We start from the raw sequence: 144,179 nt of genomic DNA on the forward strand, positions 1-144,179 counted from the left end.
AATGATATTATTATTATTAAATTTAATTATTATTAAAAATACTTTGAACAAATTATCAATATTACTACTAATACCAATTATTATTGTTACTATTATTTAGTCATTTTGAATGCAAGAAAAAACTTTTTTATTATTATTCTTTTCTTTAATTAGCTGAACACATTTGTAATAATTTAAGACAAACACCAACCAGAGCATTAAAATACCTTGGTGAATTGCAATCACTAAATACGTGATATAATGAAAAACTTTCCGAAGCATGAAAAAGTGATTATATTTTGATCAAATTTCAAAACTGGAACTGTCCCATCTGCTTCTGATAAACAATTAAAAGTGTTTACATTTTGCTTTAACCAAGAAGGTATAAAAAGTCTATTGCCACTGGTCTGCGTGGCTCCACGTCACCCGGCCAAACCTACAAAGTGTGTGTGTGTGTGTGTCAGTAACAAGATTGCATGTTAATGCCACATTAGAGAGGGCAGTGTTTGTGAATGCAGTGATTGTAGTGATGGAGCGCATGCAGTCGGCCGCGGGTGGGTGTCTGAGCTCCTGCTACAGGCTATAATTATCTGCTCTTGTATGTCCTGCCACTCTTTTGTGTGGCCCTGCTTCGTGAGCTTCAATGAAAACACCATGTGATAGTCACTCCTTCACCGGTTCCTGCAAAGCATTTACACAGGCAACTGGCTTCATGGAGCCTCGCTTTGCACAAAGAACTTGTATGTGATTTAAATGTGCTATGCATTTCAGCACTATATAAAACAAATCAGGCCTAGGAATATTTTGGAAACACAGTCAGCTTTTGACTTCCAATGAGCCGTCACTCCAGCGGGTTAGGAATATAAAACAGGTCATTCCTGTTACGCAGTACGTCTTTATAGCCTTATTGTGTTTTTCCATATTTGATACAATATGAAAATACAGTTTTTTTTGGTAACACTTTACAATAAGGTTCATTAGTTAAACATTAGTTAATGTATTAACTAACATGAACTAACCATGAGCAATACATTCGTTACTGTATTTACTAATCTTTATTAACGTTAGTTAACGGAAATACAGTTGTTCATTGTTTGTTCATGTTAGTTCACACTGCATTAACTAATGTTAACAAGACTTTAATAATGCATTAGTAAATGTTGAAATAAACATTAACAAAGATTAATAAATGCTGTATAAGTGCAGTTCACTATTAGTTCATGTTAACTAATGTGGTTAACTAATGTTAACTAAAGAACCTTATTGTAAAGTGTTACCGTTTTTTTTATTATTATTGTTATTATTATTAAAAGCTAAAAGATTATTATATTATAAATATTAATATTGTAATATTACTATTATATTGTAAATATGAGTGTTTAATAATAATAATAATAATAATAATAATAATAATTATTATTATTATTATTATTAGTAGTAGTAGTAGTAGTAGTCGTAGTAGTAGTAATAGATTCATTACAGATTAAAAAAATAATAATAATAATATTAAACTTTCATGTTACAATATTATAGTAATGTTCCCATAATAATAATTTTTATTTTTTAGATAATAAAAATAATAATAATAATTATTATTATTAAATGCTCATATTTACAATTTAATAGTAATATTACACTAATAATATTGCAATAGTAATTTACTATTGTAATAGTAAATTTATTAATTTGTTTAAAAATGATAATTTAAATATTATTACTAAACATTATTATTATTGGAACATTACTATAATATTGTAAATGTGAGTGTTAAATATTATAATTTTTTAGAAATTATAAAAAAAACTATGATAAAGAAACATTACTATAGAAATACTATTATAGTACTGTAAAATAAATAATTATGTTTAAATAAAAATCATTATTTAAATATTATTATTGTAATATTACTATTATATTGTGTATATATGAACGTTTAATAAATAATAATAATAATTATTATTATTATTATTATTTAAACACTAAAATTATTATTATTGGAACATTATTATATGTTAAATATTATTATTCTTTTTTTTAGAAATTGTAAAAAAACTTTGATAATAAAACATTACTATAGAAATACTATTATACTGTAAAATAAATAATTGTTTAAATAAAAAAAACATTTTCATAAATTATAATTTTTAAACAAATCAATAAAATTATATATATATATAATAAAATTAAATATTACTATTGCAATATAATTAGTGTAATAGTACTATTAAATTGTAAATATGGGCATTTAATAATAATAATTATTATTATTATTATTTAAAAATATATTATAACTATTGCAATATTATTATTATAATATTACTATTATATTGTAAATATGAGTGTCTTATAATAAAAAATACAAATTATTATTACTATTATTATTATAAAACAATAAACAGATCAGTTATGCTTAAATTCAATGTGAATTACTGCTTGCAATTAGTTTAACAATATATTTTTATGTCTATATATATTTATATTTATATGTCATGTTTCCATGTTTAATTATTTTTTTTTCTTACGTCAAAAAGCTTTGGAGGCAGAGCAAAATATAGAGGCTCTTTCTTTCTTTGAGCACAATACGAGCACAAATACACAAACACAAAAAATCGTACATTTGATTGCAAATATTTTGTGTGAATTTTATATGCAATTTTAGTTAAGTTTAGGTAGGTGCTGCACAACACAAATGACCCAAACATGCAACAAGACCAACAAACTGCTATTCCGATACTGAAAGAAGCATATTTGGTTTAAAAGCAGGATTACATTGCAAAACACATTCTATAGACTTTCTCTCTTTAATCTGTATAGTGAACTGGTTATCTGCATGTCTTTGCAGAGTATCAGTATCAATATTTCATGAATTTTTTAGATGGTTGCATGCTTAGTGAATATTCAGAGGCCTGCCATTTATCTCCTGATAACAGAGTGTGATTTATAAGGCTGTGATTGAATGATATGACTTTACAGAAAGGAGTTGTTGAGGGTTATGTAACCTGCTTTAATAAACAGACAGTCTTATCACTCAGTCATTAAAATGATTAGCAAGGAACTCAAACAAAAGGAAGCAGTATCTAGATTGCATTAATTGTTACCCTTCCAAAAAAAAAAAAAAAAAAAAAAAAAAATATATATATATATATATATATATATATATATATGTATATGTATATATGTTTCATTTTGACATTACAATTCATTTAAAGAATTTCCAGTTTATAACAAGACGAGAATTGCATTGAAAATTAAACAAGTTATATAGAATTTTAGAAGAAAATGTGTATAGTGTGTAATGATGTTTTAGCTATATTCCACAATAATTCACATGTATGATTCTGAAAAAATAAATAAACAAAAAAATATTAAAATATTTTATATAATTTAATAGTTTTTATTTATTTATTTATTTCGCATTAAAATGCTTTTTTAATTTTCTTTAAAATCCCAGCTGATTACTAAACTTGAATTCCGCCAAAAATAATCAATATATATATATATATATATATATATATATATATATATATATATATATGTATAAAGGATTTATGTATTTTTAAAATTTGTTTACTTTATTTAATAGGTGTATTAAATATTAGTTTCATTTTGATGTTAAAATTTATGTAATAACGATATAACAAAACTAGAAATGCATTGAAAATTAAACAAATGATATAGAATTATAAAAGAAAATTCTGTACTGTATGCAATGATGTTTTGGCTAATTCCTACAATAATTCACATTATGATTCTGCAAAAATTAATAAATAAATCTGCAATTAAAGATTACATGGAGGCAGAACAAGATACGAACAGAATTAATTAATTAACTTCATTTTATTTTTCATTATTTATTTATTTATTTTTATTTTGTTTGATTGGACTATAATTTGAGTAAGAATGTGCATTAAACATAGTTCAGTTTTGTCATGAATTTTTTTTTTCCACAAAATTCCAACTTATTGCCAAAATAGAATTCCATAAAAAATTATATAGAATTATAGAGGGAAATGTGTACTGTATGCAATGTTGTTTTAGCTGTAGAAATAAATCTGCAATTGAAGATTACATCGAGGGGCAAAGCAAGGTATGAGGGAATTAATTAATATATTTTTTACTTTATTTTATTTTTATTCTTTTTATTTAGTTTGATTCATTGGACCATAATAAGAGTAAGAGGGGGCATTAAATATTATTCAATTCTGGCATTAAACTACTTTTTTAATTGTCCCCAAAATTCCAGCTTATAACTAGAATTCTGTTAAATATTAAATAAATTATATAGAATTATAGAGGAAAATTTGTACTGTAGGTAATATTGTTTTAGCTATATCCCACAATAATTTACGTTTATGATTCTAAATTTAAAAAAAAAAATGCTATTAAAGATTACATGGAGGCAAAGCAAGATATGAGGGAAGTAATTAATATTTTTTCTTTATTTCATTTTATTTTATTTTATTTTATTTATATATTTTTTTATTTTGTTAGATTAATTGGACCATAATGAGAGTAAGAGGGTGCATTAAATAGAGTTCAATTCTGACATTAAACTGCTTTTTTAATTTTCCCAAAAATTCCAGCTTATAACTCGAATTCTGTTAACAAATTATATAGAATTATAGAGGAAAATGTGTACTTTATGTAATGTTGTTTTAGGTATATCCCACAATAATTTATATTTATGATTCTGAAAAAAAAAAAAGATTCTATGGAGGCAAAGCCAGATATGGAGGGAATTAATTAATTTTGTATTTATTTTATTGTTGTTTTTTATATTTCTTTTTATTTAGTTTGGAGGGGGCATTAAATATAGTTAAATTTTGGCATTAAAATGCTTTTTTTAATTTCCCCCAAAATTCCAGCTTACAACTAGAATTCTGTTAAAAATTAAACTAATTATATAGAATTATAGAGGGAAATATGTTATGTTATAGTAAAAAAACTGCAATAATTTTTTTTTTTTTTTTTTTTTTTAAATAACGAAAAAATAGTTATAAAATAAAATAAATTAAATTTTGGTATTAAAATGCTTTTTTAATTTTCCCCAAAATTCTAATTCAAAATCTAGAATTCTGTTAAAAATCAAACTAATTATTTAGAATTATAGAGAAAAATGTATACTATATTCTTGTTTTTCTGTATACTGTATTTCTGTTTCAAGTTGTTTCAGCTAACAGACTTTCCCTGCTTTTGCTGACTCTGCAAACCTGAAAAAACAAGCAATTTAAGACTACATGGAGAAGTGAAACATGTAAAGCATGCATGCTGGGACGGTTCTTTAACGAATGTGTCAGTGATTTACAGTGGGACAGAACAGCAGCATTCCACAAACCTGTTTTTGCCTCGGGATGTTCTCCAACTGTGTGAGGTAGACTCCTCACTGTACTGTATACTTTTTTTTATCATCTCTTCTAGTGGCATTTTCAAGGTCAAACAATTAAAAAGGTGGTTAAAGTGTGTGTGTCTTGTCTCTAAAGTGCAATTATGCTGGTACGTGACGGTCTAAGAATAAGTGTTACTGGCCGTCCTTGACATCACAGATGCATGTATGCTGAGCTGTAAGCAGAGATGATGTGTTCGCGCCCCACCGGGATCTCGTTAATCTGATAATTACTGCAGACCACACTAGCGATGCTAACGACAGCTCGTATTTCTGCTGCGACCTCTGACACTGCGGTCATCTGACGAACCCTTCACTCGCTGCTGTAAGAGCGCTAATGTCCTCCCACAGGAGACTTCAGGAGCTCTCAGTTAACTTTCATTTAAGGATCAATTTTGTCTTTAAAATTCCTGTAATAAATAAAAATAGATGCAAATGAGTCAACTGTTGACTTAAAGAGTATAAAGTTATTAAATTAATGTGCATAAGATCAGCTCATAATTTCGGTCAAAATTTTACAGTTTTGGAGTTTTTTATGTTTTTTTTTTTCTTTTTAAAGAAGTCTCTTCTGCTCACTAAGCCTGCATTTATTTGATTCAGCAAAAACAGTAAAATTTTGAAATATTTTTACTATTTAAAATAACTGTTTTCTATTTAAATATATTTTAAAATATAATTTATTTATTAGATACTTTCAGTATCATTACTTCAGTCTTCAGTGTCACATGATCCTACAGAAATTCTTCTTCTTATTAACAATATTTAAAACAGTTGAGTAGATTTTTTCAGGATTTTTTGATGAATAGAAGGTGTAATGATGGAGTAATGATTTATCTTTGAAATCACAGCAATAAATTTTATATATATATATATATATATATATAGAGAGAGAGAGAGAGATAGTTTTCTTATTTAATAGTAAAAATATTCTAAAATTTGTATGTTTTTGCTGAAAAAACAAAAATTCTTTTGATTAAAATTTTTTCGACTGGTGGTGTATTTGATCAAAAATACAGTAAAATCATATTTTGAAATATTATAACAATTTAAAAAATACTTTTCTGTTTGAATATATTTTAAAAGTTAATTTATTTCTGTGACACAAAGCTGAATTTTCAGCATCATTACTCCAATTTTTAGTGTCACATGATCCCTCAGAAATCTTTCTAATATGCTGATTTGCTGCTTAGGTTTTGTAACATTATAAATGCCACTTTTTGAGCAATTTAATAACTGCATATCATATAAGTATGGTTTTTACAAAATAAAACAGAATATTTATGCATAGGTAAATTATGCATACTGTGGAAAATATACATACTGTATACTGCAGAAATAGTAAGACAAGCATGTTAGCATGTTATTCAGAATGCCAAGGTTTTACAGTTAAATAAAAATAACTATAAAACAATTTTTGTTAGTTGAAATAAAAAAGAAAACATAAACTTATTTTAGCGTTTTATTTGCCAAGGCAACTTTTCTTATTTTTGTCTAAAACTAAAAAAAAAAAAACTAAAAAAAAAAAAAAAAAAAAAAAAAAAAAAAAATATATATATATATATATATACTTTTTTTCTGTTTTTTTTTTTTTAGTTCTATATATACTATAAAACTCTAAATGATGTCTAAATCCTGGGTTCTTTCCAAGACGCAGGAAACCTAATTGCAATAACCTAATAACCAGTAATCCAATAACCTAATTGCTGTCTAGGAGAAACAGTTGCGATCTGAAAGAGATTTTTTTTTTCCTGTGGGTTTGGACTGTCACTGACTGATGGCTTGTGTTTCCTTTCCGTAAATCCAGGTTGAATCTGAAGTTAAATTTCAATGGAGAAATCTCAAACGTGCCTATTTGATGTTAATATGTAACCTGACATACATAGAGGTTTATGTGTTGACCGATTGTTTGATTTAGTAGTGGCCTTGTGTTTCACACCCAAAGCAAACATAGATGCAGGAAACAGACAGTTAATATATTCTTACGGAGACTGTCTGCATCATTAGTTGATGCCGATACACGCGTGACGTTATGATGTTAAATCGTGTTGGGGAAAACCAGCAGTGGATGTGTTTGTTTGTTGCTGATCTACTCCTGGCATCTTCTCTCAGCATTAATCATTACAAGAAAGCTAGCAAAGGAACACTGAATTAAAGCCTCAGGAGATCTCTATTGATTCTACATCAGTTAACTTTTATGGCCAAACACTCAAAGAGAGTTCACATCCATTATGATTTCAAAACTTTGAAAGATTTGAGTTACATCAGCCTTTTTTAAAGTTAATGTGAAATGACATTAACCCTGTTTATATTTATGCATTTGGTAGATGCTTTTATCTAAAGCAACTTGTTGCATTAAAGGTATTGTGCATTGATTCAGTTCATGCATTCCCTGGGAATTGAACCTGTGATTACCAGGGAAGTTATCGTTAACTAAAACTAAAACTGATGCTCACTAATTCTCTAGAAGGAAACACGATGCATTAAGAGCCAGAGGGTGAAAACTTTTGTGCATTGTGTTTACTTCTGGAGCATCAGTGAGCATTTGAGCCTTCTGTAATAGTTGCATATGAATCCCTCAGTTGTCCTCAGTGTGAAAAGATGGATCTCAAAATCATACAGTCATTGTTGGAAAGGGTTAGAATACACAAAAATGCTGAAAAACCAAAGAATTTGTGAGACCTGAAGGATTTTTCTGAAGAACAGCGAACAGTTTAACTGTTCAGGACAAACAAGGGACTATATCTAAACAAAAACAAAAAACATTTTTATAAATACAACTATTATTTTCTCCTGTGGACTATATGTAAATGACTATAATTTCATTATGTGAAATATCTTATTCAGGTCAGAACTAAATAAAAAACAACTTTCCTTTAGAAATGTCTCTTTTATTTTAGTAAAATAACATTTTGCAGATTCTGCAAGGTGTATGTAAACTTTTGACCTCAACTGTATATATACAGAAATGTTTACAGTTCTCTGATCTCAGTTAATGATCACATGAAATGCAGGTAATCACATAATATATTTGATCTTTTATTAAGTGTTTTATTTTAACATTGTGTATTTGTTTTGATTCTACCTTCCTAATATTTATTTGATTATTAGCTTTTCATCAACTCAAAAACCCCTTGTAGTCGCTTACAATCCCCAGTCTGGCGAAATCCTAAACTAATGCAATGATTTAATTTCATTTAGTTTAACTTGATGTACTAAAATAACTAAAATTAAACAGAAATAAAAAAAATATTTAAAATGTACAAAATGTAGAATCAGTAAGATTTGTAATGTTTTTTTTTAATGGAGTCTCAAATTATCATCAAGGCTGTTTTCATTTGATCAAAAATACAGAAAAAAACGCCCTACCGCGGTCGCTGCCCCATCTGAGGCTGACTCCGAACTTTCAGCTATGCTTCTCCGAGCCGCCAGGGGGATCGGCCTTGAGGTCCCTAAAGAGCCTCCGGCCGATCCCTCGAGGCTGGACGACTGGTTCCTGGGGATGGCACCGGCGGCACCGCCATGCTCCCCCCCGGTGCCATTCTTCCCGGAGGTGCATGAGGAGCTGACAAAGACCTGGCGCGCCCCTTATTCAGCTCGAGCGCGCCCCAGCTCCTCTCCCCTCGCCACTCTCGACGGCAGGGCAGCCCGGGGCTATGTGGCGGTTCCACAGGTTGAGCGCACCGTTGCGTTGCACTTATGCCCGTGGGGTGCCGCCACCTGGCGGGACCGTCCACATCTCCCCTCCAGGGCGTGCAAACTTTCATCCGCCCTGGCAGGCCGTGCCTACCATGCTGCCGGCCAGGCTGCCACCGCCCTGCACGCTATGGCCACACTCCAAGTTTACCAGGCCCAAGCGCTTAAACATCTGCACGAGAGTGGTCCTGACCAAGGGGTTATGGAAGAACTCCGCGCCACCACCAACTTCACCCTCCGGGTGACGAAGCCCACGGCGCGTTCCCTTGGTCAGGTGATGTCCACCATGGTGGTCCAGGAGCGACACCTATGGCTGGCCCTGGCCCAGATGGCAGACGCCGACAAAGCATGCTTTCTCGACGCTCCCATCTCCCAGGGCGGCCTATTCGGCGACACCGTTGAGGACTTCGCCCAGCAGTTCTCGACGGTCCGGAAGCAGATGGAGGCCATAAAACACATCTTGCCCTGCCGCGAAGCCACCATCCCGCCGCCTGGGCCCCCGCCTCCACCTGCCCGTCGCCGAGGGCGTCCCCCCGCGGCTCCTAAAACACCAGCTCCGTCCCCTGCCGAGGCACACGATGCTAGATTGGCAGCCCGACGTCGAGCTTCCCGTGGGAGAGGGACGCCGCCCGTGACCCAGGGACCGGCTAAAAACACCCGCAGACGAGCTGTGAAGCGTCCCTGACGCGGGCAACCCAGAGGTGGAGAAGATCACTCTTCTGGCCGCTGTTCTGCGTGCGGAGGTTGCAGTCCTACTGGCGAAGGATGCAATCGAGCCTGTCCCTCCAGCTGAGATGAGGTCAGGGTTCTACAGTCCCTACTTCATCGTGCCCAAAAAGAGCGGTGGGCTAAGACCCATCCTGGACCTCAGAGTCTTGAATCGATCCCTTCTCAGGCTGCCGTTCAAGATGCTCACGATGAAGCGCATGCTAACATGCATCCGTCCCCAGGATTGGTTTGCAGCCATCGACCTGAAGGACGCGTACTTTCACGTCTCGATCCTTCCTCGACACAGACCCTTTCTTCGGTTTGCCTTCGAGGGTCGAGCGTATCAGTACAAAGTGCTCCCATTTGGCCTGTCCCTCTCTCCCCGTGTCTTCACCAAGGTCACGGAGGCAGCCCTGTTCCCTCTTTGGCAGACAGGCTTTCGCATCCTCAACTATCTCGACAACTGGCTTCTGTTAGCTCACTCGCGAAATGCGTTGTGCGAACAGAGGGACCTTGTGCTTCAGCACCTCAGCCCTCTGGGCCTTCAGGTCAACCGAAAAAAGAGCAAACTCTCCCCAGTGCAGAGGATCTCTTTTCTTGGTGTGGAGCTGGACTCGGTCAATATGACACCAACGAGCGTGTGCAGTCAGTGCTGAAGTGTCTGGAATTATTCAGACACAAGGCAGCAGTTCCTCTCAAAACATTTCAGAGGCTCCTGTGGCATATGGCAGCTGCAGCCGCGGTCACGCCGCTGGGCTTGCTTCATATGAGACCGCTTCAGAGCTGGTTACACGACGTGTCCCGAGACGGGCATGACACCGTGGCACACTCTGTGTGACAGTGTCGCCGCCTATTCAGCCCGTGGATCAGACCCTGCCTTCCTACGGGCCGGTGTGCCCCTAGGACAGGTGTCCAGGCATGTCGTGGTTTAAACGGATGCCTCCAACACGGGTTGGGTTGCTGCATGCAATGGGCAAGCAGCATCGGGCTCCTGGACAGGACCTCGACTGCAGTGGCATATCAATTGCCTCGAGTTGTTGGCTGTGCTTCTGGCCCTTCGTCGCTTCCGACCGATGTGGCGTCAGAAGCACGTGCTTGTCCGCACCGACAGCACTGCGACTGTGAATTACATCAATCGCCAGGGCAGTCTCCGCTCCCGTCGCATGTCACAACTCGCCCCCCGTCTGCTCCTCTGGAGTCAAACGTGGCTGAAATCGCTACGTGCCATTCACATACTAGGGGAACTCAACCGTGCAGCCGATCAGCTCTCACGGCAAACCACCCTCCCTGGAGAATGGCGACCTCACCCCGAGATGGTCCTGCTGATTTGGAGCCATTTCGGCAAGGCCCAGATAGATCTGTTTGCCTCCCCCGAATCCTCCCATTGCCAGTTGTTTTACTCCCTCAGCGAGGCTCCCCTCGGCAGGAACGCACTGGCACACAGCTGGCCTCCGGGGCCCAAGTACGCCTTTCCCCCAGTGAGCCTCCTTGCACAGACCCTGCGCAAGATCAGGGAGGACGAGGAGCAGGTTCTGTTGGTTGCGCCACATTGGCCCACCCGGACCTGGTTTCCAGAACTCATTTCCCTCGCGGCAGCCCCTCCCTGCAAGATCCCCTTGAGGAAAGACCTTCTTTCTCAAGGGATGGGCACAATTTGGCACCCGCGCCCCGACCTTTGGAACCTGCACGTCTGGCTCCTGGACGGGATGCCTCAGACCTCACCGGCCTTCCACAGGCCGTGATAGAAACCATCACTCAGTCCAGAGCTCCCTCTACAAGGCAGGCTTATGCACTGAGGTGGGGTCTGTTCGTCGACTGGTGCTCTTCTCAAGGAGAGGACCCACAGAGATGCACGATTGCAGTAGTGCTTTCCTTCCTGCAAGAGAAGTTGGGAGCGCAGGCTGTCCCCTTCGGCTCTCAAAGTATACTTTGCTGCCATCGCAGCGTATCACGATGCAGTAGATGGAACATCTCTAGGTAAGCACCAACTCATTGTGAGGTTCCTGAGAGGTGCAAGAAGGATTAATCCTCCCAGACTGCACCTCGTACCCTCTTGGGATCTCTCTCTGTCGCCCCATTTGAGCCACTTGCATCGTTGAGCTAAAATTCCTGTCACTTAAGACAGTGCTCCTGATTGCTCTGGCCTCCATCAAGAGGGTAGGGGACCTACAAGCTTTCTCTGTCGACGAAACGTGCCTAGAGTTCGAGCCCGGCGATTCTCACGTCATCCTGAGACCCTGGCCCGGTTATGTGCCTGCAAGCTCTGCCCTTGGAGGAGGCAGACCCAGCTTCTGCGCTGCTGTGTCCAGTTCGCGTTCTACGCATATATGTGGACCGCACTCGGCACTTCAGACGCACCAAGCAGCTCTTTGTCTGCTTTGGAGGTCAGCAGAAAGGGAATGCTGTCTCCAAACAGAGGTTGGCTCATTGGGTGGTTGATGCCATCTCCCTGTCATACCTATATCAGGGAGAGCCATGCCCCTTAGGTGTTCATGCCCACTCCACTAGGAGTGTTGCCTCATCCTATGTGTTGGCTCATGGCGCCTCACTAGCAGATATTTGTAGAGCTGCGGGCTGGGCAACACCTAATACCTTCGCCAGGTTCTACAACCTTCGCGTAGAGGCCGTATCCTCCCGTGTCTTAACTTAGACTTCAGGTGAGCGGGAGAACGGCTGGTGTCGGCTTGCTGCACCATTCCCCTTGGATCCGTGCGCTATTTCCCAGTATGTTCCCTCCGGCGAACCCTGGGTCCTCCACGCCCCGCAGTCAGGCCTAAACGCGGAGTAGCCCCTGACTGTGCTCCCGCCGGGTCTCCTTCGCCCCGCAGGTTGTGGCATCGTGTCTCATTATCCTTCCAGTGGTCAGCCAGAAGGCCTCTGTTTCCCTCGCATATCCCTAAGTACTATGGATATATTGAATTTACTTTCATTCCACATGTAAAGATCTCATGTGCTCCGCCCCCCCCAATGCATCAATGTATCGTCACGAGCCGCAGGGTGTAATTTGGATTTGTCTGTGCATGTTTTTGTTTACTTTTAAAGGTTTGGTGCCCGTCCACTCACATTATTTGGCTGACAGACTGCACCGGTTTTCGTTAAAAATCTTTGTTTGTGTTCTGCTGAGGAAACAAAGACAACTACATCTTGGATGCCCTGGGGGTAAGCAGATAAACATCAAATTTTCATTTTTGGGTGAACTATCCCTTTGAGACCATTTTTTGAAGGTCTTGGTCTTGTGACGGTCTTGACAGTATTTGTACTCAATCTTGTCTTAATGATTAATTGATTAATTATAAGACATTTTTCAGGCAGTAAATGTGGTCTTGATCTTGACTTGGTCTTAATTTAGGTGGTCTTGACTACAACATGCACAGAAGTAGGTTTTGTTCAGCTAGAACAAAAATGACACTGAACAGTGGCTGTGAGCGGCGAGAGAGATATGTTTACTCATAACCGCTGAGATATGGAAAGGTAAGATGATCCGTGCGAATGCACTTATATGGTTATCTATCAGCACACGCTTCATTCAGCACGTCACTGTCGCTCTCTCGTCTTTCCTCCTCATCATCAGCTTTTTAAACCCACTTTTGTATTGTCCTGTGGCTGTTGCTGTCATGTAGGGCCGTATGCGAGAGAGCCCGGGCTGAACTGAAATAGCCGTGCCTCTCATGTCCCCCTAATGTAATTGGAAAGCGTTTGCATTGACTGATAACACAAGAATGTGTTTCAGCCCAGCAACTATTTTGGGAGTGCCATGCTGTCCGGTCCTCTGGTGCCCTTGTCTTAGACCCAGCACAAGTTTTGTTGATGAGGCTCATGTAAACAGCCTTGTTTTGTTTGCAAAGATGTGTGTTTACATAAAACACATGAGAAATACAGGTCAATAGTGATGTGTATTTTGCTCATTTTTATTGTGAGTATTATATACTGTATATGGAGTACTATATACATATATATGCATATTGAATTCTTTTTATACATCCTATTATATATGCACACACTGATTAATGTGCCTTTTAAATAGGAATGTCTCACCATGGTCAAAAAGTCATCCAAAAACAGATTACATGATTAAAATGTTATTTAATTAAAATTGTTCCCAATCTTTGATACAGTACAATGATTATTTGAGAAGACCATTTTTCATTTTCAGTTTTTGATAATTGGTTGAATAATTAAGACCCCTTAGTGTGTTTATTTTATTTTATTTTTTTAATTGATTTAATTTATTTGTATAATTTTTTTTTTGTATTTATTTTTTACACTTTTTTTTTTTTTGGATAGACATGTTATAGAGAGATGACAGGAAATGGTTTTCAATAATTGTTTGAATAATTAAGACCCCTTAGTGTCTTTACTATTTTAACTTTATTTTTGTTTGCATGTTTTATTTTTTTATTTTTATTTATTTTTTTATTTATTTTTTTTTATTTTATTTATTTGTATTATTTTTGCCTTTTTTCCACTTTTGTTTTTTGGATAGACACATTATAGAGAGATGGCAGGAAAGCGTTTTCAATAATTGGTTGAAAAATTAAGACCCCTTAGTGTCTTCACTATTTTAACTTAATTTTTAGTTGCATGTTTTAATTTGTTTTCATATTTTTAATTTTATTTTATTTTTATTTATTTTATTAATTGATTTATTTGTATTACTTTTTTGCCTTTTTTCTCTTTTTTTTGTCTTTGGCTAGACACATGATAGAGAGATGACCCTTGATGAACAGAAAATGACCCTTTAGTGTCTTTACTATTTTAATTAATTTTCTTTTTCTTTTCTTTTCTTTTCTTTTTGTTTGGATAGACACATCATTCATTTTTGGCTACATGTTATCATTTGTTTTCATATTTTTTATTTTATTTTATTTTTTATTTTTTGCCTTTTTTGTCTCTTTTTTGGATAGACAGGAAATGGATTCTATAATTGGTTGAATAATTCGGACCCCTTAGTGTCTTTACGATTTTAAATTCATTTTTGGTTGCATGTTATAATTAGTTTTTGTATTTATTTTATTTTATTTTATTTTATTTTTATCTATTTATTTATTTATTTTGTCTAATTTTTTGGAGAAATAATTGGTTGAGACCCCTTAGTGTCTTTACTATTTTAACTTAATTTTTGGTTGCATGTTATAATTTGTTTTCGTATTTATTATTTTATTTTATTATTTAATTTATTTTTATTACTTTTTTCCTTTTTTTGCCTAACTTCTTTTTTGGTTGCATGTTATAATTTATTTTATTTTAATTCTATTTATTTATTTATTTTGTCTCTTTTTTTGGATAGACACATGATAAAGAGATGACAGGAAATGGTTTTCAATAATTGTTTGGATAATTAAGACCCCTTTGTGTCTTTACTATTTCAGCTTCAATTTTGGTTTCATGTTATATTTTATCATATTTATTTTATTTTATAATTTTTTTGTCTCTTTTTGTTTGGCTAGACACATGATAGAGAGATACAGGAAATGGTTTTCAATAATTAGTTGAATAATTAAGACCCCTTAGTGTCTTTACTATTTTAAATTCATTTTTGGTTGCATATTTTATTATTTATTTATCTAATTATTTATTTTTTTGCCTTTTTTGTCTATTTTTTTGGATAGACACATAGAGAGATGGCAGGAAATGTTTTTCAGTAATTGGTTGAATAATTAAGACCCTTTAGTGTCTTTACTATTTTAACTTCATTTTTGGTTGCATGTTGTTGTTTTTTCTTCATATCTATTATTTTATTTTATTTTATTTTATTATTTATTTAGCCTTTTTTGTCTCTTTTTCTGGAAAGACAAGTAGAGAGATGCCAGGAAATGTTTTATTTTATTTTATTTTATTTTATTTTATTTTATTTTATTTTATTTTATTTATTTTATTTATTTTATTTATTTTATTTATTTTATTTATTTTATTTTATTTTATTTTATTTTATTTTATTTATTTTTGCCTTTTTTGTCTCTTTTTTTTGGATAGACACATAGAGAGATGACAAGGAAATAATTTTCAATTATTGGTTGAATAATTAAGACCCCTTTACTATTTTAACTTTGTCTTTGGCTGCATGTTTTCGTAATTATTTATTTATTGCCTTTTTTGTCTCTTTTTTGAGAGATGACAGGAAATGATCCAGTGCCAGATTCAAATCTGTATCAACCATTTCCTGTCCTGCCCTTATTCCTACCCAGGCAAAAAATAAATAAATCAAAGTTTAAATAGTGAGGCATGCATCACGGCTCATTGCATCAACCAATGCATTAAACTCTGCATTAAACCAACTACTCTTTTGCAATGCATACCTGACAGTAACAAATGTTTCATGTTGGCAAGTTGAAATACATAATAATATTGCATCTTCCTTTTCCCTGCATTCCAGTTTGTTTTATTAGACGTATATTAGAACGTCTTGTTCTTCTGTCTGTATTTGTGATGCAACGTTTATGCAACAGACAAATGAGTACAAGAGCACAGTATGAGACCCAATAATGATGCCAGTATCGTTATCTGCGGATACATAATTTGTGAAGTATATGTACATTCAGGGATGTCATAATGATGGATAATCACCTCAGAGCAGTTTGGCACTTGTGTGGGTGGACGAAAAGTCAGTACAGCAAATGTGGAAAAAGCACTAAAGTTTCAAACTATATCGTAATAGTCCTCCAGAATGCTTTCCCCGAGAGAAGAGCTATAAACATGACTGGTACGAATAATTTAGAGCATTAAACTTTGTGTTTATTTCATTCTGTGGAAGGGACTTTGACCAAAGAGCAGTACATTAATACTTGATCTGAAAGGTAAATTGGTAATGAAGACAGATGTTGACACATGATAACACAGAACATCATTATCGCATCTGATAGCAGTGTTCAGATCTCTTATCTTTCTTATCTACCTTCATTCTCAGAGCTGGATATGTGCTTTTTGTAATCTAAAGTGATGAAACAACAGGAAGTCATTCATTTCAGTAAGAGTTCCCAGCACTGTTAGCTATTTGTTAACATCCAAAGTTGTGAAATTTGCAAATAAAGCACCATCCAGCGAGACAAAGTTTTTTTTTTTGTATATAATAAATCAATTGTGTCACAGAGCGTGCAGACAAAACACAATAAATGCAGTCATGTTATCTTGCTTGCTTTTTTAAATTACAGTTAAGTTTTTGAGTTTGAATTGAGGCAGGAAACGGAATGCAGAATAGAGATTCAAATTTGAATTTAATGACATAGAATGAAATCCAAAATTCTATAGGAAATTGAAACAAGTAGTGTCATTTTTGAAATGTAAACTCAAAATATTGAGAATAGAAGTCAGAATTGCAAGAAAAAGTCTAAATTCTGAGTTTATAGCTATATTTTTTCCTACAGAATTGCTAGAATTTTTTTTTTTTAATTTGAGTTGAAGTTGCAGTTTTTTTAAATTGAGGTGGGAAACAAAATGCAGAATAGCAATTCAGATTTGAATTTAACGACGTGGAATGAAATCAAAATTTTATAAGACATTCAAATAAGTAGTGTAATTTTTGTAATGTAACTCAGTCAGAATTGCAAGAAAAGTCAGAATGCTGAGTTTATATCTTACAATTTTCTCCTTTTTGCCTCAGAATTGCAAGAAAAACGTCAATTTTGAGATAAAGTTGCAATTATGTTTTTTTTAATTGAAGCAGGAAACAGGGTAACACTAAGAAGCGTAATTTTTTTTCAGAAATGAAGTAAGAATTAGAAGAAAAAAATTAAATTTATATCATAAATTTTTATTTTTTCCTCAGAATTGCAAGGAAAAAGTCTGAATTTTGAGATAAAGTTGCAATGATTATTATTATCTTTTAAAGTGAGGCAGGAAACAGAATGCAGAAAAGCAATTTGTATTTGAATTTAATGACAGAATGAAATCAAAATTCTACAAGAATTTTAAATAAGTAGTGTCATTTTTAAATTGATGTAAACTCAAGAGTTTTGAGAAAGAAGTCAGAATTGTGAGAAAAAGTCTGAATTCTGAGTTTATATCTATATTTTTTTCCTCAGAATTGCAAGAAAAAATTCAGAATTTTGAGATAAAGTTGCAATTAAAAAAAATTGAGGCAGGAAACAAAATGCAAATAGCAATTCAGATTTGAATTTAATGACGTGGAATGAAATCAAAATTCTATAAGAAATTCAAATAAGTAGTGTAATTTTTCTGATGAATTTTGAAAAAAGAAGTCAGAATGGCAAGAAAAGTCAGAATTCTGAGTTTATATCTCACAGTTTTCCCATTTTTTGCCTCAGAATTGCAAGAAAGAAGTCTGAATTTTAAGATTAAGTTGCAATCTTTTTATTTTTAATTAAGACAGGAAAGAGAATGCAGAATAGCAATTCAGATTTGAATTGAATGACAGAATGAAATCAAAATTCTATAAGAAATTCTAATAGTGTCATTTCTGTTTTGTAAACTCAAGAGTTTTGAGAAAGAAGTCAGAATTGCGAGAAAAAGTCTGAATTTTGAGATAAAGATGCAATTTTTTTTTAAATTGAGGCAGGAAACAAAATGCAAATAGCAATTCAGATTTGAATTTAATGACGTGGAATGAAATCAAAATTTTATAAGAAATTCAAATGAGTAGTGTAATTTTTGTAATGTAAAGTTTATAACTCACAATTTCCCCCTTTTTGCCTCAGAATTGCAATAAAAAAGTCTGAATTTTGAGATAGTTGCAATTATCTTTTTTTGTGTGTGTAAATTTTGCAATGTAGAAGAAAAGAAGTCAGAATTGCAAGATGTAAACTCTGATGTAAAGTCTGAATTCTGAGTTTATATTTCACATTTTTTCCTTTTTTCCCCTCAGAATTGCAAGAAAAAAGTCTGAATTTTGAGATAAAGTTGCAATCACCTTTTTTTGTAATTGAGGTCTGAATTCTGAGTTTATATCTCATAATTCAAACTTTTTTTTCTGCAATTCTAAGGAAATTCTCACAATTCTATTTTTTTCTCAATTTTCTGTTTTCTGACTTTTTTCTCAGAATTTTGAGATTATATCTCACAATTGATTTATTTATTTTTTCAGTTAAAACATGAAAAAATCAGGTAATAAATAAATGAGCTGAAATATATCAGAGATATAATCTCAGAATTCTGAGAAAAATAGTAAAATGTAAACTCTGAATTTTAAGGAAAAAAATTGAATTGCGAGATGTAAACTGTGAGTTGTGAAAAAAAGGTGAGAATTTTGAGTTTATATTTCAAGATATTTCCTTTTTTTCTCTCAGAATTGCAAAAAAAAATTGAATTGTGTGATATAATCTCAGAACTCTGAGAAAAAAAGTTGGAAATGTAAAATGTAAACCTAGAATCTTGAGCAAAAAAGTCAGAAGTGTGAAAAATGTAAAAAAAATAAAAATAAAATAGAATTGTGAGAAATACACTGAGAAAAGGTCAGAATTCTGAGTTTATATCTCACAATTCAAACTTTTTTCCTACAATTCTGAAGAATTTAATTTTTTTCTCAAAATTCTGTTTACATTTGACCTTTTTCTCAGAATTTTGAGATTATATGTCATTTTATTTTCAGTTAAAACATGAAAAAATCAGGTTATAAATTAATGAGTTGAAATGTAAACTCAGAATTTGGAGAAAAAAAGTCTGAACTGCAAGATGTAAACTAAGAATTTTAAGGAAAAAAATAGAACTGTGAGAAATACACTGAGAATTGTGAGAAAAGGTCTGTGAGTTTATATCTTACAATTCAAACTTTTTTCCTGCAGTTCTGAGGACATTCTCGCAATTCTAATTTTAATTCATAATTACATAATTTCCCTTATAAAAACAAAAGCACTTTATTATGGGGAAAAAAGATAATTGCATAATTGCAACTTAAGTGCAAAATAAATAAAGTGCAAAATTTATTCTTGTAATTTTGAGGAAAAATGGAAAAGATATAAACTCAGAATTCTGACTTTTTCTCAAAATTCTCAGTTTGCATCTTGCAATTCGAATTATTTTTTTCAAAATTCTGAGTTTACATTTCGCTTTTTTTCTGAGAATTTTGAGATTATATCTCAAAATGTATTATACTTTTAACAGTTAAAACATGAAAAAATTTAAATGTAAACTCAGAATTTTGAAAAATAATTAGAATTGCGAGATGCAAACTGAGAATTGTGAGAAAAAGTCAGAATTCTGAGTTTATATCTCACAATTTTTCCTTTTTTTCTCAGAATTGCAAGAAAAAAGTCTTCAATTTGCACTAAAGTTGCAATTATGCAATTACCTTTTTTCCCCCATAATAAAGTGCTCTTGTTATCAGTTGAGGTCTCTTCAAAAGTCCCAAACACACACTGCATCTGATCTGAGGAGGTCAACCTCCACGCTTGGCTTCAGAGCAGCTGTGGGTGCAGGGCAGAAGAGGAAAGTCCATAACAAAGGAACAGTAGGTTTTACTGTCTGGCCGACCTCCAGCTCTCATTACCTAGCTACGTTGCACACCAATAACCAAGAAACCTTTTGTCTGTCTAAGCAGGTCTGCGAAGAAAACAGAAGCCAGAGTTTTCGAGGCTGGATTCGTGCGTGTATATGTGTGTGTGAGCCGAGCTCATTCAGGAGTCATAGAGTTAAAAATAACTTTATTGCGGATCATGTTTTGGAAGGAGGGATCTACTTCCCAGGCTGGGACAGCCTGCCATGCAGGGGCAGCACAGGCGGAGTGTGTGTGCATGTGTGTTTTTGTGGCAGCGGCAGGAGCGTGTTGACTTCACACACAAATGTGCTTTTTTTTTCGGGCCTGTCCTGATGGTGTCTGTCCTGTCATGTGCTCCAGATGAGCTGCTGGATGTAACCTGGCTCCATGAGTGCTATGAATGACTCCCTGGATGAGACGCGCAGCCTCGGGGAGAAAGCGGCCATATTTCGGGGAGCGAGAGACAGCGGGAACGTCGTCGGGTCAGCCTTCATCCCGTTGCGCTCGCCCTTGCAGCCACCCAATGCTGCGGTCTCGGCGCTCTTCAAGGGAAATGGGTAGGACAAGCTTTCAGTTCCAACTCATTTTTGTGCATGCAAACGTCCACTGTGTGTACACACTGTATAATAAACAACTATCCGGTTCCCTACATCAATACCGTACCTCGTTTCTCACCGGTTAATCGTTAACGCATCCGATCGGACAAGCCATAGAGCAGCCTTTGTGTCTACGTAACAAACACAGTAGACTTTGTACCTGTAAACAGACAGGTTGAGAGCAGAAACTGGAATCAAATCAAGCACCTGTTACTTTCCAGCTCTGGGGAGGAATCGCGAGTCCCTCTGCGCTGGAACTTTATGTCACGTCTTCCACGTGTTTATGATACGGTAGCTGTGAGATCATGATGGCACGGCTCGAATGCGGCCCTCGAAGGAGAACTCTGAAGTGTTTATTTGTGCCGTAACTAACAAACAACTGACCTCACTCAGATATAGACACACAAACAAGTGAATTAAACGCATCCCATTGCGTTCCAGTGCTTGAAAACACACTGTACTATAAACTATATAAACATAAAACTAATACTTTATTTACTTTCACTTTATTTAGACTCAAAGGTCCATATTAAAAGATATAAAAACATATACACTACCAGTCAAAAGTTTTTGAACTGTAAGATTTGTAATGGTTTTTTTTATGTTTACATATTTAAAATAACAAATATTTACTATTTAAAATAACAGTTTTCTGTATGAATATATTTTAAAATTTAATTGATTCTTGCGATCAAATCAAAATTTTTAGCATCATTACTCCAGTCTTAAGTGTCACATGATCCTTCAGAAATCATTCAAATATGCTGATTTGCTGTTTAGGAAACATGTATTATTATTATCAATGTTTAAAACGGTTGACTCAACCGTTTGAGTATATTGAGTATGTTTTTCAGGATTCTTTGATGAATAGAAATATCCAAAAGATCGGCATTTATCTGAAATAAAAAGCTTTTGTAACATTATACACTATAGCATTTAAAAGCTTAGAGTCAGTATAATTTTTTGGGGGGAAGAAATTATAGAAATTCGTACTTTTATTTAGCAAGGGTGCTTTAAATTGATTAAAAGTGATTAAAAGATCTCTGTTTCAGATAAATGCTGTTCTTCAGCATATATGAAACGTGAAAAAATTCTACTCAGCTATTTCCAACAGAATAATAATAAATATTAGAATGATTTCTGAAGGATCATATGACTGAAGTAATAATGATAAAAATGTAGCTTTGAAATCACAGGAATAAATTAAATTTGAAAATATATTCAAATATTTTTTTTTTTTTTTTTTTTTTTTGCTGTACTATGGATCAAATATAGTTCTGCCATGAAACTCTAGATGACGCAGGCTGATGTGTTGTTAACGTAACTGACGATATTACAGAGTTATACGACTTGGCACAAGCTGATTAGTTCATTTTGCATACGCAACCAATGAGCTTGCAGCTATTTAAATGGCTGGTAGCATTCACTTGGGCATTTCGCAGTTCCTTTGAAACCCTCCACCTTCCCCAGCTCCACCTGTATAGATCTGCTACGGGTTATTTTATGCTACTTGTGCAGCAGCAGTATGTCTTAAATACTCACAGCATCATATCGCCATATGCTTTGGCAGTAGCAAGTTCTGCACTTGCTTGCAGCAGCAATAATCTACAACTACAGCAATAACCAACAGCAGCAGCAATTCAGCAGCAGCGACCTAGCAGATCTATTCCACCAAGACCAAATACATTGACATTGTCATATCCATTACCATGCTAATCTTTTCTGAGAGTTGTCATGACTTAAATGCAGAATTGGTGATTAGAAGAAACTTCTTTACAAAAACATTAAAAAAAATTTTACCGTGCAAAAACTTTTGACTGGTAGTGTACATAACAAAAAAAAAAAAAAAAAAAAAAAATATATATATATATATATATATATATATATATATATATAACACAAAACAAAACAAACATTTGTTCCAGTGTTTCTTATAGATTTCATCATGTTTCTTCCGTTGATAATAAGAATCAATATCTAATTAAATATGCACTAATTTGCATACATTTCCAGAACAGAAATACAAATACTGGTTAAAGGCAGGTTAAAAAATTGTTTCATTATGTCGACATATTAGAGTTAAAGAGATTTTGAACAAACGTCTCTTTAAAAACCTTTAGAATATAGATGGGTCAAAGATGTTAAGATGTCTATGTCAAAAGAAATTTACAAAAGTGATATTATGTCTATAGAAAGTACATTAAATGTAAGTAAAGTGTCTACTTTTAAATTTTCAAATAAGTTTTTGGAGAATAAAATGTCAAACTTTGGTTGAACTCTAATTCAGTGTAACAATATTTATGTAAAAATTCAAACAACATGCTTATTCTGACTTGTACATATTAAAATGTATAAAAGAATAAGGAAGCCTATTAAATTTGATTGTGTTTTAAATTAGTAAAAATTCTTACTGAGAATACTGACAAATGGGCAAAATCTAGGATAGTGGCAAATTTTAAAAATGTAGACTTACAACTAATTAGTATTTGGGGTGAAAGTAATTCGTCTTTTAATATCATAAATTGATTTTTGTTGTAAATAAGGTAACAAGGTTACACTGAATGGCATTTTAGTGGGTGTCTTCTGTAAATTAGGGAGAAATGTATGATATTTATTTTTTGCTTGGAAAAACAAAAACAAAAATACAATTAAAAAAACAGAAAACTTTATTATTATTATTTTTTTTTTTTTGGAAAAACAATTTAAAGCAGTATTACACTAATTGTCTTTATGCTTAAACCCTTTTTCGGCTTTGACCCAGATATAGATAGGAATAGAATAAGTTTGGTGCATTGATGATTTCGGGCTCAACAAAAATAGATCAAATAAACACTTGGCAAGTGCATTTTTTTATATTTTCTTCCCAGCAGGCTAAAACTGTGAAAAGCCAAATAGTACAAAATGTAAAAACTGTCCATTGCTTAAAAAAACAAAACAAAACATTTTTTTGCCTGTAGTGTCTTGCCTTAAATAACAAAAAGATGTTAACACTGGAATAGTTTAATCAAAAATGACTCTTCTATCATTCCAAACCTGATGACTTTTTTTTGCTCTTTTATGGAACACAAAAGAAGATATTGAAAAAAATATTTATGGATGTACTTGTTTAGATCTCTCTCACTGTAAAAAAAAAAAAAATAGTTGAGAAAAACAACAAAACAATAATTCTATAACAGTAACTGCATAATGTATTCATTCTGCAAACTCACAAAGCCTTAACATTTCCACAATATGAAATTCTTTGTTTAAACAACTGTGTTTGACTAGTTGAAATGACATTTGGGACAATTTTGTTGGTCTGACCAAAATTTTTTATGTTGTTCCAAGAAAATAGCTTTTTTATAGTATTTGAGGTTCAAAATGTTTCGTAAACTGGAAAAAATATGCAGTTGCATTTTTACAGTGCTGTTCTTTAAAAAATGTTTTCTTGTGTTCCGAAAGAAAGTTAGACATGTTTGGAATGACATGATGGTGAGTAATTGATGACTATTTTCATTTTTGAGTGTTTCAGTGTTCTACCTAGTTAAGTAAGTTGAAATGGGACATTTTTAAGGACACTGTCGGGTCAATTCATGATTTACCTAGGGCACACCTCATGAAACTGGGACTGTTTTAAGTAAACCTGAGCATCTGGTCACCCTGCCACACATAAATACTGTACACAGCTCATATACGCATAGTTTAAATACTCAAACTTTCTAAAGAAGATGGATTTTTCACATAGTTTTTACTTTCTTTCTCTCTTTATATTTCTGTGCGTCTCTGTTTTATTATATATAGGATATGTGTGGAAAAAGTCTCATAAAAATACAGTAAAAACAGTAATCTTTTGAAATATTATTACAATTTAAAAAAAAACTATTTGAATATATTTTAAAATGTAATTTATTTCTGTGATGCAAAGCAGAATTTTTCAGTATCATTACTGCAGTCTTCAGAGTCACATGATCCATCAGAAATCATTCTAATATGATTATTTATTACATTTTTAATTATTATCAATGTTGAAAACAGTGGTCCTGCCTTATGTTTTGGCGGAAAGCATAAAACATTTTCCTTCAGGATTCTCTAATGGATAAAAAGTTCAAAAGAACAGCATTTATTTGAAATAGAAACATTTTGTAATCATATAAATGTCTTTACTGTCACTTCTGATCAGTTTAATGCATCCTTGCTGAATAGTTTCTTTATAAAAAAATCTTACTAAAATATATAAATGTTTGATTCAAGGGAAAAAAAAGCAGCCTCTCTCTCTCTCTCTCTCTCTCTCTCTCTCTCTCTCTCTCTCTCTCTCTCTCTCTCTCTCTCTCTCTCTCTCTCTGTCTCTCTCTCTGTCTCTGTCTCTGTCTCTCTCTCTCTCTCTCTCTCGTCAGTCTTCTCAAGTATCCATTCCTCCTCTTAGTTGGGTGTGCCAGCTGAGATAGAGCAAAGCACACACAGACAGGCCAAATGAGTTTGCAGCCAAAATCAGAGATTTTGCATAATCGAAAGTCTATTTTAAAACGATAAAACTCTAATTGAAAGTAACTGCAGCACAATTATGTTTGTATTTAATTCAGCATATATGAAAGCCAGTGCCACAATTACGTACTGAATTACTGAAGACGAGATGCTTGGGCTTTAAGATGAAAATAATCCAGCGTTTCTTAATGCTCCTATAAGCAAACTAAAAGCAAATAATGACGTGAAACATGACCAGTGCATGTTCTGGGCGTTTTTCGTCAGATTTACCCATCAACAGAAGTCTCTAAACGGATTATAAATAAGCACATGATCGCAGAGCATCAGACTGCCGCTCCTCGCTTTACACCGGCCCTCCGGGGATCGTTCAGGTACTGCAAATGAAGTCATCTCTGGCTGAAGACCGGCTGTTGCCTGGGAGACGGAACTTCAGTCATCCGGTCTGTCATCATATGACATCAACCGCTGCCTCGCACAGCTGCTGTCTGCTGCGCTGAGAATGCAGAACGTCTGGTTTATGAATGTCATTCGCGTCTCACATGCATGATAAGCGCTATTTTGATGGAGTTGGTCGTCCCTGAGGAGGCAAATTCGAGTTTCAGAGATGTACAGTACTTTATCATTTCAACCAGGGTTATTATCATTAACTAAAAGCATAAAAAACATTTAATTACTTGAAATAAATATGAACTGAAATAAGGTCAAAAGTTTACATCCCCAGAACCAAAATAAGAGGGATCATACAAATGCATGTTACTGTTTGTTTAGTACTGACCTGAATAAGATATTTCACAGAAAAGATGTTTACATACAGTCCACAAGAGAAAATAATAGTTGAATTTATAAAAATGACCCTGTTCAAAAGTTTACACACACTTGATTCTTAATACTGTGCTCTTACCTGAATGAGTGTTGTTCATGAGTCCCTTGTTTGTCCTGAACAGTTAAACTGTCTGCTGTTCTTCAGAAAAATACTTCAGGTCCCACAAATTCTTCGGGTTTCTAGCATTTTTGTGTATTTGAACCAAGTGTGCCCTACGAGTCCTGAAAAGTGAAGCCAAAACATTTCGATCGCCCCCCCGGTGGCCGGCTGCAGTATAGGTCATAAACCCCGCCCTCTCCATGTAATCTAATGGGACGTGAGCCAAACTAAATAATCGAATTACACTTCAAAAAAATTTTTTCCAAAGATGGATTCCATCGTGTGAGGTAGTTCTTATAATGCTGATTCATGTTCAGGTGTTCGTTTTTCTAATAAGTTCGCCTTTATGTGGTGATTTAATGCTATAAAAACGGAGTGTGGTGTCATGATTGTGATCGTGCGATTGGGTCTGCGGGAGTTTGGGCGGGATTTTGATACTGCGGCTCCGCCTCACGACACTACTGCGCAGAATCTGGCTCCAAATAACGTAATTTCCCCCAAGATGGCAGCGGCCATATTAAGATGTATTGGCTTCACTTTTCTATAGTGGAATGAAGCGGAGACGCGTCGTCCATCTTTTTTTACAGTCTATGATTTGAACTATTTTTCCAACAATGACTCTATGATTTTGAGATCCATCTTTTTATACTGAGGACAACTGAGGATCTTAAATGCAACAAGGTTTTTACGCCTCCTCTGTAGCCTCTGAAGGCCAGTACTATATGAAAAAAAAATTATTTAGGTAAAATAAGAAAAGTGTCTCCATTCTGTTCAAAAGTTTTACCCTCAGATATTAGTGCATCGCTTTTCCTTGTAGAGCATCAGTGAGCGTTTGAACCTTCTGTAATAGTTGCATATGAGTCCCCCAGTTGTCCTTAGTGTGAAACGATGCATATCAGAATCATACAATCATTGTTGGAAAGGGTTCAAATACACAAAAATGCTGAAAAACCAAAGAATTTGTGGGACCTGAAGGATCTTTCTGAAGAACAGCAGGCCGTTTAACTGTTCAGGACAAACTGGACTCATGAACAACTATCACTAAACAAAAAAACACAGCTGTGGATCATTCAGGTAACAACACAGTATTAAGAATTAAGGGAATGTAAACTTTTCAACAGGTTCATTTTTATAAATTCATAATTAATTTCTTTATATGTAAACATCTTTTCTGTGAAATATCTTATTCAGGTCAGTACTAAATCAACAATGACATGCATTTTGTATGATCCCTCTTATTTTGGTAAAATAATTAACATTTTTCAGATTCTGAAAGGGGGATGTAAACTTTTTACCTCAACTGTACAATATAATAACACAATTATTTTATTTCAGATAGTAGCTAGAACACCAGTTCTCAGTGTTTCCCCTAGGTTTCCAGTGTTGGGGGGGGGGGGGGGGGTTGGGTGCCGGTAGCCAACGTTACTTTTTTTTTCCCGGTACTTTACCCTACTTTGTGAAATAACGAAAACATTATTATAGACTTATTCAGTGGAAAAATAAGTTCAAAACTCTCTATTTTAACATTTTGAACAATAGGGCTCTACCAACTTTTGCTTTTTTTTTTTTTTTTATTCTTGTGTGTATTATTTTTTCTCATAATCAAATTAAAAGTATAAACATTTATTTATTTTTAATCAAATGAAAAATAAACCCTTTTAATTTTTGGCAAACAAACAGAGGTTTACTGTTAAAATCAATAAATAATAATAATTTAACATTTAAATAATAATTGTAGTATTTTTTCTACAATTAAGTGGTTAATCTTGTTATATTTATTTTTATCATATATATTGTTTCATGTCAATTATTTAAATAGGAATATATAAACAACTACATTATACTGTACAAAAGTAATACAAGACTAATGTTCTGTTACATGTTACTTTTATTTTGACAGGTTGCCTTGAAGTTTCTGTGTGTGTACAGCATGTTATGATGCTAGTTTTCTCAAATGAAACGGTAAAAGTGACACTCACAGCAGCTTTGGATATTGAGTTTATCTGTTCATGCGAGATGCAAATGCCCAAAATTAGCGGGAGCGTCACGTGTGCTTCAGTATATGCGTGTAGTAAAAGCGCGTCTCCACCATTCATACATACAGAGGCAAACGGAGCATGCAGGATTCATATTGAAACGGTCTTTTTGCATTTCAGTTTTCACAGACACTAGTCCATATCGCGATTTGAATTAAGTAACAGACCAACTTTTGATTTATTAATCCAAAAATCGACGAATTTACGTGGCATTTCGCGCTATAGTAGATTCGGTTTTTATGAATGGAGTCCGCGATCCCGTCTGTGTTTTCGTAGATGAGACATTGTAAACACGCGATCATGTAAAGACAGAAATGACATGCCTTCGTGTAAATAAGATAAATAACACAAGGCAATTTAGTTTGTTTAATAAAAGAACAATGTATAGCCCTGTTCTATAGGAAAGATAACCTTAATGACTTCTATTGTGATCTGACGCTATATTAAAAATAAAATGAACTTGACATTCAAGGGGGGCGGGGGGTGCCGTTGGGGGGGCGGGGCGCCCCCCTAAGATAATGGTAGGGGAAACACTGAGTTCTCATTTTCTAATTTCCCAGTTGAAGCAGGGTTATGATACTTAACTAAAACAAAAATTAAAACCATAAAAATTGTTAACTGAAATAAATGTTAACTGACATAAAATTAAAAATTATAAATTTTCATATCTGCTAGTTGTGAAGTCAGTATTCTAATGTAGTTTAACTTGATGTACTAAAATAACTAATACTAAAACTGAAATAAAAATTAAAACAAACTGTATGCGTAAAATCACAGAAATACTAAAACTAACTAAAATTTTAAATAAAGATGGGGAAAAAATACATAAAAACGTTATTTAAATTAGGGCTGGACCAGAATATTCGATTATTCAAATATTCGTTCCGTGGGTTGGCATTGATTTTAAATTTTGAGATTCGAATATTCTTTTTTTTCATACACCTGGCATCCCCCGCGAAACGGTTCTCATTCACGCTTGAATATGAATGAAGAAAATCAGACTGCTGCGCCACTAACACAGAGACAGCAAAAAGAAAAAAGAGATAATATTTGAGAGACACTACTAAAGTACAGTCGGGTCCACTTGCATGGTGGAAGCAAAACTGTGACTGTTGCAATGACAACCACGCCACAGCAAGTGCCTTCAACTCAGCTGGAAGTTCCGCGTTCAAATGCACGCAATAGGCTAAAGCTGACCGCAAAGCTCCAGCAAAAATAATTACCATGAATGAGCTGGGGGGGAAAAGTAAGAAGATATTCAAATTATTTATTAATAAACTAGTAGTTGTCGCAAAGATGAAGTTGACGATCCTGACTCGCCATCTGCTCATTGGACACGCCTTTAATACCTAAATGCATCTTTATGGATTAGACCTATAGCTAATGAAAGAGTTTTGTTTTCGATTTGAATTATTTAAATTATTTCTTTACAGTTACGGATGATATATTACTCTTACCTTTATGAGCAAAAATGAAGTTTCACATAGCAAAGGCGCCTCCATGTCCTGCAAAGCGCTTCACTCTCCGCGCAAACGATTAGATATGCGCCTAATAGCACACATGTATCTAGGTTAAACGATTAAACTAATATTGTGATATGCTTTAAGTTTTTTATATCTATGGATTTTAATTGAAATCGTGATGACTTGAGAGGGCTAAACCGTCTGCCGCTGGCCGCTTGGTCGTTACTTTAAAAAACAAAAAACTTGAATTTAACAAATAAAAAGTATTCCAAATAGATTTCTAATTTTACTTTATAAACTAAATAAACGAAAATAAATGTAATCACTTTGATATTAAAAACCGCAGCTGTGTAATGGGGAAGAGAAAGAGAAAAAAAGCTCCAGTTGGACTCGGGCCAGTAATTCTGATGAGCTGTCGGGCAAGGTCCGGACGAGGTTTTAGGAATTTTTGTAATGAATATTTGTTTAATAGCCTATTTAACATTTTAGGCTACTTTCTTATTTAAATGTATTGTTTATTTGACTGTGCTGCTAATTTCTGATTTGGGAGTGATTTATTTGTTAAAAAATGTTAGGCTACCTTATTAAAAGTATTGCTCTTGGATGAACTGTTCTCGACATAATAAAAATGCAAACAGAAAGACATACAGAGATTCCTGCCTTTATTAGAGAGAAGAATATGTTCAACCCCCTGCCTCTGAAGCTTCGAATATTCGGTGTTGATTACTACCGAAGCTTCGAAGCTCAAAAAATGGTATTCGGACCAGCCCTAATTTAAATAAAAAATATTGATTTATTTTTTCTTACCAGTAAAAGACTCTTAAAAAGTACATTCACTGGTGACACATTTCCGGCTCAAGACGATTGACTCGAACTTTTCTGAACCATCCTCCAGTCCTTTAAACTGTCTGAACAGTGCATATTCCATCATTTTTATTTATGTTTCTTATCATTGATTTCTCTCTCCTTAGGAAGAGTAGAGAGGTGGATGACACACAGATGGGACCCGTCCAGAATCCCTTCCCAGAGTTGCTGCCATCTGCTGTCTCTCTAGTATCTGAGTGTCTGTTACCCTGGACCAAAAACAGTGCGACTCAGGTAAGACACACTTGATTTTCACAAGCCTCTGCAGTTCAGAAGAGCTGCTTCACTGTCTGTGGCCTACATAGGGAACATTACTGTATGTGAGTGGCTTCTCTTTGGACATCTAATGGAATGCTGCTTTAAAATGTGGCCAAAGGATGTTTTCTTAAGAGGTTGCAACAGGTTTGTGTCTATATAGGCATCTCGCTTGGTTTTGGAACAAAGCCATAGTGTATTAAATGAAAGCAAAGTATGCATTTGCATTGACTGATTGGTTGGTTGACTGATGGATTGTCCCTGGTCTTGGTGAAAAAGTCCAGAAGCCAAAAGAAGCTTTCATCACTTTCTCATTTTGTTGTTCCATCGTCTTAGTTTTGTTCTCAGTGAGTAACTACAGTAGAAGTGCTTAGATGCAGGCAATATTTCAGTGTAAATCCACTTCTAGTAAGAGTACATCTAAAATACAGCATATAAACAGATGCAGACTGATAAACAGGCAGAATGTGTAAACCTCGCCAGAGTGCTAATGACGTATGCTGGAACACAGAGATGTTGAACCAGTTTAGCTGGAATGGAAATGAACTGGGATGGGGAATAAAATCACTGTGTCAGCTTTCTGAATCTATCCATTTTTGGATGTTGGTTCTAATCCAGTATAACAACAAGGGAAAAGCATGGCAAAGGGCAACATAGACATTTTTAACAACACTTATAATTAGAGAAGGAATGTACTTGAAGTACATTGACAGACTTTGATTAGTCGGCTTGACAAAAATGTGCTTGTAAATTTAAAATAGTAAGAAGTGCCTGTAAAATAATAATTGTGCCTGTAAGTTTAAAATAGGACAGATGGATTGATGGATAGACGAATGACAAATGGACAGATGGATGGATGAATAGATTGATGGATGAATGAATGAATGAATGAATGGATGGATGGATGGATGGATGGATGGATAATGCACGGATGAATGGATGGATGGATTGTTGGATAGACGAATGACAAATGGACAGATGGATGGATGAATAGATTGATGGATGAATGAATAAATGAATGAATGAATGAATGAATGGATGGATGGATGGATGGATGGATGGATGGATGAATGGACAATGCACGGATGAATGGATGGATGGATTGTTGGATAGACAAATGGATGGATGGGTGGACGGATGGATGGACATATGAATAAATGGGTGGATGGATGAATGAACGAATGGACAATGCACGAATGGATGGATGGATGGATGGATGGATGGATGGATGAATGGACAATACACGGATGAATGGATGGATGGATTGTTGGATAGACGAATGGATGGATGGGTGGACGGATGGATGGACAGATGAATAAATGGGTGGATGGATGAATGAACGAATGGACAATGCACGAATGGATGGATGGATGGATGAATGGATGGACAATTGATAGATGGATGGATGGATGAATGGACAGATGGATAGATAGACTGAACAAACGGATGGATGTTGGATGAATGAATGGACAAATGGATGGATTGATGTATGGATGGATGAACAAATGGACAGTAGACAAATGGATGGATCGATAAATTGACAGATGGATGAGTGGATAAATGGATAGACGAATGGACAATGGATGGATGACTGGAAAGATGGATAGATAGATAGACTGAACAAACAGATGGGTGTTGGATGAATGAATGGACAAATTGATGGATTGATGGATGGATGAACAAATGGACAGTAGACAATTGGATGGATCGATAAATTGACAGATGGATGGGTGGATAAATGGATAGACGAATGGACAATGGATGGATGGATGGATGAATGAACAAATGGACAAATGGATGAATGAATGGATGGATGAATAGATGGATGGATGAATGGATTTTGGAGATATTTGGACAGATGGACAGACAAATAAATGGATGAATGGACGGACGGGCGGATGAATAAATGAATTAATTAATTGACAGATGAATAGATAAATAGACGGATGGATAGATGGATGGATGGAAGGATGGATTGGACAAATGGATGGATGAATGGACAGATGGATTGAACAAATGGATGAATGGACAGATGGATGGATGGATGAATGGACAAATGACGAATAGATGAATGGATGGTTGGATGGATAAATGGATGGATGTATAAATGGATTGATGGATGAATAGACAGATGGATGGATGGACGAATGGATGGATGGATGGATAGATGGACAGATAGACGATGGATGGATGCATAGATGGATAGATGGATGAATAGATGGATGGAAGAATAGAAGGATTGATGGATGGATGAACAGACGGATGGATGGATGAATGAACGAATGGACAGTGGGCAAATGGATGGATCAGTTGGCTAAAATGCTATGTTGAGTTTGGTTGATGTAGCTTTAAAACTTTACAATCATAATATTTCAATAAAAGTTTTTGGATTTCTGATCAATTAGAAAATATACAGAGCCAGATTTGTGCCAATTTGGTTGATGTAGCTTAAAAGTTCTTAAAAATGAGTTACGTATTGACTTTTAATTAAGGTATTTTTGGTTTTACTGGTGACATGATGAGTATTTTCATCTTCTTGCTATTTTTTTGTCTTCTGTTCTATGAATACTATGAATTTGGAAAAACTACTCTCTTCACATTCTGTTTTCCACCTACTATGTAGCAGGGAAGTATTTGGATGCAGCCTTTGAGTTAGTGAGTTTCCATGAATTAAACCGTCCATTTCAGTAAATCAGTTCTAAGAACTCAGTTATTTAAAATAATCATTGAAAATCTTTATGGAAATTTCACGTTTTATTTTCAAAGTGCATCAGATTGTAAAAGTACTATTTAAATAACGTTCTTTGTGTTTATTTAGTAATTAACAGTGTGTTTTACAAAAAAAAAAAAAAAAAAAAACACTAGAATATTTTTTTTTTTATCTTGCATTAAACATTTTTAATCTTAACCTGTTTGGTTGCAATCATAGTTACTAATATCAGAAAAAATATGTAAATATTAAATCATCTCTAATACTTCATAAGTTGTTATAATATCTTCTTTCTTTCTACTTTTGTACTAACAGTAAAGAGCTCATAGTTTTTTGTATGAGATTATTTTGGTGCATTATGTGTAATGACAGCTGAGAGCCATATATGAGATGCATCCTCACAGCGAGTTTGCTCCAGAACTTATACGGCCAATGCAATCTGCTTACATGGCTGATTTAGGAAAAGCAAGACCCCTGTGGATCTTATTATATGACAAATATATGTTATGAACGGCCATCCGGAACAGCTTTGACCTGCAGCAAAATCTGCAAATTACAGCATATTGAAATGTGCCGTCATAATGTGGCTTTGCAGTTTGCCATTATGGGGGCCTTCATTATATTTGAGGCTGGCAGTAATGATCCCTCTCGTATTATATCTGAGGCTAGCAATTACGGCCACAGTATATGAGCGAAACGGAGGCAAACCAGAGGGGGGATGGGGTGGGAGTGTTACGAAAACTTTTTGCTGTGCTAGTTTCTGTAGTTTGCAGAGGATAGACGATGACCCAAGCTGTGTCTGCCATAAAAGATGGTCCAGGGCTGGGCGGTGACACTAATTGCCATTAGATTTTACGTGTGTGCATGTCAGAAAAGCTTACTCACGTCGCAGGCTGAAATTACAGGCCATCGATCGCAGAGCGGGCCAATATGTGGCGACTTTAGTTTGCCTGTGCTCAAATTTGCAAGTATAGAAACAAACGGTTCAGTTTATTCAATATGATATAGTTTAAGTCAAACATTTACATACATCTTGCAGAATCTGCAAAATGTTAATAATTTTACCAAATAAAAAACATCATAGTAAAAGCATGTTATTATTTATTTAGTACAGACATGAATAAGATATTTCACATAAAAGATGTTTACATAGTCCACAAGAGAAAATAATAGTTTAATTTATAAAAATGACCCGTTCAAAACTTTACAAACGCTTAATTCGCTTAGTTGTTCATGAGTCCCTTGTTTGTCCTGAAAAGTTAAACTGCCTGCTGTTCTTCAGAAAAATCCTCCTGGTCCCACAAATTATTTCATTTTTCAGCATTTTTGTGTTTTTGAACCCTTTCCAGCAATTACTGTATGATTTTGAGATCCATCTTTACTCACTGAGGACAACTGAGCGACTCATATGCAACTATTACAGAAGGGTTAAACGAACTGAAATTAGTTCCCAGCTGGGTAACTTCCAATGTGACCGGTGTGATATTACTGCGCCTGCTTCAGCCATGTTACGGCAGCAAACTTCCTTGTCTGTTACGTCGGAATGGGAGTGTAGTTCCTAATCTTATCGTCCTAGAAAATCACAGCTTTGCATTTTCCGCTGGTCTTAGTACACAATATAACTACAGAAGAGTCAAGTTTTAAATAGGACAAATACCGAAACGCGTTGGTCATTTCTGAACGCGATGCTACTGGTCTAATAGGATTCAATGATCTATGCTAAGCTATGCTAAAAGTGATATCGCCAGAACAGGAGAACGGCTGAATGGATTTCAAAACTCGGGGGGAGTTGGAGAATTAGCCTATTTCCAAAAAAAGTGGAGTGTTCCTTTAAGAGCTGGGGGGTGAAAACTTTTTGAATTCAAAGATCAGGGTAAATGTAACTTATTTTGTCTTCTGAGAAACATGTCAATATCTTCTGTAACTTCTGAAGGGCAGTACTAAATGAACAACAACAACAAAAATAAAAAAGAAGATATTTAGGTAAAAAATTCTTTAAAAAAAATTCTTTAAAAAATGTACACATTTTCATTCTTTTCGAAGGTTTTCACCCCCCCCCCCCCCCCCCATTCATAGTGTTTGCTTCTGAAGCAGTGAGCATTTATTCTGTAATAGAGTACCTCAGTTGTCCTCAGTGTAAAAAGATGTATCTCAAAATCATACCGTCATTGTTGGAAAGGGTTCAAATAGACAAAAATGCTGAAAAACCAAAGAATTTGTGGCACCTAAAGGATTTTTCTGAAGAACAGCAGGCAGTTTATCAGTTCAGGACAAATAAGGGACTCATAAACAACTATCACTGAACAAAAAAAAAAAACAGCTGTGGATCATTCAGGTAAAAACAAAGTATTAAGAATTAGGTGTATGTAAACTTTTCAACATGCATTTCATATAATCCCTCTTACTTTGGTAAAATATTTACCATTTTGCAAATTCTGCAAGGTGTATGTAAAATTTATTGCATATATAGCAGATTATCAGAATGTGTTTTGCTCCCTAAAACACCAGCTAAAGAGCCTGGTTGTGCTGAACTTCTCTTTTTGGGGGTGAAGTGTCCTCTCAAGACACAATCTAGGTCTTGTTACCTGATTCTTTCTTAAACATGCCCCAGGCTGCACTTCACCGCATTAGCTGCCGATTGCAATTCTCCAATGCCTGGCCTGTCATTGTTTGGGTACGCTGATGGGATTATGGGGGATTTGGTTTTGTTTTGAGTGATTTAGGGGAGCAGGGAATACTTAAGCTTCAGCTGTGACAGCAAAACGCCTCTTCGGTGACCTCCCGAGCTCTTGTTGGTGTAATTGACCCTTCGCTAAGGCCGCCTTCAAAATGTTAGTGCCCTATCGTCCCTTTTATCACTTATGTTGATTAATCTAAGTTTTATAATTAATATGTTATATTTAACTCTTTAATAAATGTATCATCATGTTTGATACACCTATTTCTCAGCCCTGTAAATTATCCAAACAGGAAAAAAATGTTAAAACTGTGTAATTCAACTCTTTCTTTAAGGAGAAACACCTGTCAAGTTTGAGATTTTGGGCTTTTTGGTGTTTTATAAAGTGTTTTCCATGCTAGTAAAAAGAAAACACCCAAAAGACACCATTAAGTGTTTCTTTTATAGCACTTTATCTATTTGTGTCAATAGATTTCAATTACAATACATATTTTTAAAGGCCGTTTTCTCAAAATGAGTTTTTTTCTCCTACACTGAACCATAAATCTCCACTTCAGTAGCACTTATACACACACCAAACTTTACATTTTTATTCCTGTCTATTCTGAAGGTTTTTACTGAGGGATTTGTTCATATATAATTTGATTGGTTTTATACAAAATTTAATCCAGCTAAAATCTTTAAAAAATACATTGTTTTCTGTCTGTTCTAAGTTTTATTTGAATTATGGAGTGACAAAATGAGATACCCAAAATGCCCTCTGTAAAAACATTTGACTCTAATATGACTCTAAAAAATTAAACAAGAATTTTGTAACTGACTTCATCCAGTGTTTAGATTTTTGTTCTAGAAATGAATGCAAGTCAGTGCATATTTCATTAAATAATGGCTCATTTGCATATTTAAACCTAACATTTTAGAAAACTTGTAATACAAAAAATGTTTGCAATGATCAATGTAATCAATCAACTGGGTTAGTAAGGTGATAACTATTAGTTAATTTTTTTTACCCTTTTCACTTGCCGTCTCTCGCCTTGAAGAGAAATGGTGGATAAAATGCTTTGCAGTGTCAAAAGAATATTTTGCAATTACTTAATAAGCTCATTTTACCGAATTCAATCCTATACAATGTCTGTGAAGCTTGTCTTAGCGAAGGGTCAATTTCTGCTCAGGTCTGTGTCCCGGGGTGCTTTGATTGGCAGGTCTTTTGGAGACGATGCTCCAAGCGGGACAAAAGGAGAATGTTAGTGTGCACAGCTGTTTGTCTGACAGCACGTCTGAGTCGCACGGTCAGCCTGGAGAAAGCCATGACATCATCGCCCTGCCCTGCCCCCAGCCCAGAATGAATAGATGTGGAGAGCTGGAGTAAAGTGTTGCATCATTGTCCCAGCCACCCCTTCACCCCACAACGCTAATGATGAAGTATTGGTTTTTGGATTTAGAGAGGCTGAAAGTAACTGGGGGATTTTCTTTCTTTGTTTGTTGCTTGTTACACATCAGTCATGTGTGCGAGTTCATGATTGTTTGAATCAGTTCTTAAAAACTCTGATTCAATGTTTTGATGTTTGTGTGAAAAATCTGTTTGGTTTAATTATAGTTACACTTTTTGAAAAAAAAAAAAAAACATTTCAATTTAAATTAATACACTGTAAAAGTTTTCACCAGTTTCAACTTAAAAAAATTAAGTTTAGCAGCTGCCTTAAAATTTTAAGTTAAATCAACTCATTTTATTGTAATAAGTTAAAATGACTTGCAGTTTTCAGCTGGTTTAACTTTAAATTTTATGGCAGCTGCTGAACTTAGGTTTTTAAGTTGAATGTGGTGAAAACTTTTTACAGTGTACTTTATAAGTTCTGTGATTTTTAACTGTGAAGAGCTTTTGTTTTTTTGTAATTTTGTAAATTCAACCCACCTGATTTTCACGAAAGACCCTTTAACTTGCTCTGCCCATAGGGGGGAAAAAACACAAATGTCTTTAATATCTTATTTGTTTCTCTTAGTAAATGGAGACTTTTTGAAGTCTCCAGTGATTTTAATGTTTCTGCTGAGGGATAAGACTGCTGTTTTCTGATTTGTTGACATCTCAACATGTCTCAAAATATGTATTTATTGATTTAAATTATTAAAGTAGTAAGTAGTTATTAAGTGTATTAATATAAAAAATATAAAAAAGTTTTTAAATTATTATATTTAATAAGGTGTTTTTATATTTTATTAATTTTTTTATTATTATTATGAAATCATAAATTGTGTATGTATATATATATATTTGTGTAATTAATAAAATGAATTTATATTCTTTTTATTTTTTTAATTTTTATAATTTTTTGTGAAACAGGCTGCTGTATTCATGCTTTTTATAAACAGTTTTAAAGTATAAATAAATAATATATTATAATAATAATAAATAAATTGATAAGTAATAATAAATAAGTTTCATATATTTATATATGTTATATATATTTTTTAGGGCTGTCAAAATTAACGCGTTAATTACGCGTTAACGCAAATTCGTTTTAACGGCACTAATTTTATTAACGCGCGATTAATGCAGCGCGCATTTTCTGTTTGACCCATTACCTAGCCCATAGTTAAAGAAATGGATGCACAATGTTGCCAACCTGGCGAAAAGTGTCTAGCAACAATACATAAACACATAATTGGACAAACCTAATATAGTTTCTGAGGCTCTCCGGTTTTGCCGAGCGAGCGCGAGGTCTCCCAATGCGCGCGCACCTCCCTCTCTTTATATCTGCGTCTGCTCTGTTCAGCGAGCGGCAGAGGAGCAACGCTTTCAGTTAAACCAGATATTATGTTGCTTCCAGTGCTTGAAGTGGGCCGGTACGCAGGCACTTCTGTATTTTATCCTTTTGCGTACTTGCACTTTTTCGTGCGTACCGGCACTTCTGCCACATTGAATGAATGCAAGCGGAGTCTGTCTACGTTAGGATTGGTGCTGTGGGGTTGATGCGTAAAGTCACATACGAGTATGCAAGCGAAAACTTCGTATTATATGCACGTCAAACACATGCATATCATATGCACGCCAAAGTTAATTTCAGCTCATTAATTGCACGCCAAATAGAAACAGAAAATCGTGCTACTAGTACGCATTTTCATGAGACCGGGCTCTCGAATCAGTACATTGGAACGAAAACAATACCTTAAAAAAAAATAAAAGAAGCAGGTTTTTGCGAGCACATAACTTTAAACGGGTAAACTCCTAAAAAGTCCAAGGATTGTGAAAGCATTCAAACAGGAAGTTAAAAACAACAATAATAATGCAGAGAATAGTGACTTATGTCCAGATGCCGGTAAATGATTCTTTTCAGCGATTGAATCATGATCATAATTCAGGATTTTCTTCAGTCATTATTTCATATTACTTTGGTTGTCTGATAACAGAAACACTAAAATATAACAATGGAAACAGTTTTGTTGAGAACTTGGCTGCATCAAATGACAGTATGTGGGCACTGAGAGGCAAACAAATGTAATAATAAATGTAGATTTTGCATGTTCAGAAGAAGTGAAGCTGCCCTGTCCGGCAAATAATACAAACAGGCTTGTGTAAGTAAATTGCTCAGTGCAAAGAAAGAGAAGTAATGGGAACCTGGTATTTCTATGTTCTTTTTTCTCCATGTGTCAAATAGACATGAACAAGTTATTTGAAAAACATCTATGACCTTTGAAACATGTCTAGTCTTCATCTTCTATGTCGAGTATGGTTTCACTAATAATAAACATATATTTGCTTAAAGCATCCATATTTGTCCATGCCAATGTTGATTAGAGTATTAAAAACTTTAAAAAGTATTTATTTAAGGTACATTTTGAACAGATAAAAATGTGCGATTAATCGCAAGTTAACTCATGACAACCATGCGATTAATCGTGAATAAAAAAATTAACCGATTGACAGCCCTAATATTTTTATACTTTATTATTTGTTTAATATATATGTAATAATATAATATATATATTAATGTTATTATTTCTATAATGTTTTATATACATATATACTGTGTGTATGTATATATTGAGCACCTTACCATTATTATGAGCTTTTTTTAACACTGCTGCCCAAAACAGTACCTGAGGGTCTACCAGCTAGTTGATTTTGAAAATGCATGTGTTGTTTTGTACATCCATAAAAAAAAAACTAAGTTCTGCATCAGTGAAACCTACAGTAACTGAGTCCACCTAAGATTTGGAAAAACAATATAATTTTCAGGAAACAAAGACATGCCAGTTGGTGCATGTGTCTGCCACTGGCATCAAGAGGGCAGCATTTTACTGATATTAACCCATGAGGCCTTCACTTCAAAACACACGGTTTGTTGCCACTCTGCAAGAAAAGCGTCTCACCACAAACCCCTCATGCTGATGTAAAACGGAGCCTCGTCCCAAGCTTTTTATATTACCAGCTGAGCCCAGAGGCCCTTGCCATTGGCACGGCTTTGTTTTTAGTGGTCTTTAAAAGCTATTTCAGTCGTGAGAAAGCACTTCTGTGCTTGCTGTGTCATGGTACATTTACATGACAAAGGCCCACAGAGTTAGAAGTGCTGTTTCAGAGCCCTCTGGGTCCGTCAGCCTCTCTAACCTCTCCCAGACACCAGCCCTGATCCGTTTTCACACTTTAGTAGATCCATATGCAGTGAAACTGTTTTTATACCCCTCAATGAATGAGAGTGATCTGATAGGTCTTCAACAGCATGATGCTTTTCTGTCAAACAACACTGAGAACGTCTTGAAAAGACCCTTTGAATAGAAAGGACATAGTTATAGCAAGAGAGAGTGAGTAAATTTATTCCTTTAATGACCAGATCAATGAGTGCGTTTACATGGACCCTGGATGCGATTATAATGAGATTTTGGCAATATTGCAATTAAACTTTTCTTCATGTAAACGGAATACTTCGATTATAATAATGCGATTAAGCCCATAATCGCAGCAAGCATAATCGCATTAATATAGGTGGCGCACGCCGATTTTAATCGAAATACACAGGCATGTAAACACCTTTATCGCAGTATTGCTGCTTTGACCAGAGTGCGCATGTGCTCGTGACTTCCACGAATGACGTGCCACGCACCTGCAGACAAGGACGGTGCTACACAGAGGCTAGGGGGTCTATAGTCCCTTTAGAGTTTTGAATAGCCCCGGTTTAGCCCCCCAAGCAGCTGAGATGGAAGAGTGCTGTCCTGTGATGTTAGCACATATATCTGTCACAGTAATCTGCCACACGCATCATGTGAGCGAAGTTTCCTGCATTAGGCTACATTTAATCCATTACATCATCACTAAGATTGAGATGTGGTGTTTGTTTAATGTTTAATTTAAGTGTAAAGTATGCACAGTTCTGATTGCGCATTCAAATGAATTGTGTAAATGTTGAGCGCACAACCCAGTCTCACGGAGCACATGGTGCTGTCCAGATTTGAAGTCTTTCCTTTGCATGTAAAAAGTTTTTTTCGTCGTCTTGTGTAGAGCCCTGAATAGGCCTAAAATATAGGCCCTAGCCCAGCTCTTGTCGAACAGCTTATCAGAATTCTTGGTAAGAGTCTGGCCAGACTCCGACCCGAGATCGTTTTTGGCCACTTCCCCCCAAAATAGCTTATTTTACTACTTTTTCAGCTATTAAAATAGTTCAGTTATAGGCCAAATGGCAATGTAATTATATTTCGTTTCAGTTTTTTATTAAGTTAATTTAGAAAAAACGTTTGGAGCATTTTTTTCTGTTAAATATAAGTTTTTTTATTTTATTTTTAACGACGAAGCGGCCAGCCGCAGAGTTGATATGCTTGATCAATTTAGCCTTTTTAAAATCATCACGACTTGCCAAAATTAAAATCTATAGATATTAAACAGTTCAAGCATATCAAAATGTTCGTTTAAACGTTTAACCTATATGTGCGCTGTAAGACTCATATCCTATTGTTTGTGCGGAGAGTGGAGGCTAACGCGAGCTTTACAGGAATGGAGGTGCCAGTGGGATCACTTGCATTGCAAACATCTTAAAATACGCCGACTTTTTTGCTTGTAAAGGTAAGAGTAATAAATTTTTCGTAACTGTAAAGGGTCTATGTTTATTTATGTACACTCACAAACAGTATCTACTTTTACTATAAAGAAAACAAAGAGGATGGGCTCACTTGGTCAGGAACAGGAATCTTTAGGCAATCTTTAGCCTTTTATGTGCGCTTGTTCGCGGATTTGCTGCCCGCTGGGCTCGGGCTGGAATGCAGGGCTCTAGTCACTTGTATTAACACTTCTGTTTAATGTGGTGTGTACCAGAGCTGCTTTTCTTAAAAAAAACAAAAAACAAAACAATTTCTTCATTAAGTAACTTTGACGTCATGAATATCGATTATTTTCTTAGCACCCCCACATATTAGTCTAGCCCCCGTTAGCCCCTTTAGAGAAAATATTCTGGTGCCGCGCCTGCCTGCAGATTAGAAACTATGGCGGTGAAGAAGGCGACACACTGAGTTTATGTTGTGGACATTGCGCGACATGAACATAATGCAAAGAATAATAGGAATAATGGAAATTCCATGTAAACCGGAGTGAAGAGCTTTGCTCTTGACATGTAAACATCATAATGCGATTAAGTCCTTACTCTGATTATTGGAAATAATCGCACTATTCGTGCGCATGTAAACGTAGTCATTGAGTCAGTCAGTTGATAACTGTAGATTCACACTAACCACATCACTGAGTTGTTACCTGGAGATTCGCTCTCACCAGATCATCAAATTAGTGAGTTATTAACTGAAGATTCACTCTCGACAGATCATCAAATTAGTGAGTTGTTAGCTGAATATTCGCTCTCACCAGATAATTGAATCAGTGAGTTAATAACTGGAGATTCACTCTCACCAGATCATCGAATCAGTGAGTTGTTAACTGAATATTCGCTCTCACCAGATAATTGAATCAGTGAGTTAATAACTGGAGATTCGCTCCCATCAGATCTTTGAATCAGTGAGTTGTTACCTGGAGATTCACTCTCACCAGATAATTGAATCAGTGAGTTATTAACTGGAGATTTGCTCTCACCAGATCATCGAATCAGTGAGTTGTTAACTGAAGGTTCGCTCTCACCAGATAATTGAATCAGTGAGTTATTAACTGGAGATTTGCTCTCACCAGATCATCGAATCAGTGAGTTGTTAACTGAAGGTTCGCTCTCACCAGATAATTGAATCAGTGAGTTGTTAACTGGAGATTTGCTCTCACCAGATCATCGAATCAGTGAGTTGTTAACTGAAGGTTCGCTCTCACCAGATAATTGAATCAGTGAGTTGTTACCTGGAGATTCGCTCTTACCAGATCATTGAATCAGTGAGTTAATAACTGGAGATTCACTCTCACCAGATCATTGAATCAGTAAGTTGTTAACTGGAGATTCACTCTCACCAGATCATTGAATCAGTGAGTTGTTAACTGGAGATTCATTCTCACCAGATCATTGAATCAGTGAGTTAATAACTGGAGATTCACTCTCACCAGATAATTGAATCGGTGAGTTGTTAACTGGAGATTCACTCTCACCAGATCATTGAATCAGTGAGTTGTTAACTGGAGATTCACTCTCACCAGATCATTGAATCAGTGAGTTGTTAACTGGAGATTCACTCTCACCAGATCATTGAATCAGTGAGTTAATAACTGGAGATTCACTCTCACCAGATCATTGAATCAGTGAGTTGTTAACTGGAGATTCGCTCTTACAAGATAATTGAATCAGTGAGTTAATAACTGGAGATTCACTCTCACCAGATAATTGAATCAGTGAGTTAATATTGGAGATTCACTCCCATCAGATCTTTAAATCAATAAGTTGTTAACTGGAGATTCGCTCTTACCAGATCATTGAATCAGTGAGTTAATAACTGGAGATTCACTCTCACCAGATCATTGAATCAGTAAGTTGTTAACTGGAGATTCACTCTCACCAGATCATTGAATCAGTGAGTTGTTAACTGGAGATTCACTCTCACCAGATCATTGAATCAGTGAGTTAATAACTGGAGATTCACTCTCACCAGATAATTGAATCGGTGAGTTGTTAACTGGAGATTCACTCTCACCAGATCATTGAATCAGTGAGTTGTTAACTGGAGATTCACTCTCACCAGATCATTGAATCAGTGAGTTAATAACTGGAGATTCACTCTCACCACATCATTGAATCAGTGAGTTGTTAACTGGAGATTCACTCTCACCAGATCATTGAATCAGTGAGTTGTTAACTGGAGATTCACTCTCACCAGATCATTGAATCAGTGAGTTAATAACTGGAGATTCACTCTCACCAGATCATTGAATCAGTGAGTTGTTAACTGGAGATTCGCTCTTACAAGATAATTGAATCAGTGAGTTGTTAACTGGAGATTCACTCTCACCAGATAATTGAATCAGTGAGTTAATATTGGAGATTCACTCCCATCAGATCTTTGAATCAATAAGTTGTTAACTGGAGATTCGCTCTCACCAGATAATTGAATCAGTGAGTTGTTAACTGGAGATTCGCTCTTACAAGATAATTGAATCAGTGAGTTGTTAACTGGAGATTCACTCATACCAGATAATTGAATCAGTGAGTTAATAACTGGCGATTCGCTCTTACCAGATAATTGAATCAGTGAGTTAATAACTGGAGATTCACTCTCACCAGATAATTGAATCAGTGAGTTAATATTGGAGATTCACTCCCATCAGATCTTTGAATTAGTCAGTTTTTAACTGGAGATTCTCTCTCACCAAATAATTGAATCAGTGAGTTGTTAACCAGAGATTCACTCTCTCCAGATTGTTGAGTCAGTGAGTTGTTAACAAATGAATTACTCTCAATAGATCACTGAATCTTAGACTTGTTATCTGGTAATTCATTCCCACCAGATCATTGACTCAATGAGTGATCAGTGCAAATTATGAGTCTGTTCACTGAGAAGAACCAGTAAAAAAAAAAAAAAAAAGAATAATTTATGAACGAGTGTCTCAGTTCTTTGCTTTAAATAAATGGCAAACAATATATTTTCATTTTCATGAAATGCAGTGTAAAACAGTAGCAGAGATACTATTATAGTTTTTTTTAATGTTTTTAGCTTTAGTTAACTGTAACAACCCTGGCTCAGAGTAACATCTTTCACCTTTCACAATACTGGTTTGGAACAATGATGCAGGAATGAGCAAATGATGCCAAAATGCTGCATATATTTGTCTCTGTTGCATATATTTATGGGAGTGTCTGTCAAATAAATAATTCCACATGCATTATAGACCGCAGGCAGTTTGTCCATCAGGAGTCTTATCTCAGTGGCTCGTCTCTCATCTCTCTTATTGCTGTAATAGTTAAGAAGGCAGTCGGGCGCGTATCGTCTTATAGCGATTATGTAAGCCTGAACCACTGCTGAGCAAATTACAGCTTCATTCAACACAACTCTACACTGGCCATTACGGTTCAAGGACCGATGGGTTACTCGCTTCCCTCGACACTGACTTGGAACATGCTGCTATATTTCAAGGCAACGGACAAGGTATTATTAGCCATAAATGCTATCGCTCCCTCGTTCTCCGTACCACCGTTTGGCCTTGCTGTATTTGCTGAGTCGGCTAAATTTATCTTCCCAAGTTTTGCGAATTCCCAGCTCTCTTTCAGGCGCTTTAAACGCAAACAGACGGTGATGTGTCTTTCTGGCCCGGCGTGTTCCTGCTCCCTGTACTTCCCCTTTTCTCACGTCGCACATCTAGGAGAGGAACGTTCACATGTAAATGAGACATTTTGCTCCAGCGTGAAGAAAACAATGCGCGCAGTGAGAAAAACTCACCGAGTGAGTCTCATTAATGACTGAAAAGCTAACATCTGTGTGAAACATTTGTTACAGCATTTTAAAGAATGATTGTTTAAAAATTGTGTCCTGCAACAAAAATGTATTCCACAAACCGTTTTCACAAAAATATTTTCAACATTGATAATAATCACACATGTTTCTTGAGCAGCAAATCAGCATATTAGAAAGATTTCTGAAGGATTGTGTGATCCTGAAGACTGGAGTAATGATGCTGAATATTCAGCTTTGCATCACAGGAATATATTGCAGTTTAAAATATCGAAAAATAGAAAATAGTTATTTCAAATTGCAAATATATTTAACAATTTTACGGTTTTTAATGTTTTTGTGATCAAATAAATGCAGCCTTGGTGAGCACAAGAGACTTAAAATAAATTTCTTGATACTGAAATGTATATAAAGACTGTTGTTTGTGTATTTAACATACTATTATATAGAAGGTATATTTCTGAAATTATATATTTACCAAAAATATGGTATTTAGGCTAATTAACTATTTAATTATTTTAGTTTGGAGTAAAATAGGATCTGATTATTGAATTGCAGCCTTGGGAAACCTAATCAATCTACAACTAGAAATGAATTTTATTTTATTTATTATTTTATTTTATTTTATTTCATAATAAATGTGGTTCATGTTTGTGCTTATATGTTATTTTATTTTAATGTGGTCATTGTTTGTGCTCTTATTTTTAATTTAATTTAATTTAATTTAATTATTTTTTATATATATATTTGTGGTCCATGTTTGTACTCTTATTTTATATTATTGTAAATTTATGTGGTCCATGTTTGTGCTCTTATTTTATTTTATTTTATTTTATTTTAAAATACATGTGGTCCATGCTTGTTCTCATATGTAATTTAATTTTATTTTATTTTGATGTGGTCCATGTTTGTGCTTTTATTTTATTTTAAAATATATGTGGTCCATGTTTGAGTTAATATTTTATTTTATTTTATTTTAAAATATATGTGTTTCATGTTTGTGCTCATATTTAATACAATTTTATTAGATCTTTTTCTTCTTCTTTTTTTTTTTCTTATATTATTTTACTAGTAAATGCAACTATTTAGGGCTCAACAGATGCAAAGAGCAACTAAATGAGCTTTGTGAACCACAATCACTTTTACATGGAAATATATGTGGTCCATGTTTGTCCTCGTAATTTATTTTATTATTATTTTTTAAATATTTTTTTATTATTTTATTATATTACTAATAAATGCAACTATTTAGGGCTCAACAGATACAAGCAGCAACTAAATGAGCTTTGTGAACCACAATCAATGGTTTTCACTTTAAATGGAACTCCACAGCAACTCTAGCCATCTTTAAGAAGAGAGACAAGGAAACAAGATCCCTGAAAATAGAGAAATAGACACGTCTAGAGAGTTTCATGGACTGTCGGCAGACAGACACATGGCCTGCAGACGTGCCGCTGTTCGCTTTAGGCTCATGACTCATAGAGTATGTCTGCTGCAGAGGGGCTATCTGTGTCCCGCTCCGGCTCGCAGGCCTGTTCTACACATGTCTGGAGCTGTGATACATGATCCCAAAACTCACATCCAGAACAAGGCCTTCAGAATCTCAGCTGGAATCTGCCCCACATTTGGCTCTCAGCATTTCACCTCCTTCCTACAGAGTTTGCAAGACAGCTTTTTATTGATATCAGTGGTGTTTGTTATAGTACTGTAAGCATCACTGCAAAATAATTTTTCTGTTTTTCTATTTGTGACCCTGGACTACAAAAACAGTCATAAGTTGCATATATTTGAAGCAATAGCCAACAATACACTGTATGGGTCAAAATCTATTATATTTCATGCCAAAATCATTAGGATATTAAGGATATTAGATATTAGATAGATTTATTTATTTGATTTTAGTTATTAGATTAGATATATATATTTCTAAATTATTTCTTATATTATTCACACACACACACACACACACACACACACACACACACACACACACACACACACACACATATATATATATATATATATAATTTATGAAATAAAAAATACATTTAGGTTAATTTATTAATTTAATTATATTATTATATTATTTAATTATTTATTTTTTTAAACAATATTAATATTTTAGTTCAGCAAGGATGTGTTAAATTGATAAAAAAAATTGACAGTAAAGACTTATATTCTTATAAAAGATTTAAAATGTATGCATCTTTAGATAAACATATTTGTTTTATATTAATAAATCATTTTATTAAATATTAAATAAATTTTATATACATAATTCATAAATAATTTATGAAATAATTTTTTATTTTAAAATAACTTTTCAAATTAGGTTATTTTATTTTATTTTTTTAATTATTAATTTTAATATTATATATAATTAAAAATCAATCCATTTTAAATAAATGTAAAAAAAAAAATTATTCAATGTTTTACAATTCATGTATTTATTCTCTCACACACACACATGCACACACACACACACACACACACAAATATGTATAAGTATACGATAAATAATTATACATAATTCATAATTCATTTTATGTAGCTTTTTAGATTAATTGTTAGAATATTTATATGATCCAATTATTATTTAAATGGCTTTGTATTTGTATTGCCTTTTTATTTTTGCTTTTGTAAAGCACTTTGGTCAACACTGGTTGTTTTTAAATAGTTTTTTAAACATAAATAAACTTGTTGGGTTTACATGTTTTATGGGGACATTCCATAGGCGTAATGGTTTTCATACTGTACAAACCGTACTTTCTATCGCCCTACACCTACCCTACACCTAAACCTAGCCCTCACAGGAGATTGTGCACACTTTTACTTCATCAAAAAAACTCATTGTGCATGATTTATAAGCCTGTTTCCACATGGGGACCTGAGAAATGTCCCCACAAGGTCAAAATCTACTGGTATTCCTATCCTTGTGGGGACATTTGGTCCCTACAACGTGATGAATACCAGGTACACACACACACACACACACACACACATATATATATATATATATATATATTATAATTATTTTTCAATTTAGGTAATTTTATTTTATTAATTAATTATTACTATGTTTTTAAACAAAATTATTCTTTAATTCAGCAAGGATGTGTTAGAAAGTGACAGTAAAGACTTAAACATAAACACAAACATATTTACATATATATATATATATATATATACATAAACATATATTTGCATCTCTCTCTCTCTCTCTCTCTCTCTCTCTCTCTCTATATATATATATATATAAATGTGTTTGTGTGTGTGTGTGTGTGTATCAGCGGCTGCATCTCACTGCTCTGTTGTTTGGTTCTCAGGGACGGTCAAGGCCGTTGTGTCTGAGTCGGTCAGTGTTTTGAGAATCGAAGAGACTTTGTTATCAGTTTCTTCAGCCATTTCAATTATTATTATTTTTTTTTTTCCTCTATTTCTGTGATAAGTTATAGCGCCTGGCTGTCTGTGCTACCACTGCCCACTGCTGATAAAACCAGCGAGCCTCTCACTCTCTCAGGTCAGTTTGGACGAGAGGACGATGGAATTTTGCTCTGATCTTGACAGCGTGTGCAGCTTGTGTGGACATGCTGGATGAACACAGTCTGACTGCAGATTGTGCTTGATAACTGAGAGCGGGATTAGAAAAATGACTGTGTGTGTGTGTGTGTGTGTGTGTGTGTGTGTTTGGGGGGATGGTGTGAGAATATGTGTGTTTATTTGGGTATAGGGGTGTGTGTGTGTTTATGGGGGATGGTGTGAGATTACATCACTGCTTCTCAAAAGGTTTTGCTTCAGGACTCAGATTTCACATTGGACATCATGCAGCAACTCAACGGTACTAGAACAAAATGTTTAATATTTTTGCAAAATGCTGATGCAAAAGTAATAACATTACACGGGCTTACATAAATAGCTGCAGAAGTACAATGGTTTCATGTTAGGCTCTTTCTTTTTTTCAGATTTTTTTCAGTGTTTTATTAAAAAGCATGTTCTTTTGCATCCTTATATGAGAAAACAAGTGCTAAAACAGTAAATTCTTTGAGGACTTGATTGCTGTTAAAACAAGTTTTTTGCAAAATAAATAAAAGCTTTTGAGTTTGTAACATTTAGAGATAATATAACCATTTCATGTAGGTTATGCACTGGTGAGATCATCTCTGAAGCACATTAAACAGCAGAAATAATCCTTCAAAGCACATGTCACTTCAGCCCACATCAAACTGTTATGCTTATGCTCATTTTTATTTTATTTTAGAGGTCTGTGGTCCATGTTATTTGATTTGATTTGATTTGATTTTATATTTTATTTTATTTTATTCATTATTTTATTTTATTATTTTATTTATGTTTTTATTATTATGTTTTTACATTTTATAAAATTTCTGTGGTCCATGTTTGTGCTCAATTTAATTTAATTTAATTTAATTTTTTATTATTCATTTTCAAGACGTCTGTGGTCATTGTGTTCATTTTTATTTTTTTTTATTTTATTTTAGAATATGTCTGTGGTCAATTTTTGTGCTTATTATTTATTTATTTATTATAATTTTTTAAAAGTATGTGATCCATGGGTTTGCTCATTTTTATTATTTTATTTTATTTAACATGTCTGTGGTCCATATTTGTGCTAATTTTTATTTTTATTTTTTTCATGTCTGGATTGCTTTTTGTCTTTTTGAGATGTGACTAACAGGAATTAAGCAGTGAATTCTTTGAGTACTTGATTGCTGTTAGGACAAGTTTTTTTGTTTTGTTTTTTGCACAAAAAAACAACAACTTTGAATTTGTAACATTTAGAGATAATATAACCATTTAATGTAGGTTATGTGCTGGTGAGATCTCCTTTGAAGCACATTAAACAGCAGAAATAATCCATCAAGGCACATGTCACTTCAGCCCACATCAAACTGCTATGCTTATGAGCTTGTTTGAAGCATTTAATGAAGTGCATTATTTTATTTTTTTTCTCTGCAAGTTATCAGAAAAAAAACTATTATGTAACTATTATTGAAAAAATTATACAGGACTTTTCAGTGCTGCTGTAAAATGATATTACTATTAGAGGTTTTCTTAACAATAATGAAATTCATTGTTGACTATTTGCTCTTGGCAGCCAGTAATTCACCGTACAAAACGCATTGTGATTGGCACAAACCATGTTTATTTTCACTGCAAGTGAACCCATATAACCCATAATCTGGGTTATTGTTGTTGTTTTTAATGTGTACTTTTGTGCATGGTATTTGAGCATGAGGGTATGTCATTCAACCTGTCTGCTGCAGAGTGAGATTGGATAGATGTCACAAACAAAATACGAGAGGAATTTTCTCTGTCCCTTTTAAATTAAATTTTATTTTATTTTTTATTTGGTTTTGTTTATTTTTTATATATATGTGATACATATCTGAATTGCTTTATTTTATTTTATTTTATTTTATTTTATTTTATTTTATTTTATTTTATTTTATTTTATTTTATTTTATTTTATTTTAGAGGACTGCAGTCCATGTTTGTGCTCATTTTTATTTATTTTAATTTAATTAAAATTTATTTTATTATCTTTAATTTTATTTAAGAGGTTTGTGGTCCATGTTTGTGCTCTTTTTTTATTTATTATTATTTTTTTGTTTGTTTGTTTTATTAAGAAGTCTGTGGTCCATGTTTATGCTAATTTTAATTTAATTTAATTTAATTTAATTTAATTATTGTATGTCATTTTATTTTATTTTATTTAAAATGTCTGTGGTCCATGTTTATGCTAATTATTTATTTCATTTTATTTTATTTTAGATGTCTGTAGTCCATGTTTGTGTTTTTTTATTTAATTTTATTTCTTATTATTATTATGTTTTTACCTTTTATACTCATTTTAATTTAATTTAATTTAATTTAATTTCCTTTCATTTATTATTCATGTCTTTTTATGTCATTTTATATGTCTGTGGTCCATGCTTGTGCTCATTTTAATTTATTTTAATTTAGTTATATTTTATTCTATTATTTTAAATTTTATTTAAGAGGTTTGTGGTCGATGTTTTAGCTCATTTTTATTTTATTTTATTATTTTATTAAGATGTTTGTGGTTCATGTTTGTGGTCTTTTTTATTTTATTTTATTTTTTATTATTATTATGTTTTCACTTTTTAAAATACGTCTGTGTCCATGTTTGTGCTCATTTTAATTTAATTTAATTTAATTTAAATTTAAATTTTATTATTTTATTTTATTGGTCCATGTTTGTGCTCATTTTTACATTTATTTATTCGTTGAGGCCTGTGATCCACGTGTGTGCTCGTTTTTATTATTTTATTTTAAGATGTCTGTGGGCCATGTTTGTGCTAATTTATATATAAAGATTGCAAGTGGGTAGTTTGGTAAATGGCCCACTTTTAAGCATAAAAACAATTTATTTTTCTGTGTTTTGATTTCCTTTCTTTGCAAAATAGAGTAGATTTTAAATTGGCCATTGATGGGTTATAAATACATAAATGGCTTTATTGCTCATCGGCTAGAGTGTCATTATCAGTGCACTCCTAATTCATATAGGTGTCATGAACGCTGCATTTTTCCAGTGTTTTTGCAGTATTGCACACTCTTGTAATCTGACACTCCTCTGTAACACCTCCCTCTCTCCTTCTCCAGCAGTGAGTTTTGGGTTCTTGTCAGCAATCTGCTTCCTTCACAATGAGATCCTTTCCGCCTACAGAAATCTCAAAGTGTTACACAGTCAGATTTCAGATAGAAGATGCTGTGCAGAACTTCATATGAGACTGGAAGTCAATGTATGACAGCCTCTCTATCAACATGTGAATCCCTGACTAATCAGACCTCCTGCATTTGCAGTAATCGGCACCAATATTAAGTTCCCTGATGACCTTTGGCTCACCTTTAGCTTGTGCAGTGCAGGAAAGCTGACTGATCATGATCCTTTCGAAGCTGTCAGCTAACTAAAAAATGGATTAAAGCAAGAAAGAGATGTCTGATTTTTTCCTTTTCTTTTTTGAATATTAGTGAAACTTCCTTATTATTATTTAAATCTTTAACGGTGAGCTATTTAAATACAGCAATGTATAAAATTGATGTATTTATTTTCATTATTTTCTCACTCCATGTTGTTCTGAACCGGTATGGTTATATATTTATTCATTTATTTTTATTTTTTTCTATAGATTTGAAGAGTCCTTTTCATAAAGTGACAGTTCAGATTGTCTGTCAAGCTTTGATTCCGTCAGTTATTTATTTATTTACTTGCTTGCTGGCTAGTCTGATTCACAGTTATTTATTTTTGTATTTATTTATTTACTAGGCTCTCAAATTTTTATTAGATGATTTATTTGTTTATTTATTTATTTAATTATGCGTTTAACAATTTATTTAGATATTTCAACATTTATTAAATTATTTAATTTTGAGTAATTTGCCCTCCATAAATTAGATCCAAATTTTCTAATTCGATTTCCAGGCATTTATTTATTTATACATTTATTTATTTATTTACTAGTCTTTTACATTAGCCCCAATTTCATTTTATTCCTGTGGATTTATTTACTTATTTATTTACTTACTAGTCTTTCAAATGAGCTTAAGTTGTTTGAATTAGATTCTCATATATTTATTTATTTATCTATTGATTTATTTACTTTAAAAATAAAGCTCCCAATATTTTAATCTGATTTCATTATTTATTTATTTATTTATTTATTTATTTATTTATTTATTTATTTATTTATTCATTCATTCATTTATTTATTTACTTGCTTGCTTGCCTGCTAGTCTGATTCCCAGTTATATATATATATATATATATACTAGGCTTTTATTAGATTCTCTATTTATGTAATTATGCATTTATTTAATGATTTAATTTTGACTAATTTGTCCCTCTGTAAATTAGCTCCAATTTTTCTAATTAGATTCCCAGTCATTTATTTATTAACTAGTTGTTCAAAGTAGCTTAAGTTGTTTTAATTATTTATTTATTTATTTACTTTCATTTTTCTTATTTGATTCCCAGTCATTTATTTATTGTTTTAATTTGATTCCTAATTTTTTATTGTTTTAATTTGATTCCTAATCAGTTATTTATTTATTTATTTATTTAATAACTAGTTTTTAAAATTAGCTTAAGTTGTTTTATTACATTTATTTATTTAGTTAGTTAGTTATTTTTTATAGTCTTTTAAATTACCTCCCATTGTTTTATTTTGAATCACAGTCAGTTATTTATTTATTTACTTACTTACTTATATGCTTACTAATCTTTTAAATTAGCTTAGTAGTTTTATTTATTTATTTATTTACTTTCCAGTCTTATAAATTAGCTCCCAATGTTTTATTTTGATTCCCAATCAGTCAGTCATTAATTTTATTTATTTATTTACTAGTCTTTCATATTAGCACTAATTGTTTTTATTATTTATTTACTTTTTAAAGTAGTTTTAATTCGATTTGTTTGTTTGTATGTTTAGTTTATTAGTTTGTTTACTAGTCTTTCAAATGAGCTCCAATTGTTTTTATTATTTATTTACCTTTTAAAGTTGTTTTAATTAGATTTATTTGTTTGTTTATATGTTTAGTTTATCAGTTTATTTACTACTCTTTCAAATGAGCTCCAATTGTTTTTATTATTTATTTACCTTTTAAAGTTGTTTTAATTAGATTTGTTTGTTTGTATGTTTAGTTTATTAGTTTGTTTACTAGTCTTTTCAAATTAGCTCCAATTGTTTGTTTGCTTGCTGTACTTGGCATCTGGATCTAAATTTGACCTGCGACATGAGATCAGTTTGTCAGTATTTAGTTCACTGAAAGAAGAAAAACATCTTTGCGTGTCCTGATGTGGATATTCATATGAAAGAAGTTGTGTTTGGCGTCTGATTAGGAGTCTGAATCAATGCGTCCTCTCAGCGGGGGATTTCTGCGCTCTAAAAGCGTCGTGCCCCGAGGGCCTCGGTTAACCCTACAACACTAGGGTTGTAATGTGACCAAATAACTTAATGTTCGCAGAGCCAAAAATAGTTTTTGTCATCCTCAGCTCTTTAATAGCAGACGGTCTGCAGTGGAGGTCACATCATTGCCTTTTCGAGGGAAGTCTACGGTTTTGCCGTGAGATAACGTTCGTTTTTTCCCTGACCTCCCTGATGTACTAACTATACTCCTTTATGCGGCTATTTTATCAGGAGTTTTTATTAGAATAGGGAGCTTTTTCTGCCGGGAAAAAAACACTGAGTGAGTTCCCAAGGCCACAGAAGGATGAGTCTAGAGGAGGACGCATCTCACGCCAAGTCTCACACGGACGTTGTCCCTGTACGGAAGGCAGTCTTATTGTAGATTTAAAAGAGCAAACATTAACGTTCGCTAACTTCTAAAGCTGTTTATTAACAAGAAACGTCACTCAGAAAATCTGAAGAGTACGGAAGAGATCAACAGTATGAATTTCCACACCAGAAGAGTCACGTTGCCCGCTATCACGCCTCTCTGCCTGCCAAAAAGGGTACGGACGTTTATTATTTGTGTTTTTTACAGAAACATTACTTTAATTGATTGCAGGAGATGATTTAGAGGTGTTTGACAAGGACGAACAATAACATTCTGTATTTTCTCAGTGAAGTGGCTGGAAATTGCGGTTACAGAGCAGCTTTTTGTTTCTTTTCTGGCTTTATTTTCACCTCCTTAGAGCTGTGAAGGGGAAAAAAAAATAAAACAAAATCTTGGATGGTCATCTGACCGTCAGTCATGATTGTTGTATAACTTCGGTGGACACTTTCAGTGAAAAGTTTGGAAATGTGTTATCTTCCTAATTTTGTTGAAAAGTAAATTAATATAATATAATATAATATAATATAATATAATATAATATAATATAATATAATATAATTTTCAGAGAAAAGCTTAGAAATATGCAAGAGATTATCTTCCTAATTTTGTTCAAAATTAAAATAATTTTTTTTAATATAGTATAATATAATACAATATATGTATTTATCATTTTGAATTTCATATTATTTGTATGTGATATAAATCATTTGAATGTAAAATTAATAGTATTAATAATATTGTTGTCCATCATTGATTATATCATTTTAACATTTTATATATATATATATATATATATATATATATATATATATATATATATATATATATATATGATATAATACATATTATATAAATGTACTACTTTATTTATATATATATAAATATACACACATATGTGACCCTGGACCACCAGTCTTAAGTCGCTGGGGTATATTTGTAGCAATAGCCAAAAATACATAGATTTTTCTTTTATGTCAAAAATCATTAGGAAATTAAGTAAAGATCATGTTCCTTGAAGATTTTTTGTAAAATTCCTACTGTAAACCTACCAAAATGTAATTTTTGATTAGTAATATGCATTGTTAAGAACCTAATTTGGACAACTTTAAAGGTGTTTTTCTCAGTATTTTGATTTTTTGCACCCTCAGATTCCAGATTTTCAAATAGACGTATCTCGGCCAAATATTGTCCTATCCTAACAAACTATACATCAATAGAAAGCTTATTTATTGAGCTTTCATATGATGTATATATCTCAGTTTTGTAAAATTTAACCTTATGACTGGTTTTGTGGTCCAGGGTCACATATATAATGTATATATAATGTTACAATGTTACAATGATGGCCAACAATATTATTAATATGATATGATAATATATAATAATTGTATTAGTATATTTATATATTATGTATCATATAATATCATATAATCATATAATATCATATAATACATTTATGTATTTATAAAATATATTTTATTAGTAAGTGACATAAATAATTTGTATGTAATATAAATACAAAATATTGTTGTCTATCATTTGTTTATATATATATATATATATATATATATATATATATACGTGTGTGTGTGTGTGTGTGTGTGTGTGTGTGTGTGTGTGTGTGTGTGTGTGTAGGTGTGTGTGTGTGTGTGTGTGTGTGTGTGTGTGTGTGTCTATACATTTTTAGGTAACTTTACAATGTATTAATAAGTTTTAATAAATAAATTAAATATTAAAGTTAATATAATAAGTTAAATATTAAAAAGTTTTAATTATATTTTCAGACATTACGTAATTATAAAATAAATATTTTTATTTTATATATTAATATAATAATTTATTCATTTTATATTATATTTTAGGTCATTTTACAACACAAAATACTGTTATTTAAAATATGAATTTATTTGACATAGAAATGTTTGGAAAAATGACATTCTCATTTTTCCAAATTGTATTACTTCAGTTTTAATGACTTTATATGTGAAAAAGTAAGGTTTGTGTGTTCAACATTTAGACTGGCTGTGTATGTCTCCTGCTAATTTATGTAACTTTCTCATACTTGGTTTTTGATTGTTTTCAAAACATGCTAGTAAAAAGAAACTCATTTGTATCCAAAACTATGAAGTTAAATTTGTGTCAAAAGTTTTCACCGTCTATCATAGTCTCAGCTTGGCAACATTCCCCAGCAAATCACTTTTGGAAGCAGATCCAGTTCTTTGCAGATAATAGCCTGTTTTATACAAACCCAATGCATTTCTTTTTTACATGTGGAATATAGAGCAGCATTCTAGCCGCTCTAAACACCTGTAAATGTCACTGGCAGGGAATTCAGATCTCCTCATCGTTGTTGTCATCTCCGTATCCACTGCCAAAAGACATACTCCCGGCGCTCAGTCGAACAGGCTAATGCCCCACTGAGATCTGTTAAACAATGGCCTGACTGTAGTTTGCAGCCCAAAATACTGCAAATCTGACAGCTTGTGGAAAAACTTGTCTGGAAGTGCTCTTGGAAAAGTCACGGTGATAAAATGACATTTGTGCGAGAGCTGAGGAAAGGTCAAGCACAATGCTGGAGGTTTGTTAACATGCTGTCAGCGGCTCTCTGAAAGTCTTCATATGCAGGATTGTGGAAGGCAATAGTTTCATAGCTCTTATGATACTTGCCAAGTATGTTACTTGCAAGTGATTTTACTACACTCTTAAAAATAAAGGTGCTTTAAAGGGTTCTTCAAGCGATGCCATGGAAGAACCATTTTTGGTTCCACAAATAACCATTCAGTCAAAGGTTCTTTAAAGAACCATCTCTTTCTTACCTTTTTATAATCTGAAGAACCTTCTTTCCCCACGAATATATATATATATAGAGCTCGCAAAATTTCTGGTAGCCCTTCGGGCAGGTACTCTTCAGATTTTGGTAGCCCGAAAATTAATTTAATTAGCCCAAATAAAAAAATACCTTTTTTTTTTTTTTTTTTTAATATAGAAAATCAGATCGGAGTCTAATCAAAAATGTTTTTAATACACAAATATAAACAAATATCAATGAAGTAATTTTATTTCATTATATTTATTTCATTTAGTGTATCTGCAGAATTTTTAAATATTAATTTAAAGCAATTCATAACCATTTTTAAGATCTGCAAAAGTAAAATAAATGGTAATGGGATTGGACAATGTAAAGTAAAATATTAAGCCATAAAATGGCATGATTTAAAATTCAGATACAGTTTCACACAAAAACAAAATATGTTACACTATGGCATTTCATCCTTTCTATAATTAAAAGGGATAAATTGAGTATATAATTTATTATATTCATTTAAGACATAAATATTACTGTACTTGTTTAGATTTTTAGAAGGCACCTTAACTTTTTACATTTATAATTTATATGTATTTGCTGCATAAAAACATGGATCGATAATTGCAATCATTTGACCATAAACAGCTGAAAAAAATGTATTGGAAATGAAAAATGAATTCTCTGTCACGAGGGGATGTTTTAGGAGCGCTGAAATATTACGGTTTCCATGGTAACAGCTGTACACAAAGCAGCATTAATGCAGTTTTACTTACCCACCTCTACCCACCTCTACTTACTGTAAAGGTTATTGCACACTGAGTCCGAATTTTTCGAACATTAAAATATAAATACGAGCTCAAGTTATGTCAGTCACGTTTGCGCACTGCCTCCGAAATCTTCGTCAGTCATGAAAAAAATGGATCAGTTTCAATGTTTTGTATTTTTCACATCCATAGCAAACATTTTTAGACCGTACAAGCGAACGCCAAAATCCAGAATTGTGTCTGACAAGTTGATACATTTCATTTCACAGCATAAAGCACTGTAAAGGTCCTTGTACACTTAGTTCACCGAAATTAGTGGCCTTAATATGTGGCTTCAGCAATGCTAGTTGAAATCCTGGGGCCAGATTCACGAAACATTCTTAAGAAGAATTTTCTTCTTAACTGCCATTTTCTTCTTATTTTTTAAAATAAGAAAAAAGTTAAGAATATTTTGTATTCCCAAAAAAATCGTCTTAAGAATATTCTTATCTTTTAACTTAAGATTGTTCTTAAGACAAAAATTAAGAAAATTCAAATTCTTGAAAAGAATCTACTTAAAAACCATCGTAAATAACTTCTTAAAGTTAGGATAGCCAGAGACTTGTCTTAAATCCCAAACAGTTAGAATTATTTAATTAATTTATTGGGTTATTTCAAATTGACTGTTATATTAAAGCATTGCAACACTACTAGCTACATATAATACATATTAGGACTATTATTAGAGATGAGCACGAGTTCGCTGAAGTGAAAGCAATGACTGATAATGTAAACAATGATCGGTCATGATTAGCCTATGAATGACCCTACTTTTTGCCGACATCAAAACTTAGTAGCAACTCTACAAAATCGAGTCAGATAGGGAGATTTAATTAAACATTTTTTTTTATTTACTTGGCCTATAAATACGCCATAATCTTTGGCCGTATTTAGCGCATATGTGCAGGACGCGTTTGCTGCAGCAGCGCACACACATAACGTTCATTCGGACGAGGGAACAAAAATGCTTAAGACAGACTCTTTAAAAGTAACGGTTCAAAAACACGGCGCATTAAAAACATGAAGCCGAGCGTCAGTTAAGGTCGTGACGAAAATGTGCGTGCTTATGATTATAATCTGCAGAAACCGCAAAAAAGATGTTGAAGTGTTTATAAATGCGTCTTCAGCCATGTATTCACTCAGATAGATGTATTTTTTTTCTTAAGAAAGAAATTAAGATGTTCTTAAGAACATATTTGAGAATTTCTTAAGATTTTTTCAAGAATTGCACTTAAGTACATTCTTACGAACTTCTTAGAATTTATCTTAAGAAATTTCTTAATTTATTTCTTAAGAAGATATTCGTAAACTTTAAATCACCAGGGATAATCCCTCAGTTTATTAATAAGGAGGTGCGCATAAAAAGTATTCTCTTATTCCTCTCTATATCTTATAATTGGATGGACCTGTGTGTTCTTGCTTTTTCTCTTTTTAAGAAGAGTGTGAACAACAAAATCATCCTCGCTGCTTGAAGATTCCATTTTGTATTGTTTTGCGTTTTTTTCCGCAACGGATGAATTAATACGCATCGGACTCAGTGTGCATGGTTTCTGTGCATGACGAATTTTTAGGATTACAAATACGAAAAAAATTCCGGACTCAGTGTGCAATGACCTTAACTCAGTAGCTGGGTTGTTTCATCAGAGACAGGCTCAACCCAGCAGTTGGGTAAAAAAATAACCCAATATTTAATATCCCAATAAAGTGACCCAGCAGCTTAGTTACAGTAAAACTACCCAGCACTTGGGTAAAAAATATTAAAAACAACCCATTAAAATGACCCAACAAGCTAAACCCTGCATCTGGGTTAAGGATCTTGTGGTCTGATTTCTGGTTCTGATTTGGTTTGAGTCGAGACGGCTTTATGTGAACTCTTTACTCAGTGACTTTCAGTTGTATTTTTAAAAGTTGAATTATTTTTAACTTGTCATGCTGCCTTTGAAACTCTCTCTTGACACGCTGTGTGCATGACTTTGCAGCTTATTTGCATAAAGTTAAACTCAGCTCAACTTTGTCGCATTTCCAAAGGTTGCTGTCACTTATGCTACTCTAATAGCAAACTGTCATTGAAAATGTATAGAATAATATAATATAATATAATATAATATAATAAATATTATTTATGTATTTGTTTGTTTGTTTTATAAGTAAAAATATATTACAAAAAATGAAAATGATTGACTTCTGGTACTTTTGTCACTGCAAACTGCTGTCAGTGTCAAAACACCTTGTTGCATACAATATATACATCAGTGTTATTTTAGAATCACTCACATGCTGTGTTAAAAGTATACATCCCCCTTCAGATCCTGGAAAATGTTAATTATTTGACCAAAATAAGAGGGATCATACAAAATGCATGTTATTTATTATTTAGTACTGACCTGAATAAGAGAAAATAAGTTGAATTTATAAAATGTACCCTGTTCAAATGTTTACATACACTTGATTTTTTAATCCTGTGTTGTTACCTGAATAATCCACAGCTGTGTTTTTTTGTTGTTGTTGTTGTTTAGTGATAGTTGTTCATGAGTCCATTCTTTGTCCCGAACTGTTAAACTGCCTTCTGTTCTTCAGAAACATCCTTTAGGTCCCACAAATTCTTCAAATTCAAACACTCACTGATGCTCAAGAAGGAAAAACCATGCATTAAAACCCGGGGGTGAAAACTTTTGAACAGAATGGAGATGTGTACATTTGTCTTATTTTGCTTAAATATCTTTTTTTTTTTCATTTAGTACTGCCCTTCAGAGATTACAGAAGATAGTTAAATTTTTCCCAGAAGACAAAATAATTCAAATTTACCCTGATCTTCAAATTCAAAAAGTTTTCACCCCCCGGTTCTTAATGCATGGTTTTTCCTTCTGGAGCATCAGTGAGTGTTTGAACCTTCTGTAATAGTTGCATATGAGTCTCTCAGTTGTCCTCAGTGTGAAAAGATGAATCTCAAAATCATACAGTCATTGTTGGAAAGGGTTCAAATACACAAAAATGCTGGAAAACCAAACAATTTGCAGGATCTGAAGGATTTCAGCAAGCAGAACAGCAGGCAGTTTAACTGTTCTGGACAAACAAGGGACTCATGAACAACTATCACAAAGCAAAAAAACACTGTGGATCATTCAGGTAACAACACAGTATTGAAAATCAAAACTTTTGATCCGGATTCAACTATTATTTTCTCTTGTGGACTACTTGTAAATATCTTATTCAGGTCAGTACTAAAAAAAAACAATTACATGAATTTTGTATGATCCCTCTTATTTTGGTAAAATAATTAACATTTGGCAGATTCTGAAAGTAGGGGGTGTAAACTTTTTTACCTCAACTGTACAGTGACAATCATATATGTTTACCTGTACATGCATCAGAAATGGAAAAGATGTGTGAATTGATTGATACAAATGAGATGGCATGGAGGGATAATGGATGGAAGGTAGATATTAAACTTGGGTGTTTCAGAGCAGTTCAAGGTTCATTAAGGCTGGTGAACTGGACTTTATGTTCTTGTCCTTGAGCCAGAGAGTCTCATGCTGTCTTTAGTCATGTCACAATATTTATGAGTTGAGCGCACATTAACCACTTGACGATCACAATCACTAGTAAGCAACCCAGACGTCAGTTAACACCATAAAGCCTTTCACTTTGAATATGCAAATTTCAAAGGCCTCTAAATGATCAACATGAACATTTTTGCTTGTAAACTTAAAATAGACATTTGTAAATGATTTTGTGATGTAACTGTGCTGGTGTGCTATTACAGAATGAAAAGAAATTCAGTTTTAGTCCAATTAAACAAATATTTCACCCAAAAATGAAAATTTGCTGAAGCTATACTCACCCTCAGGGCCATCCAAGATGTGGACGAGTTTGTTTCTTCATGGGAATAGATTTGGATCCTCTGTAGTGAATGGGTGCCGTCAGAATGAGAGTCTAAACAGCTGATAAAAAACATCACAATAATCCACACCACTCCAGTCCATCAGTTAACATCTTGAGAAGACAAAAGCTGTGTGTTTGAAGAAACAAAGCCATCATTAAGATGTTTTTAAATTCAAAATATCAGTCCTCTATCCATAATATTCGTTTCCCCAGTGAAAAAGTCATCTTGTCTGAATCAAAACAGTCCAAACCAGCTCTTAACAAATTTGTGAGTTGATTTTGATGTGGGAATACAAAAGGAGATAAACTTTTTCACTGGGAAAAAAGTGTTATTATGATTTATATATGGGTGTTTTGGCCAGAAGCAATGGTTTGAAGTTAAAAACATCTTAAGGGGAGACACTTCAGGCAGTTTTTTAATGCATCTGTCAAGTCTGAGATTTTTGGCTTTTTGTTTTTTTATAAAGTGTTTTTTCAGACTAGTGGAAAGAAAACATCCAAAAGACATTGTTAAGTGTTTCTTTTATAGCACTTTATCTATTTGTGTCAATAGATTTCAATCACAATACATCTTTTTAAAGGCAGTGTCTCACCTTAATGATAGATTTGCTTTTTACAAACATTTTTTGGTTTCACAATATGTTAACTGATGGACTGAATTCAATAGCAAATGCCTTTAATGCGAGAGTTCTGCAGGTGAATAGGGTAAAAAAAAAATATATATATATTATTTATCTTACTTACCCAGTTGATTAATTACACTGACAGTTGCAAACATTTTTTGTATTACAAGTTTTCTAAAATGTTAGGTTTAAAAATGCAAACGAGGCATTGTTTAATTAAATATGCGCTAATTTGCACACATTTCTAGTACAAAAATCTAAACGCTGGATCAAGTCAGTTTTAAAATTCTAGTTTATTATTTTTGACATATTAGAGTCAACTCATTTTGATACTCCATAATTCAGAAAAAAACTTTGAACAGACAGAAAACCATGCATTTATTTATTTATTTATTTATTTTTACCAATTTTTGGTAAAATTTTTTTAGTAAAATGTTGTATAAAATCAAACTAATTATATATGAACAAATCCCTCTGTAAAAACCATCAGGATATAGACAGGAATAAAAATGTCAAGTCTGGTGTGTGTAAGTGCTACTGAAGTGGAGATTTATGGCTCAGTGTAGGAGAAAAAACTCATTTTAAGAAAACAGCCTTTGAAAATATGTATTTTAATTGAAATCTATTGACACAAATAGATAAAGTGCTCTAAAAGAAACACTTAACAGTGTCTTTTGGGTGTTTTCTTTCCACTAGTCTGAAAAAGCAAAAAGCCCAAAATCTCAAATTTGACAGGTGCATGAAAAAAACAACATTTTCTTTTCAAACATCCAGCAGATTTATCCAATGTATTTAAATATCACATTTCCTCTTGTAGTGCATTGTGCCGGCCACTTTTTAACTTCACCGTCCATTACTCATTTACCTTTGAGGACTGTTTATATTTACTCTGATAAGGGTGTTGTAAGAACCCTGCTTGTTTTATTACCTTGTGACTTTAGCAGGTTAGGTGTGGTAAATGCTTGTCAGGGAGATTTATAGAGCCCATCTTTGCGAGGGGTTTTCCTCCTCCTTCTCTCTGTCTTTTTTGTGTCTTGTAGGTCTCTCTTACTGATTAAACAGTGGATCGTTTACCTCATTTGGAGATGATGTCACTGCGGGAGGCTGTGATTGGCTGAAAGGCTCGCTAACCCCGGCCCTGCTGGGGAGCACTGACCTCCTTTTCCTCTCTGAAAGAGGACTGGCGTGTCCTCCCTACCAATCTGCCTTTCACACACACTCCCTCAACCCCCATCTATCGCTCTTCCCATATACCTTACAGGGTCATTCCTGCTCCGCAGACCCTTTTAACTCTGGAACTTTGAAGAAATTGATATGCTTATGCTTTGAGAAAAGGGTATATTAGACTTTATTATGACTATTGTTTACAAGAAAATGCTTTTACCTTTTGACATTTTGATGTTATGAAGCTGATTTGGTGCATTTGATCAGACAAGATGGAGCACAAACAGATTCATTGAAAAGGCTTATTGATATTCGTGCTGTTGTTTTCCCACCGTAATGATGTCACTTCCTGGAGAATGATGTCAATTTTGGAACCGTTTTTGGTAGTTGAAATGATTTTGTGAAAGACGGACAGAATGGAAATTGAGGACACATGGAAAAACTTTTAAATTGATTATCAATCGAAAGAATATGCCACCCTAAAAAGAAATTTTGAGTGGAAAGGAAAAAATGAATCCTTGTGTTCTGTGTCTGCTGTTCTGTCATTATTTATTCACCCTCAGGTAGAACCTCTATGCTGTTATTTTTTCATGCGGACCTCTCCATGCAACATTGATTGTGACTCCAAAAAAAACACACACACACAAAGAAGCATCTTAAAAGTGGCATAAGGATATAATAAAAGTAGTCTGTGCGGCTTGTGAGTTTTATTCCAAATCTTCTGAAGTCATGTGACAAAATTTTGAGACATTGAGACACCAGCTTCAGCAAATGTTGTCATCGTGATGTAAAAACTGTTTAAGATAGTTTTTTAATAAATTAAATAAAATTTAAATAAAGGAAAAAATAAATAGATTTACTTTAAAAAATTGGACTTTATTTCGTACTAAAATTACTACATGTAAAACTGAAAATTGGACTTTATTTTGTACCAAAATTATTACATGTAAAACTGAAAAACAGAAATAAATTAAAGCTAAATACAAATGTTTTTTATAAAACTAATAAAAATGACAAAATCATAAAAATAGCTCAATAATTCAAATCTAAACTGAAATTAAGTGAAATCTGAGCAGAATATTCAGAATATTAATAAGCAAAAAATGGAAATAAATTAAGGATAAATAGAAATATTTTTTAAAAGTCCAAAACTAATAAAAATGAAAAAAAGCTACATTACTAAAACCTAAACTAAAATTTAATTAAATCTGAGCATTAAATGTGAAATTTAGGATAATTCAGAATAGTAATAACTGAAAAACAGACATAAATTAAGGCTAAATAGAAATATTTGTAAAAAATAAATAAAACTAATACAAATGTTAAAGTAATAAAAATAGCAAAATTAATAAAACTGAAACTGAAATTAAATGAAATCTGAACACATGAAATTTAAAGTTCTGAATAGTAATAACTGAAAAACAGACATAAATTAAAGCTAAATTTAAATATATATTTTTAATAAAAATCTAAAAGTAAAAAAAATTTACAAAATCATAAAAATAGCAAAGTAAAGTAAAAACTGGAAAGCATAAATAAAATAACCCTAAATAGAAATGTTATAATGAATTAAAAAACGAATAAAAAAATGAAATCTGAACACATGTAAAATTTAAGATAATGAATTAGTGAAATAAATGAATAAGTTAAATCTAAATAGAAATATATAGTTTTATATATTATATTATAACTAATAAAAATGACAAAATCATAAAAATAGCACAATTGTTAAAAACTAAAATGAAATTAAACAAAATCTAAACATATAAAAATGTAAGACAATTCAAAATAGTAATAACTGAAAAACAGAAATAAATGAAAGCAAATTTAAACATGAAAAAAATAATAAAAATGTTAAAAATAATAAAAAAAGCAGAATTACTAAGACCAAAAATTAAATTGAAAGAAATATAAACATGGAAATATTAAATAATTCTGAATAGTAATAACTGAAAAACATAAATAAATTAAAGCTATTGAATTATTTGTAAAAAATAAAAAAAACAGAAAAATTGCTAAATAAAAGCATAAATAAATTAAAGCTAAACAGAATTTTAAAAAATAAAAGTAAACTTAAAAAAATTGCAAATTTACTAAAACCTAAACTGAAATTAAATGAAATCTGAACATATGATTTAATGTAATGTAAAATAATTCAGAACAGTAATAACTGAAAAACAGAAATAAATTAAAGTTAAATAGAAATATTTGTAAAAATAAAATTAGAAACATTGTAGAAATATTTGCAAAAACTAATAAAAAAGACAAAACCAAAAAATAGCAAAATTAAAAACAGGAATAAACTTAAAAATAAAAACTAATACAAATGAAAAAATGGCTAAGTTACTAAAACCTGAACTAAAATTAAATAAAATCTGAATTATAATAAAATTCTGAATTATAATAACTAAAAGAAAATGAAGGCTGAACAGAAAACTAAGAATAGTAAAAAGAAATTTGGTAATTAAACTAAATCTAAAATACAAAAATATATATTTTTAATTAAAATTACCAAAAATGTAAAACTGAATAATAAAAATAAAGCTAAATAAAAAACAATAACTAATCAAACTGACAAAAGCATATAACAAAATGACTAAAACAAAATTAATACATTAATTTTTTTATTAAAATATAAATTAAAAAAATATATATATAAAATAAAAAATATATATATAATAATAACATTTAAATAAACTGAAAATATGTTGTTTGACATAATTCTGTATGCACTGTACCTGTAATGTTGTGATGAAATTGAACAAACAAATATGATTTCATGACTTTCATGCTGAGGACATGAAAACCTCCCACCTATCAGAAGTGTCACTCACTTTCTAGCTCCCTCTCCCCCTCCATCCTTCAGTCCTAAAACCTAATTAAACATACATTACTAAAACCTAAACTAAAATTAAATTAAATCTGAACATTAAATCTGAAATTTAGGATAATTCATAATAATAATAACTTAAGCAATAATAAGTAATAACTGAAAAACAGACATAAATTAAGGCTAAATAGAAAAAAAAAATATATAAAACTAATACAAATGTTAAAATAAAAAAAATAGCAAAATTAATCAAACCGAAACAGAAATTAAATGAAATCTGAACACATGAAATTTAAAGTTCAGAATAGTAATAACTGAAAAACAGACATAAATTAAAGCTAAGTTAAAATATATATTTTTAATGAAAATCTAAAAGTAAAAAAAAAATTACAAAATCATAAAAATAGCAAAAATGCGAGAATGTAAGATAAATCAGACTAGTAAAAACTGGAAAGCATAAATAAATTAACCCTAAATAGAATTGTTATAATGAATTAAAAAACGAATCAAAATGAAATCTGAACACATGTCAAATTTAAGATAATGAATAAGTTTCTAGCTCCCTCTCGCCCTCCACCCTTTAGTCCGGGGTTGACCCGTCGGGTCTCGCGTTTAACTAGAGGTTTTCTAATTGCTTGCTGGGATTTATGCGAAGGGCAGGGGCCTGTCAAGCCTGTGTGAATAGGTAGGTGGGGCAAATCTTGTGACTTTTTTGCCTCCCTCCCCCTCCGGTGTGTGTGCGCGCAGGGGGGCAGACGAGCGGGACTCACCCCCGCCGGATAAACGGTGGCAGGTGATTGGACAAAACCATGGTGACATGCAGCAGCGGAGGCTGCACTGAGCCGCTCTCTCTAATTACCTCATTTGAGCTTGGCTGCAGACGGAAAGAGAGAGAGAAGCTCGCTGCTCCCCACCAGATACTTGCGTTTATGTTTTACGTTCTCTCAACTCTTGAGAAATGCTGTGCACTCAGACCTACATAAGCTGCAGAGCTTGTCCCAAATCGCAGCCTTGCCTGCCGCCCAGCACAGGGGTAAGTTACTTCCAAACAGCAATTTTTGCGTTTGTGTCTTTTGAAATCGATGCAATCTGGGATCGTTTGAGAACGATTCGAGGTGATAAATGAAACTCTAAGGTTTCGGAGATGATATTGAGTTTCTGCATATGAGGTGTAGCAGGGAACTAAAGCGCTGATGAAAGGAAACATTCAGGCTGTCTGCATTTGAATGAACGGGTTGTTGCATATAGGACATGATGTCAAATGTAGTTCTTGTGGGACGATAAAGGAGTGTCACTGTGTCTGATAAAATGGCAGTGGGACATAAACTTGCATGGAAAAACAGGGTTGTGTTCTGAATAGCATACTAGCTTTCTGGTCTGTTGCTGCAGTATAGTATGTGATTAATTTGATCTACAGTACTAGATATGCTAAAAGGTTCAGTATGCAACAGAGCTTATGTGGGTCCCACAATGCAATGTGCTTGATTTGACCTTTCGTTTGCAGTATGATGAATGAACTTTAAGTATCATCAGCCTTTTTAAACATCTCTTTCCTGCTAAAAATTCACATATGTGACCCTGGACCACAAAACCAGTCTTAAGTAGCTCAGGCATAGTTGTTGCAGTAGTTGAAAATACATTGTATGGGTCAAAATTATCGATTAATCATTAGGATATTAAGTAAAGATTATGTTCCATGAAGATATTTTGTAAATTTTCTACTGTAAATATATTGAAACTTCATTTTTGATTAATAATATGCATTGCTTAGAACTTCACTTGGACAACGTTGAAGGCGATTTTCTCAATATTTAGATTTTTTGCACCCTCAGATTCCAGATTGTTCAGCTTTCAAATAATGTATAAATCTCAATTTCGAAAAATTGACCGTTATGACTGGTTTTGTGGTCCAGGGTCACATATTTACACATAACTGAGTATTTCTCAAATAATTGAATATTTCTCAAATATTTTTCTATGCAATATTTAAAAATGAGATCATGTGGCTGCGACTGTTAAAATGTATTTTATGTAATAATAATTACAATTGCATTTAAATACAGTACAGTTCAAAAGTTTGGGGTCAGTATTTTATTTTCAAAGAAATTAATACTTTTATTCAGCAAGGATGCATTAAATTTGTCAAAGTGACAAATAAAGACACTTTTAATGTTACAAAAGATTTTTATTTCAAATAAATGCTGTTTAAATGCAAATAAAGACTTCTTTTGAACTTTGTGTTCAACAAAGAATCATAACAAATATCAGTTTCCACAAACAAAAAAAAAAGTTTTCAACATTAATAATAGAAATGTTTATTGAGCAGCAAATCAGAATATTAGAATGATTTCTAAAGGATCATGTGACACTAAAGACTGGAGTAATAATGCTGGAAATTCAGGTTTGCATCACAGGAAGAAAATATATTACAAAATATATTACAAAAGAAAATTGTAAAAATATTTCACAATTTTTTTATGATTTTACCATATTTTTTTAACAAATGTATGCAGGCATGATAAACAAAATAGTTTATTTCAAAAATATTTTTAAAATTGTACCAACCTCGAACTTTTGAATTTAATTTTATTTATGTATGTAAAAGATTAGTTTACTTCCAGAATAAAAATGTCCTGATAACTTACTCACCCCCATGTTATCCAAGATGTTCATGTCTTTCTTTCTTCAGTTGAAAAAGAAATGAACATTTGTGAGGAAAACATTCCAGGATTTTTCTCCATATAACAAACTTCAAGGGGAGCCAACAGGTTGAATGCAGTTTCAATGCAGCTTCAAAGGGCTCCACACAATCCCAGACGAAGAATAAGGGTCTTATGTAGTGAAATGATCAGCCATTTTCTAAAAAAAAAAAAAGGTATGTTCTTTTTAACCACAAATGCTCATCTTGCACTGACCTCAAGCATTATGTAGTCACATTGGAAAGGTTACTTATGACGCAAGCAGAAGTGCCAAACAGAAGAAAGTCAAACACCCTTTACAAAAAAGGTAAAATGATTTTGAAGTTGGAGGAGAAAATGACAATGAGTTTTTCATCCTACCCTACGTTTTTGAACCAGAGTGCACAGATGCATGACCTTTCCAAATTATTATGTAATGTGTGACTTCATAGACACGCATCGCAGAGCTAGTGCAAGACGAGCGTTTGTGGTTAAAAAGAACATACTTTTTGTTTTGTTTTTTTTAGAAAATGACTGAATGTTTCACTATATAAGACCCTTATTTTTCGTCTGGGATCGTGTGGAGCCCTTTGAAGCTGCATTGAAACTGCAATTTGGACCTTCAACCTGTTTGCTTCCACTGAAGTGCACTATATAGAGATAAATCCTGGAATTTTATTCCTTTATTCCTTTTCTTTTTGAGGTCATCAGGGGTCATCAGATGCCCTTTTTCCACAAGTTCATATGATACTTTAGGGTCTCAATGAAAAGTCTCTAATATACTTTGGTTAAAAATGTTCAATAGTAGTGTAAAAAAACACCCTTTTACCTTGTAAAAATCTGCTCCGCAAAATATCAGCTCATTTTATCGCATTGGCCCCTTTAAATGCAAATGAGCTCTGCTCGCCCCGCCCCACCCCTCTCTGCTGAGTTATTACGAGCTGTAATGTTTACTTTAGCTTTAGCGAAACTTGCCAACAAGCACATTATTAAGAAAGGCAATTTGCAAAGATGCATAAAAACCCTTATACTCACTTCTGCTGTGGGTGAAGCTGCATCTGGAACGATTCACACGAACATAGATGCATATGTAGATCGGGATCAGCGCTTTCCTTTTAAAAACGAAAGTAACGTTATCCTCTGCGTCTTAAGTGGCTCAGATGTCGGGAGTAAATGACTACTGCTATGTTCATTGTTACATCCAACAACAGAACACCTCAATCGCTCAATTAGAGCCTTCCTCTGCACCTGAGTCACACAATGGCGATCGTATTCGGACGGTTTCAGATGAGAATGACCTGATTTTAAAAAGGGAATATTACTTTTAAAGATTAAAAAAAATACCACTGGGTGGATTTTTATCATTGTAGGGTGGTTGTGTACACAAACTGCCAACACACATGAATGTTCAAACAACATGTAAAAGTGAGTTTTGCATCCGATGACCCCATTAAATAGTAAGCAGTAAGCTAGTATTTGATTTTGAATGCAGCCAAAGCCTCTTTCTGTATTCATTTATTTCTTGCTGTGTTGCAGGTAATCAAAGTGTACAGTGAAGACAACACCAGCCGTGCAGTGGAGGTGCCCAGTGACATCACTGCCCGGGACATATGCCAGCTGTTCATCCTGAAGAACCACTGCATTGATGACCACAGCTGGACCCTGTTTGAGCAGATCCCACATCTGAGTATTGGTAAGCTTCTCAACAAACATCTCAACAAGTTAAATCTGCAGCTTAAACAATGCAACATATGGATAATCTGAATATTTTAGTATGTCTTCACCAAATATAATGCAGTCAAGGTCATATGAAAAAAAAAAAGTCTTTATTTAATTTAAACGGATGTACAATCTTATCCTATAAAGGGCGTGTCATAAAAGTGTGTTATGTATTCTATACTGTAAGTTTTCTGAAGCATGTTATTCACTTAAAATCTTGACATCCACCTCAGTGTTATTTAGCATTATTTATATACTAAAAACAATATTTGTTTGTAATTTAATAGATTCAGTTAACAATAAGAAAACTGATCCACCCTAACTCTAACTTTTCTTGGAGCACCGATGAGAGTTCACAAAAGAGTTGAATCTTTTTAATGAATCAGTTGATGAGTTCACAAGACCTGAGTCTGAATGATTCATTCATGAGTCAATTAGTCTCATAGTTCCAGCTAGATCAGAACTGATTCAGATGCATTATTTAAACACAGGCTTTGCATGAGGTTTCCGTCTGCTCACATTCACGTCCTGGGGTTAAAGACGCCACCTGCATTATTTATCTTCTCAGTAACCTGAGTCTCATTGCAGGAGTTTCAGTGCTAGTGCAAACACTTGGCAGGATCTCCATGCAGAACAGGTTATTCCCTAATGATTGAAACCAGAGAATTGTTGTGATTTTTAATATTGAAGTCATTTTAATGCACTTTTAATTGGGCCAATAACTTTCCTAACGATGCTGTCTTTGATTGCGCTGTGGTCAATTTGAATGTGGGATATTACTATTTTGATATCTCTGATGGAAAATGTTGTATGCAGAGAGAATTGCTGTTGTTTAATAATCAACAAAGAAACAATGACGATTTACAGAGGAAAAATAATGCCATGAAGTGCTAGAATTTGTTCAGAGAGGATAATTTACTCATCTGTTTATGCACACATTTGCTAAACAGGTTTTATTACATTTTTAATTTTTATTTTAAAGTTGAAATTGTAAATAATAAAATTGACAATGAGTTGCTATGAACAAATATTTTTTCCCCATTACTTAAGTTTGCAATTTTTGCCAAGTTGATTTTAAAGTTATTTTAATATAATTAAAGTTACAATTACTTGCACAGCTAATTTTATTATACTTAAAACTTTATGGCAGCAACTCGAGTCAAATTTTGAAGTTGAAGTTGGTGATTTTTTTTTTATATTGCTTAATTTTATGACTAAAATTTCTTCTGCTCACCAAGCCTGCATTTATTTGATCCAAAAAACAGCAAAATCAATTGTGAAATATTTTTACTATTTAAAATAACTGCTTTCTATTTGAATATATTTTATATATATATATAAAAATGTAAATATATATATATATATATATATATAAATGATTAATTTTACTAAGCAAGGATGCTTGAAATTGATCAAAATTGATGATAAAGACATTTATAATGTTACAAAAGATTTCTATTTCTGATAAATGCTGTTCTTCTAAACTTTCTATTCATCAAAGAAACCTGAAAAAATTCTACTCAGCTGTTTACAACATAATACTAATTTTAATAAATGTGTTTGAGCAGCAAATCAGAATATTTGAATGATTTCTGAAGGCTGGAGTTATGCTAAAAATGCAGCTTTGAAATCACAGGAATAAATTCAATTTGAAAATATATTCAAAAAGAAAACAGTTATTTCAAATAGTAAAAATATTTTAAAAATTTACAGTTTGGAACTTTGGAACAAATAAATGCAGGCTTGGTGAGCAGAAGTAGGATAAAAAAAACTTTTGACTGGTACTGTATTTTTTTTCTTTTATTTATTTTTTATTATAAACTTGGAAATTATTGTCTTTTAAGCCATTACACAAATAATATTTTCTAAATTTCATTATTAACATAAATATTGAGATATAATGAATGCCATCAAAAATTCATAATGTCATTTCTCGCCCATCTCCAAGTGAAATTCAAGAGAACAGCATGGAGATGACATATACATATATGTATACATATGCAATTGCTCCGTTGGTCAAAGCCAATGCAAACAGATCTGAAAAAGATCTGTCTGAAAACTGCTGTAACGCTATGGGAATTAATTAGTATGAAATAACAGTAGTCTCCCTCTTCCAGATGGCTGCTTCTAAACAGATGCTTTCCATTTAGTCATTAAACATGCATTTAGGCTTGCAGGAGCTGAATAATATTTAATGATAAAGTGGAATAACGAGCTCCCCCACACATCACTCTCATTACTATTGAAGGTTGCTCATTATCAAGGCATAATTTTTGAAAGGAGTGTTAATAATTAATCTGTCAAGCCCATGGTGCAGTGGGATGGTGAAACAAACGAGGGCAGTAAAATCTCATATTAATAAATACTTGTTCAGACTCTAGATTCTGATTGGATAAGCCATCTTCAAAGCTGACACACACCTGTAACTGCATGTTAGATATTAATACAGCAAGTTGCGACAGTATATTACTTGCAAACCATTGCCAGTGTATAAGTCTCATCAAATGTTTACACCCCCCTTTCAGAATCTGCAAAATGTTAATTATTATACCAAAATAAGAGGGATCATACAAAATGCATGTTGTTTATTTAGTACTGACCTGAATAAGATATTATACATAAAAGATATGTTTACATATAGTCCACAAGAGGAAATAATCGTTGAATTGATTAAAATGATCCTGTTCAAAAGCTTACATCCCCTTGATTCTAATACTATGTTATTACCTGAATGATCCACAGCTGTGTTTTTTGTTTAGTGGTAGTTGTTCATAAGTTCCTTGTTTGTCCTGAACAGTTAAACTGCCTGCTGTTCTTCAGAAAAATTCTCCAGGTCCCACATATTCTTTGTTTTTTCAGCATTTGAGTGTATTTACCCTTTCCAGCAATGACTGTATGATTTTGAGATTCATCTTTTCACACTGAGGACAACTGAGGGACTCATATTGCAGAAGGTTTAAACGCTCACTGATGCTCACTGATGCTATCATATTTTTTTCATTTAGTACTGCCCTTCAGAGGCTACAGAAGATGTTACATGTTTCCCAGATGACAAAATTAGTTAAATTTACCCATATCTTAAAATTCAGTAAGTTTTCACCCCCAGCCCTTAAAGGATAACTGTTGCCAAAATGCAACCTGGGCTGTTTTTTTTTTTTACTGTAAACGAGACAACCTTATATCTAAAAGCATAATTACGACAAACGAGCCGTTTTTGAGATTGACCGTGATTTAGTTTTGTGGTCAGTGGCCGGTGAATGGGAGTACTAGGGGCATACATTTGAGCACTAAGAAGACTCGACACACCATGAAACTTTGCTCGAAGTATCGTCTGGTTCTGGGTCACATGAACTCGAGCATTGAGAACATTGTTCGTGTACACAGAGTTTACTAAAAAGTAACAACACTTTTTGAACAACTCACTTACACTGTTTGGGTTTCCGCTGGCGGCTGTCTTGCCAGTCAAGAAGTGTCGATCTCCGAATGCGAATGAATGGACTCCATAGGACGAAATATTAGGCTTATATGAGGCTCTTTTTACAACTAGAAGTTTAATATTGTTTTTCACTTGCGACAAAACAACGAATTATATGGAAATATGCTTTAAGAGCTATCCTTCCTCGCATTCGGAGATCGACACCTCTTGACTGGCAAGACGGCCGCGAGCGGAAACTCAAGCAGTGAAAGTGAGTTGTTCAAAACCTTTATTTTTAGTTAACTCTGTGTACACGAACAATGTTCTCAATGCTCGAGTTCATGTGTGGAGACCCAGGCGATACTTCGAGCAAAGTGTCATGGTGTGTCGAGCCTTCTTAGTGTTGTAAAAATATCGATTTTGATGCGCTCAAATGTATGCCCCTAGTATTCCCATTCACCGGCCACTGACCACAAAACTAAATCACGGTCAATCTCAAAAACGGCTTGTTTGTCGTAATTATGCTTTTAGATATAAGTGTGTCTCGTTTACAGTAAAAAAAAAAAAACAGCCTTTAATGCATGTTTTTTTTTTTTGCTGAAGCATCAGTGAGTGTTTGAACCTTCTGTAATAGCTGCATATGAGTCCCTCAGTTGTCCTCAGTGTGAAAAAATAGATCTCAAAATCATACAGTCATTGTTTGAAAGGGTTCAAATGCTGGAAAATGCTGGAATTTGTGGGACCTGAAGGATTTTTCTGAAGAACAGCAGGCAGTTTAATTGTTCCAGACAAACAAGGGACTCATGAACAACTATCACTAAACCAAAATACACAGCTGTGGATTATTCAGGTAACGAAACAGTATAAAAAATCAAGTGTATGTAAACTTTTGAACAGGGTCATTGTTCTATTATTTTCTCTAGTAGAATATATGTAAACATCTTTCATGTGAAATATCTTATTCAGGTCAGTACTAAATAAACAATAACATTTTGTATAATCTCTCTTATTTTGGTAAAATAATTAACATTTTGCAGATTCTAAAAGGGGGATGCAAACTTTTGACCTCAGCTGTATTTGTGTGGTCAAAGCTGAATTTTCAGCATTATTACTCAAGTTTTCAGTCTCACAGAAATCATTCTATTATGCTGATTTGTTGCTTAGTATCAATGTTGAAAACCATTGTGCTGTTGTATACGTTACAAAGTCCCAAGCTACATTTTTTCTTGTTAAATATCCACTTTTAATCACATTACGTTAGTTGAATAGGTTACACATTTCACTTTATGTCCTTTAATGCACATAACATGCTTTAGTGCACATGTATGGTTCATAAATTCATAAGCATGTACAGTACTAAACTAACTCTTGTTTGTGATTTCCAGAGAGAACCATAGAAGACCATGAGTCGGTTATGGAGGTTCAGTCAGGTTGGGGAATGGACTCACACTGTTGTCTGTACTTCAGGAAGAATTATGCCAAATACGAGTTCTTCAAGAAGCCTCTTGTAAGTGTGTGTGAGAATCGGGACACATGCCGTCCTGCTAATGTATAATTGATTTGTTGAGGTTTAGCCAAACATCCAGGGTTACCTATTCAAGGTCATTAAAGATTGAAACGTAGACACACAATCGGGCTCTTTAATTGTACTGGTTAAGAATTCAAGGTAATGCCTAAATAATCAAGTACAGATCACTAACTCCTGTGATTTTAAAGGTTACGGATCCTAATGCCAGATTTAACAAAGGTGCTTTGAGCAGTTTCTCTTCTAGTACATGTAAAATGCCCCAATACGTGACATTTCCATTGAAATAGGTGTGAATATACTTGTTGGCATTTGTTTAGATGCTAACACTATCAGTTTTTAGGTTGAAGATTGTATATTTATTCATGTGTCATGGTTTCTTGGTCATTGCAGGACTTTTTCCCAGAGCACATGGTGTCTATATCCAGTGAAACCAATGGAATCATGAACCACTCACAACTTATACAGGTGAGAATCTTCATCTTATGTTATTATAGTTTGCTTGGACGTTATATGGGCACATAAAATGTGGATACATCACACATAATCAAGAAATAAAGGTTTTGTTGAAACATTCAGTTCATAAACTTGTGTCACAGGATCAGGGCAGGTCATAAAAAAAATTTGATTAAATTCAAGCAAGAAAATGAGGACCATTAAGATTTATTTCTTTTGTGGCGTAAAATACTTTTATTGTACATACACTATATTTATATTTATATTACATAAACCATAATGCATCGGGACATTTTACTATTTTCACATAATTTCTATAGAATTGTATTTTTTGATACAATTACAATATTATTATTAATGATTCCCAATCATTTTTGCTTTAGTATCACTTAGATACTACTATAGTTGTTATTAATATTTTGATTTAGTTTTTTATTTTTATATTTTCAGTTTTCATTTTAATTTTAAAGTAAAATGTGGTTTCTGGTTTTGTCATTATTTTTTTTTTTATATAATTACATGTAGTTTTTATTCATTTTTATTTAGCTTTAGTTAATTTAGTACATCAAATTAAATTATTGATACTTCTCATTTTCTGTCATCCATTATTGATATTATTTTTATTTTATTTTATTTTATTATTAACTTGTTTATATGCATAGAGCATTTGAAAAGTAGCTAAATAAATTAAGGCAGTAAAAAGTTTTCAAGATGTTTTTAATATGACCTTATGTTACAATTTTTTTTTATTAAAAATGAACATAAACATAAATGTGCCCACACTGAAGAAATGATCAGATGACTATGCAATCTGACTTGATGCTTTATTTTATTTTATTTTATTTTATTTTATTTTATTTTATTTTATTTTATTTTATTTTATTTTATTTTATTTTATTTTATTAACTTGTTTATATGCATAACGCATTTGAAAAAGTAGCTAAATAAATAAATAAGAAAAGTTTCCAAGATGCTTTTAATGTTGCCTTATATAACAATTTTTTTTTATTAAAAATGAACATAAACATAGATGAGCCTATACTGAAGAAATGAACAGACGATCATGCGATCAGACCTGATTCTTCTCTGTATTTTATTTTATTTTATAGAAGTAATAAAAAAGTAATACATTAGTATAAATTATTGTTAATATTATTATTATTATTGATACTATAGTCCTTTGCTGCAATTGATGGAATTTTAATTTAATTTAATTTAATTTAATTTAATTTTATTTTATTATTAACTTGTTTATATGCATAGAGCATTTGAAAAGTAGCTAAATCAATTAAGGCATAGTAAAATGTTTCCAAGATGTTTTTAATATGACCTTATATTACAAAAAAAAAATATATATATATATATATATATATAATTTTTTTTTTTTTTTTTTTTTTTTTTTTTAAATGAACATAAACATAAATGTGCCCATACTGAATTTTATATTATTTTATTTTTACCTTATGGTGAAATATGTTTTTATTAGTGGTGGGCATAGATACATTTTTTTTAATCTAGATTAATTTTACTGTAATCTTGGAATTAATCTAGATTAATCTAGATTAAAATGGCTAATTTGAATTCTGCCGAAGGCATTCAGAATATGTGTGCTATCCAAATAATGACTAAAAGTAAGTCTTTGAGAACGGGTTTCTCAAGCCATTAGACCAGGGGCTCATCTACTGTTTCCAAAATGCATCACAAACTGCTTCACAATTGCATTTACAACACAATTAACTATACAAACTTGTGTAACCAACTATTCCTACACTGCATGTACTTCTGCGTAAAAGGCTGTGTGAGGTGCACGTTGCAGTTAAATACACAGACGCGCACGGGCATGGATATCTGCGTGCATAGTCTTCGTGCATAGTCTTCGGTTAAACTGCGTTGCTTTAAGAAGCGTCAATTCAGCTGTTGCATATAGTTTAATGTCTTTATTTCGGGATTATCAAAGTAAATTATAACTCATGCACATGCCCCAGTAAAAAGGGTCTAGCAACGCCCCTGCCCTGAAGCAAACGTCTAGGTTACGTAGGTAACCCTCGTTCCCTGAAGACCAATCATCTCTGAGCCTTATTCAAAAGGCCAATGAACATTGGCGAGTGGTGTTTGCGTGCCAAGCCACTCCCCCGTACATACGGGTATATAAGATGGTGGTGCGCACCACTCATTCAGGTTTTCGCTGAAGAGCCGAATCGAGCCGGCATCAGCGCGACGCCAGGGGCGTGGCAGGGGAATGTAACGTCTCCGTTCCCTCCTTCAGGGAACGAAGGTTACCTACGTAACCTAGACGTTCCCCTTCAGTCGAATCACTTCAACGTTACATTGGGAACAGACCCATGGAACAGGCCACGACCCTGACGCCACGTTACGCACAAACCCACGTGCCGACAGGTATACGTGCCAGCAGGTGGGAGTGTAACATAACCTTCCCAACGTCCTGGGGGCCAATTATGGGGGACCCCACAGGAATGCCAGTTGTACTGAAGCATGGGTTGGGGGGGGGGGCGGAGCACATGAGATCTTTCATGTGGAAATAAAAATAATTCAATATATCCATAAGTTCTAAGGGATATATGAGGAAAACAGAGGCTTTCTGGTTGACCACTGGAAATACTGAAACATATTGCCACAACCTGCAGGGCGAAGGAGACCCGGCAGGGTTATAAAACCTAGCGAAGGTATTAGGTGTCACCCAGCCCGCAGCTCTACAGATATCTGCTAGCGAGGCGCCATGAGCCAACGCATAGGATGAGGCAACACTCCATGTGGAGTGGGCACGAACACCTAAGGGGCATGGCAGTCCCTGATACAAGTATGGCAGGGAGATGGCATCTACCACCCAATGAGCCAACCTCTGTTTGGAGACAGCATTCCCTTTCTGCTGACCTCCAAAGCAGACAAAGAGCTGCTTGGTGCGTCTGAAGTGCCGAGTGCGGTCTACATATATGGGTAAAGCATGGACTGGACACAACATCGCAAAAGCTGGGTCTGGCTCCTCCAGGGGCAGAGTTTGCAGGTTCACCACCTGATCGCGGAAAGGCGTGGTGGGAACCTTGGGCACATAGCCGGGCCGGGGTCTCAGGATAACGTGAGAATCGCCGGGCCCGAATTCTAGGCACGCTTCGCTGACAGAGAAGGCTTGTAGGTCCCCTACCCTCTTGATGGAAGCCAGGGCAGTCAGGAGCGCTATCTTAAGCGACAGAAATTTTAGCTCAACTGACGCCATTGGCTCAAATGGGGCGTCCCGCAGGCCTTGGAGGGCGACAGAGAGATCCCAAGAGGGTACGAGGTGCGGTCTGGGAGGATTGATTCTCCTCGCGCCTCTGAGGAACCTCACAATGAGTTGGTGCTTACCAAGAGATGTTCCATCTACTGCATCATGATATGCTGCGATAGCAGCAACGTACACTTTGAGAGTCGAAGGGGACAGCCTGCGCTCCAACTTCTCTTGCAGGAAGGAAAGCACTACTGCAATCGTGCATCTCTGTGGGTCCTCTCCACGAGAGGAACACCAGTCAACAAACAGACCCCATCTCAGTGCATAAGCCTGCCTGGTAGAGGGAGCTCGGGACTGAGTGATAGTTGCTATCACGGCCTGAGGAAGGCCGGAGAGGTTTGCGGGTGCCAACCCGTGCCCTAGCAGGGAGGGGCTGCCGCGAGGGAAATGGTTACTGAGACCTAAGTCTGGGTGGGCCACTCCCGTGGCGCAACCAACAAGACTTACTCCTCGTCCTCCCTGGACTTGCACAGAGTCTGTGCAAGGAGACTCTCTGGGGGAAAGGCGTATTTGAGCCCCGGAGGTCAGCTGCGTGCCAGTGCCACTTTGAGAAGAGGCGACTGGCAATGGGAGGAATCGGGAAGGGCGAGCGGATGTGGCTGGGCCTTGCCTAAATAGCTCCGAACCAGCTGAAATGTCATGGGGTGGAGTCGCCATTCCGCAGGGTGGATGGACTGCTGTGGGAGCCAACAGGCTGCACGGTTGAGTTTCCCTGGTATCATGAGAATGGCATGTAGCAATGTCTGCCACGTTTGACTCCATAGGAACAGATGGTGGACGAGCTGTAAGCGCCCGTTGCACACGGCATCTCAACCCGTGGTAAGCCACGGGCTGACTAGTCGGCAAAACTGCGGGAAAACGCCAGTCCGGAGTGAGCCGAGATGCTATGTCCATCTCAGGACTCGATCGTGCTGAAGCGGTCTCACATGAAGCGAGCTCAGTGGCAGAGCGGCTGAAGCTGTCATGTGCCCCAGGAGCCTCAAAATTTTGAGAAGGACCGCTGGGTTGTGCCTGCATAATCGTAGGCACTACAGCACTGACTGCGCGCTCTTGGTAGCAAGGCGGGCTGTCCTGTTGACCGAGTTCGGCGGTTGGAAACGCGAATCCCTGTCTGCCGAAGAGGGGACAGGGAAGCTCCCGTGGCCTAAAGAAGGATGCGGGGAGAAGGGGAGTAGCCAAATGGAAGCACCTCGCACTGAAACGCTCGACCCCCGGGGGCAGACCGCAGAAGGGGTCTGTGCCGGGGAAGAATCGAGCCATAACAGCGGGTGCCCTTCAGGCAGATGGCTGCAACCCACCCCTGGAGACAAAGGAACCTCCAGACCGATCCCCCTGGCGGCTCGGAGGAGCATAGCCGAGAGTTCGGCATCGATCTCCGGCGGAGCAGCAACCACGGAGGGGCGCTGAGCCGCCGAGATGTCCATGTCACTCCCAGACTCTCCCTCTGATGCTGCAACAGACTTCTCTTCCTCCTGTGGAGCACCAAAAGAGGCACTCAGCCCGGCGTGCAGGGAATGGTACTGCTCTGGGAACTCGACGGGACCACGCTGAGGTGCAGAAGTCCGCAGGGCTTTTGGAGCCAGCGGAACGTTCTGCACAGTGACTTGTAAGTCCCCCTCGTGTCTCGCCACAGCGGCCGAAAAACATTGACGGTTTAACCGCCTGCCGCGGGACGACGAGGGGAGCCATCTCGCGAACGAGCGGCGAGTCTTCAGCGTGGCCATGGTTATGCTCTCGCAATGAACGCACGAACCATCCGTGAACGCCACCTCAGCATGTTCGGGGCCCAGACATGTGAGGCAGCGTTCATGTCCATCCAGAGAGGTGAGGAAACTGCCGCACCCAGAAACGCACGGCCGGAAAGCCATTCTTAAAAGAACGTCTTACACAGCCGTGAGAAATTGCTCTTTTAGTCCCGGTCTGCCCAGGGAGGAAACCGCGGCACCACTGTGCACTCAATGGGGCTTGCTCGCTGGAGAGCAGAAGGCATTCTTGTGGCCGTGAAAACGGCCGCCCACAGGATCCCGGCACGCAAATACCACTCGCCAATGTTCATTGGCCTTTTGAATAAGGCTCAGAGATGATTGGTCTCTCAGGCGAGTTCCCAATGTAACGTCGAAGTGATTCGACTGAAGGGGAACCCAGCGGCTTCATAGCTGCATCCATGTTAGCACGTCTCGTTTGATGTGGTAATTTCACAGTAGGCATACAGTACACACAGGTTCGAAGACTCGTTCTCGCCCCCTACAGTGAAATTCGGCATATCAAGGTGAAAGTCATCATAGCTTGCGTAGTATAGACCCAGCTCCCAACCCAACTTTGAGAATAGATTAACGGCGATATTTTTTTTTATCCCCCGATAAGAGTCGCCGATAACGGCCCACCACTAGTTTTTATATATTTTCTCAGAAGTACTGTTCATGTTTTCAGAGTAAAACTTAATTAAAATGACTTCTTTATTTGTTCAATAATACAATAATTGGTCAAAAGATCTTTAATTTGGTCAAAGTTTGAGATGACAAAAGCATAAGTGTGTTGTATCTGTCTTTCCTCCTGCAGACCTTTCTCAGCTCCAGCTCTTGTCCTGAGATTCACGGGTTCCTCCATGCCAAAGAGCACGGCAGGAAATCATGGAAGAAGTTCTACTTTGTGTTAAGAAGATCAGGACTGTACTTCTCCAACAAGGGCACATCAAAGGTGGGTTGAGATGGGTCACGTTCAGCTGGCTAAAACTCTCCATCTCTGATCTCAATGCCACAAAGTCGGCAAAGATTAGCTTTAATCGTTCACAATACCACTTGCTCTTACTATTACAATGCCTTAAAGGTGAGCTGCGCGTCTGAAATGCGTCTTGGGTTGCGAGATTATACAGAATATCGCTGGTTCGTTCAGGTTCTGAGGTTCTGACTCTTATCTGATGCAGTCTCGTTACTATATGAGATAGTCAGATCTAACAGTGCAGCTTTATGGGGCTTAACTCAGTCAAACTGGTCGAGCCGGATTTTGTGTAACACTCCTGGTATGCCAAGAGCTGAACGCTTCCAAGTCACACAACAGGTGAGCTGTGTACTCACACACTACTGTACCAACCTGCTCTGCCCTCGCTCTTTGCTTTCCCTTTTTTTGTTGTATTTACCACAATAGAGCTTTTGTTCAGGACATAAGAGGAGCTCGCTCTGCACTTCATGATATCAGGCTGTTTCTGTGGGCATTTTTACAAAACAAACTCTCGTAAAGCACTTTTCATACTCTCATTACTTTATTTAATGTGTACACAAACACAGAGGAGAATTCTGTAAGAGTTGTTTTTTTTCACCACATTTGAATATTTTTGGTTTGATAAGGGTCACACTTTTGATTTGTTTTTCTAAAGCACGTTTCATAGCTGGCGTTTTATGTATCTTAAATGCACACAGTAGTTTTCTTTGCAAAATTTTATTTAAAATAGCAAAATTTATAAGTTATATTGAAATACTATAGAAAATGCTACAAGAAAATAAGAAGCATTACCTTTTTTTCTGTTGCGTTTTCTGTATTCATTTATGTATATTTTTATTTTATTGTAAAATTAAAATAATTATTATTAATATTAACTATTATTATAATTATTATTGTTATTATTACATAATTGTTTACATATGGCTCTACAATAATGTTCATTTTTAAGTAATTTTAAGTAATTTAAGATTTTTTTCTTTTATATAAATTATATAAAATATCACACATTTTGTATTGTAAGTGCATATAATTTATTATTTTGTGTACAGTTTGACAAAATATACTTGCACATACTGATGTGCACACAGCACCACATGAAAATGAAAATAATACTATAGTAAATGCTTCAAGAAAATAATAAGTATTGAGGTTTTTTATTGCGTTTTCTGTATTAAATGTAGTTTAATAAAATAATTATTATTAATATAAATAATAATAATATATATTATTATTAATTCTTATATAATAGTTAAAATATTGCTCTAAAATAAGGCTTTTAAGATTTTATTTATTTTATATAAATTATATTTAATTTAATTTAATTTAATTTAATTTTTAAATAAAATGTTACTATTAATAATTATGTATCGTAAATGCGCACAATTAATTATTTTCTGTACAATCTGACAAAATATACTTGCACATACGGATGTGGAAAATGCTTAAAAAAATAAGGACCATTACAATCATTTGTATTGTGTTTTCTATTATAATTTATGTATTTTTTATTATTATTAATTCTCATATACTTGTTAAAAAATATGGCTCTAAAATAAGGATTTCTTTTATATAAATTATATATAATTTAAACTTTTAATAATTAATAATTGTAATAATTATTTAAAATAATATAATTAATAATTATGTATTATTTTCTGTACAATTTGGCAAAATTTACTTACACATACTGATGTGAACACAGCAGCACATAAAAAAAGAATAATAACAATATAATAAAATAATAAAAAATAGAATATAAAAAAATATGCTTATAGAAAAGTTATATATGGCTCTAAAATATAGATTTTACAAATGTTTTCTTATATAAATTATATAAACTTTTTATTTTTAAAATAAAATGTTACTGTTAATAATTATGTATCGTAAATGCACACAATTAATTATTTTCTGTACAATTTGACAAAATATACTTGCACATACTGATGTGGAAAATGCTTCAAAAAAATAAGGACCATTAAGATTTTTTGTATTGTGTTTTCTATTCTAATTTTTTTAATTATTATTAATTCTCATACAATAGTTAAAAAATATGGCTCTAAATTAAAGATTTAATTTTTTTAAATTTATTTTATATAAATTAGCTATATAAAATGTAATATTTAATAATAATTAATAATTGTAATAAGTATTTTAAATAATATAATTAATAAATATGTATCGTAAATGCAGAAAATGTATTATTTTCTGTACAATTTGGCAAAATCTACTTACACATACTGATGTGGACACAGCACCACATGAAAATAATAATAATAGCAACTTATTCATAACAATGAATAATAACAAGTTATATTAAAACACTATAGAAAATGCTTCAAGAAAACAAGAAGCATTATGTTTTTGTATGTTTTTGTGTTTTCTATTTTAATTTATGTACAGTATATATATATATATATATATATATATAAATATATATATATATATATATATATATTTATTAATTTTTTTATTGTAAAATTAAAATAATAATATAATAATAATATATTATTATTAGTAGTATTAGTATTATTATTTTGTATATAATAGTGACTAATAAAATATGATAAATATTAAAATAAATATTTTAAGCAATTTCAGAATTTTTTTCTTTTATATAAATTCTATATCATTTTTATTTTTTAAATAAAATGTTACTATTAATAATTCTGTATCATAAATGCACACAAATAATTATTTTTGCTACAATTAATACAAATACAAAATAGCAGCTGAAGTCATAATTTATGTTAAAATTATATTACATTTTATTTATTTATTGCATATATGATTTTCTTTATATATTATGTAAAATTAAATAATAATGTACGTCTATGTAATAGATTTTCTCACAGTTATTTAGGTTTTCAGTTGTACTATTTGTAAGTGTAATAACGTTTTTAACTTTATTTTATATGCATAAAGCATTTGAAAAGTAGCTAAATAAATATAGACCTGATTCTGCTCTGTATTTCCTGCTGATTTCGGCCGTTATATTTGTGTCAAAGGTGAAAAAGTTGTGTCAGTTTGTGAGTCCACACCTTACTAGTCTGTCTCTGTCAGTTTATAAATGAGACAGGTGAGGCTTATAAAGGTGAGACAAAGCCTGGCTTTGTGTTTTTTTCCCCTTGTCTCTCTCTTTCGTTTTTCTTTTGGCTCGCCTGACTAACGGTGTTGCTGAGATAAAGCTCCTGCCGTTGCAACACGTTTTCATGCTATCTCTCGCCATGGATATGCATATTACAGCCTCAGTGTAACTGAAGACAGCAGCTTTAGTGTCTCTTTGAGTTTGCAGCATTGATTTAAGTACTGGAGAAGACTTCAAACATGTAAAATAACAAACACTTTGAGGTTTAAAGCTGAGAAATGTTGTTCAAATCCACTTTAGATACTTTTGTGCTTTTGATAACCAATTTAAAAGCATGTGTGCTATGCTGTAGCATAGCAGTTAAGACGAAGTGAATTGAATATTGTCTGTCTGACTGTTCGTTTTTTTGGTTCCCAAATCCTCCTAATGTGCACAGGTCAAGTCTTTTGTCTGTAGGAGTCTTTGAACAGTCACACATTCTCTTCTCTGTATTATATTACAAATTCCACACGTCGCTCGTGTCCTGACTGTCTGTCAGATGCCGTTCATATCCCACATGTTTGGATTTATTCCTTCGCTACAGCAGCTTACTGCTGGAATTTCACGATGTGATGGAATGCGAACGCACGCGCCTCTCAGATATGCACACGTTTGACTGTAGATGACTTTTTAAAGTTATATTTATATATTTTATATGAGTTGTAACTGTTTTTTTTTTACTAAAATACAAAGCAGCACAATTGTTTTTAGCATTGATAATAATATAATATTTGTTAAGCAGCAAATCAGCATATTATAATGATTTCTGACGGATCATGTGACACCGAAGACTGGAGTAATGATGCTGAAAATTCAGCTTTGCAACACGAGAATAAATTACATTTTGAAACATATTTAAATAGAAATCAGTTATTTTCAATATTTCAGATTTTTACAGGTTTTAGTGTATTTTTTTTTTTTTTAAAGAATATGATACTTTCGTTCATGAAAGACATTACATCAAAAGTGACAGTAAAAACATAATGTTCTAAGAGCATCATGTGACACTAAAGACTGGAGTAATGATGCTGAAAATTCAGCTTTCTATCACAGGAATAAATTACATTTTGAAACATATTTAAATAGAAATCAGTTATTTTAAATTGTAAAAAAATATTTCTGAATTTTGCAGTTTTTAGTGTATTTTTTATCAAATAAGTGCAGTTTTGGAGAGCATAAGACACTGTTTTCCAAAACATAAAAAAATCACAATTATTCCAAACTTTTGGTATACTGTTCAAAAGTTTCAAGATTTTTTTTAAAGAAATTTATAATTTTATTTATCAAGGACCAATTAAATTAATCAAAAGTGACAATACAAACCTTTATAATGTTCTAAAACGATCATGAGACATTGAAGACTTGAGTAATGATGCTGAAAATTCAGCTTTGTATCACAGGAATAAATTACATTAGGAAACATATTCAAATAGAAAACAGTTATTTTAAATTATAAATTTTTTTGCTGTTTTTAGTGTATTTTATTAAACAAATAAGTGCAGTTTCAGACTTTTTTACTCTTTTTACTCTAATTTTCATTAAAAAAAAATATGTAAAAGTAAATATTTATAGATAACAAATTTTGGAAAACTAATCCTAATCATGAACTAGATGCCAGAAAAGAAAACTTGTTAATTTTTATGGCTCATTTTAGAATAAATAGCATTCAAGTTAGTTTTGGTGGTGTAATCCGTATTTTAATGTTGTATTAATATTGTTGTCTCTTTTCTAAAGGAACCCAGACATCTCCAGTTCATTGCTGAGTTCAGTGACAGTGACGTCTACACGTTATTATCTGCCAAAAAAGTTTACGGCGCCCCGACAGACTATGGCTTCTGTGTGAAGGTAATTCAAAGACATTCAGTCACTTTCAATCTTCAAGTCTCTCGGCTTTTTGCACATGCTTTATAATAAAACTCAACATGATACTGAATTATACACACCCGCAGCACTCGAGGTCAGTGTTACCAGTGTTTTTTATGATATAATAAAGCCTCAATTATGTCTCTGATTTATTGTTTATTGTGGCTTCTATAAAACTGCTATCAAACAGTCTGTCTGGATCCTTATCTTTCATGAACTTTGTAGTGTTTCTTTAGCGTTAAAACATTGATCTCTGCTCTGACGTGTGTGAGAGTCGGAATATTAGGAAAATATATATTGTAAAATCTTCGGGTGAATTGTGCGAGTTTAAGGATGATAGCTATTTCACAATAATGACTGTGCATTGTACAGCTAATCATATACAGTCAAGGCCGAAATTATTCATACCCCTGGCAAATTCTGACTTAAAGTTACTTTTATTCAACCAGCACGTTTTTTTGACCGGAAATGACACAGGCTTCTCCCAAAAGATAATAAGACGATGTACAAGAGGCATCATTGTGGAAAAAAATATTCTCAGCTTTTATTTACATTTGAACAAAAAGTGGCATGTCCAAAATTATTCATACCCTTCTCAATAATCAATAGAAAAGCCTTTATTGGCTATTACAGCAATCAAACGCTTCCTGTAATTGCTGACCAGCTTTTTGCATGTCTCCACTGGTATTTTTGCCCATTCATCTTTAGCGATGAGCACCAACTCTTTCAGGTTGGAGGGTCTCCTTGCCATCACCCTGATCTTTAGCTCCCTCCACAGATTCTCAATTGGATTTAAGTCAGGACACTGGCTGGGCCACTGCAAAACGTTAATGTTTTTGTCTGCTAACCATTTCTTCACCACTTTTGCTGTGTGTTTTGGGTCGTTGTCGTGCTGAAATGTCCACTGGTGCCCAAGGCCAAGTTTCTCTGCAGACTGCCTGATGTTGAGAATTTTGAAGTATTGCTCCTTTTCATGATGGTGTTTACTGTGATTAGGTTCCCTGGTCCACCGACTAAAAAACAGGTGTCACTTTTGGCTTCCGACCACGTCCTCTGAGATTTTTCACAGTGCAGAACATCTTATATTTTTTAATAATACTTTGCACTGTTGCCACTGGATTTTCAAAACATTTAGATATGGTCTTATAGCCCTTTCCTGACTTGTGAGCAGCCACAATGCGCAGCCGCAGGTCCTCAGTGAGCTCCTTTGTCCACAAACCAACAGCAGAGAACTTCTGTTTTTCATCTTTTGAGTTGATTAAAACAGCTGTTCCCAATGAATCAGGGTAATTAGGATGCTTTAGAACAGCTTGGACTATTTGGAATGGTATAGAACTTTGGATTTTCCCATAGACTGTGACAGTTTGCAAAGGGTATGAATAATTTTGGACATGCCACTTTTTGTTCAAATGTAAATAAAAGCTGAGAAATATTTTTTTTCCACAATGATGCCTCTTGTACATCGTCTCATCATATTTTGGGAGAAGCCTGTGTCATTTCTTGTCAACGAAAAAAAAAAACTTGCTGGTTGAATAGAAGTAACTTTAAGTCACAATTTGCCAGGGGTATGAAAAATTTCGGGCTTGACTGTAGATACTTATAAAATTGGACATGAAATATTGTTTCATGTTGAATATTGCCAGTTGAAACATAATATAAAAAGTAAAAGTCATAAAATGTACATAAAAAAAAAAATCAACTAAATTAATAAAAAAATGATAAATTAAAATAAATTAAAGATCAGCAATGACAGAGGTCTGTGTAATTTCTCAATCTGAGGGACTATTCATTCCAATATATACATAAAAATAATAATAAAAACTGAACTCTAAATTGTAGATGTCTCTTCATATCCAGGCAAGCAAGTCGAACTCTGCACGTGATCTGAAACTGCTCTGTGCGGATGATGAACAAACCAGGGCGTGTTGGGTTACAGCCATGCGCCTCTTCAAGGTGAGAACTGTCTCTCTCTCCCTCGGACTTTTTCTATAAGGTTTATTTCCATCGTATTTATCAGTGATAGTGGTCCTGAGGAAACTAAATCTGAGGCTTTGGTAAAATGCACTCTTGACACAAAAGGTTGCAACAACAAAGCAGCCAGAGCATGCGACATGAGTGGCAAAGTTATTTCTGTTCATATAATGTATATGCATTGCTGAGAATTATATACATTACATTGCATTGGACTGCTTAAAAAACACACAAACAAATGCAATGTATACCCTTTTTTTGCATTCAGCTACACTGCCATTCAAAAGTTTGGGATCAATATAATGTTTGATGTTTTTTTTAAGAAGTTTCTTATGCTCGAAAAGGCTACATTTATTTGATCAAAAATTCAGAAAAAATAGTAACATTGTGAAATATAATTTAAATGTAAAGTAACAGTTTTTTAATGTATATATATTTTAAGGTGAGACACTGCAGGTGAAAAAAATAACTAATAGTTATCACCTAACTTACCTCAAGTTTTCTAAAATGTTAGGTTTAAATATGCAAACGAGGCATTATTTAATGAAATATGTGCTAATTTCCATACATTTCTAGTACAAAAATCTAAAAACTGAATGAAGTTAGTTTCAGAATTCTTGTTTAATTTTTTTGACATATTATGCCTGTTTCACACATACTCCATATGCAGTCAATTTATGACTTTATTATCAATGTTGAACACCATTGTACTGCCTAATATTTTGTTGAAACCTGTGATATTTAATAAATAATAAATGAAAAGCATTTATTTAAAATAGGAATCTTTTGTAACAATATAAACTACCATTTAAAAGTTGTAGTCAGTAATTGTTTTTCTTTCATTTTTTGAAAGAAATGGATACTTTTATTCATCAAGGATATGTTACATTGATAAAAAAAAGTGATAGCAAAGACTTTGTTGTTATTGTTATTGATAGAAAATATTTATATTTTGAATAAATGCTGTTTATTTTATTCATCAAAGAATTGTAAAATGTAATTTATTCCTGTGATTCAAAAGCTGAATTTTCAGCATCATTACTTCAGTCTTCAGTGTAACATGATCCTTCAGAAATCATTCTAATATGCTGATTTGCTGCTTAAGGAACAGCTCTTGTTATTATTATCAATGTTAAAATGTTACTTCATATTTTTGTGGAAACTTTTTTGATGAATACGTTTACTGTCACATTTGATCAGTTCAATGCATCCTTGCTGAATAAAAGTATTAATTTCTTTAAAAAATGGTTATGATTTTGCCTCATTAAACAGCTGTTATGCAGTTACTTATCTTCAGTGAGTAGCATTTTAACTTGAGAGTTTAGTTTAACTACAAAGTCATTTGTATCTGAGAAGCTGCTTCTCCACCACGAATGTTCTAAATCAGACATTTTTGAGGTTCCATTTTAGTTAGGATGCTCCCACAGAACAGATCTGTAATCTGTTGGTTTGTTTGTTTGTTCACAGTACGGCATGCAGCTTTACCAGAACTTCGTCCAGCCCTATCAGAAGCAGAAGAGTTCTCCAATGGTGAGCCACAGACTCTAGTGTATAATCTATCATGTATGTTTAGCACAGCAGAAGGTTTAAACCACTGAGAGGCTCCACGATATCCATAATCACACGTTACAGTCATACAGTGATAACCAGAACTGAAATACTGTCATTTTTCCTCTACACATCCTTGGCTGCTTTCTTCTTTCATTAGAAAGCACTTTATTGTTTTAAAAAGACTTAAAACTCAAAAAGGTTAACAAAGGTTGCTTAAAATTAAATTCTTTGGTCCTGAGGAAACAAAAGTAATTTCTGAACTCAATATCCTGCTGCATCATGAATGAGTGAATTGGATTTTAGTTTGATAATCTGTAAGTGATATTCAGACTTTTAAATCAGTGTCTGACACTTGAGATGAAGGCTGCAACACTACACTATCGTCTTAGACACTGTAGGGTCAGTGCGCTCAATTTAATCGCCTGCCAATTCGAGAAGCCAAAATGTCTGCATGCTTATAGAATGATGTTTGACAGATGGTGGTTAAATGGCTTACAGATGACTAGATAAATAGTGAACTGTTACCAGAAAATTAAGTCGAGATGACAAGAAGACAGCTTTTGTTATTTCAAGATTGCTGTTTGTGGAAATACAAGAAAACAAGACAGAAGAAAATAATAATGCATCATTTATGGAATCCATAGATGTGACCCTAGACCACAAAACCAAATTTTTAAATTGAGATAAATAAGCTTTCCATTATTGTATGGTTTGTTAGGATAGGACAATATTTGGCTGAGATACAACTATTTGAAAATCTAGAATCTGAGGGTCTAAAAAATCTAAATATTGAGAAAATTGCCTTTAAAGTTGTCTAAATGAAGCTATTAGCAATGCATATTACTATTAAAAATTACATTTTGATATATTTATGGTAGGAAATTTACAAAATATCTTCATGGAACATAATCTTTACTAAATATCCTAATGATTTTTGGCATAAAAATAATAATTTTGACCCATACAATGTATTCTTGGCTATTGCTACAAATTTACCTGTGCACATTAGGACAAGTATGTATGTATGTATGTATTTATTTATTATATGCATTGTGAAATAATTTTAATTAGGCACATGCCTAATTAAATAAATTAATAAAATTAGGCTTTATTAATCTCCACTTAATTGTAAAGAAAATCGCAAAAAATGGCGAGCTGTTATGAGAAAATGAAGTCGAGATGACAAGAAGACAGCTTTTGTTATTTTAAGATTGCTAGAAAATTATGTTGTGATCATGAGAAAACAAGCCTCCATATGTGTGACCCTGTAACACAAAACCTGTCATAAGGGTCTTTTTTTAATTGAGATAAATACGCTTTCCATTAATGTATTGTTTGTTAGGATAGGACAATATTTGGCTGAGATACAACTATTTGAAAATCTAGCATCTGAGGGTATAAAAAAAACCTAAATATTGAGAAAATCACCTTTAAAGGTGTCCAAAATGAAGTTCTTAGCAATGCATTTTACTAAAAAAATATCTTCATGGAACATGAACTTTACTTAATACCCTAATGATTTTTGACATAAAAATTACTTTCAAGATCATTTTGACCTACTGTAAACAATGTATTTTTGGCTATTGCTACAAATTTACCCGTGCTGCTTATTACACCTGTTTTTAATGATTAATGATTTATTTATTTATTATTTTATATGCATTGTGAAATTAATTTTAATTAGGAACATGCTTAATTAAGTAAATTAATTAAATTGGCCCTAATTAATCACCACTAAATTGTAACTTGTATTAAAAAATGTTTTTTTTTAGATTTGTAAAACTGTATTGACAGTCAAGAAATAAAAATAAATGCATGATTATTATTTTGTTCTCACTTACATCCAGTTGATTAAAACCTTGTTTATAAAAGCTTCAAATTTAAAACAAAATTGTAAAACAAACTCTTTATTTATCATGAAAATAATGTCACTATGCAAATAAATCACAGCATTCAAAACAATGATCTCCTCTTATATGCTATACAAAATATGCAAAAAAATAATTTCTTATTTGTTTTGACTTTAGGGGTAAGTATGACAGTTTTGTGAGACTCAGCTCTCAGAGTCTGGATTTGCTTTCGTTCACTTTGTTCCTCAAACACAAAGAAGCGTTTGATGCAATATGAGGTGAAGCTGTTGTGTCTTTGTGGAATTATTCTGTCATCCAGTGTCATAAACCCTCAGCACTCGAGTATTAGTGCATTTGTATGGACACGAACACATGGCTGAGATTAAGGACCTTTCAGATGCCATAATCGCTGCTTCTCTCACTACAGGGATCACTGTGGAAAGGAAATGCTTCTTTTGTTTAATAAGTGAGTGTGCTCTTGAAAACCAGCACAGCTGTAAGCCTTTCACAACTCAACATCCTTAAGAAGCGTCTGAACAAAGTAACCAGTGTTCATGTGGAAGAATAGCAAAAATCCCTTTTGAGTTAAAACCGGAGAGAGTGAGCAAATCAAATACAGGGCTGAATTCACAGATGAGTTCAAATGACTATTCGTAGAATTCTTAGACGATCTAATAAAACTATTATCTTTTGTAGAGTGGCTTTACAGCTGAAACTTAATTTAATAACTTATGCATTTTACATTAACATGAAACTGCATGACTTGCGATCTGGTCATGTTTTTTGTGAGGTTCACTGTTGCATCTTTGTGTGTGTTTTCAGAGGAGCATCTCGGAGAACTCACTGGTGGCTATGGACTTCTCAGGACACAAGAGTCGGGTGATCGAGAACCCGTCCGAGGCGCTGTCAGTGGCTGTGGAGGAGGGCCTGTCATGGAGGGTAACATACTCACAAACAACACACTACATACTAGATTGTATGATGGCGTTTTAGTGCCACGTTAAAAAATAAAATCTAAGATTACAAGATTATCGGCTATACCCTCAATATATAAATTTTTTAATTTCAGTGATTTAAATTGTTTGTAATAGTTTATTCTCGAAATATTACTACTTTATTCGCGAAATATTTCAACTTTATTCTCAAAATATTACTTTATTCTCGAAATATTACAACTTTATTCTTAAAACATTTTGACTTTATTCTTAAATCTTAAATGTATTCTTTTAATTTTGACTTTATTTTCTAAATATTTCGACTTTACTCTTGTAATATTTCTACTTTATTCTTGAAATATTATTGAAACATTTTGACTTTATTCTCTTACTTTTTACTTAATTTTCAAAATATTATGACTTTATTCTTGCAATTCTGACTTTATTCTCAAAATTTTGACTTTATTTTCAAAATTTTTACTTTATTTTCAAATTATTTCGACTATGTTCTCAAAATATTATGACTATTCTTGAAACCTTTCAACTTTATTCTCGTAATTTTGACTTTATTCTTGAAATATTACAACTTTATTCTCAAAATATTATGACTATTCTTGAAACATTTTGACTTTATTCTCATAATTTTCACTTTTATTTTCAAAATATTTCGACTTTATTCTTAAAACTATTTCAAATTTATTCTTTTAATTTTCACTTTATTTTCTAAATATTTAGACTTTACACTTGTAATATTTCTACTTTATTCTCGAAATATTGAAACATTTTGACTTTATTCTCATACTTTTTACTTAATTTTCAAAATATTATGACTTTATTCTTGCAATTCTGACTTTATTCTCAAAATTTTGACTTTATTCTCAAAATATTTCGACTATATTCTCAAAATATCATGACTATTCTCGAAACCTTTCAACTTTATTCTCGAAACATTTTGACTTTATTCTCGTAATTTTGATTTTATTCTTGAAATATTACTTTATTCTCAAAATATTGACTATTCTCGAAACATTTTGACTTTATTCTCATAATTTTTACTTTATTTTCAAAACTTTTCAACTTTATTCTTGAAACATTTTGACTTTATTCTTAAAACTATTTCAAATGTATTCTTTTAATTTTCACTTTATTTTCTAAATATTTCGACTTTACTCTTGTAATATTTCTACTTTATTCTCGAAATATTGAAACATTTTGACTATATTCTCATACTTTTTACTTACTTTTCAAAATATTATGACTTTATTCTTGCGATTCTGACTTTATTCTCAAAATTTTGACTTTATTTTCAAAATATTTCGACTATATTCTCAAGATATTATGACTATTCTTGAAACCTTTCAACTTTATTCTCGAAACATTTTGACTTTATTCTCGTAATTTTGACTTTATTCTTGAAATATTACAACTTTTTTCTCAAAATATTGACTATTCTCGAAACATTTTGACTTTATTCTCATAATTTTCACTTTATTTTCGAAATATTTCGACTTTATTCTCATAATTTTGACTTCTCGTAATTTTTACTTTATTTTCAAAACTTTTCAACTTTATTCTTGAAACATTTTGACTTTATTCTTAAAACTATTTCAAATGTATTCTTTTAATTTTCACTTTATTTTCTAAATATTTTGACTTTACTCTTGTAATATTTCTACTTTATTCTAAAAATATTGAAATGTTTTAACTTTATTCTCATAATTTTTACTTAATTTTCAAAATATTATGACTTTATTCTTGCAATTCTGACTTTATTCTCAAAATTTTGACTTTATTTTCAAAATATTTCGACTATATTCTCAAAATATTATGACTATTCTCGAAACCTTTCAACTTTATTCTCGAAACATTGACTTTATTCTCATAATTTTCACTTTATTTTCGAAATATTTCAACTTTAATCTCATAATTTTGACTTCTCGTAATTTTTACTTTATTTTCAAAACTTTTCAACTGTATTCTTGAAACATTTTGACTTTATTCTCTGAATTTTTTACTTTTTTCTTGAAATATTGTGAATTTATTCTCTAAATCTTATGAATATTCTCTAAACATTTCAACTTTATTCTTGAAAAATTATGACTTTTTGAAACATTTTGACTTCTCGTAATTTTTACTTTATTCTTGAAACATTTTGACTTTATTCTCGTAATTTTGGCTTTATTCTTGAAATATTATGACTTTATTCTCAAAATATTGACTATTCTCAAAACATTTCGACTTTATTATCATAATTTTGACTTTATTTTCGAAATATTTTGACTTATTTTATTCTCAAAATATTTAGACTTTATTCTCATAATTTTTTACTTTATTCTTGTAATTTCAACTTTATTCTTGAAACATTACGACTTTAATCTCGTAATCTTCGGGGTTTTTTTTTTTTTTTTTTTACATGTCATTAAAACAGCATCATAAGATTGTAACAACATTGTGCACAGATATTTTAATAGTTTCTGTCTTCTGTTGAACACAAAATCAGATATTTGGTAGCCAGATAGCTGATTGTAGCCATTGACTTCCTTAGCATTATTTATTAATTTTATTTGACATACTATGGAATTCAGTGTCTACCAGCAACTGTTTGCTTGCCAGCATTCTTCAAAGTACCTTTTTGTGTTTAACAGAAGAAAGAAACTCATAAATGTTTGAGGGTGAGTAACGATGACAGAATTTTCATTCATCACTTTCAAGAACCAAAATTAGTGTTTAAGTAATCAAAATGATTATTTACTGTAATTGTTTACTCTTCCATTGTGAACAGTTAACTGCAATTATTGCTTTTGTTGTACTTTTCAAAATCTCGATTTTTGGATGCATTTTTTGAACAGACTGCCAATAGAAAATATTGAAAACATTTGATGAAAGTGTTATATATACTGTACACTATATGTATTCTGTTCTTCTCCAGAGGAAAAGCTGCCACAGACTGAGTTCTCATGGTAGTCCGTCCACCTCTCAGAGCTCCATGTCCTGCATAGGTCAGCACACAAACACGCCTCAACAAAATATAGTCAAAACTTGACTTAACCTCCTCCCTCTCTCTGACATAAGAATGATATTCTCTTCTCTAGCTATCCATGTGGCTCAGCCGTGGTTTCACAGCAAACTGTCCCGGGACGAGGCTCAGAAACTAATCACTCAGCAGGGCCTCATCGATGGGTATATTCATTTAATTGTAATATGAGCCCTTTAACCCCTGTTGTGTTGAACAGTTAGTATTGTGATGCCACTTTTGAAGCACTTGATTGTAAAGATGCACTGACTTGAAACGTCTGCATTTCTAAATCTTAATGAAGTGATTTGTTTCCGTCTTCTCAGGGTGTTTCTGGTAAGGGACAGTCAGAGTAACCCGAGGACATTTGTTCTGTCACTGTGCCATACGCAGAAAATCAAACACTTTCAGATTGTACCGGTAAGTCTGAACCAACACAAATAAACTGTAGCCACTTTCCAGGATAAATTATCATGAATTTTTCAACAAATCCATGACAATTTATTATTAATTATTAATAAAAATTATTATTATCACTATGACTTTAATGTAACAAATTAAATTATTTTAAATAAAAATAATACAATTATTTAATTTAACAAATTAAATAAAGAAAATATATTACTGTAAAAATGATTAATGAAACTAAACTATAATTAATATTAATTATAATTTTATATATTATAATAAATGTATAATTTATTCAGATTAAAATTGGTTGCAAGTAACAACTTTGCCAATGTAGACTTAATTAAGCTTTAGTAAAAAAAAAATAAATAAGATGCATTACTAATATAGTTATTAATATGATATTAATAATGATTATTATTATTACATATTTATTTTAATATAAAAAATCAATAAAATGTAAACATAATAATAATTATAATTATTACTGTAAAATTTTTATATTTAAAATTTTTTGTAATTTTTATATTAAAATAAAAATGTAACGATAACAATAATAATAATAATAAATTATTATTATGACATTTGTATTTTAATATAAAAATGATTAAAATTTGTAAATATAAAACTTTTTATTAAAATGTTTAAAAAATATATTTTTTGCAATTTTTAGAACTAATTGATACAAAATACTGTAGAACCCCTTTTTTCAACAAATCTATGACAGTATAATAATAATAGTAATTATAATAATAATTATTCATATTATTATTATTTTAACAAATAAAGTATATATATATATATATATATATATATATATATATATATATATATATTTACTTTATTTGAAATTATTTTTTTTACCTGTTTATTTTTTTTTTTTGTCTCAGGTGGCCAAAAAAATAAAAAATAAATATAGGCTATATATATATAAATTTTATTATAGAATTAATTTTCAAAAATCTACGACAGTATCATAATATATTATTATTACATTTTATTTTAATACAAAAACTATAAAAAAAATATTACATTGAAAATATTAAAATAGATATTATATATTGTTTTACATAATTAGCTAATAATTTTAAATATTTTTTACTACACATAAAGGATCATTTTGAAGGAAGATACTTCCAGGTCCAATTCTCACTATGAACTATTTACTACAATTTTGCCACAATAAGCTCCTAATTTGCAGCTTATAAATAGTAAGGTCATTGTTAAGTTCAGCTATTGGGTTTTATTAAGGGATCTAAAATATAGTTATGCAGAATATGTGCTTTCTAAGTACTAATAAAAAGCCAATATGTTAGTAATATGCATGCTAATAAACAACTAGTTAATAGTGAGAATTGGTCCTTAAACTATAGTGTTAACAAACAAACTTTTTTCATGCTAAGTTAGTTTGGTGTTAGATTTTAATTGATTTGGCATAGTTGCGATGTCTATCTGTCCCGTAACGCTCTTCCTGTGTGTGTGACTGTCAGGTTGAAGAAAACGGTGAGCTCTCCTACAGTCTGGACGACGGCCACACGCGTTTCACAGACCTGCTGCAACTAGTTGAGTTTTACCAGCTGAACCGAGGCGTTCTGCCCTGTAAGCTCAAACATCACTGTGCCCGCATCACCCTCTGAACCGCTGCGGGACCTTCTGGACATCAGCTTGTGCCTTGGACAGGAAACCGTTTCACTGTCCACCCCTGATGAGCATTAGGGTCTGAATTCTTGACACTTTGAAATGGACAAGCATCGCTAAAAAGACTGGACTTCTGAGGATCCTAATCCAGCGAGGGATGATCGTCTGTGGTGCGGCAAAGTAGATGGGAATGTATAACGAACTATATCCTGACACAAACACTCTCAGTGTGAATGAGAGCACCTTATTAAGCTATCAATCAAAGACCGTCTGGGTCTCTGTATGGCGTGAACAAATGAAAGCCGGGTGCACACGCTACCATTTTTACTGTCATTTTGCATCTAAGACTAATCTTGTTTTTTTGTTTTTGTTTTTTTTTTCAGCATGAATAGAGTACTAAATAGTTTTTTTTTTTTCCTTTTCAAAAAACTATAATAATAATAATAGTTTTTTTTTTTTGCCATCTAAGACTAATCTTGGGTAAATGTTTTATTTTAGCATGAATTGCGACAAAATATTGCACAAGCTTATTTTTTTTTATTTTACTTTTTTTTTCAACTGATTTATGACAACAACAATAATAGTAATAATAATAATAATAATTTATTAATAATGTGTTGTTATTTTTCTGTTGTTATTGTTATTATTACATTTTTATTTTAATATCACCTAAAAAATATTACACTTTTTCCCATCTAAGATACCACATCTGGCTAAAAGATTCATTTTAGCATGAATTGGTACAAAATACTGCTGAACCGTGAACTTATGACAGTTTAATAATAATAATAATAATAATATTTTTAATTATAATTATTATAATTATTATTATTACATTTTTTATTTTAATATAATAATTATATCTATTTGTTTTTTTATTAAATACAAAATATTACACTTATTTGGTTATCTTGAGTAAAATATTTATTTTAGTATGTTTTTTGTACATACTGCACAACCCAAAACAGCTACAACAATAATAATAATAATAATTATTATTATTATTATTATTATTGTTAATATTATTATTATTATTATTGTTGTTGTTGTTACATTTTTATTTTAATATAAAAATGATAACAAATTTAATACAAAAATTACACTTAATTAATAATAATAATAATAATTTTTATTATTCCACTTTATTTTAACGTAACAACTTTAATAATAATAATAATAATAATAAAATATTATTTAAAAAATGTAATCCAAAAATGATTACATTTTTATTATTATTATTATTATTATTATTATTGTTGTTGTTGTTACATTTTTTATTTTAATATAACATTTTTAATTTTTATTAAATAAAAATGTTTACACTTTTTGCCTATCTAAGGCTAATCTTGGGTAAAATATTAATTTTATGATGAATTGGTTCAAAATACCGCACAAGCCTGATTTTTTTTCTTTTTCAACAAATTTATGAGTTTAATCATAATAATAATAATAATAATAAGTAGTAGTAGTAGTAGTAGTAGTAATAGTAATATATTTTATTATTATAGCATTCAATTTTAATGTAACAAATTATTACAAATGATTACTAATATAAAAATATTAGAATTATTTTTTTTTGTACAAAAAATAGGGTACAAAATACTTTTTTTCACCACATACACACATTTTAATATCATTATTATTATTATTATTATTATGACATTTAATGTAACAAATTATTATTATTAAATAAAAACATTACAGTTATTTAATTTAGCAAATTAAATACAGACAATGTATTACATTTATTAATTAATAAAAATGTTATTCCTAGTAGTAATTTTTTATAAAAATAAAACTAAAAATGAATGAAGTTAGCATCTGTTTGGGCAACCATAGAGCAACCAAATAAAACCACAATGATCTAAATCATCCAGATAATGCTGTGAGTCATGACCTAAGATGTACAGTATGACTTAAAGTTGACATTTATTGCACAGTCTGACAAGAAAAAATTGTCCCGTGTGCACTCGGCTTAAAACGGTAAGGTATAGCCATAATCTGAACAATTAATAAGCTCAAACTCTTGCTGTTTTCCAGGGGTTCCTTTTTATTCTTTTAATCATGCGTCAGAAAAATTCAGGTATTTTATAAACGACATGTTCGCTGCGAGAAAGAGAATCTGTATCCGTGCATGCCGTAAACGACGACAACCCGGTCGTCACCAACGCACACAACATGAACACTTGACATTATCCTCTGCTGTATCACGCCGTGGAATGTATCACTTCCTTCCGATGACAGCCAATCACGGCCAACGCGGTTTACATTCAAGTCAAGAGCTGCACGCACGGGTGAGAGAAATCACCACACAACGGATGACAGATCCAACAGTTCTTGTACATTTGAAATGTTCTTTTCATAGACATGTGGCAGAATTCAGGTCAACGGCGTCACGCACCTGAATTGGAGTTTTTGTAATAGTAAAACGATCAAAAGTGATGGTTTTCCAGAACAAATGACTTTCATTTTTTATGAACCTGAAACCTGACGACAGATCCGACAGAGCTCATGTAAACACGAATAATCAATCCGTTTTTAATAACCAATGTAATTGTACAATAACCAAGCTATAGACTCTAGAATAAATGACTTGATAAGACAAACAAAAAAACAAAGTTCAAATGACTGTCATGGGCTGCCATTTCTGTTGTAGAAATGAACAATTGGTGTGTTTTCTGCGTCTTCTCAGATCTTTTCTGTGTATGTCTCTTGTAGAATGAACACAATATTATAAGTTGTTTTACAGCTGTGTATTAAAATAAAAAAGAAGAAAAACATTTAAAAATCATTTTAAAAACTTTCATAATTGCACTGTTGTTGGAACACTGGTAACTTGATTTCTGATCCAGTATATGATAAGATTTCTTTTTCTCTGACTGTTAGTTTTATTATTGTTGTTATTTTAATATTTAGTTCTGGGATTGCTGTCATCTTTTTTTCTACAGCTGTGTGAATGCTGGAGTGTACAGTATGTGTTGCTTTCAGTACAGTGCAATCTCGCAAAACCTCAAGAACTGTTGTAAATGATAATAAAGCACATTTTCCTTAAGAATTCTCATTACTACAATGCAGAGAGTAATTCAAATTATTAAGTGGTTTTGTTATTCTAAAAAGTAATTTTTTATGACATGTAACATTTCCCCCCTCTATTTTGCATTGCATAAACAGCATTGAAATTATACTACCAGTCATATTTCCAGCATATGTCCATCAGATCACATCTGATTCACTATTCAGCGTTGCTTCCTTGTTATTTTCATGTTGTTGTTTTTCATGACTATGAAACACATTTTTGTACTTTTATTTTCTGTATGTTTCATGACACTGACAGCAAATAAACTTGAAAAACGTGGTTGTATGTAGTATTTTGGTTTATAAGGTATTTATAAGTAGGTTTATACTGTAAGTATTTTAGTCATACCTTAGTTTATGGATCAACTAACTATTAAATACAGATGAAGTCAAAAGTTTACATACACCTTGCAGAATCTGCAAAATGGTAATTATTTTAACAAAATAAGAGGGATCATACAAAATGAATGTTATTTTTTATTTGGTACTGACCTGAATAAGATATTTCACATAAAAGATGTTTACATATAGTCCACAAGAGAAAATAATAGCTGAATTTATTAAAATTACCCTGTTTTAAAGTTTCCTAATACTGTGTTCTTACTTAAATAATCCATAGCTGTGTTTTTTGTTTGTTTGTTTGTTTGTTTGTTTGTTTTGTTTTGTTTAGTGATAGTTGTTCATGAGTCCCTTGTTTGTCCTGAACTGTTAAACTGCCTGCTGCTCTTCAGAAAAATCCTTAAGGTCCCACAATTTCTTTGGTTTTTCAGCATTTTTGTGTATCTTATATTTGAGATCCATCTTTTCACACTGAGGACAACTGAGGGACTCATATACAACTATTACAGAAGGTTCAAACGCTCACTGATGCTTCAGAAGGAAACAATACATTTGAAGATCAGGGAAAATGTACCTTATTTAATCTTCTGGGAAACATGTAAGTATCTTCTGTAGCGTTTGAAGGGCAGTACTAAATTAAAAAAAAGAAGATATTTAGGCAAAATAAGAAAAATGATGAAATTAATTTTGGTTCAAAAGTTTTCACCCCCAGCTCTTAATGCATTGTGTGTCCTTCTGAAGCATCAGTGAGTGTTTGAACCTTCTGTAATAGTTGCATATGAGTCCGTCAGTTGTCCTCAGTGTGAAAAGATGGATCTCAAAATCATACAATCATTGTTGGAAAGAGTTCAAATACACAAAAATGCTGAAAAACCAAATAATTTGTGTGACCTGAAGGATTTTTCTGAAGAACAGCAGGCAGTTTAACTGTTCAGGACAAACAAGGGACTCATGAACAACTAACACAAAACAAAAACCTTTGTAAACAAAAATAACAAAAATAACATGCACTTAGTATGATCCCTCTTATTTTGGTAAAATCATAAACATTTTGCAGATTCTGCAAGGCGTATGTAAACTTCAACTTCACTTCAACTCTGTGTGCTTTGTAAGTACTTATAAAAAGCCAATATGCATGCTAAGCAACTAGTTAATAGTGAGATTTTTTCCATGTTTTTCTATACAACCATAGGCTGTCAGTATTTATGACTGGAAGAAGGTCTTATGAACTCATTAAACTTCATCGCACTGAGTTTTTGTACAGTGTTGAGTAGGTGAAAGGATTTTGTTTCTTATTGTATGACACCAGAAGTCAAACATAAAAGAGGAAGCATGATGCTCCAGAGATTTTTTGCAGGATCCAGAGTCTTGCTCAAAGTTAGTGTCACCCTGAAGCAAAAACACTGGCATATCCTTCTGGTACTCACCTAGTGGGTCAGGGGTTGATCCTACAGGAAGAAAAGGACCCAAAACAAACCTCCGGGCTATGACAGGACAACCTTCACTTCAAATAATGGACGACAAGCTCAGTGTCCAAACGTGAACTTCACCGAGTTAGTTCAGGACCAGCTGGACAGAAGGGTAGGGCAAAGCAACACAGTTGAGCAGACTTCTGCAACAATGTTGAGGAAAAAAAAAAAAAAAATCATTTTATAGAAAGTAAGACTTGTTTGATTGGTTGTTATGAACAAATGTTCTTCCAGTAATGTTAATACAACGTTTAAAAGTTCACAAAATTATTGTTTATTTATTGTTAATGGAACTTTTTCCGAAACCTTTTATTTGGATGTTAAGGGGAGACACTGCACATTTTTTCATGCACCTGTCAAGTTTGAGATTTTGGGCTTTTTGGTGTTTCATAAAGTGTTTTTTCAGACTAGTAGAAAGAAAACATCTAAAAGGCACTGTTAACTGTTTCTTTTATAGCACATTATCTATTTGTGTCAATAGATTTCAATTACAATACATCTTTTTAAAGGCCGTTTTCTCAAAATGAGTTTTTTTCTCCTACACTGAGCCATAAATCCCACTTCAGTAGCACTTACACACACCAAACTTTACATTTTTATTTCTGTCTATATCCGAAAGGTTTTTACAGAGCGATTTGTTCATATATAATTAGCTTGATTTTATAGAACATTATATCCCCCCCAAAATTGTAAAAAAAGAAGAAGTTTTTTTCTGAATTATGGAGTGACAAAATGAGATACCAAAAATCCCCTCTGTAAAAACATTTGACTTTAATATGTTAAAAAAAAATTAAACAAGATTAATTTAATTAATTAGACTTACTTTACTTATAATTTAATAACATCACATTTTGTTTATTTTATTGTATTATTTTTTTTAGATAATTCAATAAGTGCAAGTGCAGTTTTATTTAATTAGACTTATTTTACTTGCAATTTAATAACAGAACATGCAATTTCTTTTCTTTCATATTTTATTAAATTTATAATTCAGTACGTGCAAGTGAAGTTTTATTTAAAGACTTATTTTTCTTATAGTTTATATAGTTCTTATAGTCTTATCGTTATAGTTGGTTTATTTTATTTTATTTATAATTCAATAAATGCAAGTGCAGTGTAATTAGACTTATTTTACTTATTTAATAACACCACATGCGGTTTATTTTATTTTATTTATGATTTAATAAATGCAAGCACAGTTTTATTTAATTAGGCTTATTTTAATTATAATTTATTAATATGTGCAGATTTTTGTTCATTTTATTTTATTTTATTTTATAAGTGCAAGTGCAGTTTTATTTAATTAGACTTTTTTTTAACTTATAATTTAATACCACCACAGGCAGTTTTTTTTTTCATTTAATAAGAATTTTGAAACTGACTTCATCCAGTGTTTAGATTTTTGTACTAGAAATGTATGCAAATTAGCGCATATTTCATTAAATACTGCCTCATTTGCATATTTAAACCTAACATTTTAGAAAACTTGTAATACAATAAATGTTATGTATCAATGTAATCAATTAACTGGGTAAGCAAGGTGAAGATCTGCCTAGCAACACCCCAGCAACCTCTTAAAAGACATTAAAAACTTTTAAAGTTAGCTTTATATCTCACATCAAACTGCTCAATATGAAAACTAAACCTTAATCTGTTTTATCTCGAAATACTTTGTCGTACTAATATTCACATTATATATATATATATATATATTACGCGGCGCTCTGAAATACTTGATTCTGATTGGTCAATTCCTGCGTTCCAAAGTTAAATGTGACGCTATCTGCGTCAACTTGAAAAACTAACGTAAATCCGCGACGTTATCGCAAATTCGCAACTTCTGAGGGCTCAATATACATTATCTCTTACTTAACTATTTAACGAGTAAACATATCAGTGAAAGAAATCACATTATCTCTCAAAAACCGCACAGTGAGGGCACTGTGAGGCCTGCATTATATACCGCTCGCCACAAGATGGCAGTAAATGATTGTTTATCCAACTCTTCGCTCCTTCAGGTGAACTCTGCAGGTTATTTTTTAGCAACAAACACAATCTGACTAATCACTTGTAAATTGGATGGATTATCTTGTGGATTATCTTCCGAAGGTGCTGTTCTGTTTCTAAAAGGTGAGATTTTCTTTTTAAAACACTTTATTTAGCAGATACATTAGTTGAGGGCAACATACAAACAGTGCTAGGGTCTGTTGATTGTGTTTGTTAATATCGTCTGAATTCATCATTATACATGTTTTTTAATGTTTTGTAAAACGATATATTTGTTTGTAATAAATAACACATTCTAAATGGAAATAACTAATACATAATGTGAAATATTATGTAGTTAGACAAAAATAGGTGTTAATACTATTGTATTTTATTGTATACAGTATTGCATAATGCATATTGTCATTTTATTACAATTCCTGAAACCCTAATGTCAACTTTCATTTTATTTTATTCATTTTATTATTTATAATTCAGTACGTGCAAGTGCAGTTTTGTTTAATTACACTTATTTCACTTATAATTTAATAACACCACAAGCACTTTTGTTTTTATTCTTTTATTTAATTAAAAAATATATTTACTTATAATTCAGTCAGTGCAAGTTCAGTTTTATTTAATTAGAATTATTTTACTTTTAATTTCATAACATCACATACAGTTTTTTTTGTTAAATATGATTAAAAAAAATAATTTTATAAGTGCGAGTGCAGTTTTATTAATTAGACTTATTTTACTTAAAATTAATAACACCACATTCAGTTTTTTTATAGTTTATTAAGTGCAAGTGCAGTTTTATTTAATTAGTACTTGTAATTTCATAACGAAACATGCAATTTATTTTATTATTATTATTATTTTATTTATAATTCAATAAGTGCAAGTGCAGTTTTATAAGACTTATTTTTTATAGTTTAATAACACTATGTGCAGTTTTGGTTTATTTTATTTTATCTATAATTCAATAAATGCAAGTGCAGTTTTATTTAATTAGGCTTATTTTAATTATAATTTATTTACATGCTGTTTTTTGTTGATTTTATATTATTTAATAAGTGCAAGTGCAGTTTTATTTAATTAGACTTTTTTTCTTATAATTTAATAACACCACATGCAGTTTTGTTTATTTTATTTTATTTTATTTAGTAAGTGTTCTTTCATTTTTTTTCCAATTTCAGTTTTATTTAGTTAGACTTATTTTACTTGTAATTTAATAACACCACATGCAGTTTTGTTTTGTTTATTTAATTTTATTATTATTTTATGTATAATTTAATAAGTGCAAGTGCAGTTTTATTTAATAAGAATTATTTTACTTATAATTTAATAACACCACATGCAGTTTTATTTTATGTTATTTATAATTCAACAAGTGCAAGTGCAGTTTTATTTGATTAGACTTATTTTACTTATAATTTAATAATACCACAAGCAATTATTTTATTTTATGTATAATTTAATAAGTGCAAGTGCAGTTTTCTCTAATTAGAATTATTTTACTTATTTAATAACACCACATGCAATTATTTTATTTTATTTTATTTTATGTATAATTTAATAAATGCAAGTGCAGTTTTCTCTAATTATACTTATTTTACTTATAATTTAATAACACCACATGCAATTATTTTATTTTATTTTATTTATTTTATTTTATGTATAATTTAATAAAAGCAAGTGAAGTTTTATCTAATTATACTTATTTTACTTATAATTTAATAACACCACATGCAATTATTTTATTTTATTTTATTTTATTTTATTTTATTTTTTTTTGTATAATTTACACCAAGTGCAAACCTTGTCTATTTTTACCACTCACTACTGGTCAAACAATTTACCCTGAGTGCAAATGGTATCTTAAAATAACTATTTTAATAGTTATACACAAATAATAATACGCAAATAACTGTGTAAATACCATCAATGTTTTACAATAAGCAAAATGTTATTTGTTGCTATTTACAGTAGCTATTTATTCATCACTGTTTACAAAAAAGATCAAATAGCTTCACTTGGTGTAAATATCCTGTGCGTTTTGGTTTAAGTCATTGTTTGTGTGTGCATGCATATTGATCCTTTCACAGTATTCAGTGCCAAACAATAACACAATAACATTCTGATCCAGCAGTTTGAAATTGAAAGATTGAGAAATGGGTTGTCAGAAACCTTGCCTTTGGCAGCATCCGTAGTGCACACAGCACAATTAGCATGTCTCTCTGACTGCCATCTGCTGAGTGACCCTTTGGGCAGCATGTGAGAATCTGCAGCTCTGTAGTGATCAGAAATCTCATATATGACATAACGTGCATGTGATAGTTAAAGTGCTCTTAATCCCTGTTGTGAGTTTAAACGCGGCGTCTCTCTTCTCCTCCCACCCCCAGCGCTGCTCTCTCTATCTGCAGAACACTTTCACTTCTTAGATCTGGAGGATATAGATGCACTGATGTCTTAAACACACTCCCCGTCTTCCAAGGTCTGCTGTTAAACGCTCCTGTGGATGTATTTCTCCCATTGATCTGTGTTTGGCTGCAGGGTTCTACAGAGAGAGAGCAGCTGTCAGAGAGAGAGAGAGCACTTGAGAGAAAGCGCTCCTTAATGAATTCATCCTGCTAAATGCAGTCCAAAGTGCCTGTGGATAGCTGTGATCTGCTTCGCTATAAGGGCCCTGTGTCTGGGGCCCTCCTTTGACTGCCTGCTACCTACACTACATGGTGCTCCACAGTATAGCTCAAAACAATAGTATTTATTTTTTATGTACATGTTTTATTTAACCTTGTGATAGTATTCATATATATATACCGGTCTGACTACCTGTCAAAAGTTTTCGAACAGTAAGGTTTTTAATGTTTTTAAAGTCTCTGCTGCTCACCAAGCCTGCATTTAATTGATCCAAAGTACAGAAAAAACAGTAAAAATTTTAAATATTTTTACTATTTAAAATAACTGTTTTCTATTTGAATATATTTTAAAATGTTTTATTATTTTATTTATTCCTGTGATCAAATCTAAATTTTTAAAGTCATATGATCCTTCAGAAATCATTCTAATATGCTGGTTTGCTGTTCAAGGAACATTTATTATTATTATTATTATTATTATTATTATTATTATTATTATTATTATTATTATTATTATTATTATTATTATTATTATTATTATTATTATTATTATCATCATTATTATTATTATTAAAAACAGTTGAGTATATTTACATTTTTTTCAGGATTCTTTGATTAATAGAAAGATCCAAAGATCAGCACTGATCTGAAATAAAAAGCTTTTGTAACATACAGTATACCATTCAAAATCTTAAAGTTAGTATATATTTTTTATTTTTTGGGAAAGAAATGGTAGAAATTAATACCTTTATTTGCCAAGAATGCTTTAAATTGATCAAAAGTGATCATAAAGACATTTATGATCATTCATGCCGGCTGCTCTTCTGAACTTTCTATTCATCAAAGAAACCTGAAAAAATTATATTCAGCTGTTTTTAACATAATAATGATTTTTTTGAGCAGAAAATTTGAATATTAGAATGTTTTTTGAAGGATCATGTGACTGGAGTTATGGTGCTAAAAAATCAGCTTTTAAATCACAGGAATAAATGAAATGTTAAAATATATTCAAATAGAAAACAGTTATTTTAAATAGTAAAAATAATTACAAATTTTGTACTTTGGATCAAATAAATTCAGGCTTGGTGAGCAGAAGAGACTTCTTTAAAAAAACATTAAAAAACTTTTGACTGGTAGTGTATATATAAAATTTAACAAACCACTATAATAATTTATATTCATAACTGCAACATTAACATTTATTTTTATACTAAAACATTTTGGTTACATCTCATTTGGTAACATTAATTCATGCATTAACTCACAAAAACAATCAGCAATTCCTAGTTTGCAGCATTTATTGATGTTTGCTAATTTTAGTTGTGAAAAATATATTTAATTATGTGTTCATGATGGACCACAGTGTGGTTTTAAAAAAAGTCAATATCAAAGTTATTTAAAAAAATACTTTGATATTAAAAATGCATTACTGAATGTTAAAATGATCATTCACTAAATTTATTAAATCAAGAAGTATTATTTAGTGTTAACTGAATTTTAACTAATAAAATTCATAAAAGTGTTACCAATATTTTAATGCATGACAAATGCCTCTTCTGTGGCACATTTTTAATAATGCATGATCATAGAAGTTATATATTGAATACTGAATTGATTCACAAAAATCATTTTTTTGCAACATGCAACTTGCATCAAAAAAAATCTTAATTTTGTCTCTAATCTTAACTTTATGCAAATACAGGATGTTTTAGTCTAGTGTTGATGGTGTTAGAGAAGTGAATCTATGCAGTGAGAATGTCTTGATTTTGTATAGTATTTCTTTGAACATATGGATGGACACTAATCAAGAAATGGTGCATGGAAAGAGGAACAAGTGGAAGTGGAACAAGTTATTGTGTGTTTGTACACTCTTAAGGTGTCTGCAGTGGCAAAGAGCATGAACTGGCTGCCATTCATCTTTAATATAATGCATTCTGCACTGGTGCAATTAATATAACCCCTTTTCCCAGCAGAATGCTTGTTTTAGTGGCATACAGACAGATTTGATGGAATTGCATCATAAAAGAATTGCAATAATTTGTCCAATTTTATATACTGACATCAAAATCTTTGTAAGCAAGTAGTGGAAATCAGTCGTAGTGCCTTGTCTGTTGTCTGCTGGATGCACCTGGTCATGAGGTGAGATGAAGCATGCTGGGGCTGAAGGTTAGGGTACATAACCAGAGCGTGTCACAGGAAGTGTTCCCTCGAAAGGGGTCAAGCTGGGCCCCGAGGCACGAACAACTCCAGTTCCCATTAATGCCAGTGCTAATGTCAGCGAAGCCCCAAAGGTAGTGAACCGCCAGCAAAGTAAGCAAGGATTACAGGAGCAAGTGACTTTACTCTACTGTAAACAATCCTGTCGTGCTCCCGTAAAACACATACACACACACACACACACACACACACACACACACACATAACAACAGAAGGAGACACTACCGTAGGGTTCAGTCTGTTGCTGAGGACTTTGTACGGCATCTGGGAAACGGATAACCTAGACATCTTAACCTAGACATTTATATATAATTCATATTGATAATTATAACACTTCCTTAACGACTCTGAAATTCTATAAGCAAGTCAGTAGACAGTAGCGTTGTGAATTATAAAGCAGTAATTTAAAGCAGTATTTCTGTGGTTACGTAATGCCAGTAGGTGGCGACAAGTCGTTGTGAGTGAGTCATTTAAATCTTTCAAATGATTCATTTAGAAACATTCATTGATTTATTCAGGAATGCTTACTGTATAAGTGTGTCATTGAATCATTTACTCAGCCGATTCTCAGTCACTGATTTATTCAGAAGCCGATATGAATGACTCATTTGAATCATTCACTCTCGACGATTCACTCAAAAACACTGATTCATTAAGGGGCAAAAGTTGATGTTGATTTGCCTTTGTCTTAGATGACTGGCAAAATTGTGTCTAAAAATTACATAACAACTTGTTTATTAAGCTTGATTTTCATATTACTTTATTGTACTTACATTACTTACAATAACACACCAATTTAAATCTTTCAAAAATGATTTGTTGATGTACCCCAATTTATTCAGGAACATGTACTGTGTGAGCGAGTCATTGAATCATTTACTCAGCTGATTCTTCCAAAATCACTGATTTGTTCAGCTGCCTTTATGAATGAGTCATTTGAATCATTCACTCTAGCTGATTCACTCAAAAACATTGATTCATTTAGGGGCGAAATTACTATTTGATGCACATTATTGTTCATTTTGCTTGTTTATTGAGCATGATTGTGATTGTTTTTTAGAAATCACTGATTGATGATAAATCAGCCAATATTTAGCCTCAAAATCACAGATATGATAGACTCCATGCATTGGTATTTTGACATAATGACCCCAGCCTGAAATGAAAACCATGTACTATACTATGTATTCATGGATTTCTGTTTTTTAGTTGATTATAACCTAGACATTTACATAAAATTCTTATTTCTAACAATTAACCACTTTAAATTAAACCACTTTAAAGTGGTTAACTAGATGCAGTGTTGTGAATATTAAAGCAGTATTTTACATCAGGTTTTCTGACGGTTACAATTGTGACATCTGTATGAGTGAGTCATTTAAATCTTTCAAAAACATTGTATGCTGATTTATTTAGGAATGTGTGCTTTATGAGTGAGTCATTGAATTATTTACTCGGCCAGTTCTTTCAAAGTCACTGATTCATTCGGCAGCTAATATGAACGAGTCATTTGAATCATTCACTCTAGCTGATTCACTCAAAAACATTGATTCATTTTTATTTATTGAGTGTGATTGTAATATTGCTTAATTATGAATCATTGATTGATGTTATATCAGCCATGCTGAATAATTAGCCAATATTTAGCCTCAAAATAGCAGATATGATGCTCTATGTATGTACATACCTGTATAGTGCAGACAGAGTACAAAGAAATTTTCTGTTTCCATGTGAACTGTGAATTTCAGTAATGTTTTTAAAGTCTCTTTTGTTATTAAATACAGTATTCGCATGCATATTTATATATATTGACAATTTTTTACAAGTGTTTCTCATTAAGACGCATGTCTGATGTCTGACAGTGACCTGATAATTATATTACTCTAATCTTTAATTACCTCAATGATTTTGTCATTTGTTGAAGACACAATGAGACTGAGATTTTGGAATTAAGTCAGTCACATTGGAACTTAATTAAAGCCTGTTTTGTCTGACAAAAGCGATTAATAGAAACTGAGCCAAAATAAAAAAAAAACCTATCATTATTTCTCTCCCTCATGTTGTCCCAAATCTACATACTGTTATTGCGTTAGACAAAAACACCATAAAAGACCACAAAAGTAATCCATATGACATTGCTCTATTTTCCAAATCTGTATTCCAGGATTATATAGTCGATATTTATTTATCTCATCTCATTCAAACAACACAAAATGTCAAACCTGAAGCACTGACAAGTCTGTTTTGAGATATCAGAGCTTCAGCGGAGGTGAAGATTATCTTTTAAAAACACTATTCTGTTCATCACAAAAAGTCTTCATGTGAAAACTTAAAAATATTAAGCAAGAGTCAAATGAACTACTTTTATGATGCTTTTTATGGAGCTTGACACCCGTGGTCACTGAACTGCTGTTGTAGGCATAATATCTGTTTAAAATTCCTTCCGAACGACATCCGGGTGAGTAAATAATGACAGAATTTTCCTTTGAGATGAACTATTCCTTTAAAGACGAGAGTTATTTACAGAGCACAGCCCATTAACACAATACTCGAAAGACTTTGTTACGCAGACAGTTAAAACAAATGCAGTTTGCAAAGAACATACTTCCTCTTCAAACTTTCTTGCTTTTAATGTCTCTCTCTCTCTCTCTCTCTCTCTCTCAGATCGAGGGAATAAACGGACACAGGCTTGTGGCCATGTTTTTTTTTTCATTCTCTCTCCCTCGTTCTGATAGATTGTAGTTGAAGCTAATTGCAGTGTTTCAGAGCGGACTCTCTTGTCTGCTTAACCCCAGGATTTCTGTCCTTTTTTTTTCTCCTTTCTTTTTTTCATTCCAGAGGTCTCGGTGTGGAAGGACGGCGAGTACCCTGCTTTGTTAATTACGAGGATAACACATTCACTCATCAAATAATGGATGTGCTTTGCAATTTCAAGTTTTAATAATCAATTACTGTGAGCAATTCTCCATGGAGTTGCAAAAGAGTCATTAAGTCTCAAAAGGCAAAGGAAAAAAAAGCTCTATTTTTACGAATGCCTGAGGGGAATTGGCTCAAAGCGCTTTCTATGCATTTGCCAATGTTATTCCAATAGAAAAAGGACGGAAGAAAAGCTTGTGGCATTTAGTTCTTTGAAAAGAGGTGGTGTCTTATGAGGTGAAGTGTGGAGCGCAAGTGGACTGTAAAATATTAGCAGGGTCTAAAAGTCTGAGATCACTTCTGAACATGCTGCTATATATGCATTTTTCTAATTTAATAAAATATTTAGTGACAAATCATATGATCAGCATAGCATTTGAGAATGAGAAATGCCTTAGCATTTAGTTTGTAACCCTTTTGCTTTAATGATAGGAACAAAATCTGACTGTCTGTACAATAATTCACATGCTTATAGTCACTCATTTCTTACATTTTATCAGTAACCTAGAAATGTTCCAATGCAGAGTGTTACTTTTTTTAAATAAATTTTGCATCTAACTTTTCTTTGTTTAAAAAAATCTTAATATGTTGAAAACATATGCTTTAACCACATTCATCGCTTGTATGTTTTTCATAGATTTTTAACTGCTTTAAATAAGTATGTGTGAGTGATTGCCTCACACACACTTATATAAGGCTACAGTTAACTAAATCTGAATCTGAAATCAAAATTTAAAACCATAAAAATCATTTTTATTAATTAAAATAACATTAATGTGACCCTGGACCACAAAACCCGTCTTAAGTAACATGGGTATATTTGTAGCAATAGCCAACAATACATTGTGTCAAATTTATCGATTTTTCTTTTATGCCAAAAATCATTAGGATATTAAGTAAAGGTCATGTTCCATAAAGATATTTTGTAAATTTCCTACTGTAATTATATGAAAACTTAATTTTTGATTAGTAATATGCATCGCTAAGAACTTCATTTGGACAACTTTAAAGACGATTTTCATAATAAATATATATTTTTTTTTATCTCGGCCAAATATTGTCCTGTTGTAACAAACCATACATCAATAGAAAGCTTATTTATTCAGCTTTTAGGTGATTTATAATTATAAATTACCATTATGACTGGATTTGTGGTCTAGAGTCACAAAAAAAAATAAAAATTAACTAAAAAAAAAACTAATAAAATATAAAGCTTTTTTATTTCAGCTAGTTGACAAAGCAGCATTTTTCGTTGTAATTTAGTTAAATTTTCTGTACTAAATAACTAAAACTGTTACAGAAATGACAAAAAACTACATAGACATTTAAAAAAAATACTAAAAATTACAAAAACACTAAATTTACAAAAAACAAAATTACTAAATGAAAATGGAAAATATAAACTGTGCTTAAAATATTAATAAAAATTATAATATTATCGTATAGTAGTACTAAAAAAACACTATATTGTTTTTTTATTATATTATATTTATATATTATATCATCTCATAGTTATTATATGTGACCCTGGTATTTGTAGCAATAGCCAAAAATACATTGTATGGGTCAAAATTATAGATTTTTCTTTATGCCAAAAATCATTAGGATATTAAGTAAAGATCATGTTACATTAAGATATTTTGTAAATTTCCAACCGTAATTATATCAAAACTTAATTTTTGATTAGTAATATGAATTGCTAAGAGCTTTATTTGGACAACTTTAAAGGTGATTTTCTCTATATTTTGATTTTTTTGCTCTCTCAGATTCCAGATTTGTAAAAAGTTGTATATCAACTTATCCAATCCTAACAAACGATCAGTGGAAAGCTTATAATATATACTATTATTATTATTATTATTATTATTATTATTATTATTATTTATTTTATTTTTTTTATTATTATTATTATTATTATTTTTTTTATTATTTTATTATTATTATTTATCTATTGATTGAATGATTGCTTTTACAGTGGAACTTCAACTTGCAATGACATTTATTATTTATTATTTTTTAAAATTTCAGAAATTCCAGCCAGTGTCTGTGTTGTAAACCCTTTGTCACTCAATGTATAATAAAAGTTTAATAATTATATTTTCCCCTTAACTTAAACATTAATTCAACACAACAACATTACTCTACAGCTCAAACATTGGCTGTTTTTTTTTTCTGAACCCAGAGGGCAGTTCTCACCACCTGAGCTGTGGCACCGCTGTCGTGACCCCTGCATCATGCAGTGGGTGGTAACACACAAGAAAGGGCTGTTGTCAATATTTTTAATGGTCAATATGTAATCTTCATGCGTTTTCATTAATAAATATTACTGACTTCTAGTCTAGTCTAGTCTAGTCTGCCAATGTGTGTACGAGTGGGTGGTAAGATTTTTTTTTACAGTAAATTAATAACTCTTCCGATGAAACAGTGTTTGACCGAGTTGAAGATCGTTTAGCCAGACATTTGACTAGCGGCATGAAGTCTGATCCAGTTTGATGCATATTATTTTTTTCTGTGCAAGAACAACCCACTCAGAAAGCAGGAAAATGATTGACACAAAAAGCAACCAATTATGGTTTGTTTATGTGTAATTAAGGGTGGGTCAGTTTGAAATAGCTGATAGCACAATAATAGTGTGGTAATCTAGAGAGAGAGGGAGAGAATATATATTTTGACCTATGAGTATCTAGTTTATATCCTCATAAATGTGCCAAAAGCATGTCTGTTTACTCCTAGAAAGATTTCAGACAGTTTGTGAGGAGGTTTGGACTTTAAAAAGAGTTTACAGTATAACTCTACAGCAGATTGAAGCGCAGAAAAGATGGATGGCTGTTACAGGCGATCAAAGGCAGAATGAAAAAAGGAATGACACAGCTGGATCAGGAAGGTGCGGCAGAAAGAAAAAAAAACATCTCTTGTACAGGAAGCAAGAAAAGATTGAGAGTATCTTAAGAACAAAAATAAAGAAATAAATAAAACATGCTGAAAGATGTGTGACAGCAGCATACTGTGCAAAAAAAGCAAACAAAAAACACAAAAATACAAACATGCCACTGCCTGACATGCCTTTAGATTTGATCTTCTGACACAGCTTGGAAAATCTGTCTAAAATGACGCGTCCTATCTCGCGTTGGTGTTTGATCGTCAGTTCAGAGACTATTATTAAAGTGATCTCTAAATGTGACACATCAGCTGCGTAAACTGAAGACGCATCAAGAACCGTATGAAAGAACGGCACACAAAATGGAAATATTTGGATGAGGATTACAGTGTTTGTGTGGCAGCGATGCATTGATATTCTTCAAACATTCTGGAATGGGTTTATTCTAAACCTGAGTATTAAACTACTGCAAATAATTCACCGCTTATCATACAGACTCCATTCAGACTGTATTTTCTTTTCCTTTTGATATTGGTTGTAGTAATCCTGATACTTTTAAGAAATGTAAGATTTTAAACATTGTTAGCCATGCAAAATGTAATCGACAACACCATTGTGGAATTTGCAAACTGAATATTCTTGTTGGTGCATTTATTTGATCCAAAATATAGCAAAAGCAGAAATATTGTAAAATATTTGTACTATTTAAAATACCTGCTTTCTATTTAAATATATTTTAAAATGTTGTTTATTCCTGTGAACAAAGCAAATTTTCAGCATCATTACTCCAGTTTTCAGTGTCACATGATCCTTCAAAAATGAGAGAAATCAATTAATTAGTTCAATTAGAAATTACATTTATTTAGAAAGGATGCTTTGAATTGATTAAAAGTGATAATAAAGACATTTATAATGTTACAAAAGATTTCTATTTCACTTAAATTCTGTTCTTCTGAACTTTCTATTCATCAAAAAAAAATTCTACTAAGCTGTTTTCAACCTAATAATCATCATCATCATCATCATCATAATAACCATTATTAATTATTAATTCAATTATAAATTATGAATTAATAAATAATTTTTTTGAGCAGCAAATCAGAATATTACAATGATTTCTGAAGGATCATGTGACTGGAATAATGATGCTGAAAATTCAGTGTTAAAATTACAGGAATAAATTACATTTAAAAAAAAAAGAAAAAAACAAGAAAACGGTTGTTTTAAATAGTAAAAATGTTACCAAATTTTACTGTTTTTGCTGTACTTTGGATCGAATAAATGCTGCCTTCATGAGCAGAACAGACTTAAAAAAAAAACATAAATCTTACTGTTCAAAAACTTTTGACTGGTAGTGTATATATACTGAGGGCACATTTATTTGATCAGAATTGCAGTAAAAACAATAATATCATGAACTATTTATTATAAAGTAATTTTTTTCTAATTTTAATAATATATATATATATATATATATATATATATATATTTAACAGAGAATCGTAAAAAAAAGTAACTTGTCCACAAAAATATTAAACAGCAAAAGAAAAACCGATGATAATACCCAATATTAATAACTGAGCACCAATAATAATTGATTAAGCATATTAGAATGATTTCTGGAGTATCATGTGACACTAAAGACTGAAAATTTAGCATTGTCAGCATACCAAATAAATAATGCTTTAAAATATTAAAATGTATATTTAAAAATATATAATATCTGACAATATCATTACTTTAAAAAATATATAATTTAAAATAAAAGATATCAAAAATATATCATTAAATATAATTTTTAAAATAAGTTTTTACTGTGTTGTATTGTATTGCATTGTATTTTTGTTTTTTTGTTTTTTGAAAAACATTTTTAAAAATCTTAATTATTTCAAACTTTTGACCGATATTCAACTACATACAGAAGCTATATGCATAAGTGTTATGTTATGTACTGATATTATCAAACCTCCTCAGGAAGATTAGAAATTTACTAAATCTACTCTAGACAGATTGCACTATAGTCACTCTGAGAATTCGAGAATGTACTGTACTTTTTATGATGCATTATGAATGCAGAGGCGTCTGCATTTGTGCACTTATCGGCATACTAAAAAGCGTCTCTGATGTGCCGTTTCATTTAAGCAGAATCAAAACCTATAACCTAAACTTACACACACAATGCAGTTTCTTTCAGGAGAAGCAGATGTAGTTGAAACTGTTATTTAAAGAATATCATGCACACACACACACACACACACACACACACACACATGACGGACTGACAGGCTGCTGGATGGGGTCTTTAACTTCACTCAGGCAGCCCACACACACCTCACATGCGCTTGGGTTGCATTCGCTCGCATCGCTCTCTCTCTGATTTACATTGCGAGCAGCGGACAGGGTGGTAGAGAGGAGGCTGCAGAGAGGAAATGGTCCATTTCTCCCGGTGCTTGGGAATGGAAACAGAGGAGCATATGTTGGGATTTGAAGAGTCAATCCATGAATAACCTGAAGCAATGTTTCTTCTCTCTCTCTCTCTCTCTCTCTCTCTCTCTCTCTCTCTCTCACTCTCTTTCTGGGCAGGCTAGAAGTGCAGCAGAGCTGTGCGGGGAGAACTGGCTTCCCTAAAGTACCAGGCTGTAGTCAAAAATATTTACAGTGCCAGGAGGTATTCAGCGAAATATTCGAAAAAATTCGATATCGAGCTGACCTCTCTCTGGGCATCTGATGCCTCTCTCGCACTCTCCATCTCTCTGTCTCTCGCTTCTGCCTCTCAAGCTGTTTAGCACTCAATAACAGATTGCTTTAGCAACTAGGTTATGTATAGATTACAAATATATACTGATGTGTTACTAATTATCATCAAGGGTTTGACAGAAGACATGACATCCTTGCATGTTTCTGCGATGCTTTTAACATTATTTTGGTGGATTCTACTGCATGTAAATATGTCAACAGAGTCATTTTTTCTAGCAGACATAGATAGTGTTTGTCAAGTTTGCAAGAGTAAACAAATAAGCAATGTTTTGGGCCTTATGTCAAGTGCATGACTTTATATTTACATTATTTGTGCATTATATCTGTACAACAGTTATTGCCTAAAACATGATGTGTTATTTGTTGTTGGACCACAAAATCAGTCTTAAGTAGCATAGGTATGTTATATTTTTATTTTGCCAAAAATACATTGTACACTCTTAGAATAAAGGTGCTTTAAAGGGTTCTTCACAGCGATGCCATAGAAGAACCATTTTTGGTTCCACAAAGAGCTATTCAGTTAAAGGTTCTTTCATGAACCATCTTTTTCTTACATTTTTATAATTTGAAGAATTTTCATTTGCCACAGAGAACCTTTTGTGAAACAGAAATGTTCTTCAGATGTTTAAGGTTCTTCATGGAACCATTTAGACAAAAAAGGTTCTTCAATGGCATCGTGAAGCACCTTTATTTTTAAGAGTGTATGGGTCAAAATGAATTTTCTTTTATGCTAAAAATCATTGGAATAGTAAATAAAGATCATGTTCCATGAAGATATTTCGTAAATGTCCTACTGTAAATATATTAAAACTTAATTTTTGATTAGTAATATGCATTGCTAAGAACTTAATTTTGACAACTTTAAAGGCAATTTTCTCAAATTTTTTTTATTTTTTATTTTTCAAATAGTTGTATCTCAGCCAAATATTGTCCTATCCTAACAAACCATACGTCAATGGAAAGTTTATTTATTCAGCTAATCTCAGTTTCAGAAAATTTACCCTTATGAATGGTTTTGTGGTTAAGAGACACATTTATAAATTAAATAGTTTCAGTATTTTAAAATATATTAAACAGGTGTTTAAATATTTAAAGAATTAAAGATAAATGTTGGAAAGGCAAGTCCAAATCTGAACTACACTCTTAAAAATAAAAGTGCTTTAAAAGGTTCCACAAAGAACCATTCAGACAAAGTTTCTTTAAAGAACCATCTTTTTATTACCTTTTTATAATCTGAAGAACCTTTTTTCGCCACAAAGAAACCTTTGTAAAACAGAAAGGTTCCATTCTTCAGATGTAAAAGGTTCTTTATACCGTCCGTTTACACCAAAACGGTTCTTCTGTGGGATAGTGAAGCACATTTATTTTCAAGAATGTAACTAAACTCTTGTAGTCATTTGTTTAATGAAATAAGTAACAGAACCATATATGTCTCCAGTAATGTTTTTTATTGTTTTGCTGTTGCTGTTGTTGTTGTTTTTATTATTAGAACACATTTCGTTCTAAATGACACAGTAGCAGCATATTTGCGAACAGATTCCAGCATTGTTTATGCCACTCTTAATAGTCTCATTTGCATTAGTATCTGATCTCGTTTTAATCTGGTTTTCATGTTTGCAATCTGAGATAATTCCTGCTTTTATGATCCGGTTCAAATTGAAGTTGTGGTTGTTGTAGAGCCGATGGCCACTAGAGGGCAGGACAGATCCAGACAGGAGAGATCACTGCACCATTGCACACAGCACTGATGCATTTACTAGCACATTAAAGTTCAGTATCTTCACACAATCATCATTAAGCATTTAGTGAAAAAGACTGCAAAAATTATTTACGATGAAATTAATCAGCTGAGGAAATGAGTGAAAAGAATAATGCAGTTGAAAAATAATTAATAGTTTGGCACATTGCTCTGAAACACACATCTCGTGTGTGTGTGTGTGTGTGTGTGTGTGTGTGTGTGTGTGTGTGTGTGTGTGTGTGTGTGTTTGTGTGGGAAAATTGAGGACAGAAAATCTGATAGATAGATAGATAGATAGATAGATAGATAGATAGATAGATAGATAGATAGATAGATGACATATCAGATGTATTAGTAGACATTGTTATCATAGAACTATTAGTAAACATCTGAGGATGCAATTGGAAAAATTATTCATTTTTGTGTGTGTATATATATGTATATGTGTGTATTATATCTGTATAGAATTTATTATTATACTATTATATCTGCATAGCAATCTTTTTTATTAATTTTGGAGAGTTTAAGTTAGAATTAGCTTTTAAGCTGTAGATACAATTGAAGTATATCGTGTGTGTGTGTGTGTGTGTGTGTGTGTGTGTGTGTGTGTGTACCTGGTATTCATCACGTTGTGGGGACCAAATGTCCCCACAAGGATAGGAATACCAGTAGATTTTGACCTTGTGGGGACATTTCTTAGGTCCCCATGAGGAAACAGGCTTATAAATCATGCACAATGAGTTTTTTTGAGGAAGTAAAAGTGTGCACAATCTCCTGTGAGGGCTAGGTTTAGGTGTAGGGCGATAGAAAGTACGGTTTGTACAGTATAAAAACCATTACGCCTATGGAATGTCCCCATAAAACATGTAAACCCAACGTGTGTGTGTGTGTGTGTGTGTGTGTGTGTGTGTGTGTGTGTGTGTGTGTGTGTGTGTGTGTGTGTGTGTGTGTGTGTGTGTGTGTGTGTGTGTGTGTGTGTGTGTGTGTGTGTGTGTGTGTGTGTGTGTGTGTGTTTCTGAGAGGTTTTTTCACAGATTGCCAGGGAGGAACAGATGTCATGGATCAGAGAGACACTTACACACTCCCATAGTTCTCACTGAAACCTCTCTTTCCACACACACACACACACACACACACACACACACACACACACACACACACACACACACACGTTTTACAAACACAGCAGATTGTTGTCAAGTAATATTACAAGAATTGGAACTTGATCAATAAAAATATCAGATTTGAACAAACAAAACACAAATTTGTCACAAATACTGCCTGACACGAAACAATCGTAATACTTTGGTGTTAAAAGTCAGTTTGAAATGAAAATGAATCACTTTCTACACTTTCAATCTTCCTCTAAAACATCTTTCTTTTTAGCCTAACATTACAAAAAACATTTTCCCCCACTTTTCACAATCCAATCAGTTCCCAATGGGAAAAAAAATCCCAGCCTACTTTTTTTCCCCAGTTAAAAATCTGTTTTTATTTGCAAAGACTAATAAGTAGTAAGATGAAGGCATAGAAATAGCCTAAATAGGTCTAAATGATTACTTTTACCACCTAAATTGTTTTCTTTTTCTTTTTTAGTTTGTATTTTTCTTTAGTCATGCATCAAGCTTATATTTCTATAGAGAAACTGTTCAAAATTCTGTCTTTTTGCAAATGTAACATTATTTATATCATTCTATATATATATAACATTTCGTTTGGATTGCACACATATGGAGCTGAGGCTTCTCCTCTCTTTGCACTTGCATTAGCTTTTATCACAGCTATTGTTATTGTTCTGTATTTTACTTGAATGTCTTCAAAACATGACAACTGCCAGAACAACAAGACTAATGTATTCGGTGGCAGCCGAGGGAAGGAGAGGGATTGTGAAGTGTGCAGTGAAGTGAAACATGAAAGGTTCCAGACAGGATGTGACACAGTGTCGTTCGGCTCGGCGCAGATAAAAAGCCCCTTCTCTCCCCGAAACCCCCCGCAGCACTGCCTCCGCGCAGCCCGCCAAACAGCGGCCCCCCAAAATCCTCCTCGCCATTAAACGGTTTGTTTTTTGAACGTCTCTGCAGATCCAAAGCGAGAAAAGTGCGAGATGACAGCTGATCTACACGTGTAAAACGCGCCGTCTCTGTTACTGAGAGCTACAAACGCGGTGTCTTTACCGCCCCTTTCTCTTAGACCCTGTGGTGTCTCGCGCTGGTGTCCTTCACCAGTTGATTTATGGTCCGGCGCTCGGGTTTGTCAGACCACAATAGGGGACTATCGTCAATGGCAGCGTTTCATTCTTACACCGTGGCCTAACCAGACACGACAAGTTTCCAGCCCCAAAGTAATTTGTCTGTTCACACTGAAAGCAGAAATGCTGCATGATGTGGCACAGTAATGCTTAATATACAGTTATATGTTCAGTATTGTGTTCAAAGTCCTTTATCCAAAGCTTATATACTTCAAAAAAAAAAAGGCTTATCTTAAGTATTTTTGTCTTGTTTCTAGTCAAAATATCAAAAAATTCTTAAGATGCATTTACTAGATAAGCAAAATGACACAAGATATTTAGTCTTGTTTCCAGGAGGAAAAAAACTAAATTAAGTGCATTTTGCTTAAAAAAGTGGGGTAAGTAAAATAATTCTGTCTTGATATTTCACTAACCCCACTGGCAGATAATTTTACTTGTTTTAAGCAAAATGCACTTCATTTAGTTTTTTCCCCTCTGGAAACAAGACTAAATCTAGTAATCTTGCCTTTCTAGTAAATGCATCTTAATTTAAGAATTTTTAGATATTTTGACTAGAAACAATACAAAAATACTTAAAAAAAAAAAAGATAAGATAAGCCTTTTTTTTTTTTTTTTGCAGTGTAAGCTATAACCTTTCTTTTTCACAAAAGGTACTTCCTGGTGAAAGTAGGTTCTTTAGATTATAAACAAGTAAGAAAGAGATGGCTCTTTAAAGAACCTTTGATGGGATGGTTCTTTGTGGAACCAAAAATGGTTCTTCTATGGCAGGGGTCCCCAAACTTTTTTTCTGAGAGGGCCACATAATTTTCATTTCTTTAATGGGGGGCCAGGTCGGTTTATAAAAGAAAATTCCATGGGCCGGACTGATTATTATTATTATTATTATTATTTTATTATGATTTTACCTGTATTTTTTATACCTTTTAATTCTAGAATAGTTTATTATTTTGTTATGCACCACACAGACAAATTATATATGTTTTTTCAAAAGATATACAGGTGCATCTCAAAGTAGAATGTCATGGAAAAGTTAATTTATTTCAGTAATTCAACTCAAATTGTGAAACTTGTGTATTAAATAAATTTAATGCACACAGACTGAAGTAGTTTAAGTCTTTGGTTCTTTTAAATTTGATGATTTGGCTCACATTTAACAAAAACCCACCAATTCGCTATCTCAACAAATTAGAATATGGTGACATTCCAATCAGCTAGTCAACTCAAAACACCTGCAAAGGTTTCCGTCAAGCTGTCAAAATGGTTTCTCAGTTTGGTTCACTAGGTTACACAATCATGGGGAAGACACAAACATTCATTGCCAAAGAAGCTGGCTGTTCACAGAGTGCTGTATCCAAGCATGTTAACAGAAAGTTGAGTGGAAGCAAAAAGTGTAGAAGAAAAACACCAACCGAGAGAACCGCAGCCTTGAGAGTCTTGTCAAGCAAAATCGATTCAAGAATTCGGGTGAACTTCACAAGGAATGGACTGAGGCTGGGATCAAGGCATCAAGAGCCACCACACACACAGACATATCAAGGAATTTGGCTATAGTTGTTGTATTCCTCTTGTTAAGCCACTCCTGAACCACAGACAACATCAGAGGCGTCTTACCTGGGCTAAGGAAAAGAATAAATGGACTGTTGCCCAGTGGTCCAAAGTCCTCTTTTCAGATGAAAGCAAGTTTTGTATTTTATTTGGAAATCAAAAACACTGAAGTCCAGTGTTACGTTTCCACTGTCTGTGATAATTTGGGGTGCAATGTCATCTGCTGCTGTTGGTCCACTGTGTTTTTTGAATCACACGTCAAACTCCTCAAATGCTATTGAGTCATTTTGTCATCACTCTGTATTTTCTAGCTGCCTCTTGCATCACCTCTTCGATTGCGATGACACATTAAGTTGAATGTACCATTCTGTTGGTGAATTTAACAAATAATTAGGCTATGTTAATAACTAAGGGACATTTTAGTTTGAAAGCCAACCTTTATTATCAAATACCGACATGATATAAGTAAAACATATTTAAAATTACATTTTCAAAATATGTCTCTGGCATTGTTCAGAGGGCCAGTCCAAATGTGGGGGCGGGCCGCATCTGGCCCCCGGGCCTTAGTTTGGGGACCCCTGTTCTATGGTATCGCTGTGAAGAACCTTTTAAAGCACCTTAGAAGCTTATTTCTGCCATTTCCGGAAATATTAACAAACTGTACTGTATTTGTGAGTTTATATCTCAGATATTTTAAGTTTTTGTGTAATTGCAAGATGTAAACTTTGAATTTTGAGTTCATATCTTATAATATAAGTGCTGGGCAGCGATTAATCGCATCCAAAATAAACATTTTTGTGTACATAATATATGTATATATAAATACACACGCATGTATATATTTAGGATAATTTTACTTGTTTTAAGAAAAATTCACTTCATTTTGTTTTTTTCCCCCTCTGGAAACAAGACTAAATCTTATCTACTAATCTTGCTTTTCTAGTAAATGCATCTAAATGTAATAATTTTTTAGATATTTTGATTAAACAAGACAAAAATACTTAGCAAGAAAAGCATTTTTTTGCAGTGTAAGCTATACACTCTTAAAAATAAAGGTCCTTCACGATGCCATAGAAGAACCTTTTTTTATCTAAATGATTCCATAAATAACCTTTAACATCTAAAGAACCTTTCTTTTTCACAAAAGGTTCTTCATGGTGAAAGAAGGTTCTTTAGATTATAAAAAAGTAAGAAAGACATGGTTCTTTAAAGAACCTTTGACTGAATGGTTCTTTGTGAAACCAAAAAATGGTTCTTCTATGGCATCGCTGTGAAGAGCCTTTTAAAGCACCTTTATTTTTAAGAATGTAAAAGTTTATTTCTGCTATTTCACTGGGCAGTGATTAATCGCATCCAAAATAAACATTTTTGTGTACATAATATATGTATATATAAATACACATACATGCATATATTTAGGATAATTTTACTTGTTTTAAGCTAAATTCACTTAATTTAGTCCCCCCCCCACCCCAATCTTATTTTTCTAGTAAATGCATCTAAATTTAAGAATTTTTAGATATTTTGACTAGAAACAAGACAAAAATACTTAGTAAGATGATTTCATTTATTTATTTATTTTTTTTTGCAGTGTACGCTATGGAAGCTTATTTCTTAAAAACGTACTGTAATTGTAAGTTTATATCTCACAATTGACTTTTTTTGTCTTGTCAGAATTTCAATTTTATGTTAATTGCAAGATGTAAACATTAAATTTTGAGTTCATATCTCGTAATTGTGAGTTGTTAATTGCAAGATATAAGTGCTGGGCAGTGATTAATCCAAAATAAATGTTTTTGTGTAAATACATGTATACTGTGTATATTTATTATGCATATATATATATATATAAATACACATACATGCATGTATGTATTTAAGAAAAAATATGCTGTGTTTTTATATAAAATACATTTATATAAAATATAAATTATATTTATGTAAATATTTTCAAAATATATACTGTATTTGTGTGTCTTTATATATGCATATTATAAATACAGGTGCTGGTCATATAATTAGAATATCTTCAAAAAGTTGATTTATTTCACTAATTCCATTCAAGAAGTGAAACTTGTATAATGTATACATTCATTCCACACAGACTGATATATTTCAAGTGTTTATTTCTTTTAATTTTGATGATTATAACTGACAACTAATGAAAACCCCAATTCAGTATCTCAGAAAATTAGAATATTACTTAAGACCAATACAAAGAAAGGATTTTTAGAAATCTTGGCCAACTGAAAAGTATGAACATGAAAAGTATGAGCATGTACAGCACTCAATACTTAGTTGGGGCTCCTTTTGCCTGAATTATTGCAGCAATGCGGCGTGGCATGGAGTCGATCAGTCTGTGGCACTGCTCAGGTGTTATGAGAGCCCAGGTTGCTCTGATAGTGGCCTTCAGCTCTTCTGCATTGTTGGGTCTGGCATATCGCATCTTCCTCTTCACAATACCCCATAGATTTTCTATGGGGTTAAGGTCAGGAGTGTTTGCTGGCCAATTAAGAACAGGGATACCATGGTCCAGATACTGGTAGCTTTGGCACTGTTTGCAGGTGTCAAGTCCTGTTGGAAAATAAAATCTGCATCTCCATAAAGTTGGTCAGCAGCAGGAAGCATGAAGTGCTTTAAAACGTCCTGGTATACAGCTGCGTTGACCTTGGACCTCAGAAAACACAGTCGCCAACACCAGCAGATGACATGGCACCCCAAATCATCACTGACTGTGGAAACTTTACACTGGACCTCAAGCAACGTGTATTCTGTGCCTCTCCTCTCTTCCTCCAGACTCTGGGACCCTGATTTCCAAAGGAAATGCAAAATGTACTTTCATCAGAGAACATAACTTTGGAGCACTCAGCAGCAGTCCAGTCCTTTTTGTCTTTAGCCCAGGTGAGACGCTTCTGACGCTGTCTGTTGTTCAAGAGAGGCTTGACTCAAGGAATGCGACAGCTGAAACCCATGTCTGCATACGTCTGTGCGTAGTGGTTCTTGAAGCACTGACTCCAGTTGCAGTCCACTCTTTGTGAATCTCCCCCACATTTTTGAATAGGTTTTGTTTCACAATTCTCTCCAGGGTGCGGTTATCCCTATTGCTTATACACTTTTTTTTCTACCACATCTTTTCCTTCCCTTCGCCTCTCTATTAATATGCTTGGACACAGAGCTCTGTGAACAGCCAGCCTCTTTTGCAATCACCTTTTGTGTCTTGCCCTCCTTGTGCAAGGTGTCAGTGGTCATCTTTTGGACAACTGTCAAATCAGCAGTCTTCCCCATGATTGTGTAGCCTACAGAACTAGACTGAGAGACCATTTAAAGGCCTTTGCAGGTGTTTTGAGTTAATTGGCTGATTAGAGTGTGGCACCAGGTGTCTTCAATACTGAACCTTTTCACAATATTCAGATTTTCTGAGATACTGAATTGGGGTTTTCATTAGTTGTCAGTTATAATCATCAAAATTAAAAGAAATAAACACTTGAAATATATCAGTCTGTGTGGAATGAATGTATACATTATACGTTTCTTGAATGGAATTAGTGAAATAAATCAACTTTTTGAAGATATTCTAATTATATGACCAGCACCTGTATATAGTGTACACACACACATATATTATGTACACAAAAACTTTTATTTTGGATGCAATTAATCGCAAATAATCATTGCCCAGCACTATGAGATATATAACTCATAGTGTTAAAAAAAATTAAGTATTTTTAAAATAAGTCTCTTATGCGCACAAAGGTTGCACTTATTTGATTAAAAATACAGTAAAATCAGCACTAATCTGAAATGTTTTTACAATTTAAAATAACTGTTTTGTATTTTAATATATTTTAAAATGTAATTTATTCCTGTGATGCAAATCTGAATTTTCAGCATCATTACTCCAGTCGTCAGTGTCACATGATCCTTCAAAAATTATTCTTATATAATGATTTTCTTCTCAAGACACATTGTGCTGCTACTTGTTTTTGTTTTTAGGATTCTTTGATAAATATAGTTCAAAGGAACAGCATTTAAAAAAAAAAATAGAAATATTTATTGACATTATAAATGTCAGTACCGTCACTTTTTATCAGTTAAATGCATCTTTGCTGAATATAAATAATTTATTTTTAAGCATTTGTATGGTAGTGTATCTTCTGCAGAGTAGATGATTATTATCAAACAGGTTTTGGAACACTTTTCCAAATCTGCCATTGGTCAGATAATGGTTAACTCCTCCCCCCCAAACGCACATGATTGGTTGAGTCAGTGTTGCTTTGCCGGGGTGTTAGTGATGCTAAGGTCAAACCAGTGTTTTAAAACACTACAGTGTTATATGTTTTAGTACGATCCACCTACAAATGTCTTACTTCAAGATGTCTCATTTAAAGCTGGTATGGGAGAGGGTATTTTAAAAGAGAAAAAACACAACACACTTGAGCTTTAATTGCATTTTTATTTCTCATCACACATTTATTTCTAGCGCTGCAGTAAGTTACCTTTGCTCTGCCTGTTCAGGGCGCATTCACTCGTGTATTTGTTTACCCACAGCTTTTCTTTTCATACGAGGGCTCGAAGGAAGGCTAGAGCCGCCCGTAGTCCTCGGCGTCCGACTCCTCTCACTGTGGCCCTTGTTACAGGACGAGTTAATTGAATCAGAGTTCACTTCATCCGTCCAGATGCTCCTCGGAGGGAAAACACAAAGTGTTGGTGCAGGTGTGTCCGTGTTAACACTTATTTCCATTAAAGATCTCCATTGCGGCGCTCGGCCTCGCGGCAGACGGGCAGATTTGTCTTTGTAAACATTCTCCGGACATTATTCTGATGTCGGCTCCATTCAAGAAGATTACACTCTGACCTTGGTACATATCGGCCTATTGATACAGCCGCGGAAAGTCCAGGGTTGCTTGTGTGTTCGGCGCGGAAGGAGAGAAGTCGGAGAGAAAAGATACGAGATCTGTTGATTTCGTCTCGGATATGGACACAGTTAGAACGGCCCTGACCCTTTGTTGCCCACACCTTTTAGGCTTCGCCGAGAGTGACTGCGCCTCACAATAGCGTAAACGGACATCACAATGGACGCTTGCCCTGTGCACACTAATGCATTCATCTTCCCAAAGAATCTGAACCTCCGTGGCTTTTTTCTAATAGCCAAATTGTGTAATTCTGAAAGATTAGCTTTGAAAGAGATTCTCTATTAAGACCAAAGAGGAAGTTGATAGCTTATGGAAGCGTGCAATATTTCTTATCAGTACGGCTTTATGCGGCTTTTCAGCCAATGAGAAAAACCTGTTATTGTTTTGTTCGCCACCAGGATTCATCTTCAGAAAGAAGTTCTCAGCATGCTGGGCGCCCATTGCCATTAGCTGGAGTCTCTTGAAAGACCTGGTTGTCTGGAATTATGAAAGGGAAAAGTTCATTGCACATATCCCAAACAAAAACAGCTGCAAGCTTAGAATGACATAGCAAATAGATTGATTCTCATTTATGGCTTTGATGTTCTTTGTGTTTGTAGTTTTTATTTCAGTTTTTGTTTTAGCATACACAGAGCTCCCACATATATTGAAAACATGGAAATGGAATGGATTTTACTTTTAAAATAGCTGTTTTATTATTTTTTTTTTAGTATTTTACTTTCTTTCTTACATTCATTTCAGCCCTAGAAATTTATTTATTTATTTATTATTATTATTTTTTGTGTCTTAGAGAAACATCTATCACAAATATCCTAACAAAAACAACTGCAAACTACAGTATAGGAAAATACATTTACGTTTGCTTCAGACTTAGAAAATTAATGGGAATTAGTTAAACCTTAAAAGTATTGTAAATCTTTTTTTTTTATTTGTGTCTTTAAAGGTGCAATGTGTAATATTTAAGATGATCTCTAGACAGAAATGCAATATAGTATACATAACTATGTTTTCAGGGGTGTATAAAGACCTTACTTAATGAACCATTCTGTTTTTATTACCTTAGAATTATCAGTTTATATCTACATACACCGCGGAAGTCGCCATATTGTTTCTACAGTAGCCCTAAACGGACAAACTGCTCTACAGATCGCGTTTCATCACTGTTGTTCTAGCGGAAAAACACTGACACAATGATGAACATGTAACTGTAATATTCACAATAACACTGTTTTATTGAATTATTAAGTAAATATAATTCCTTAATTTACATTTTAAAAGAAACCTAATTACTCTTTGCTGTCTAAAACGACGACATCTTAATCCCGTGTGGGCCACCGTAGCTTCTGTAAAGGGAGGAGCCGTTGGTTGGAATTCACAATCTCACCGCTAGATGCCGCAAAAATCTACACACTGCACCTTTAAAGGGAAAATTGTCATCACAAATATCCCAACAAAAACAACTGTAAACTACAGTACAGTGAAAAAAAAAAACACAACCCCCCCCCCCAAAAAAAACATTATTGATTCTTATTTATTTAAATTTTAGTTTGTAATTTTTATTTTATTTGATTTGATTTTATTTCTGTTTTTCCAACCTGGAAAACTCATGGCAATTAGTTAAATATTAAAAACATACATTTATTCAATTTTTATATTTTTATTTACTTGAGAATTTTTCTCTTAAAATGACATACTCATCTTAAGAGAAAATACATAATTGATTCTCAATTATGGTTTTCATTTTATGTTTGTAATTTTTATTTCAATTTCTGTGTTTTAGCATACAGATGATTCCATAGAAAACATGGATTTTTTTTCAATTGTATTTTATTTTCCCCCATCTGCTTTTCTAACCTGGAAAAGTCATGGCAATTACTTAAATATTAAAAACATAAAGTTATAATTTTTTTTTTCAATTTCTGTGTTTTAGCATACACATGGTTCCATAGAAAACATGGATATTTTTATTATTTTATTTTTATTTTTATTTTATTATTTTTTTATCTGCTTTTCCAACCTGGAAAAGTCATGACAATTAGTTAAATATTAAAAACATGAATTTATTCCTTTTTTTTATGTTTTTATTCACTTGAGAATTTTTCTCTAAAAGTGAAAAAAAAAAAAAAAAAAAAAAAATATATATATATATATATATATATATATATATATATATATATAAATTTCAGAATCATCTTACAGTGTATAAGCAGTTTGTAGTTTATTCATTGTCTTTTGCAATTTTCATGTTCAATGTTATCATACTTATTTGACTTTTTCCATAATTGAGAGCATTACAATTCATAATCTTGTGTATTTGCTTTGGGACTAGTGTATTTTGTTTTGGTCTGGTGTTTGGGTGAGTTTAGATTCACCATTGGTCTGTTGTCAGACCTTCCACTTTGTTTGTCGAGTCCTTTTGTAGAGCAGAAAAATCATGGGAATTCATTGATCAAAAATGTGTGAACACTTCCTACATTTTGTAAACAGTAAAGCAGCCCACGGTTTAACCTCAATCCCATTCGCTGCCAGAGAAATTACTTATACACCATGTTTTACTGCCTAAATCGGTGGTCCACTAGGATTTTATGGTCATTTTTGGTTATGGATGAAATGCACTGGCACATTGTCTCGCTCTCAGACCCCTGAAGCGGTGAATGATCCATCGTATTGCATGCAAAGGGTTGTATGGCATGCGCATTTAACATGTGACACGTTTTGTTAAATCGTCAAATATTGAGCCTGACAAGATCAAAATACACCCTCATCGATATCGGTGTCCAGCGGCTCTTTCTCCAGACTGATAACCTCTGACACCGCAGGCACTCACTCAATTGCGAGGTGATTCGTCAGCCGACTGTGAGGGATGCACATGTTAAAGGAAAAGTTCACGCTAAATATAATTGTAGTTCCAAACCTGTATTATGTATGTTTAAGCATTATAAAAAGGATATATTTGTCATATGTATTTGTGATTTGCAAGCATTTTAAAAACAATACAACAGCAATCAAATATTAAGAAGAACAAAAGTGAATCGTCAAAGAGCCAGCAATATTTATAATATACAATAGCAATAAACCTGGCATTGTAAATTTTTTAATACTGCTGGCTCTTTGACTATTTTTTTTACTCTTTTGTATGTCGCTCTAGATAAAAGAAAACAGTATGAAACAACATGATTTTTAATGTTTTTAATTGTTATTTTAAAGTGCCACTTCTCTGATTTTTAACCAGCGTTCTATAATGTAAGTTTTGTGTTTTTTTGTCGTCAAAAGTCGTTTTTCATCATCTGGTGTACTTTTTTCTGACAAATAAATTTGGAGAGTACAACTTTTCAGTTCATTATCAACATCTAACAATACAAAGCTGGTTAAACATCAGCAGAAATGACCTTATTGTAAATTAATTATGTTGGGATATATGTAAAATATTAATTATTACTAGAAAGATAGATAGATTTGCAAATAAATGCAAACATATTTTAAAAGTAGAAATAAACTGTAAAATAAAAATTAATATTGCAGTGTTATAGATACAGGTACATATAAACTTTATAGATACATAAAATATTGCAGTACTAGTTAATGCTTCAAATTTAACATTAAGAGTAAAAAAAAAATTGCAACAGCTGATCTTGTAACATTTAAATGTGTATAAAGATCTCCAGAGTGTCTATTTTTTTATTTTATTTTAGTGCATTTATAAAACTAATTTATTCCATTATTATATTTGATTTAAAAAAAGGCTTTCTATGGTTGACAAAAAAAAGTAAATAAATAAATAAAAATTTGGTTTAAAAAATGTAATTTTACAAATTGAAACTAAATGTAGAATAAAAATGTACATTTCATTTTCATTTGTGAAATAATGCAATAAACATTAATTTAACAACAAAAGATATAAAAACCTAATGTACATATGTGATAAGAAAAAACTTAATAATAATATAATATAAGTTTTTCAATGAAAAACCATCAGACAGAATTCTAGGATTGTCAGTTTGCTAAAAAATTAAATAATAAGATGGCTTTTTCTTTTACACATCCAAAAACGGGACATTTAACAGTATTTTACTGTAAAAATTGAATGTTCCATTCAAATCTATTTCAATTCTTTTTATTATATAGCATAAAGGAACCAATTAACAGGTTTCTACTGTAGCATTTTACAGTTTACAGTCTTTTACCAGTTAAAAATTACGATCATGTCCAGTACCTGTGATTTAACCATTTGGCATCTTTACTTTGCTAGTCTTTAAGCACGCTGTCATTCTCAAGCACACTTCCTCCCTCAGATGCACCATGTTCTCAGATTGTGGCGGGATTTGAATTAATGAATATAATCTTGGAGAAGCCGTATTTATAATGCTCATTCCTGTGGATTCTCTCTGCCGGACAAACAGCAGGACATTGACACGCCTATTACAACTTCAATACCTACTTCATTTTCCGGCTTTTCTTTCCTTGAAGATTCCGCAAATGAGACCCATGAAGCGAACATTGATTTAGGCCGAACTAACAAACTTGAACATCCAACAACAAGGCCTGATATCAATAACACACGATACACAATGGCCTGCAAAATCCCCCGACGAGAATCTAAAAAGCTTATTAGGATTTAAATGAGCTTACTCTTACGAACAAATATGATGCTTCCTAATTAGTGTGAAAGCAAATGCTCTTTTCCCCTTCTGAGCAAACGCTAAGATGATTTTTATCGACCCAACTTTGATCCCTGAGATTAAAGAGGAAGCAGGATGGCTGGTAGAATGGTGATTCCTCAGGGTCACAGAGTTTACAGACCATCAGAATGAAAGAAATCACATCTACTTTGAGAGTTGCATGAGTTTTTCCATTCCAACATTTGAAAAGTGGGAATGGGAATGCAAGCTTACTGTTTACTTCATGCACATTGTATATGAAATAGTTGATTGATTTGACATTATGTTTTAAAACGGTTAGATTTTATCAGACAGATCAAGTAATGTGTTTTTTTCTCATTTGTCATCAGAGTATTGCATGCATGCATGCATACAATTTGCATATTTTACACACACATCCCCCTTTACTGCAGGAATTGTAAGAATAGTATTGCAGAGTGCTATTTTAAACATTAGCCTTTATCTAAACGTGTGTTTTCTCACTTGTCTGCTAGGCATGTAATTGCTCAGTGCATTTCTGGAGCTTTTTGCTTTTGTTTACATGGCAACACCATCTGTGTGCCGTCTTACACATGCTTTGGCATTTGATGCAGCTGTTGTGCAACAGGGGAGAATTCCTGTCTGCAAACAATTTTATTCTGTCTTTTTCTCTTTAGAGTCCACACTAAACACCGTTTGTAGCATATTTTTTCTTTGCCATCCAACAGATTTGGAGAAATGTAGCATCACATCACTTGCTCTCCAAATGATCCTCTGCAGTGAATGGGTGCCGTCAGAATGAGAGTCCAAACAGCTGATAAAAACATCACAATAATACACAAGTAATTCACACCACTTCAGTCTATCAGTTAATGTCTTGAGAAGCGAAAAGACTGCAGTGAATCAGGAGAGAAATACCCAGAGAATCGGAAACAGTCCAAAACCATTTTAAACAAATATGCGAATTGATTTTGATGTGAGAGGACAACATGAGATGGATTTTTTCGTTGTTGGAAGCGTTATTATGGATTATGGACTGATATTTTGGCCAGAAGCAATGGGTTGAAGTTGGGTAAATGCTTTATTGACAGATTTGTTTTTGCTCCAGTGGAGTGCTGTGGGTTACTTGTGGATTATTGTGATGTTTTTATCAGCAGTTTGGACTCTCATTCTGACGGCACCCATTCACTGCAGAGGATCAAACAAACAAACTATCTACAGTTAAGGTCAAAAGTTTACACCCCCCTTTCAGAATCTGCAAGATGTTAATTATTTAACCAAAATAAGAGGGATCATACACAATGCATGCTACTTTTTTATTTAGTACTGACCTGAATAAGATATTTCACATAAAAGATGTTTTACATATAGTCCACAAGAGAAGTTAATAGTTGTTTTTATAAAAATTAGCCTGTTCAAAAGTTTACACTCCCTTGATTCTTAATACTGTGTTTTTACACAAATGATCCACAGCTGTTTTTTGTTTGTTTAGTGATAGTTGTTCATGAGTCCCTTGTTTGTCCTGAACAGTTAAACTGCCTGCTGTTCTTTAGAAAAATCCACCAGGTCCCATAAATTCTTGGGTTTTTCAACATTTTTGTGTATTTGAACCCTTTCCAACAATGACTATGATTTTGTAATTTTCACACTTTGTACAATTTCACACTGAAGACAACTGAGGGACTCATATGCAACTATTACAGAATGTTAAAATGCTCACTGATGCTCCAGAAAGAAAAATTATGCATTAAAAGCCCAGGGTGAAAACTTTTGAACTTTTGCCTAAATATCTTATTTTTTATTTAGTACTGCCTTTGAGGCTGCAGAAGATTGTTACCTATTTCCCAGAAGATAAAATAAGTTAAATATAGATATGAGTCCCTCAGTGTGAAAAGATGGATCTCAAAATCACACAGTCATTGTTGGAAAAGGGTTCAAATACACAAAAAATGCTGGAAAACCAAAGTATTTGTGCGACCTGAAGGATTTTTCTGAAGAACAGCGGGCAGCTTAATTGTTCAGGACAAACAAGGGACTCATGAACAACTAACACTAATAAAAGAAAAAAAACAAAAAACAGCTGTGAATCATTCAGGTAAAAACACAGTATTAAGAATCAACTTTTGAACGGGGTCATTTTTTTAATAAATTCAACTATTATTTTCTTTTCTGGACTGTGCAAGCATCTTTTATGCGAGATAATATCTTACTCAGGTCAGTACTAAATAAACAATAACATGCATTTTGTATGATCCTTTATTTTGCTAAATAATTAACATTTTGCAGATTCTGAAAGGGAGATGTACACTTTTTAACTCAACTGTACATCTTGGATGACCTAAGGATGAGATTATACATCAGTAATTTCAGTCAGATATTGTTTTGCATGTGGATTTATCTACATTCTAATCTTTACATAAACTCAGATGTAATTTCTCAGATGTAGTTTCTCCCTCTGACAAAAAGAAGAAATATATATTCGTCTTCAACTCAATTGATGGTGTTTGGCTGATTTTTGGGGTGTAGGCTCTGTTTTTCTCATATCTGAAGAGAGTTGTTATTAGAGGCTCCACAGAATGGAGCAGTCCTCTGTGAAGTGGAGCGCTACTTGAGACAAGGATAGCATTTCAGAGCTATTGACAGAGAGCATTTTCGCCCCAAGAGCTCGGGGGCTCTTCAGTCGCAGCCATCGGCACCCTAAACACCACAGACAATCGATTCTGTACAGCTGTGGAGCTCTTGTTTTCTTTCACTTTTTTATTTATTTATTTATTTTTTGTTTCAAGATTACTCATTCATTTAGTACTGGAATAAATCTAACTGTATCAGGCAGGGAAATCATACAGACTTCAGATTTAATGCAGAGGATCAGACAGAAGTGCTCTTAAAGAAAATAGTATGACTGATGATATGTAGAAATTTTTTGTGTTTAGTGTGGGATTGAGATGGTTGGGATAGTTCACCCAAAAATGAAAGTCCTGTCATTAATGTCTCACCTTCATGACTTCTCAAACCAGTAAAACCTTTGTTCATCTTTGGAGCACAAATTAAGACATTTTTGACAGCAACATGAGAATGCTTTTTGTGTGCCAAGCAAAAAAACAAACAAACCCCCCCCCCACTTTATTCAACAATCAAGACAAGAGATTTTCGAATAAAGTCTTTTTTTTTTTCTTATAGCTTCATAAAATTACGGTTGAACCACTGATGTCACATGGACTATTTTAACAATGTCATTGCTACCTTTCTGGGCCTTGAGTGTGGTAGTTGCGTCGCTGTCTATGCAGGGTCAGAAAGCTCGCAGATTTTATCAAAAATATCCTAATTTGTGTTACAAAGATGAACAAAGTCAGCTTTGCGATGATATGAGGGTGAGTAATTAATGACAGAATTTTCATTTTTTTGGGTGAACTATCCCTTTAAATATAGTGGTTGCATCTTATACATTGGGTTTATATGCATGGCGATTTGATATTCTGAACGATGTCTGAACCTTTTATTACAAGCACTTCTAGTGTTTATATGCCTCTTTATGATGAATCACTTGTATTCCTAATTTGCAGGTCACTTTGGATGAAAGCATATGCTAAATTAGTAAATGTAAAATGTATATGTTGTCTTAAAGAAGGCCAGCATAATTATGCAGATTTGGGTTTATTTGACCCCAAAAGGATGCATTTGCTACAAGACCATTTTAGGTAGATGCAGCGTCTCAAAATGCATTTTTACAAGTTTTTAATAAGAATTTAAATGACTTGATTTAAAAACAAAACTGTTATTATTTGTATCTAGTAAGTATATAATTCAGTGAATTATCCAAAATTGCCTTTAATAGATGGTTATTTAATACACAAACTAATTGGTGTTTTTTTTATTTAATTTTTTTTTTTTTTAAATGAATTATTATTTATTAGGGATGCACCGAAATGAAATTCTTGACCAAAGGCGAAGCTGAACAAAATGACACACTGGGCCCAAGGTCGAAGGCTGATTATCGAACACGTTTTTATTGTTTTCCCCCCATGTATTTTCCCAATTTTTTTCAACATTGCATAAATTAAATAGCCAATATTTGCTTTTTACAGTTTTGTCTTGCTTTTCAAAAAAAAAAAAAAAATTACAAAACAACAATTTAAAAATATTTATTTAACACTGAACAATTTTAACATTCCAGTAGACATTGACATGAAAAGTTAGTAAAATAATATTCTTTGGCCATTTTTAAGACCCCCTTCTTGAATCAGGCACGTGTTTTTAATGTACAAATAAATGCAGCCTTGCTGAGCAAAGGAGAGTGTTATAATGTATTAATAGAGCTGTTGTAATGATTATCATTATTTTTGTACAATGTACATTGTACATTATTGTACATTTGTACATTATTTTTGTATTTCCTACAGGAAGACCTCAGTACTACATTTTACTGACAGCAGCAGATTTATGAATGATTCTCATCACACAGATTTTCCTCACGCTTTGGACTTTGAACCCTGGCTATCGAGCTTGTGCAGCACTGTCAGGATAAATAAAGTTTGTGCGTGTATTAGACAACATAACGTTTTGTATTGTATTTACTAATGGTTTAAGGCCATTTCGCAATTTCAGTCATCATACAGTAACCAGCAACAACCACCCCTTTTTGTTATTTTCGGCCGAATAATTTCAGTTGCCGAACATTCGGTGCATCCCTATTATTTATATATACTGTAACCCTGATTTAAATTTTCTGTACTGTGAAATAAAGTGCTACCTGAACTCATGGCGAAAACAAACTTGTGGGAACTTTTTTGCAAGACATGCATACCAATAAGTACTTATCACTGCAGTTTCCAACAGAAACTAACACTAATGGTGGTAAAACGGCACGCACTAGTATCTTTTTCATACACAATTGTGATTACAGCTCCATTTGTTGCACTTTTGGATGTAAGAAGATTGCTTGGTAGCTTAGCCAGCAACGGAATTGAACAAAAGATGCGGAATCCCCGTAAAAAAAAACATGACTCACGATGAAAGCACTGAAAGATGAGAGATTAAACGTCACGTTCACTTTTGTTCATACCATCGGGAAAATTTAGGTGTAGTGCGGATGGTACGTTATTTTAAAATGTCACAGAGCATTAGTTATAGTGCCACACAATGGACATTTCAAGTCAGAACTGTGGTGATGCATACCAGGGTTGGGGTCAATTCAGGAATGAACTCAATTCCAATTCAAAGAAGGAAATGGAATTGGAATTGGAATTCAATAATTACAGGAAACAGAGTTGGAATTGAATTGGAATTACAGGAAGTGGAATTCAATTCAGGGAAATTCCACTGAATTCCGTTTATTGCTGTTTCTGAGCATCTATTTGTGATTGCATTTAGAGACATACATTTGAACTTTATTTATGATGCTTTACAAATACCAAGTAATGTATGAAATAGAGTTGATCAAATGCAAGTAAATAAAAATGAGAACTGTACATTATGAATTAATAATTGAATGACAGTGGTGATAAGTTTCTGGATGTAGCCTACTATACATTCAATATATGATTATTAGCACATAATATATGTCTCAACTCACAAAAAAATGAGTCCTGTTCATTCATGTATTTCATTCACTTTTTATTGCATCGAATTATCATCATTTCCTTAAATTTGGCATGTGAAATGATCATGCTTAACATACTAAACATACAGTACTTTGTATTTCTTTTATATGTTTGTTGTTTGTGATTTACAATGTTTAATGTACTATATACTATTAAGCAAATCAAGTCAAATTATTTTATTTAGTTTTATTTATTTTTATTTAACTTAATGGAATTTATTTGATTTCAATTCTGTTTCCTGACATTACAATTCAATTCCAATTCCATTCCAGGAAGTGAATTGGAATTTACCATTCATTCTCAATTCAATTCATGAATGGCCCCAACCCTGATGCATACAATACCATCACATATAACATACCATATGTATGTTCATCTCTTTTAGCGCCACTTCACATCAAATATGTCACAAAACATACATGGTTGTACGTATTTTGCGTCTTGTGAAAAAGTTTCCACAGGTATGTTTTCTTCATAATATGATGTTATACTGTAAATATGACGTTGGCTAGAATATGGCAAAATTCAGTTGTCAAATGTCAATGGACTGTTTAATTGTGAAAAATGCCACACTGAAAAAAAAAAATTCTTAAAGGGATTCTGTCATCATTTTACTCGCACTCAATTAGTTTCAAACCTGTATGAGTGAACACAAAAAAGTTGTTTTTAAGATTGTTAGTACCCGAACATTTGATGTAGCCATTGACATCCATAGTATTTTTTCCATTTTCATTCTTCAAAATATCTTCTTTTGTATTCAAAACCTAAAAGAAATTCATACAGGTTTGGAACAACTTGAGGGTGGATAAATCTGACCCTGGACCACAAAACCAGTCATAAGGGTTGATTTTTGGAAATTGAGATTTAGACATCATCTGAAAGCAGATTAAATAAGCACTTTCCATTGATGTATGGTTTGTTAGGATAGGACAGTATTTGGCCAAAATACAACTATTTGAAAATCTCAAATCCGAGGGTGCAAAAAAATATATAAATATTGAGAAAATTACCTTTAAAGTTGTCCAAATGAAGTTCTTAGCAATGCATATTACTAATCAAAATGAAGTTTTGATATATTTACGGTAGGTTATTTACAAAATATCTTCATGGCACATGATCTTTACTTAATAATCTAATGATTTTGGGCATAAAAGATAAAACTGTCATTTTAACATTTCAATGTATTGGATATTGGATATTTCTACAAATATACCCATGCTACTTAAGACTTGTTCAAGGTTTCGTGGTCCAGGGTCACAAATACACAAACAGAATTTTCATTTTTGAATGAGCTATCTTATTAATTCACCTTTTTACTGATTTTCAATGTAAAATTTCTTCAAATCATTAATCATCATGTTTGTATTTTGCCTTACTGCATTGGCAGTGAAAGAAACATGAAAAATAAGTGGAAAAATTCAGCCAGTGCAGAAAGACAAAATGCATTCATATTCAAGATGCAATCTAGGAAAACAAGTCTGTTTCGCTTCTTCAGTAAATGTATTCTGTTTAAAGGATTTTTAAATATTTTACCTGGTAAACAAGACAAAAATACAGATTTTCTACAGCACACAGAAGTTTAGAAAATAAGTTTTCTTTCTTTCTTTCACTCCCACCTCCGTGACTCCAGTGATTTTAAAGATTCAGGGCATAAAAATTCTGAGCGCAGAACGTGGAGTGATATAAATTCAGCACCACGCAGACAACGGAATAATAACATTAATGAAAATTTTACATTGACTAAAAGTCAGAGTTCCCCCTTCATTAATTTTAAAGTCGCTCTCTCAGACTTGGAAATGTGTTCGGACAGCCGGCTCTTTGCTCAGTCTCCGCGTGGCCTCGCCAAAGACTCCGAGAGCCCACCAACGCTTTCCACGTGTCGCTCATCGTTTTCAAACACGACGGCGGCCGCTGACCTTTCGGCTCTATCTAGAGTTTACTTTTTGTTCTCCCACTCCACTGAAGTCGTATCTATCACACGCTTTAATTCCATATTTTATCCTCTCAAATGTATAGTGGGCGTTTTATCATCATTGCTCAGCCGTGTGTTGATACTCGCCTCACAGGGGGCTATTTAGGAGAGTTTAGTGCTAAACAGCACTCATTTCCTCTGTAATAGATGCTACAAAGTTGCGGTTTTCCAGATGAAAAAAGCATCATTATCAGAGAGATTTGTTGTGTGGGATGGATCTTCCTACTTCACGAGTGCTGCACATGCGTGAAGGTGAACAGGTTAATGCGCCAGATGCTTTGTGCATTGCGCTCACGCGTTTGACACGCAAACGTAAAGGCTTGAAGGAACACGTGTGGCCTGTGATCAAGTAGTCCTGGAAGACGGCGGTGTAAGCGGAAATTAATATCAAAACAGGCGCTAAACCAGCATTGTTGTGCTAACCTTCCTGTTAGCTGATAACGTGACATGCAAATGTAAGCAGTGTCCAAAATTAAATTTGTCACAGCTGCCAATGGTGAAGTGAAATGAGTAGAAAACAAATCTAAATATGTTTTATAAATAAGATACTGTATTTTGGAATTAAAATGATGTGCAAGATATGAAATAATATGAATATGAAAAATATGAAAATAATAGTTGAATTTATAAAAAATGACTAGGTTCAAAAGTCCACATACCATTGATTCTTAATATTGTGTTGTTACCTGAATGATCCACAGCTTTGTTTATTTGTTTAGTGGTAGTTGTTCATGAGTTCCTTGTTTGTCCTAAACAGTTAAATGGCCTGCTGCTGTCCAGAAAAATCTAATTCTTTGTTTTTTTTTTCAGCATTGTTGTGTATTTGAACCCTTTCCAACAATGACTGTATGATTTTGAGATCCATCCTTTCACACTGAGGACAACTGAGAGACCCATATGCAACTATTACAGAAGGTTCAAACACTCACTGATGCTTCAGAAGGAAAAACGATGCATTAAGAGCTGAGGGTGAAAACTTTTGAACAGAATGGAGACATGTACATTTTTCTTATTTTGCTTAAATATCATATTTTTTCATTTTGTACTGCTCTTCAGAGGTTACAGAAAGACACTTATGTGTTTCCCAGAAGACAAAATAAGTTTAATTTACCCTTATTTTCAATTTCAAAAGGTGCATATGAGTCCCTCAGTTGTCCTCAGTGTGAAAAGATGGATCTCAAAATCATACAGTCATTGTTGGGAAGGGTTCAAATACACAAAAATGCTGGAAAACCAAAGAATTTGTGGGACCTGTAGGATTTTTCTGAAGAACAGCAGGCAGTTTAACTGTTCAGGACAAACAAGGGACTCATGAACAACTATCACTAAACAAAAACACAGCTGTGGATCATTCAGGTAAAAAAAGTATTAAAAATCAAGGCGATGTAAACTTTTGAACCAGGTCATTTTTATAAATTCAACTATTATTTTCTCTTGTGGACTCATCCTTTATGTGAAATATCTTATTTAGGTCAGTAGTAAATAAACAATAACATGCATTTTGTATTATCCCTCTTATTTTGGAAAATAATTAACATTTTGCAGATTCTGGAAGGGGGGTGTAAACATTTGACCTCAACTGAATATATAATTTTATATTTTTTTGTTCTATTAAATACATGTATAATAGATTTTAATATTAAAATAACATT

The 144,179-nt window shown here is 33.0% G+C and overlaps 1 protein-coding gene across 2 annotated transcripts; it reads left to right on the top strand.

The window, feature by feature from the left end:
- The first annotated feature begins 20,219 nt into the window (after window positions 1-20,219).
- grb14 (growth factor receptor-bound protein 14) lies at window positions 20,220-100,555 on the top strand. 2 transcript variants are annotated; one of them, XM_073845781.1, is made up of 14 exons: window positions 20,220-20,746; window positions 30,639-30,765; window positions 71,663-71,819; window positions 76,646-76,767; window positions 77,179-77,253; window positions 83,084-83,221; window positions 88,101-88,211; window positions 90,087-90,182; window positions 91,668-91,730; window positions 94,424-94,540; window positions 97,466-97,535; window positions 97,629-97,716; window positions 97,876-97,969; window positions 99,448-100,555. In XM_073845781.1, exons 1-14 carry the CDS (start codon window positions 20,577-20,579, stop codon window positions 99,592-99,594), a joined length of 1,575 nt encoding a protein of 524 aa, XP_073701882.1. In that variant the 5' UTR covers window positions 20,220-20,576; the 3' UTR covers window positions 99,595-100,555. The 2 variants fall into 2 exon arrangements, with proteins under 2 accessions (XP_073701882.1, XP_073701883.1); XM_073845782.1 differs by lacking the exons at window positions 20,220-20,746; window positions 30,639-30,765 and adding an exon at window positions 68,347-68,481.
- Window positions 100,556-144,179: the final 43,624 nt, after the last annotated feature.

This window comes from Garra rufa, chromosome 8, assembly GCF_049309525.1.
Source record: "Garra rufa chromosome 8, GarRuf1.0, whole genome shotgun sequence".
NCBI lineage: Eukaryota > Metazoa > Chordata > Actinopteri > Cypriniformes > Cyprinidae > Garra > Garra rufa.

What these genes read in the sequence shown, in the direction of transcription:
- grb14 (XM_073845781.1), top strand. Translation starts at nt 20,577, where the DNA reads ATGAGTGCTATGAATGACTCCCTGGATGAGACGCGCAGCCTCGGGGAG. An exon ending in GATCCCACATCTGAGTATTG is followed by an intron (nt 71,820 to 76,645) that starts GTAAGCTTCTCA and finishes TGTGATTTCCAG; the next exon opens with AGAGAACCATAGAAGACCAT. An exon ending in CAGCCATGCGCCTCTTCAAG is followed by an intron (nt 90,183 to 91,667) that starts GTGAGAACTGTC and finishes GTTTGTTCACAG; the next exon opens with TACGGCATGCAGCTTTACCA.